The sequence below is a fragment of the Haliotis rubra genome, unplaced genomic scaffold (assembly GCF_003918875.1).
Source record: "Haliotis rubra isolate DU_JTF1 unplaced genomic scaffold, ASM391887v1 Scf122, whole genome shotgun sequence".
Lineage (NCBI taxonomy): Eukaryota > Metazoa > Mollusca > Gastropoda > Lepetellida > Haliotidae > Haliotis > Haliotis rubra.
In genome coordinates this window covers 1,960,894-2,105,072 of record NW_025765137.1, presented here as the reverse complement: position 1 = coordinate 2,105,072, position 144,179 = coordinate 1,960,894, and the positions used below count along the sequence as shown (strand labels likewise).

Genomic DNA, 144,179 nt, shown 5'->3' with positions numbered 1-144,179 from the left:
GTATAACATAACAATTTCTCTCGTGGAGGCGAGGTTGGTGTCAATATAATACTACTTACAGTATTATTGTTACTTCGACCACAGACTCGCTTCTGAGGCAGAAATCGTTATGTTACAAGTTGTGTCATGGAAAATCTTTATGGTCATCAATCATATACATATTTTACTACGACTAGTAAGTAGTTTTGATTCTTTAACTTCCGTGAAGCGATCTGAACACAAGTAAGATATCGTTTCAGGCTTCCACAACGCTCGCTTCGCACTCACAAACATAACCCATTTGCATGAACTGCGGGGTCCTGTGGAAATCTGTGCATGGCGACACCATCGCCCGACCTCTAGGAGCAATTGACGACAACGCAACGATTTGGCATGTCTTCGTTGATGTCGAGAAATCATCAAAATGACGAGCTTGCTACACACTTTCTATACAACTAACTGAAAATCCTTCCTCATATGACGTCACTGCAGTGCTCTGGCGACAGAGTTACGTAACCTGTCTGTGGTTTCGTTGGCGGGCGAGAGTGAAGCAGGCGACTTTTTGGCAACTTTTAATCGCTCGGTACTAATTAACCACAAGTTTTTAAAGAATGAATTTGGTGTTCCCCATAAGACTGACCACAAATCTTTCATATGTAATAGTTAAAAGAGTAAAAAAACAAAGTTTATTTGTTCTTTAAAATTAAAGGTCTCTTTTTTGGTAAATCAAAATTTACTGGCTGCCCTTTCCAAGACATTTTGTATGTGTATCTTAAAGAATTGACCAAAGATTTGTACTCTCTCTCCTAATTCTAAATGCTTTTGTTTCTAAAGTTTTATGAGACTGCTGATTATGTAACTAAAAATAATAGGACAGAATGTAATTTAAATACTTGAAGATGTTCAATTATTGACTTAATTTCAAAGTATGTATCAATATATGCAATTAGTAAAACTTAATGAGTCCTAAATCAAACGAAACAAGGCAGAATAGTATATAAATCATTGAATTAATTTCAAAGTATGTATCATTATATCCATATCTTAATACTAAATGAGTAATAAATCAAATTAAAGAGATTATATTATTTAACAATTTAAGCCCAAGCTTAAAGCTTAAGCCCAAGCTCATTAATTTTGACAAGAATCTAAACATGACATATTAAGTCACGTCTGGGCGTTTTCTCGTACACCGAAGACCCGTGTTCGATTCCCCACATGTACAATGTGTGAAGCCCATTTCTGGTGTTCCGCCGCGGTGATATTGCTGGAATATTGCTAAAAGCGGCGTAAAACTCATTATCACTCACTATTAACGATGGCAACGATGTCATATGCATGCTTCACATGCTTAGATTTATATTATGTCTTAAAATAGTACTAGCCTGAAACATCCACGAAAATTAATCGAAGTCGAAATGTCGAGGCAACGAGAAATCATTCTGAATTTCTGCATTTCAAGTTGTTAAAAGTAACTTCAAGTAACGAGAAAATACTTGACCAATTAATAGAAGCAATGAGAAAATAATTGAAATAACGAGAAAATACACAAAGCAATGAGAAAACTAATCGAAGGAAAGAGAAATGTCGCTGAAAAACTATCTTATCTTACAAAAATGGCTGCTTTAGGCTTCCCTAATTCAAAGGAACGCTAACATTTGCGACATGTTAGAAAGCTTAGATGCTTGAAACTATTGCATCTAGTTTTTCGTCTGACAGTGGTTGAAATAATACACCCATCAATAATTAAAATGTATATGAGTGATTGCCATATATTACTCCAGATGCAACAATACTTAAACATAATCGCGGCGGACTGTGTAAGTGGGAGATCACAAGGCCATCATTACGCCATACTCTCACCTCCATTTTTCAATGCAGGAAGGTTCTCCTCTTCGAACTTGAAGTTGGAGCCCTTTGGCTCCCCCACAAATTGTGAAGCAAGTATCCACTTCTTTGCCTTGACCATTTTGATGTGATCCTGCTTATCTGTGTTCCCCGATCTATATTTATTGAGCCGCGGAAATGACACAGCAGAAAACACTGAGTGTCCAGCAACGAACACATTCGTCTAAAGTTCGGGGTAATTTATCAGCAAATCTATGCATATTTGCGGCACTGTGGGTTGTTGGTGGAAGGTCATGTGTAGGCATCACAAGTGTTCTCTTCAAAAATCTGCAACGCAATATGCTGGAGTGTAGTAGGATAGGAATGGTTTCTGACCACAACGTCCCAGTTTTCCCGTGTGGATACGATAGGTGGTCATGTAGCGATGTGCTGATGTAATGTTGACTGTCACTAGAGGCACGTGGTATTGTGTACATGTTCTGGTTGTGATTTATGTATTGGGGAGTTCACCGTCTGAGATGAAACGTGGAACTGTGTGGTCTCAATATTGGACATGACTCAACAAAGTTCGTACATGCATTGAGGGAGAGAGATGGACTGAGCATCAGTTATGTATCATGGTAAGAGTGTGTGCGTGACTTTAGTTTTACGCCGCTTTTAGCAGTATTCCAGCAATATCACGGCGGGGGACACCAGAAATGGGTTTCATACATTGTACCCATGTGGGGAAGTATCATGGTAAGAAAGATCAAAGTGAGGCTGGTGAAGGTTTGCTCTCCTGGTAACATGCCGTAGTATGGTGCAGTCAAACCATGGATCATAACCAGGTCCAATCTGGGATTCAAACCTTCGGAAGCATTACCATATGCATGTATATTTTCCTAAGCCGCCCTTCAGACGGCCACAACCTTAAAGAACAAAGCCTCACCCCAAGGATGTATGACAAAAAAGGATTATGTCATCTTCCAAGTTCCAATAGTAAACTTTCTCTTAATGTCGAGCAATATTCCAACAGCACCAGCCTTTGGTGCTCTCATTTCGCAACTTTTAAGGTACAATCGAGTATGCTCAGTCACCAGGATGTCAAAGATCTTTATATGACTCTTGCTCAGAACTTGTTCGATCAAAGTTACAACATTCAAGGCCTAAGTAAAGCTATCCAAAGGTTATATTATACTCACATGGGGAACATTTCTAAATTGGATGCATCAGTAAATAAATGATATCCGAAGCAATCCCCCCAATATAACTTGTACCATGTGTTCACGTGTTTTTGGGGTGAACAGTTGTCTGGCTTTACACGTGTGTGTGAAGAATACCAATTGTTATGCAGGATACGTTCAACTGTTCGCGAACAGCTGATATCAATATTTAATAAACATGAACACATTGTTTTAATCGGAATCGCACAATCGACTAGGCTTTTGACACATATTAGTTTTGATGTGGAACGTTTTTCTACTTCCAGGTCCTTCACGACTGTTGCTCCCTTCTCGTTTTCGAGACTTACATATCTGTTATATTTTCTACAAACATGGCTTTACATTTTTCTTACATCTTTTTACGACTTTTACTCTCTTCACAGTTTCCTGACTTACACGTCCTTTGGGACATTTACTTCCTCAACGTTGTTTATATATTTCCGCTTTGAGGAACACTATTTCTGCAAATTGTGTACCAGTAGGGCAGGACATGCTCGCCTGGTGTCAAATACATAAATCACTAACTGGCATCGCTATAAATGAAACCCTGTCATTAAAACTACTCACTTCGATCTTTAATCAACTTAAATCGACCTTTTTGACAACAGTGCACAATTCTCACCCGCGAATGAAATTTCAACAAATCAGAGCGGGGCGTCTCTGTGACGTCATATGAGGAATAGATATGAGGGCCGATGCAGAATTCATCTACATTTCAGGGGGTAAATTATCTTGTTTACAGGTTTGTATAAACCTGAAATCGTGACAACTGTTGTGGAAAATGAAAGCTATATGTTCTCACAATCTTCTGTCATATAATTTTGTCTCCTGCCTCTGCCTAGTTTCCGAGTTACAACTTGTTTTCATAGACGATTCTGTCAAAATCGCTTTGTGTCGTTAGGCCTTATTTGTATAATGACTGATCCAAATTTTTTACCTCGATATTTAATCATGTCATGTAAAAATATGACGTCTATTACGCGTGATATTAAAAATTGACATTTGATTTATTTGAATCGGTAAACTAAACAACCCTATTTTGCCATTGCTAGAAGAATCTGAAATTTTACTTAGGTAAATAGGTACATACAGTTTTAGCACACAGCAAATGCTTATATGTATTTCTTATGCAACAATGAAGTTCTGTTTGTATTCTCAAAACAGTTTCGGCCCATAAGTTTTCACATGCAATACAGCAATTAATACTCCCTCGTTGTAACCCGTGTTAGGTGGTATAAACCTACACATGTTATTTGTCATCATTCACTTGATGGTCAGTTAATGAATTTATAACAGGTATAATTAGTGGTAACACCACTTAGATTACCCGACAAAGGTTCCCATTTGGCATTTCTTGTGTCTGGAGTAAATATTCAACATTATAAACATCGATCAAAGGATTAACCGAGAACACGCTGATTGATTGATTACTTTTATCTTACACAGCGGATTTGTCAAAAGGTAGTGTTTATCTATGTAGATTTATTAATCTATACTGAATACACTCTGTCGTGGCTGTGTCTGCGTAAAAACAACGTCCTTCCTTCAAAGGATTAACCGCCAATACAGTGATTGATTGCTCATTATTGGCTAACTAAATTACCGTTTTAAAGAATGGTGGACATTATGCAATCAGTTGCCAGGTGTGCTATCTTGGGTGACCAATGAGACTATACACCAATGTGACATACCTGAAACTATATATCACTTTTTTCATATACTAGACTGTTGAAAGACACATCACTTGGAACAGCTGCAGATGAATGGCATATCACTCGGGGTTTTAAAATTGATGGATACTTTCCTCGAACAAGGTAATAGCCTGACATTGTTCCTATAAATTTATTCTGTTTTAATTTTAATATTTGCATTTTGTTTTATTCATTTGTCGTAGCATTCAACAAAATTGTTGTTTTCGCCATGAAGTGTAATGAGACATACTAGGGCGTGTGTGCGAATTATGATTCACATTGGCAAACTGTAAAATGTCTAGATGTTACAGTCCTATTATAAATGCACTATAAGTATTAGCAGATCGTCTGCTTTTTATTTAGTTTCAAAATGCATACAAGTATGATAATAAACTAATTAGGATTATAAGACCAAATATAAAGACGTACATTGACTAGTATATACATACTGGTGAGTGGACGTTAACCACGTGAATGTAGCAAGAAAGTTATCGCGCAGCATTGTCACTTCGACCCCCCACCTCGCTTCCGTGGAAGAAATCGTTATGTTATAAGTTGTGTCATGCAAAATGCTTTTGGTTATGATTCAAATACATATTGAACTACGAGTAGAAAGTAGTTTTGATTTTCTAACTTGATGAAAACAAACCATAATCTCATTAATTCTAACAGACTTTAGCCCGTGACTTCACGATTTTCAAAAATGGCGGCGCCCTGTCGCGAACATCTGCCAATCTGAGTATAAATGCTATTTAGGTTAGTTTTCACCGAGTTACAAAATCAAAACTTCTTTCTACTGGTAGTAAAATATGTATTTGATTGATGGTCAATAGGATTTTGCATGACATAGCGTATAACATAACAATTTCTCTCGTGGAGGCGAGGTGGGTGTCAATATAATACTACTTACAGTATTATTGTTACTTCGACCACAAACTCGCTTCTGAGGCAGAAATCGTTATGTTACAAGTTGTGTCATGGAAAATCTTTATGGTCATCAATCATATACATATTTTACTACGACTAGTAAGTAGTTTTGATTATTTAACTTCTGTGAAGCGATCTGATCACAAGTAAGATATCGTTTCAGGCTTCCACAACGCTCGCTTCGCACTCACAAACATAACCCATTTTGCACGAACTGCGGGGTTCTGTGGAAATCTGTGCATGGCGACACCATCGCCCGACCTCTAGGAGCAATTGACGACAACGCAACGATTTGGCATGTCTTCGTTGATGTCGAGAAATCATCAAAATGACGAGCTTGCTACACACTTTCTATACAACTAACTGAAAATCCTTCCTCATATGACGTCACTGCAGTGCTCTGGCGACAGAGTTACATAACCTGTCTGTGGTTTCGTTGGCGGGCGAGAGTGAAGCAGGCGACTTTTTGGCAACTTTTAATCGCTCGGTACAAATTAACCACAAGTTTTTAAAGAATGAATTTGGTGTTCCCCATAAGACTGACCACAAATCTTTCATAGGTAATAGTTAAAAGAGTAAAAAAAAACAAAGTTTATTTGTTCTTTAACTTGATTTTTTTTCAAATAAGGTTTTCCTTAAATTTTAACCTGTGTAACATTAGAATTGAGAATGGTTAGAATTTACTTACACATATGAATCTTTTGCTGTTCTTTGCGGACAAAGGCCTCTGCTTTCCCACTTCTTTGTCTTCTAGGTGAATGAACCCTCTTGTTCGTCCAAAACCGCCACACTGCTTCTGAAAGGAGATGTGTGTAAGTGGAAAATATTTCCAGTTGGAAGTTACGAAAATGGGGGTTGTGTAATTTTTATGTATTTTTCTGATTCATAGGATTTACATTATTTGGATAATTTTATGTACATCATTTACTGAAGGGTTTGGATTACACATACCTGTTGCAGGTCAAGATCAGTTAGTCATCTTCAGTGTTTGCAACACTGCCCCAATGGAAAGCTGGAAATGTAGAAATTAAGGGAAAAATCAGGAACTATCTAAGTGATATTGTACTCTTGATAACAATAAGGCATGAAAATAGAAGAATAAATATCAATTTGCAAGGTGTAGATATGCTAATATCAAAAGAAGCAAAATTAACAAGTTCATTTAATTTTAGGTTGGCAATGTACATCAATGTATCCCCAACATATCCTATTAAACGTTCTATATATCCAACTTTCTTTACAAACTTCTTTTGTGGATCTAACAAAATCCACATCTCTTCATTCAGAGTTAGATATCTTGACATTCTAAGTGTAAAATTGTTTACATCAGATGATTAACTTAAATTACCTCATACATCCCTCATACATCGATCAGTAATCTATCCTATACTGACTTGAAAACCTTTTAAAAAACAGTTTCCAAATATATTGTGTTGACAATTTATCCACTCAATAGCATTATAGTTTCATGATAAATATCGTCTTAAAAGTTGGCTGGAAAATATTGTCGACTTTTTTGGGTCATAGGCTGTCTTGTAACTTTAATAACTAGACAAAGAATTTTGAAACTTCACTCTATCCATGCACCAAATCTGCTCAGAGAATTCCTATAAATGCAAAATGACTCACTATCCCCCACTGTATTGTATTCAGTGGTACAAATATCAAAAGGAATTTGCAATAACAAACTTAGAACAAAAATAGAACTTCCAATCATTGGATTTCTTGCAATAATATTCGAATACTTCTAAATACGTTTGGAAGTTATCTTGGGAGACGGTGATTTCGTAGACAAAACCAGTTCGTAGACGCGGTGAATTCGTAACCCAGACCGGTTCGTAGACGGTGATTTCGTAGACGTGTATAAATAATTGAATATATAGTATATATTAAGTTTGATTTTTAGTTAGATGTTACTTAGAATGTTTATAACGAAGTTGTTATGCTTTGTTTTCAGTGATACGAAACTAAGGGCAGCTAAAGACACAAGAAAATGTGATTGAAGAGTGAACGAATATTTTCCCGTATCCTGTCTAGACTTGTTTTACATGTATTTGTATATATAGGGTTTGTGTTGTATTTTTTATTTTCAGTGATACGAAAATATTGTTACTGTGTGTGTAATAAAGATGAAGCGTCGTAAAATGTAAAAAGACAGACAACATTGTTATGGAAGAGTGATAATGTAATATATTTAACAACAATTTTCACAACAGCACGTGTCAAAGTAGTAACACAGTATCACAGTCACTCAGTGACCATTGGCCCATTTAGTTTTGACACCTCCCTCGGCAGCAGGTGATGTAGGGTTCGGCGACGATGGTGGAGAGAGAGGCAGGGTCGGGGACAGAGGAAGAGTCGGAGAAGGTGGAGACGGCGGGGGTAGTGAACAAAATTAGTCTACTCATCATAATTGCCGACTGGTTTCATTGTTGTGGGAGGATTAACAGGTTTCACTGAGTTGTTGTAAATGTTAATTAGGAAGTGGTGAGTTGTTTTCATTGCGAAGTACTCTGTGTGGGAGATGTAAGTGTTTTCTTAATAAGTGTTTTCTGCTACTTCTCTGCTGGTCTGCGTAGTTGAACGTTGAATGACGATACTTACCTAATACATATCTTTTAATTTTACACAACTGAATTTAATATATTAGCGGCCTATGATTTGTCGGAATTTGTGACATGGACCACTGTGAAGCATATTTTGTTATTTTATTATTTAAGGATATTTTCACCGCCGATCATGCTTACCTGATATATTTTATTTATTTCACAAAATGCAAACACTTTTCGTCGATATTCTTCATCATTGAGGATGAACTTTTCCCATTTTAATAACGTCTACGAATTCACCGCTCAATCCGTCTACGAATCCACCGGATTTCCACGTCTACGAACCGGTTTTGGTTACGAATTCACCTACAGCCGTTATCTTGAGTCGTCGTGACATTGCTGGATATATTTGTGGTTCATATTGTTCTTGCAAAGATAATATTTCATACATTACGATAATGAACCATTTAGTCGTATGTGACCTGATCCAAATCACAATCGAGTTCTTGAGTTGACTAAGTAAAGGAAGCCATATCTCTTGACAACATTTCGACACGCAATTGCTTATCGAGTTCCATCAAGTCCAAAATTTTGATTTCATATTTATTGTCCTAGCTACTTATGTACATTAAACGTTACACATAACATGAGCTATTGCTTCATTCAAGAAATTTACACTGTACCTGACATGGTCGTGGAATGTTCCCTTTCTCCCTCCGCGATCGACGACTGCTCCTGTCTTCAAGTTTTCACGTACCCAAGCCTCCAAAGCTTCTAGTGTAACTCGCATTGCCATTTTCTTGATTCAGATAACATGGACAAGCGAAGGAATAATTCACTGTGCTGGGTTCCTTGTTGTGTTAATAACGGGAGACACTTTGGCCCACTTTCAAAACAACTTCTCATGAGATCAAGTGACAAAATGGTGGCAATTGTGTGTAGGGGCATTGTGGTTAATAACAAATACATAATCCCTTTTCGATTGCCATGTATTAAAACATTATCTGACCCAATTTGGTTGTGATTTCAAGACATAAAAGACGAAAATGTCCACTTCAGTACATAAAACCATTGCTTTTATAAAATGTCACGAGTTCGCGCGTGCCCACGGATTACCGACTCATTACTTCTACAGCAATTTAATTTTGATAATAGGTGCCCGTTAAGACGAGACAACCCCAAGGAAGCCGACACACAGACCACGACATACAAATGACATGACACTGATTGTTTGCCAGGTACTTGAACTCACTGTCAAAGCATACTAACTCTAAATGCTTTTAATGGTAAACATTACTCACAACCTCTATTCATAGTACAATTCCCTGATATTCTAGTTATTGAGAAATCCGTAATGTATTGACAATTGTTTGAATTACATTATACTAAACTTCCTAAATGCTTATACTCTTTCACATTCTAAAGCAAACATAATTCAACCGATTTTTCCCTCAAATTTCACTTTTTGACGTTTAAGATTTTTCATTACTACAGTGAATCATCGTAGAATATCATCCATCTATTTAGATTTTCAAAATTCCCAATCATATGGAATCCCAGGATGGTCAACTTAATCATCGTAGAATATCATCCATCTATTTAGATTTTCCAAATTCCCCATCATATGGAATCCCAGGATGGTCAACTTTTAAGTTACTCAGTTCAAAACAGTGCACAGGAAACCAACATGAAACTACATATTCTGGTTTCATGTTGGTTTCCATTTAATGAAACTTCAATTGCCAATTCCAGGAATGGAAACCAACAAGAAACCTCTAACCTTAGTTTCTTGTTGGTTTACAGAAATGCAAAAATCAAAGAATCCAAAATGGAAACTAGTTGGAAACTCAGTTATTTAGTTTCAGTGAATGGAAACCAACTGGATTCGCAAATTACCCAGTATACGGATGGTTTCCAGGTTTCAGGAAACCAAGTCATTTTTGTAGTGTATAGATCTAGTCTACCTTTGTGATCACATACAGCTTGAACGTTGATACTGTGGTAACCTTTTCTGTTCACATAAGCTGGTTCATCTCTTGTTGGAGCTTGGATTCTTACGTGTGTACCATCTAAGAAGCCTATTACGTTAGGAAACCCACCGAGTTGGTAGAATCCACTCTGTATAGTACGCAGGTGCTCGGCGTCCTTGCGTGCAACGAGGGCATCAGTGACATCTCTAACCACTCGTGAAACACAGCTCTTGTCCACACCCAAGGTATCCCCAACCACTTGGAGAAAACTCCCACTCGCATAAAATCGCAAGGCAATTAAATCTTGTTGCTCAACTGTAAGTGCGTGTCCGCGATTTGTTGGTCTTTTAAGATCGTCTCTTAAAGTATCCACCAGTTACTCGATAGACCTCCTTCCAAACCTGTAACGCAGTCGCAGTTCACTGTCCGAATAGCCTAGAATGTTTAAATCGTAAGTTCTATAAACTTTCTCTTGTCCTTGGTTCTTTAACGGCACCATGAACGCAGCATTCGGTTGAATGATCAACGCCATCTTGCCGATGGTAAACAACCCGGTTAACTATTTAGCGGCGGTCCGTAGGTGTGATAACTTTAACGCCAAGATAACGACGGGTTAAAGATAACCGGGTTTTGAGAAACGCTTTAACCACTTGGTTAACTTTAACGACCGGTTAAGAGTATTTAACCAGTGGTTAAAAGATAACCGAGTTTTGAACAACCGGGCCCAGAATAATTTTCAGTATCGAAGACCAGTCCACGATACACCCTATCCTTTCTTTGCTGAACTGGCCTAATGAAGGCAGTGTTAGCCCTGCATGATATTCATCACCGGGACTAACATTAGAAGAACTACTTTTCCTATCATTTAATGAAGTACCATGAAGTAATGAAGCTCGGGTTGGCAAAATCAAGATGGAGCATTTCGGGTATTCCCGAAGAGTTAATACCATATCCCGCCTGTTTTCTACTGTGTTTTATTGTACGAAGCAATAACAAAGACCCGTTCAGTGGGAATCGTATTCACGCACAATGGCGAGTAGGTCTTGCCCACCAATCATGCTGCTGATAGATATTTGACATCGTCAACTTTTCATTTTTCTTACTCTTGTAACACCCGGTAGTCCCCTCTTACTCGCCCGAACACCCGTGTCGGGTTATTCTGACCAGTCATGTCGGACTATTCCGAACAAACAATGTGCCATAAAAATGTAGCTGTGGCCAAAGTGTCATTGTTTCGAGCGATTGTCGTTTGTTTTTAAACGTGTACAGGTGGTTAATAAACTCTTTCCTAGAAATAATTTCCTGAGTTTAAAAATAATTTCCTGAATTATTTCCTGGATCGATAGGCCATTGTTTGCAACATATATGGCAGTAATTTGCCTGTATATATGCTAACAATATAAGCAAGTGTCATGTTTGCAAAGAACGAATCGATGTCAATTTACTGAAACTCTAACAAGGAAGTAACTAACACAAAATTCGGTACCAAATTCCAAATACGTGAACAAGGTAACATGTGTTACAACTGTTATTTGATTGGTCACCTACAGTCTGCTCATGATAACCCTCAGTATTCTGTGAAATATAACAATACATGTACATTTGTATTGAATAAAAATACGTTTTAAGATTATTTCGTGAGTATTAATGATAAATATGTGCAACCATATTGTTTATGATTTACTATATTGCATTACGGTGGAGGCGGTGTAGCCTAGTGGTTAAAGCGTTCGCCCTTTTGCTCTGGGGAGGTCGTCTATTTTGTACACAAGTACTTGGGGTGTCCAGAATTTTGCAGATGAATATATTAAACGTAAAAGTAATTGGAAGGGGGTGGAGGCACTGCTTTTGTACATGACAACGTAGGCGTGAGGGGTTTGATGATGATATTTTTTTAGAAGTATGTACAACGTGAATCTCTCCCCTAAAATGTATGTACTAAGTATGAGATCCCCCTGCACGTCATCAAACTGGTCCTTTTCCGTAACCTGTAAGAAGACTCGTACCCCTCTCGTAGCCATTTTAGTGAACTTGACTCTGTCTGAGCGCAAAAGCGCAGAGAGAAAGAAATAGTCTAGTCGCCGAACTATTTTCAAGGGCATGTAACTGTAGTTTACTTGGAAACAAACATGGCATCCACGCCAAAGTAATTACCTCAAAGGGTATCTTTAACATGCTTAAATACTTTCCCACGCCATAATGTTAATATATCCTGGTTATAAAAATTCAGGAAACCCAGGAGGACTATGCAATAAGTAAAATATACTTGAAGTGTTTGGAAAAAATTTATGCCAGCCGAAATGAAAAATAGTTCAACTAACTATTTTGACCCAATTTTTCTCTATATACGCGCATTCTGATTGGCTGGGGGAATATTTCTCCCGGACATGGCTACGAGAGGGGTACGAGTCTTCTTTCAGGTTACGGAAAGGGACGAGTAGTTACGAATGACTCAAGATAGTGTGCCCAACGTACAATCGACATGACTTTTAGCAGAATTGTCTTTCTTATTCAGATATTTGGAGCATATTTCTACAGGCATTTAAGTGAGTATGTATGGTTTGTTAATGACACAATCGACAAATTAGGCGACTAACCGACTGACTCAAAGTCCACTTCGAGTAAATTCGTCAGATTCTAGCCTTGCCCGAAAAGTTACGGAAACGAACGGAAAGGGTCGAACGGATCACGGACAATTACGAACTTTGAAGGTAAACATGGACCTGATGCCATTTGGAACACTCGTTCCATTTCGTAATCTGCAAGATCCGAGTGTGGAATGAGACGATATGGCGCGAACTGAAAACGGCTGTAAACGTCAGACGTTGAATTCACGATACGCATAAATAATAAAAAAAATAGTCGGATAAAATTTGTTGAGGCGAAGTTTGAAATATATTAAACAAGAAAGAGTATTCATAAACAGGCGCTCACTATCAAATAATAATATAATTATGTAAAATATTTAGCAAGCAAATATTGAAAACGCCCAACGTCGCTATACTAGGCTTACTCAAGGATAGATGATATAATATCATAAGATCATGTATGAAAAGTCTGATAATTGCATTTTTGTATCCCAAGATCGAACGGAAGAGCCATTGAACGGGGAAACATGCCACCCTACTTCACCACCCCTCCCCAACATCCAACACCCCCGATTCCTGCTTCTATGTTTAAACAGTTAGCGTATTTCCTCTATTAAGCGCCGGGTGTAAAGCAGCTGACAAACAGTTACGGTAATTACACAGAGAGGGCGCTAAAGCGCTGGGCCTCTAATAAGCTCCGGGTCTGGAATTCCGTTCAAAAAGTAAGCGCCCGGGCGATTATTAGAGGAAATACGGTACATTAGGTCAGACATTGTCTTTCAGAGGACCTGACAGACCATACGTGACAGATACGATGAAAGATTAGTCTGTACTGTTTAGGAACTGAGGAGAAAGAGCTAGTCTCTATCTCTGACTGATTCTGCCTGCCGGCGTTGAGATATGATAGATTAGCTTTTTTAACAGCGTGATTGAGAGTTCATGTCGGTGACATGTTGATCGCAGAAAACATAATTATCGTTTAATAATAGCCAGGACCCGCCATTACACTTTGATTAATTGTTGTACAAGTCCTTACATTGTAATGGTGGTACATGTCCTTACATTATGATGATGGTACATGTCTTTACATTGTCATGATGAATCATGTCCTTACATTGTGGTGTGGAACATGTCCTTACATTATGATGGAACATGTCCTTACATTGTCATGATGAATCATGTCCTTACATTGTGGTGTGGTACATGTCCTTACATTGTGATGATGGAACATGTCCTTACATTGTCATGATGAATCATGTCCTTACATTATGATGATGGTACATGTCTTTACATTGTCATGATGAATCATGTCCTTACATTGTGGTGTGGTACATGTCCTTACATTGTGATGATGGAACATGTCCTTACATTGTCATGATGAATCATGTCCTTACATTATGATGATGGTACATGTCCTTACATTGTGGTGTGGTACATGTCCTTACATTGTGATGATGGAACATGTCCTTACATTGTGATGATGGTACATGTCCTTACATTGTGATGATGGTACATGTCCTTACATTGTGATGATGGAACATGTCCTTACATTGTGATGATGGTACATGTCCTTACATTGTGATGATGGTACATGTCCTTACATTGTGATGATGGTACATGTCCTTACATTATGATGATGGTATGTCATGTCCTTACATTGTGATGATGGTACATGTCCTTACATTGTGATGATGGTTGTGATGATGGATGTCCTTACATTGTCATGATGGTGTCCTTATGTCCTGATGGTACATGTCTTTACATTGTGGTGTCCTTACATTGTGGTACATGTCCTTACATTGTGATGATGGAACATGTCCTTACATGATGGATGATGGTGGTACATGTCCTTACATTGTGATGATGGTACATGTCCTTACATTTGATGGTACATGTCCTTACATTGTGATGATGGTACATGTCTTTACATTGTGATGATGGTACATGTCTTTACATTGTGATGATGGTACATGTCCTTACATTATGATGATGGTACATGTCCTTACATTGTGATGATGGTACATGTCCTTACATTGTGATGATGGTACATGTCTTTACATTGTGATGATGGTACATGTCTTTACATTGTGATGATGGTACATGTCCTTACATTATGATGATGGTACATGTCCTTACATTGTGATGATGGTACATGTCCTTACATTGTGGTGTGGGTACATGTCCTTACATTGTGATGATGGTACATGTCCTTACATTGTGATGATGGTACATGTCCTTACATTGTGGTGTGGTACATGTCCTTACATTGTGATGATGGTACATGTCCTTACATTGTGGTGTGGTACATGTCCTTACATTGTGATGATGGTACATGTCCTTACATTGCGATGAGGATACATGTCCTTACATTGTGATGATGGTACATGTCCTTATATTGTGATGGTGGTACATGTCCTTACAGAGTGATGGTGGAACATGTCCTTACATTGTGATGATGGTACATGTCCTTACAGAGTGATTGTGGTACATGTCCTTACATTGTGGTGTGGTACATGTCCTTACATTGTGATTGTGGTACATGTCCTTACATTGTGGTGTGGTACATGTCCTTACATTGTGATGGTGGTACATGTCCTTATATTGTGATAGTGGTACATGTCTTTACATTGCGGTGATGGTACATGTCCGTACATTATGAATGGGTACATGTCCTTACATTGTGATGGTGGTACTTGTCCTTTCATTGTGATAGTGGTACATGTCCTTAGGCTTGGGTGAGATTATCTATGTACCACCATCATAATGTAAGGACTCTGTGAGTTTTTTTGCAGAATTTTGACACAGTCCACTATTTGTTACGAGGGAGGAGTGCAAAGACAGGAACAGACAGGTGTACGCGGAGCACATGCACAAGTGCACATGCACAATCTACCTGAGCTGTGCCGTATCCATCTTTTCTCGCACACCTGGCTGTCCCTTTCTCTGCATTCCTCCCTCGTACCAAATAGTGAACTGGTTAAATATTTTAACGATAGTTGGTTAAACAGCTTTTTTATTTTTAGGACATAAAATGTTTTAGGCAAGAAACTCACAGAGTTGGTCTGATGGGTTTTTTTATTATCGGCGTTTCATTGAGTTTTATATGTTTATCAGTTTTCCAGTTAGATCGCAATTCATCGGTCCGCTTTTGAGCCAAACGGACTATAGTAAGAAATGTTATTAGAAGCCGCATTTTGCAAAATCACATGGAGACAGAACAGTCGTTGACTATATCCAAATATCAGTTACAGAAACTTTTGCATAAATTTGGATTTCGTTACAATAAGGTAAATGAGGAAAAGAGGCGGGTGCTATGAGAAAGAGCTGACATCGTGCGATTACACAACAGATACTTACGCATTATCAGACAAAAACGCCAAGAAGGATTTGAACCAGTGTATTTTGGATGAAACATTGGTGACCGCCAGATACACTGCGAGCACACAATGGGTAGATAACTCCTGTACACAGCAATGTAACAGGCCAGCCATTTGAAAGGGTGAGCGACTCGTTGAGTTACATGCAGGTTGTAAAAGTGTGGGGTTTCTGCCTGATTGTTCACTCGTGTTCAAGGCGAAATCCAAAGACAACAGGACCCGTGAAGGTCCGGGTTAGAATGGGCCTTCAGTTACCCATGCTTGTCGTAAGAGGCGACTAACGAGATCGGTGGTCAGACTTGCTGACTTGGTTGACAAATGTCATCGGTTCCCAATTGCGCAGATCGATGTACATGATGTTGATCACAGGATTGTCTGGTCCAGACTCGATTATTTACAGACCGCCGCAATATAGCTGGAAAATTGCTGAGTGCGGCGTAAAACTATACTCAGTCACTCACTCACCAAAGACAACAGAGACTACAACACTGAAATGAATGGGGTGGTTATCTTAAATTAGGTGAAAAAACAGCTGGTACCAGCACTTCCTCAGAAAGGTTCCATTGTTATGGACAACGCACCGTACCATAGCGTGCAGAATCGAGATACAGAAGGTGCAACAGCCAACAGCGGGAAGAGTGATGTGGGAGCATGGTTAGAAATAGATATCCTGTTTCCATCAAACCTGTTTTGTATGACATTATAAAGCGGAACAAAACAACACCGATCTATAAGGTAGATCAATATATCAAAGCTCATGGCCCGGAAACTTTACGTTTGCCGCATTAGGATTGCGATCTCAATCCAATAGAACTTGTCTGGGGTATCATAAAATCTGATGTGGGTCGCGACAATACCACGTTCAAACTTTCGGACGTTGAAAACAAAGTACACAAGACCATAAGTAAAATATCATCAGCAATCTGGCAAAACTGTGCACAGAAAGTTGAAAATAAAATAGAGAATTATTACTGGATAAAAGTTGTTTGGATTACGCCACCATTCAACGAGTCATGTGTTCAATCTGAAAGTAGAGACAGTGAATCAGGAATTTTCTCCGATTCCAGTCCGGAAGAGTTTTGATACAACCCCTAAATGTTGACATCCTAAGCTTGACGTGCCTCTCGCCCTTGGGTCTGTTCTTCAACTTTACTCTCGTTAGTTTGTTAAGTAACTTTTTTATTTAGAGACAAACGTTATGAATTTTTTTTCCAGCGTTCTGCGTGGACATTCTTCTTTGATCATGACCACCGTGTTTGAGTTAGATTGTGTCCTAAACAGACTGTAGTGTGTGAGTGTGTGTGTGTGAGAGAGAGAGAGAGAGAGAGGGGGGGGCGGGGAAAAGACAAGCATCGGATGTTGGTCATGTTGGTCCGATGTTTGTCTATAACACACTGTCTGTATATATATGAAAATATATGTAGTTGGATGTATTCCCCGTGTACGAAATACGCTTTATGTCGGAAAGCGCACGGTAAATCCCAAATCATCATCATCATCATCATCATCATCGGTTGTATTTAGCTTGAAAGCGGTGTAATAATCTACACCGAAATGTCGCTCTGTGCAATAAACAAGGAGTTGTTATCTGTCAAGTATGATTTTATACCCTTCGTTCTGCCTATAGCTTATGTCGCGCGTGTTCATCTGTGATGACAGCAATAGTCGTTGAAGTAATGAAGGCAAACATTATATAAAGCGGATTGCTTGTACGTACCGTGACAAATGACGGCATGTAATCCTGCATCTTAGAAACGGGGGTCCCTCGTGGATTAGCTACTTGAATGCCTCTTGGAACAAACCTTTTCTCATCACAGGTCAAATCCGCTGCAGATAACAGCACAAAGACAACTGGAGGAAACCCTATCACAACATATTGCCGAACCCGAGCAGGGGCTATGCATCGTGAGTATCTATTATGCTGTTCTTCCACTCTTGACGTTTAAACAACATGTTTTTGTAAACTTAAATGTCATTATAACATTGTCATGAAAACAAATTTCAGATGTGACCTTAAGTTTGCTTACCTCACAAGAGGACGCGAATATGAACATGATTGATGTAAGCTCTGAAAGATCCGTCGTATGTCGACAGAAAATGATTCATGTGGGTACTAAAATTCTACGCGAGCCGTACACCGCCTTACCTCTGACCTCCGTAGAATGTATATGAACAATCCGGTGGACAAAACAAAACGCCAAATTCTACTGCTCATAATAAGGGACCCACCGGTTAATTTCGAGGCTTGTCTAGAATTTCTGTTTTTCAAAGAAGCGTCCCATGCCAGCACGAATATGAGAAGCTTGGTCCCTACTTTCAGGTCCAGTCCAATCACTTTGACCTGCAGATTTACGTATATGTAAAACCACTGGAAGTTGGATGAATGGAAGGAAGAGGCCTCTACAGGTGGTTGTCACTCAAACATTATGTCGTTTTTATTGTCATTATTTAGTTGACTCGGACGAATACGGGTCATGTGTTTATTAATAGAGGTCTTCTATGGTAAGTGCACAAACGAGACGTTGAGAGCTACACACCATCATGGTGAGTGTCTTATCATCAGTTGTTGATAGACTTAGTGAACACGATAACCATCCTCTGAACACAAGGCCAGTCCTCATGGAAGACAATGTTAGTCGACATCGTGCATGTGCAGTTGGTGAATCTTGCGTCAAGAGGCGGTAGCAACTCAATCGAAATTCCAGATGGCATTCCCATGGATCATTTTGGGGATATAATACGTCGCAGAAAAAGCCAGAGAAATCCTATACAACAAATCATGATGTTGGTGGTGTGGATCAGTTTACTCAAAATGACGATGATGACGCTAACCCTATAGCATTAGATTAAATGTATTACACTACATGTATATCATAGCTGATTCAGTACAAACCACAAGGGAGATAATTAATCCCTTTTTAACAAGAAATAAATACAGACACGACACACACTGTCACTTGTGTCACTTAAACATTGATACAGAAATTAAACCCGTGAAGATCCGAGTTAGACTTGGTCTTCAGTCACCCATGCTTGTCGTAAGAGGTGACTAACGGGATCGGGTGGTCAGGCTCGCTGACTTGGTAGACACATGTCATCGTATCCCAATTGCGTAGATCAATGCTCATGCTGTTGATCACTGGATTGTCTGGTCCAGACTCGATTATTTACAGACCGCCGCCATATAGCTGGAATATTGCTAAGAGCAGCGTATTACTAAATTCACTCACTCATTGATACAGAGTTTATAGCTATGTGCATTTTCTGGACGAAAATGAATAAATTTTACTAATTCTTATTGTTATTCCACCCGTCTATAATACAGCGCACAACACCGTCGTCTCCTGTAGACGGCAACTTTGTACATGTGCCTGAATGTTTGTTGCCATGGTTACAAATTCAACAACGAAGGTATACGGTAGCAACAGACACAGAAAATGTGGAAATACATTGCTGTAGAGATGTAATAATAATTTGTTGCTGAATATTTGGATGAGTGAATTCCATTTAAGATTGAATTTTTCAGTTTCATTGTTTCTCTTTGAAATAAATATTTCTACAGAAAATATATCTTTTAATACCTTTTTATAATTAATGAATTTTGGAATTGATGTTTTCATATTACATAAATTGATATGTTTTTGGCAGAGATAATGATTTGATTTAGTGATAGATAATTATGCAATGTACCAAACCAATGTATCAAATATTTTGTAATGTTTATTTTATTAATCCAGTTTATTAATCCAGAGTTCCAGATCATTCCAGAATTTCATGCTTTCACAGCACTCCCAATAAACATGACAAATGCTCTCAGAAACATCATTGCAAAAACTACACAAATCATTGTCAATCAGGTTCATTTTCGATAATTCTTTCTTTAGTATAAATAACTCGTTGCAAAAATTTGTATTGAAAATCAAGAAGTTTAACGCCTTTCAATCCATATCTATAAAAGTTAAACATTTTGTACCAATCAAATTCACAATAACTGAATATAATTCCCATTTAGTACAAATTTCAAGTTTATCATTTTTAGAAATCAGCTTGTCATAAAATATTCTTGAACCTTTGGAGAACTTTAACATATTTCTTGGGTAAACATTGATGTATAAATTGTAGGAAGGAATGATTTTTGTCCTTTTGATAACATTTTTCCAAATATCAGGTAAGATGTGAAGTAGATAGTTATAGTCTAAGTACTTTATTCTTTAACTTATCAAAAGGCATAAATCCATGTTCATCACATATAAATACTTTACTGTCAATAAATCCTTATCCGCCAAGTGTATAATAACAAGCAATAATGGTTCTGCAAGAATGTCATCAGTATTGTAAGAATCAGCATTGAACGTTTTGCACTAATTGTTCCATGCTTTTGAAACATCTTTCCAATAAGGGTTTTAAATGTTGAGTATTTTGTCAATGTCAATATATGCTCCATACTTGAAGATATCATTATAAGGTATATTACAAGGATTATTGTTGGATGATTTTTTACAGTAGAGTCTAAGAGTGGATACATTTAGAGCTTCAATAAATGTTTTTATAGCAACCATACCCATTCCCCCTTCAGTCTTAAATCTTTTCATTGTGAATCTTTTTATTTTATCATTTTTATCATTCCAAATGAATTTGAAAAATATCTTTTCAAGGGATTTAATAAAGTCATCTGGAGGATTGGGCAATAAACTGAAAATATGTACTAATTTTGAAAGGGCTAATGTTTTTATCATAGTGATTTTTCCTAACAATGTCAAATGTCTCTTTCTCCATACTGCTAATGATCTGTTTATTTCTTCCAGTCTTTTTTTCGTATTAATCACCCATAGATCAGTAAGGTTTGGGGTAAATTTGATTCCCAGAACTTCAAATTCTCCATTATACCATTCAATTTTCAAACTTTTACATAATCTTTCTTCACTACCTGCCTTTGAGCCAATCCAGATAGCTTTAGTCTTATCTATATTTACTTTCAGACCTGACATCTTATAAAAAGTATTGATTGTTTCAATAACTGCATAAAGTCTGTCATCTATACCATCAAGAAATAGTTCGGTATCATCAGCATATTGGCCTAACTTGAATTCTTTATCATCACTAACAATGCCTTTAATTTTATTATTATTTCTTATCATACATCCCAAGATTTCAGCTACAAAGAGGAATAAATATGGTAATAAGGGATTTCCCTGTCTACAACCCCTTTCATTTTCAAAGAAGTCAGATATATAGTGGTCATGTTGTATCACGCAAAAAGTTGTCAGACATGTTAGTAGATTAATCCAGCGTATTATTTGTGGACCGAAACCAAATTTGTTAAGGACTGAATTGATGAAATGTCTTGAAACCGTGTCAAAAGCCTTTTCAAAATCAATTAGAATAAGCAATCCGGGCATATTTCTATTTTGTTTCAAACCATATTACATGTTGCTCCACATGGTGACATGTTTAAAACTGTTGAGGCGGTGGGGATGCCCAGTGGTTAAAGCGCCCTCTCGTCACGCCGAATTCGAAGACCCGGGTTCGATTCCCCACATGGGTACAATGTGTGAAGCCCATTTCTGCTGTCCCGCGCCGTGATATTGCTGGAATATTGCTGAAAGCGGCACTAGCATTAAACCTGCCAGATACTAACTACAATACCAGTTAGATACACGTTTTCCCGCTAGGATTTTAGTTGAAATACCTAACCATATCTGTTCTATATAATAATAAATATATATGTTTTACAATAAATACATACACTAACCTCGTGGCCACTCTTTTCCTCCACTTCGAATGATCTCTCAACACGCAATGGAAGACTACAAACAACCACGAGGCACAATCTCGCCGTCAATCAGTCAACCAATCACAATCCTCAATATCACATCGATCCCTAACATGAAACGCTCGCGTTATACATATTCATTAACCTTGCAAGAGAACAATAGAACTCAAACATCATTTGGTTTTGCACAGGATTTCTTGAGCTTTTTTTTGTAAAATGCAATATAGCGTGAAAACAACACTGCTATACTGGAACCAGACCTGCATGAAGAATGAAATACAATACCTCAAGGTCCTTTTCAACGCGTGGTATAACCAATGAGTGAGAAGGGCTGACAGGTTATTGTAATTGGTTGAGGTTACACCAGATATTAACCTTGTGCACGGTTACAGGCACTGACGTGATGCAGATACAGATTGTTGAGATTTGTACACCAGAATCTTGAAAACCACCGCGCTTATTAACGTCATACCACCATAGTAATGATCACTACAACATGAGTCAATTTTCATGAGTCAATGTTTGTGTCTTTGACTACGCTACAGTTTTTGGTTCTTGTTTTGCGCATAAATGTGTCATTAAAATATTCCTTGGGATACAATTATCCAGGTAATACGTTGAATACGTTCATTTGCTATTGTTAATGGTAACATATGGATTCTATGAAGAATATAGGGCGTTGTGATACTTTCTCCATGCGTTCAGTATGAACTTCACGTGTGAACGCTTAGTGCGTCCATCACTGATCATCAATCTCCCGTACATTCACAAAATGCTACTGGACACTCTGAAATTAATACTACTCCGAAAATACACATCTTAAAAATAAGTACACTGATTCGGAAATAAAATCTAAGTTCATATCCAGACAACCGTTTTCATCAGAGATTGAACATTCTTTCATGGTAGCAGCTATGGCTCTCTCTCTGTGTGTGTGTGTGTGTGTGTGTGTGTGTGTGTGTGTGCAGGGTGTGTGCGTATCCACCCTTTTGTCCTGAAAATTTATTAAATGAAAATTTAAACTCGGATGTAAATTAAGTGTGTACCCCACCTTTTCTCAATAGTGTGCACCCCCCACCCCACCCCTCTTCTCAAAAAGCTGTATCCGCCCATGCTCTGATGTCATTCTGGACGGTGTTTGCAGGTGTCTGAACTTGTGTGCTTGTTTCTGTAGACTGTAAACGTACACCGAGAGAGAACAGGATGGATATACCGTAGTGTTGAGTGTTATAAAATTGTTTTCGTCATTCACTTTGGCAAAGATTATTATATCGTGTAATAATGGACATGTATAATGCGCTTGTATCCGCGCACTTGTGCATACTCAAAGCGCTTAGACATTATTACCCCTGTTAATCCAAGCTGCCTGTGAAGCCCTAGAAGGTTAACACTCATGTGACTTATCCTTCTGTTACCCGTTTACTGCTGGGTGGAGAGAGGTAATTTTGAACAAACTGACCAGCTTAAGGTGAGACCACATGTGTCGTGTGTGCTTCTTTGTGGGGTGGGACAGAGACTCTCAGGGCTCAAGTTGCCGAACACGGTCACCCATCCATGGACTGTTCGTGACCAGCGTTGGTCAACTTCAACTGATTTGTGACCTGGGCCCAAGACACAGGTCACACACCACCAAACAATATTTCCAAGGTGTTCTCTCAGCTTCTTCTGGGGCGGCGGGGTAGCCTAGTGGTTATAGCATTCGCTCGTCACGCCAAAGACCCGGGTTCGATTCCCCACATGAATACAGTGTGTGAAGCCAATTTCTGGTGTCTCCCGCCGTGATATTGCTAAAAGCGGCGTAAAACTAAACTCACCCACTCAGCTTCTTTTGCGTGTACTTGAAATTGTTTTCTTCACACCATTAGCTGCATAGTATACTAATTATCAAAATATTTGCTTTGGGGTGAAACAAAAGCCTACGGTCGGCGTTGCCCACTTTGAGTCTGGTCTCTACACCTCCACCCTATCGAAAATTAAACAAGTGAAACGGGCTCCTGATCACCCTTTCTCGAGTCCCTGTCCCACTCGCCCCTTTCCGTAACCTCCAAGAAGACGCTATTCGGCTTGTTCCGGAATAACACGAGTTGGTCACGAATGTCCCTGTCCTTACCAATCTAAATCGGCAATGATCTTACTGACGAGTGGAACAGTCTTCCCGAGGCAATCATCCAGACACATAGGAGCATGAGACGATGGCGCAAGGCTGTGATCACATAAGCGAATGAATTTACGCCACTTTTAGCAATACTCCAACAACACCATGGCGGGGGACATCAGAAATGGGCTTCACGCATTTTACCCATGTGGGGAATCGAACCCGGGTCTTCGGCGTGACGAGCGAACGCTTTAACCCCTGGATTACCCCACCACCCCACATATTTGTGAACTATGGGGGGATGTGATCACGTAGATACGAACAAGCGTAACTGATAGTCGGTATAGTTTTGGACAATATATTTGTTTTCATGGTTTTCCCTGGTGCCAGTCTTTAGGTCATATGTTCTCATTTTCACACTGATCTGACTGATTGTATGGTTGTTAGAATTGTGTTGCGTATGGCAACGGATTTTTATTAATTAAACATATTCCCTTGCAAAATTGCTTTTGGCTATTTTGATGCATTACCTTTGTGTCAATCCTTGGCAGGCTTTGAGTAGTGTGGAATCATGTCAATTCACAATAGAGCAAATTTGATGCTTTTGACATTTGTTCCAGGTCAGATGTTACATTTTCTTGACTTTTAGTGTTTCTCAATGGCATTGTATGTAATGTTTACATGGTTATAGTTTGTTTACACATTCCTTACAACAAAAACAACTCACACAAACGCATTTAAGGCAAATTATGTGGCAGGCTCGACCGGTACAGCATGGTTCCAACACCTGGAGTTTTAACACATATACATTGTACTTGACACGCTATTTGTCTTTCGGTGATCGGTGAAGATCCGGCTTAGACTTGGTCTTCAGTAACCCATGCTTGTCGTAAGAAGCGACTGTCGGGATCGGATGGTCAGACCCGCTGACTTGGTTGACACATGTCATCGTATCCCAATTACATAGATCGATGCTCATGATGTTGATCACTGGATTGTCTGGTCCAGACACGATTCTTTACAGATCGCCGCAATAAAGCTGGAATATTGCTGAGTGCGGCGTTAAACAACAAACCAACCAACCAACCAGACAATGTTTTAAGTCTGAATGTGTTTCAGCTCATAATGGAGGCTGGTTAGTCTTGAACATGGAGCCTGTACTATTCGTGGTTTGCCCGAGGCTATGTGACAGTTCCATATATAGCATCTTCTTCTGTCCTCGCTGTCTTGGTTGACTCATGTCATCGTATCCCAACTGTGCGGATCGATGTTCATGCTGTTGATCACTGAATTGTCTGGTCCATACAGATTATTTACCGACTGCCGCCATATAGCTTGAATATTGCTGAGTGCGACGTAAAACTAAACTCACTAACTCACTCTTCTTCTGTCGAATTAACAAATCAGAAGCACTTGGTCTAAGGAGAAAATACATGTGTTTGAGTTATTAGGATTTGTATGCCGCTTTTAGTTATTTCGTCGTGTGTCTGTTTGATATAGTGATAAGCTTGAAATTAGGCTGTTGGTCGATGTTCACCACTATGGTAAAGCCCACGAGCTCGGAAATTTAAACACAATCAGGGTGAAGCTAAGTACCGTGCCTACGATCCTCGGATTCTCTCTCGATTGAGGCAAACAGCTCCGCAAAGAGAATTCCTGCGCTGTGGAGTAAGTGACTGAGTGAGTTTGGTTTTACACCGCTTTTACCAATTTTCCAGCAATATCACCGCGGGGGACACAAGAAATGGGCTTCATACATTGTACCATTTGGGAATCGAACCCGGGTCTTCGGCGTGACGAGCGAACGTTTTAACCACTGGGCTAACTCACCGCCCTCCCCGGCGCCTGGGACAACTTGGACAACACACGCACGCACGTACGCACGCACGCACGCACGCACTAGATGTATGATACATTTCTCAAAACTCGAACTGTGAGAGTGGATAATAAGGTTAGAGAAGATTCATAGTTTTACATGCAACACGTTTTGTTATCAACTCTAACATTCTAAAAATAGAGAACATTACAATTCCATGCCCGAAGCAATCGGTAATCTTTACTGAAACTCTTACAGGTTTATAGCTTTGAGGCAGAATGTCAGAAAGTCTGACTTCAGTTATGCGTATCAGTATATGTGCATTATGTTACAAATCCACGTCAGTGCATTTCGGTTTCTTTAACGCTTGTTATATCCATCACCAAGGGAACAGTGGCATGGTTGCAATGGTGTCTGATCCACCAGTACGACATCGGTCGGACCTTTGAATGGTGTCTTCGATGGACCCTTGATGAAGCAAACTTTTGTCTTCAGAGTGCAAAACTCGATAAACTTTCATCTGTATGGGGTGCAACGGAGGTTAAACCTGTGGCTCAAGTGGAACGACGTCATATCTTTCGTTGGTGTCTGATAGAACAATACGACGTCTGTCGGACCTTTAAATGTACCAGTCACTGCTGTCTTCGCAGTTCAATAAGCTATAGATTTTCACCTGTATCGGGAGCAAAGGAGGTTAAACCTGTGGCGCTAGTGGAAGGGCGTCATATCTTTCGTTGGTGTCTGATAGAACAATACGACGTCTGTCGGACCTTTAAATGTACCAGTCACTGCTGTCTTCACAGTTCAATAAGCTATAGATTTTCACCTGTATCGGGAGCAAAGGAGGTTAAACCTGTGGCGCTGGTGGAAGGGCGTCATATCTTTCAATGGTGTCTGATGGAACAATACGATATTGGTCGGACGTTTAAATGTGGCAGTTCCATACTTCTGTCTTCACAGTGCAATAAGCTATAAATTGTCACCTGTATCGGGTGCAACGGAGGTTAAACCTGTGGCGCTGGTGGAAGAGCGCCATATCTTTCAATGGTGTCTGATGGAACAATACGATATTGGTCGGATGTTTAAATGTGGCAGTTTCATAATTCATGCTTCAGAGTGGAATATAAACTTTCAGCTGTATTGGGTGCAACGGAAGTTAAACGTATGGCGCCAGTGGAAGGGCGTCATATATTTCGTATTACTCCTCTATGTGACTTCATGTTGGTTTCAAGTATTTAACACAGGCCTGTTCTTTCCAAGTGACGATGAAGTTCCGGAGACGAGTACCATGTGTGGTCGTTATTGGTGTGTGTATTGTGCTTGGGTATCAGACCTGTGTCTATTGGCTGAATTGTTGCAGGAGGACTGGCATCAAAGACATGACACGTGCCTCGTTTCTACGTAACAGGATAAGGGGTCATTCACCAAGCTTCAAAGGTCTACTTGAAAGGGCAAAGCCGACGGAACCACATACATTTCTCCAGACATTGCCAATAATTGACATTGGTCGTGGAAGCGAAAGGTTTCTGAAAACTGGTGTGCATAATCAGCGTGTTAATAGCGACTTGTTGATGAGAAATCTGAAACATTTTATGGATCAAGTGGAGAGGCGGAATCTCACGCTACCCTCTGCCCACGGCGGATCTGGAGTTTCTGTCCTCAAGGTTGGATATGTCAGGGGATAAGTGGTTTTTTTAGGAGTGATGAGTTGGCAATATTCCAACAATATCACGGCGGGGGACACCAGAAATGGGCTTCACACATGTGGGGAATCTAACCCGGGACTTCGGCGTGACGAGCGAACAATTTAACCACTAGGCTAACCCACAGCCCCCTTTTAGGGATGGATGGGGCGGAGTATATATTTAGGGGTGGATGAGGTGGGTCTGGTGGAGTATTCGTCACCACTCGCCCCTTTCCGTAACCTCCAAGAAGCCTCGTCCCCTCTCGATGCTTGCTATGTGCGAATATACGACAAACCAATCAGAACGCGCGTAATGGTTGCCGTGCTTTGATAAAAATAATCCCGACTACTCAAATCGTTTATGGAATTATGTTATTGTTTAAAAATCATGAAAAATATCTGTCGTCATATTGAAAGTACTAAGAACGTAGCTAACAGATATTGTGCTGTCTAATGTGAAGTTTTTGATAAGAATCATGCGATTGACGGTGAGAGATTCAAATACACGCACGTGCGTTTGTTGACATAACGGCTCTCACTGGTCCAACTGAGTGTATTTCTGACGATCTTGCGGGCTTGACGTGGTGATTGTACGTGCGCTTCCAACAGTGTTAGGAAATGTAATTATCAATCGCTACGAGTTTCAAAACAATGATATTATATCTCTATGTAACTAATCAATATAATCTTTAATATTAGGCATATATTTCACATCTCTGGAAATATTTTCCTCTGGCTTTTTTTGGTCATTCATATATTTTTCAGCGAATTCACTCAAAATTCCACCTGGGGTATGAAAGCAATGTTACACGTGTGTAGTCATTTTTGAGTTTCTGCATTGGGATATAATGCAGCTGTGTATTTTTACAAAATCTATTTGCATATTCAATAAAACAAATCCCATTTGTGATTATTAAACCCTTTTCAGAAATATAATTGGAAATATAAGGTGAACATCTGGTAATAATTACGTCAGAATATGTCTTTAAGAAATATGTTTTTCTCCTTCTTTTACTTGTATCAAGGGGTTTAATTCTTTAAAATAAATAAGCAAAAACAAAAACAGCAATACAATGTATGAGTACTTCGGTGATATTAAGTACCATTGGAATCAAACAGGAATAGAGTTATCGTTCCTATTTGAAGTAGTTCTGATGTTCATACGCCAATATGAAATCCTTCCAGAGATATTTCTTGACCAACATAAAGGTCTGCTACAGCACTATTTACATACTCTAATCTACACTTTCATAACAATTTAGTCAAAGCGCTATGATATTTTACATTTACAACATTAATTCATGATAAACTTTGAAACTTCATTTATTATACATTTCAAACCAGAGACCGTATAATAATCCTATCATATGGTTACCATTCAAACTTGTATTCGTTCTACATTTTAAAATTTAGGCATTATGCATTTCAAACTTTTATTCATGGTACCATTCAAGCATTCATTCATTAGTTTCAATCGCCAGTTGGTGAATGAACAATCAACCAATTAATGCAATAAGTGTTTGTGATTTTACACCTCAACTGGTGTTGAATGTCAGACGTTGCATTGGTCACGAATGTTTTGCAAACATCGTATGTTATCGATATATGGCCCAACGTTTATTATACAGACTGAACTTTAAAACGGATTTCCAATTAAAACAGTTTTGTCGCTTTTATCAGTATTTATAAAGTGATATATTTTTCAGCTTTCGACAGAGATATGCCTATTATTCCCATTTATCATTTCATTATAATATCTTAAGCCTTTATCAATACTGATAGCAGACTCTACATCCTAGGGTGTACACTTAACCTCCATGTTGGATATTCACTTATTCACTTTTACCATGGTAAAGTTTACATTCGAATTCTTCTTCTAATCTCCATTGGGGCGATGGAGTAGCCTACTTATTAAAGCGGAAGACCCGGGTTCGATTCCCCACATGGGTACAATGTGTGAAGCCCATTTCTTGTGTTCCCCGCTGTGATATGTTATTCCACAATGTGTCCAAATATATACATAATAATTATTATTTATACATATCCAGTAAATAATTAAAACAACTCTTTTTTATCAGGATGATTTGATCGAAGAGAACAGGAAGTTTCCAAGGGGACGCAACATACATCTTGAACAGAGCATATACAAATGGCAACCTGCTCGCAGATCATATCAAGGCCAGTTCCTGGACATTGATGACGACATGTTTTCCTATTCAGCAATATTTGAAAAAAGAGATACAACATTCATACGAGTGTTAATCATTCTGCCACGACATATCAGTTCCGTCGCTCATTTCCGGTGTATTCTCAGAAGGTCGAAGTCAGACTGGGGTCAGCTGGTACCAGCAACTTTTCAGCAGATCCCAAATAATGACTTGCGTTTACATCTGTGAGTGCAATCCTTTCTCTTCCCAAAAATAAGTATGTTGCTAAATTACACCCAAAACGGTTGCTTTAGAAGCCATAAAATAACGTAACAAATTAGAGGTGAGGGAGGTGAAATTGGGTTTAACGTCGTGCTTGAGAATATTTCGCTCATATGACGACGTGCATGCGTGTGTATGTGTATGTGTATGTGTATGTGCGGCTGCTTGTACTAGCCCAGACTTAAGCTGGTTTTATAGTGCTAGCCCACTGAGATACCATGCCGCAGTGAAGCATGGATACCCCACTCAGACACATTATACTGACTCCGAGCCCACCAGTCCTTGTTGTACCCATTAATGCCGAGCGCCAGGCAGGGACCAACAAGTACCATATTTTAACGTCTTTTGGTATGACGCGGTCGGGGATCGAACCCGCGACCTTCCGCTCTCCGGGCGGACGCTCTAACTACTACACCACGGAGGTGGTCGTAACAAATTAGATGAGAACCGTCATAATATATTTCATTGTCGTCAAAATGACATGTAAGTAATGTAAACATGAGTTGCGCTTGAAGAAGCATGGATTCCTATAAAAACGTCCAGACGTACATGTGAATAAGGGAAACTTCATTTTTAATTTATGATTGAACAATTTAGGAGTTATACTGGAGTAAGTCAATGTTGATATGATAATAATGAATTTTTTGAGAGAGCATCACCACTTGCACTTCCTTATGACCATAATTGTTTGTACAGTAATCGCTATTGAAAGATGATTGGTGTATGACGTGAATTTTGCATGTGTACGATGTTCATATTCAACAAAAAACCAACGTCTTGAAACAAACACTAACAACTGTGTGATGCAAGATGATTGTCAAAATTAATGGTCTACAGTGATTTATCGACCTTCTTGAAAACCGTCAAAATCAAGAATCACACCCCATGCACGTGTATGGGGCTACTGCGTTGTGCACGTGCATCCCATGCGTTGTGATAAATGGGTGGTGACGATGTGAAATGGTGGTGAGTTCATAAGATGTCTGTAGTTGAAACGTTTGTTAACGCTTATACTTCTTATCCAATTTGAAAATTCAGGTTCCCCTACATTTCTTTAGAGCATAGTAAGAAACAAGCTGATGGTTTCACTTAAGCGTCAAATAGACATGCCTATCCCCGTAACGATTTCTTGTCAGGTTAAATTGGACGTACCGCTCACATAGTGCTCACTTGAAACTCCAATTCAGAATCGTATGTGTTTGTTGGTTATATTGACGATAGGTATTCAGTTGCAAACGGGTTAATACAGGCCAAGTTCAATACAAGCAGATCTGATATTCCCCTTGAGTGGGGAGGATGATTCTTTGTGAAATTGAACGAATTCTCTCGGCTTTTTGTTAAAGAGAAGGAATGAATATTGCTTTAGGCCGCATCAACTGGTATCAGTAGTCCATTCAGAGAAAATATATTTTGTGCCTTGAATGAAATTCACACACACACACACACACACACACACACACACACACACACACACACACACACACACACACACACACACATATGTTTTTCTCAGAATGGACTACCGGTAACCGTGTAGTTATTGGAATAGTAATTTCTTTTGAATTTTCTTTGTTTTCCATCAGTGCCAATAAACTGTGAATTCTCTGAGCACTATCAAACAGTCTGTTCATTTTCGCGAAAACACAAACTTTTTATGTCAAATAGATGCTCCTAAAGAGGCGAATAAATAATTATTCAACCAGCTGAGGTCTTTCATGAAAATATAGATTATGGATCAAGAGTGAGTCTAGATAAACCGCTGAACAATATTTCAGTTTGAATGACAATTTATGGGCAGCTATCTGACTTCTTCAGTGACATGTATGTATTATTAGCATCCTAAACATTAAATTAATTTCAAACCATAATGACAGTGGTTCTTCGGTAAAGACCAATATATGCACGGAAATTGACTTCAGTAAAGAACTACATGATTGTGGAATAGGATATGCTTCTTGTCTTTAAGGTATGGCTGTGGATTCGTTCTCTGCCAAGTACCTCCCGACACCTTCCCAGCGTTCATTTCTGTCCTCACTACCGGGATGTCGTCTCCCAACAACGTCCTCCCTGTCAACTACCCCGGACCCCCCTACAACAACCTCACCCGCTGTTACCCTGCCGTGCATGGGAACTTCACCGACGTCAACTCACTAGTCACGGCGCTGGAGACCAGCAGATACTTCGGGACAGACAAGTTCATCTTCTACAACTACAGCATACCACAGCAGATCAACAAAGTCCTGCTGCAATATGAGAGAGAAGGCATTGTGGAGATGAGGAACTGGAGGCTTCCCCTTCCCCCAGAGCAGATCCACTACTGGGGACAGATGGCGAGTATCCATGACTGTGTCTTCTCCCAGCTTGGAGTAGCGAAATACGTTCTTCTTGCAGACATTGATGAGGTCGTTGTTCCAAAATCCGAATCCACTGTACATGCATTAGCTGATAAACTTCTGACTACGCCAACTCTGAGACCATCAACATCGTACGGAGCCCTGATGTTCCTGAATGCATTTTTCTTTCTAAATGGACACGAGACAACAGCAGAGTTTCTTTCAAAATCCGATGCTGTGAAATGCAGACTGAGTGTATTTTTACATACAAATAGGTCATCTGTGAATCCACCATTCTATCGTTCTAAACTTTTAGTGATTCCTGAAAGTGTTGATGTGTTGCAGATACATTCTGCAGAAACGTTACGACCAGGGTGGATAACTCTTGTGGTTGAACCACAATATGGTTTGATGCATCATTACCGAAAGGACTACGACCCTCAAGCCTTACAGCCATATACAGATGATATCTCTTTACTCCAACATAGCACTTCCATTATACCAAGAGTGAAAGACAGATTACGATCTTTTGAAAAAGCAAAAGCTACTGGACATCTGAAAGAGTGTGGGGGGTGGGATTAACACTCGGGCACTGTTTCATTGCGATGATGTACCAGATTTGTCTTGTGTTGCTAAAAGTTGGGTATATGGAAGAATACGTTATCATTTGTTATGGATTACCATGTCAAACTCAATAAATGTTTGTAAAGAATCTGAATGATGTTTTTATGTTTTGGGTGGCAATTGTCCTGGGTGGCAATTATCCTGGGTGGCAATTATCCTTGGTGGCAATTATCCTTGGTGGCAATTGTCCTGGGTGGCAATTATCCTTGGTGGCAATTGTCCTGGGTGGCAATTGTCCTTGGTGGCAATTATCCTGGGTGGCAATTGTCCTGGATGGCAATTATCCTTGGTGGCAATTATCCTTGGTGGCAATTGTCCTTCGTGGCAATTGTCCTAGACCCGTCGCGTTGAACGCTTTATACAGGAAGCTATAGGGGTAATTTGGTGAACACGGGTATGAGACTGAACCACTATAGATAACTATCGATAGGAATAGAGAACATACACTACAAATGTATGGCAAGTGAGGACATACCAAACATCAGGACTTATGAGAAGGAAACCTTTGGATGCCGAACAAATCTGCAGTCACAAACTTGATCCCGTCTGTATATGGCGATCTGACTAAGCACTACACATTTAAATCAGTTTCTAATGAGCTTGTTCAACTATTATAACTAGTATCCAGTCAACCTTTTAAACTGTACATCTGGGCCCCGTAATACAAAGCTGTCGTAAGCCTCAGATCTCGCAAATTTTCTCGTAGCAATCGTACCTCCTATGCTGTAACATTGACTTACGATAGTCGTAGCGCTACGAGAGCTTTGTGAAACGGGGCCTTGGTTTCATTACCCATGTGCTATTTGTTAATATGTTCACCATAAATCTTGCGTCATCCAGTTATTTTCGTGCTTCGCGACGGGGCTAAAGACCGGATAGTACACCAGTGGAATATCCGTAAATATAGTACTGTAGGAAATACATGCTATGACCGGATTTGCGTACGTACAACGGTATTTCCTAACTTGGGCGTGTATTTACTATAACACTGCACCTTTGAAACATACGCTCATCGTGTATTGCCGTATGCAAAAGAGATTTGTTCATGTATGCTATGGAGGCGGTGACGTGGCCTAGTGGTTAAAGCGTTCGCTCGTCACGCCAAAGACCCGGGTTCGATTCCCCACATGGGTACAATGTGTTAAGCTCATTTCTGATGTCCCCCGCGGTGATATTGCTGGAATATTGCTAAAAGCGGCGTAAAACCAAACTCACTCACTCACTCACTCTACCGATGAAGGCCTGGCTAAACAAAACAATGTTATGCAAGCGGGCAGGTTTCCATTAGGTCACCAGCGAAATCACTTCTCTTCGAGGCTAGTGACTTATTATGTGGGCTAATAACTTCCAGGCCTAGCTTTCCCGCCTGGCTAACAAATTTGGATCGCACCTGTGTCTGTGTGCAAGTAACTCAATGTTATTTGAGGTATGTCTCTTTTCAAATGTATAGTTTCAGTATTCAAAGCAAAGATCTGCATGTCTGGAGACGTATCAATACATTAACATTTTGAACAAATGACTCCCATCCACTCTCTGTTTCCACTACCCCATGGATAATTGAAGCATCCCAATGGGTATTCACTAACCCGAAATTTGAAAGAGGACACGCGTTTCATCATTAAGCTTCTAATATGATGAACGTTTCTATCAGGCCATAATCTTGCATGTTTTAAAAGTGTATTAATTTAACAATTCGGAGAGAGTGATATATAAATTTACAAAATGACCCCATGAAAATACACTAGCCAGTCGGGCCAGTTACTGTGGAGATTTAGTGGCCCGAATGGATTAATACAACCCACGGGCTAGCGGGCCAGTGACTATTTCGCACACTGCACCGCACATGTAATGTACATCGACGGGCAAATACTGAAGCATAAGTTAGTCATTTCACATTCCCTAAAATAATTTATTAAATAATAATAATAAATAAAATCAATTATTAATTAATAAATTTAAAAAAACAAATTCTGTCTGATATTCAATGTCATTGACACATGTTGACCAGTTTAATTTTCAAACATTATAAAAAATATGCATTTAGCCCTGGTTAAATACAGTGATAATATGTAGTTATGTGACATTTCACCAATTAGGAAAACAAGAGATCAAGAATACATCCATCTTCATTTATCTCACCAAACTATGGAACCATTGTGTCTTGGAGAGGGGTTTTATAAGTTGAAAGAACTTGTCCCCGATCCTCTTCACATTGTGAATAAAATATGTTTAAACTAACTAACCATTGTCCGGGAGACTCACAATACGAACGGCTACACGACTGTTGGTGTGTCGTTAAACAATAAGGAATCCGTTCCTCCCAACAAATAAGTTTGTTGACTATGTACGATGCAAATATACAATCACTAGAGTGAGTGAGTGAGTTTGGTTTTAGCAATATTCCAGCAATATCACCGCGGGGGACACTTTACAGTTATTGCAGTACACCTGTCTGTGCAGAAAAGGTTAGCACAGTTTGCCCTACCTCAGGTAGGAATATGGTACACATGTGGTAGTCAGAAAACAATCAATTCATACTGCTAACGTGGCTTTCAACACAAATAGCCCTATAGTAATGGAACAAGAAACAAAAGAAACAATGATGATTTGGGGATTTAACGTGCGCTTTCCGACATAAAGCGTATTTCGTACACGGGGAATACATCCAAGTATTGGGAAGTATAATTGGGAAGTATATATATTTTTATATATATACAGACAGTGTGTTATAGACAAACATCGGACCAACATCCGCCGCCCCCACCTCTCTCTCTCTCTCTCTCTCTCTCTCTCTCTCTCTCTCTCTCTCTCTCTCTCTCTCTCTCTCTCTTTCTCTCTCTCGTAAAAAGGCTACAAAGTTCAATATTGGATCAAATTTACAAAATTTGAGTCATGTGGGTGATATTTAGAAATATAAGTATGGTCTTGAAAAACCAATAAGCATATCCAGGGCATGTTTCGATCTGGTAATACAGTTCACGACAGCCGGCTTGCAATTGTTGATGTTCATCTGGGCGAGGCCTGTCAATATTTTAGGTCTGACGTTGTATTGTTGGCGTTCATCGGCTGTGGGAAGATTCGCGTCAGCAAATTCAATGATGCTCCAACTATTGTCAGTTCAGTCATGTGGCACACTGAAATCGAGAAATGAACGATAGTGTTGGTTGTACACATCTTGGCGAGGTCACCCGTAACTGTCAATATTTAGGTTATTGACTTTGTATTGTTAACGTTCATCTGCTGATGACATTGTGGGACATGATGAAATCGAGACATAAACGACAGTTAGCATGATAGTATTCACCTGGGCGAGGTCACCCGCTACTGTTAATATGTATACATGTATATGAAAAGAAGGTTTCTAAAACCTATTTCTAATGCATCTAACGAGTCTGCCAACGTCAGTACCAACTTCTGTGCGTGTATTCACTAGCTGATAGTGATTACATGTAACTAGACCTCTGTGAGGTACGACTTATAAAGGGACCAACTGATATTGGCGACACACGTTGCGTTGACTATAATAGCATTTTAATGACCTACAATTCATACCATGAGACTGACTATGTATATATTCAATAACTAGTTCACAAATATGTGTGGCGGTGGGGTAACCCAGTGGATAAAGCGTTCGCTCGTCACGCCGAAGACCCAGGTTCGATTCCTCACATGGGTACAATGTGTGGAGTCCATTTCTGGTGTCTCCCGCCGTGATATTGCTGGAATATTGCTAAAAGCGTAAAACTAAATTCACTCACTTTTACTAATACGCTGTGCCAGGGTATCGGATTAAACGTCCTCACCGCAAAGAGGAATTCCCATACTTAAACCTAGGCTTACGATCATTGTAACGCTGAGACCACTTTGTGACATGGGTTCCAGCAGTGTTAAATGCATATAATATTATGTTACTGTATGCAAAGCGGTTGAAATTAACCACTAGAGTTTCGACGAAATACATCATTGAATAGATCTCTCAAAACTGTATGTGAAACCAAAATGTAGTTCTCTATTTCCTTACATCGCAAAACTAGTTAATGTGTATGACAGTATCACAGCTATATTAATGTGGTATGTAAAACCATTGCTAAGTTACCTAATGACTGATGACATGAACAACTATATCCCCTTGTACTCGCATTACATTCAACATTACAACTAACTTACCCTATATTAATCGGCTCGTCCACTTTTGTCGCAATAGAAGCGACAAAACCCTTTCCACATTCATAAGAAATCTCTGCCAAAAGCAGAGTCGATTTTGAGAATCCACATGGTATTAATTCCGCTTGTCTCAAACATTTTCTGTGAATATCGAGAAAGTCCTTCCTTAATAGTATTACGGATTATGGTTAATCTCTGAGACAGGGATTTGGTGGTACATTTGCTGGAACCAGCAATAAATCTCTCATTGTACGGATTTTAATGTAGTTTTGGAATCCAGTACAAAAGAGGAATGGAGGTTTTAGAGTCAAGCCAAACGTTGATAGCTCCGTTGAATGGTTTAGGCAGATTTCTTCCACAGTAAACATACTGGCCTTATATGTGGCATTATTTGATATGTCACGTATACCAAGCTCATTGATCAAACAATTAAGCACTGCGACACTTTTCCGGTACTCATTGTAGTCATTTCAATTTTATCTTCAATTTAATATGGCCAAACACTTATATCGCAGGGAAATGTTTCTTTCAAATCACAGCGTAACTGTTGCACATGAAACGTTTCAGTTCAGTTTGTACGTGTTTAAAGCGAAATAAATAGCAAATCTTCTTAACAAGCATTTACTGATTATTGCCAACAATTGTTTCGCCTTTGCATGTGTTTGTAGCGGAGGGGTATCACATATTCACCTGGTAGTGCATGATATCATCGCGGTTTGCATAGGCGGATCCAGATTGATTGATTGAAACATATTTTATTCAATTAAGAAACGGATTGGGCACAAGTTATCCAACTTAAATAAGCCCTCTCCACATAGTTACAAGTGTATATTACAAAAGTTCAACAAGAGGCAGACAAAGGGTATAGATATGTACAGACAGAGTTATTTAAGTCCAGAAGTGGGTGCAGGGGTGAAACTCTTGTGAAAACGGGTGAAAATGAAGTGTGCATCCAGTGTATAAAATAAGCTCAAAACCCAGCCAGACATAAGGGCTGGTAACTTGAAAATGTTACCATCCCAAAATGGATTTAACCAGACCAGACACCAAGCAAGATATGGTGAATTTACTCAGATGTATGGAACATCTAAAAAATTTACCTGACCGTCGGGCTGGCTAGCTGTCAATCTAGACGTCCGTCAGAAATCTAGCCCGGACGGACGTGCCTTATTTCATACACTGGTCCACCCCCCTTTCTCGAGAGTGTGCACCCCCCCACCCCTTTCTAAAAAAGCTGTATCCGGGAGGATTCTTTTACATGCTCACGACACGTGCTTGTAGTACATATTTGTCATATACATGAAACGTGTTTTGTTGTAAAAGGTTAAAACACGAATGTACCAAAATTTCAAATTCTTTTGTATGGATCTGAGATCTGGGGATTCCAGCGATATGGATGCACAGAAAAAAATATATCTAATGGCCTGTAAAAAATTTTTTGATGTTGGACCATCTGCACCGAATTGTATGGTATGCGGTGAATGTGGCAGGTATCCCTGTATGTAAATGCTCATATTCGATGTACTGTATAAAATTCTGGTTTAAGATAATGTGTATGCAAGGAAATAGATTACCTAAAGTGACGTGGGCATCTTATGTAAGAAATCTGGTTTCACATGGTGTTGGTTTTGTATGGTTAAGTCAGTCAGTTGGTGATGCAAGCATGTTTTTAACTCAGTTTCGTGAAAGAAGTCTTAATATGTTTAATCAAGAATGGCATTCGGTAATAGATATCAGTTCACGATATCACTCTTATAGAATATACAAATCATAACTACAGCCAGAGAAATATTTATCTGTTTGAACATCACAGAAAATTAAGATATCCATTTATACGTTTTAGGTTAGGTTTGATCAACATAATGGTAAACGAAGGAAGACGTTTTTATATTGAAAGATGCAAAAGAATGTGCCCTCTGTGTAATTTAGATGTGGAAAATGAAATTCATTTTTTACTTGTATGTCCTTTTTATGAAGATTTGCGTACGAAATATATGACTTAGTATTATCTGTTAGCCACCTTCATTAGCTTTTAAACTACTTGACCCGTGAAGATCCGGGGCGGAATAGGTCTTCAGCAACCCGTGCTTGCCACAGAAGGCGACTATGCTTGTCGTAAGAGGCGACTAACGGGATCGGGTGGTCGGGCTCGCTGAATTGGTTGACACATGTCATCGGTTCCCAACTGCGCAGATCGATGCTCATGCTGTTGATCACTGGATTGTCTGGTCCAGATTCGATTATTTACAGACCGCCGCCATATAGCTGGAATATTGCTGAGTGCGGCGTAAAACCTAAACTCACTCACTCACTCACTTTAAACTACTTATTTCATCAACTGACCAGCATATAACAATAAACCTTTCGTACTATATTAATCATTCACATATTAAACGTAACGATTTGATATAAAGTTTTCAGATCCATCGTAAATCACTATTTGTAACATAAATTACTGCCTGTAACATGATTCGCTTCTTGGATCACTAATTACTACTTATAGCAAGCCATGTATAATATATATGTATAACTCCAATGTATATGAGTCGGAGGCCTTTTGTACAATAGACATCTTTGACTTTGAAAGACATACAGATTTTGTCACTCTGTTTTTTTATACCACACACTATCTTGTCAACATGTTCGCATTCTGAATTTCAAGCATGTATTTATGTCGCTCTCCCTTTTGATGTGATCCATAGCCGTTAAGGAAGAGCATGAACCATTAAAACATGTCGGGATATGAGCGCTGATTGTTATCATTTGACATTTAAGTGGGCGTTATAGTGCAAGTGCAAAGCCTGAGGGCAGATATACACAAGTTTAGCCCGGGAACATGCACTGGTGATTGATGATATAGAGGTGACCTTCAGCTGTGTACAGAAGCAGATATACATGTATACATGTACAAGGAAATTTACAGAATAACGAATTTGGAGGGACCGCCGTGCCGTGTCGTTATTTTGTGGATTTCATTGTATATATGTATAGTTTATCGCCTGTATCTATATATCTATACATTATACATAACTATACAATCTCTCTCTCGGTTTAGCTAACGTTATCAGCAGGTACATTCTGTAGAAGTACAAAATGTACCAGCTGAAAACGTATGCCAAACTTATTTCAACTTCATCTTCTTTCCATAGTCTCTCGTACAGACCCTGAAGCAATTATATCCAAGAAAGCCCACGCAAGTCTAGAAAATGTGGCAAGTCTAGATTTCCACAGCTTCTGAAAATGAAGAAAGTCTCAGGGCTCCTTTTCATTATATTATATTTGTCTTTACTATGAACATTTTTCAGTAAAATATGTTTCAGAGACTAGTTGTTAGTCTAATGAAACCATAGTCTTAACATTTCCTGTGATATATATCAACCTGCAGCTCCAACACAACGAAAACATTGGCACAGCGAGATATTTTTAATATCTGAGTTTCATGCGGAGTGTTATAGATTGACCATGAATTTTCGGTCTCAATACATTTTGAGGGGCGGTGAGGTGGCCTAGTGGTTAAAGCGATCCCCCGTCACGTCGAAGACCTGAGTTCGATTCCCCACATGGGTACAATGTGTGAAGCCCATTTCTGGTGTCCCCTGCCTTGACATAGCTGGAAGATTGCTAAAAGCGGCGTAAAACTAACCTCACTCACTCTTGTTCTCCGACTTGTCAATTGTTTGTTGTTTAACGCCACACTCAGCAATTTTACAGCTGTATGACGGCGGTCTGAAAAAAATCGAGTCTTTCAAAGGCAATCTTGTGACTGACATCATGAGCATCGATCTACGCAATTGGGATGCAATGACGTGTCAACAAAGATTTTGAAGTAAAGTTTCCAGTGTTTTTTATGGTATAGCAATTTTACAAATATGTTTATGCCGAAAAAGTGTTTTGTAATATGTTGAATTCACTTCTTAGACAGAATATATAAACACTTTACAAAACGTCTTCACTTCACAAAACAACTTAAACAATACGATATGAAATAAACTGTGCACAATATTCAGAAACGTCCAGTGAAGTAGGAGTCTTGGTGTTGGTCGGGACGGTGGGGTGGCCTAGTGGTTAAACCTTTGGCTCGTTCGACCCGAGTTCGATTCCCCACATAGGTACAACGTGTGTGACCCATTCCCTGTGTCCCCCGTCGTGATATTGCTTGAATATTGCTAAATGCGGCGTAAAGCCATACTCACTCACTTTCTTACGTTGAAGGCGGTCTTCCAGTTGTTGGTGTGGCAGACTCAAATATTTATATGTACATATTTCCTCACATGGGGTGGGGGTGGGGGTGGGGGTGGGGTGTAAGCCTAGTGGTTAAAGCGTTCGCTCGTCACGCCGAAGACCCGAGTTCGATTTCCCACATGGGTACAATGTGTAAAGTTGAGTCCATTTCTGGTGTCACCTGCTGTGATATTGCTAAAAGCGGCGTAAAACCACACTCACTCACTCTGATTAGGTGAAACATCTGTCCGTACTTCTTGATTGCAGGGGCCTAATGGTTGTTACATTTAGTCATCATCAACATGGGAGTCGGTGGGGTAGCCTAGTGGATAAAGCGTCCGCTCGTCACGCTGAAGACCCGGGTTCGAATCCCCACATGGGTACAATGTGTGAAGCCCATTTCTGGTGTCCCCCGCCGTGATGTTGCTGGAATATTGCTTAAAGCGGCATAAAACCATACTCACTCACTCTGATAAGGTGAAACATCTGGCCGTACTTCTTGATTGCAGATCAGAATGAACAACCAAGTAACAACTGTGTTCCAGGCAGCTAAGTTTTATCTCAAGACATATTGGGAAAATTCGGCCATATTTCACCAAACCCTTTACGTCTCTATTCAAATTTGAAATAAAATCTTAACAGCCTCCTTGTGTATGTCATCGAAGAGTCAGACTTCCGACTTCAATAGAATTATGGAATAAAACAACCATTATAATATCATAGGTTCCAAGTCTGTCTCCAAACATCCAGTGGCTGCAAGTTGCTGTACATGTCAACTACAAGATCCTCATAAAAGTGAGTGAGTGGCTTTAGTTTTACGCCGCACTAAGCAATATTCCAGCTATATGGCGGCAGTCTGTAAATAATCGAGTCTGGACCAGACTATCAAGTCATCAACAGCATGAGCATCGATCTACGCAAATGGGATCCGATGACAACCAAGTCAGCGAGCCTGACCACCCGATCGCGTTAGTCGCCTCTTACGACAAACACGGGTATCCCCATGCAAGCCTACACACGTTATTATAACCCCACACTTGCCTACCTCTGTGAACTCATTCCGATATTTGCTCTCCACACCTAACTCTCAATAACAGAATCCCTACAAGTTTCCAAAGTTAAAACTTGTACGGAAAAACAACATTAATCCTCTCATTGGCTGCGACATCTTTAGAAGTGGATGTTTGATAACCTTTAATCTAATCCACTATTTCTTCTTTCAGACCCCGGTTTAGGACAAAAGTCTTTAAGTTGTTAAAGACTGGCTGTTATTTATTTCGTGAATTGTTGCGTAATATAAATGCATGTATTAGTAATATTATCATTTACAGATTTGGATAAACCAAACATGCATATGCGGTAAACAGGGTTATGATGATTCTATTATTGTTATTATATACTATCCCAAAAAAGAAACGCATAGGCGCTTTGTATTTCTAAAAATCTATTAATTACCTATTGTGTTCAAACAATCGTCAAAATATGTAACAAACGTGTTGATAACATGATTTTACACAATTGCACAAGAAAAAATCGACTTTACCTGAAAATGTTGATTTTGATGAGATTTCTTAAAAGGATAAAAAACACATCGCCACAACGCAACAAAAATCACCTGCCAGTTGAAATTGTGCAGCAAAGAGCATGCACTGTCTGGCTATAAAAATCCAGATTATTTTCGGAAATCGGCATTTGTTTTGAAGGAGTTTCAAGGTCAAATCACTACGCCACGTCTTGACGCTGCGACACGGAACGTCGCCATTGACAGAATGCACGCTGGAGATTACCAATCGTCTGTTGCAAGGCGTCTGAATAATAGTCTGAGCACGATATCACGGCTTGAAGCTCGGTACAACCGAACAGGTATAACAAATGACCGTTCCCGTACAGACAGACCTCGAGTCACCACTGCAGCCCAAAATCGGTACCACCGGGTACTACATATGCGTGATCGTGCTGCCACGAATGAGAGCACAGAAGATATCCGGTCAAACTGTACGGAACAGGTTGAGAGAGACTGGACTGAGAGCCAGGAGACCCGACGTCGGGACCATGCTACGTCATCACCATCGCGCTCAACGTCTCCGTTACCTAAAATTATCCACTTGGTTGTAGAGACATTCCTTCTTCTAAACTGTTGTAAAATTTCATGCACCAAAGTCTATTTGTGGACGAGTTATACATGTTTGAACATTTTCGCAACAGATTTCTGGCCTATGCTTTTCTTTTTTTGGATACTACATGTGTATTTATTCTGTTGGTATTGCAATTCATCGATAATAATTTCACTTCAAATATTCAATGAAATAAACATAGTACCGGAGTATCCATCGAGTTGCCATCATAGTCCCTTCATGGTTAAATCCCAACCTATTGTTTTTTCTGATCTACGAAAACTTCTTTGTCTATGTTCATTTTGAAAACAAAGGTGCTGATATGCCTGATTTCTTTCGGAGGAGCGGTGGGGCAGCCTGGTGGTTTGCGCCTTCGCTCGTCGAGTCAAAGATCCGGGTTTGATTCCCTACATGGGTACAGTGTGTGAAGCCAATTTCTGGTGTCCCCCGCCGTGATATTGCTAGAATATTGCTAAAAGCGGCGTAAAACTAAACTCACTCTCTCTTTCGGGGATTTGTCAACTGATAATTTCTTTGATCTCATACCCCATGTAATTTCAGTTCAACTCAGTACACTGCTAGGGTATCCGATTTTGTTTACATGATTCAACTAATACTTCTATTAAAGGCGGTACATAGAAGGTACAAAGGAGGCGGTACAAAGGTAGTACAAAGATGGCGAGAGTTCAGATGTTAGACAAAATACTCCACGTGTTATCACACACGTGTATCATAGCGTACAACAACTTGTACAACAACATGGGCAATAAATAGCTATACCTTACAAGATTTGTTGGTTCGTTGTTTAACGCCACACTCTGGAATATTCCAGCGGCGGTCTGTAAATAATCGAGTCTGGATCAGACAATCCAGTGATCAACAGCATGAGCTTCGTTCCACGCAAATGGGAACCGATGACATGTGTCAACCAAGTCAGCGAGCCTGACCACCCGATCCCGTTAGTCGCCTCTTACGACAAGCATGGGTTACTGAAGACCAATTCTAACCCGGATCTCTACACGGGTGATACCTACAACACAAGTCGTTGGTATTTCCTGTCTTTCAGCGAATACATTCTAACACACGTTTTTCAATCGTCAGGATATGAGCAGTATTCTGATACAACACAACAGTGAGTGAGTGAGTTAAGATTTAAAGTCACATCGGCAATATTTCAGCCATATCGTTACTAAAACAAGGTTTACATGTAAATTATAAAAAGCCTGTCAACGAAGGACAGTATAAACAACTAGAATATTACAATTATGAGTATAAAACTACGATGTAAATCTAAAATATGCTAACTAAAGAAGACATTACAATATAAAAACAGGCTATTGATTGCCAACATCTGAAGGTAGATCACAACACAACAGTTAAACTTCGGTAATCCGAAACCCAGAATACATTCCACTACACACGCTAAAATTTACTGCCAGTCAAAAAAAATGTTTTCACTAAAAATTGGTCTTGACCTAAAAATTACGAACTTTATCTGAACGTTACTGAGGTGCTAACAGTTAAATATTGCAAAATTCCAAAACACAAGACGAGGCGTGTGATATACATCACCATCGAGTAACCATGTTCTACGTTGTTACATTTAGTCATCATCAAATATGGGAGTCGGTGGGGTAGCCTAGTCGATAAAGCGTCCGCTCGTCACGCGGAAGACCCGGGTTCGATTCCTCTCATGGATACAATGTTTGAAGCCCATTTCTGGTGTCCCCCGCCGTTACATTGTTGTAATATTCATTTGCTAAAAGCGGCGTAAAACCATACTCACTCACTCATCAAACATGGAAATCTACATTGGCTAAAGCTCATCCAGAAAATTATGCTGTGATGCTACCCTCAGGAATAACGGTGTTTTACTTTATGAAAATATATAAAATTATTTCAAATACAAAAGAATAAATAACGACTTAAGTAGCCATCAAGCCGTCTACAATATGGACATAATATTCATAAATATCAAGTTCTTTACATGAAGAGAATTAAAATAAGTTATTGCAGGTGTAAAGAAAGTGATAAATAAATTCCTATGATCTCGCGATCGTGTTCGTACGATCCACACTGCTTTTAGCGCAAATTTCTTCCTTGAATATGCGAATGGTTTTGTGGCTTCGGTTCGCCAACCAATGGTCGATTAAAAATACTCGACATTGCAGGTCAGGGTATACACATTAACACTTCTGTCATATTCCTACGGTGGGCTAAAGCTACTGTTATTGGTACCGGTATGTGATATGGTACCATGATTCGTGAAATTTTGAAGGAATTGTTCATCTCCAGGTAAAAGACTTTCGGCACCTTCAGGGTAGAATTGCCCCGTGTGGAACACATGAACTGACCAGAATATGAACATGGCTACACCAACGGTGAGGATGCTCATGAGGCCGACTGTGAGGATTGTTTTCTCAAGCCTGGTCTGTTTGAGGGCTGCCAGGACCTGCAGGTGATCTTTGAGTGCTTGGTCATCATCTAGTTTGTCTTCGGAGTTGCTGATACCCAACAGGTAGTTAAACACTCTCCTGGTCATGCTCGGTGGATCTGAGGGATATAGTTATAATTGCATGATAATTTATTTGTCTGTGTTTTAAATACCTGTAAATGATCCAGTCGTTGACATGGTGAGCATCGTTCAGGTTGTATATGGGGCGGTGGGGTAGCCTAGTGGTTAAAGCGTTCGCCCGTCACGCTGAAGACCCGATTTCGATTTCCCTACATGGGTACAATGTGTGAAGCCCATTTGTGGTGTCCCCCGCCGTGATGTTGCTGGAATATTGCTAAAAGCGGCGTAAAACTAAACTCACTCACTCAGGTTGTAGAACACCCACCTGATCATGCTCGGTAGATCTGTGGGACATATTTACACTTGCATGATAAATTATTTGTTTGTTTAACTCCAACTCAGCAATATTCCAGCTATATGACGGCGATCTCGCAATATTCCAGCTATATGACGGCGATCTCGTTTGTCGCCTCTTTGAAAAAGACCAAATGTAAGATAAATCCAAGGGTGTTTACATTCAGCATACAACACGAGCTCAGTAGTCCCGTCAGATCAGAAACTGAATGGTTAAAGAAGGAGCATTATGTAACCTATAACTTGAAAACAATTTGTTTGGAAAAGGCTGCCGGAATAGACCTGAAATATAATTAAAGAGGTAAACAGCATTAACCTACCCATCACAAATGGCGTTGCCTCAAGACGCCGATTAGAGATTGAAAATATAAATTTGTCTTGATTTTACAGCCGCTTCTAGAAATGTTTTTGCCTTCGTTTGTTGGTGACACGCGTGTGATGCAAATACATCTTCTGATTGAATTTAAAACGGAATGTTTGAGCACTGGTACTTTTAGTTTGTAAATAGAAGAGAAGATGATGAAAACGGTCTGGAAAACAGACAAAAAGCATGAAAAACTCTAAAGGGTAATGGAATCATTTGCCTTTATATGAGATGGGACCCGTTTGGTTTGGATATTCGGATTCAAATGAGCCTTACCATCTCATACTTCCTGGCAAATGGCCATGTAAGGAGTTTATGATATATACTATACATACTTTTAGGTGCTTTTTTGTGTTGTCAACACCGATGTCATCCGTTTTTCTTTATTTCGGCTGCAGAATGCAACGTAAAGCTTTGGATTGTTTTCGCAGACACTTCGATCGACATTTGAACGGAAATAACTCTTGTAGGGTTAATAACTATGTTTTGCGGGACTTGTTATTTCAAATAATACCACTCTTTAGGATATATCTTTCAGTCCAATCTATTTCAACTTCATTGATAAAAAACAGCATATTCTCAAAATAAAAGTGGTTAATCCTCTGTGTCTCTAGTCCCCGTGACGTTGCTGGAATATTGTTAAAAGCGGTCTGAAACCATACTCACTCACTCATTCACAGTATCTCCGCACGTCGGTAAAATTACACTATTTCTCGTGGTTTTGCGATCTCCAGTTACGCGCCATTGATTTTTATATATACAATTTTTTACCGATTTGTCAAAAATCGAGATGAGAAAAAAGTACGAAACGGGAGATAACCCCACATTGTCAAAGTATTGAGTGAGTGAGTGAGTTTAGTTTTACGCCGCTTTTAGCAATATTTCAGCAATATCACGACGGGAGACACCAGAAATGAGCTTCACACCTATGTACCTATGTGGGGAATCGAACCCGGGTCTTCGGTGTGACGGGCGAACGCTTTAACCACTAGGCTACCCCACCGCCCGCCAAAGTATTGATATCGCCTACCCAACATTGAGGCTGGTTTGTGTGCCATATTCTCACTGGTACAATACACAGAGTGGTGTAGAACGTCAAAGACATAAATGAAACTTAAGGTAGGGAAACTTGAGCTCCGAGAACCATGGGAAAAGATGCAAGGGCCCAGTAAGTGTTTATTTACTGAACTGGTTGCCATGGAGATATGGAAGATGTTTTAACATAAACCGGCCTGGGTTGCAGTAGTGGTTTGTTTGTTAAGGCGTCCGCTTGTCATACCGAAGAACCCGGTTCGATACCCACATAGGTACAATGTGTAAATCCATTTCTGATGTCCCCCGCCGTGATATTGTTGGAATATTGCTTTAAGCGGCGTAAAATTAAAGTCACTAAACGCGAGCAAAGGATAAATATGTAGAATATATCCGTATTAATAGGATCACCTTTTGTCTTTACGCGAAGTAGACCATCAGCCTTCTCTCCCAGGTTTCCATCTTCAAAAAGTCGTTGAGCTATCAACATGGCCGTCCCCAGATTTAACGGTGTTGGGTTCGTGAATGTCTTCATCGCTCATTTTCTGCAGGTCGACTTCTGCATCTTCCCTGTCCTCACTGATCTGTCTGTCCCTGCTGTAGTAGCTCCACAATGTGGTGTTCTGCAGCTAATAAAACAAAAGAAAAGCCATCGTTTTATTCTGGGCTCGTTATCCATTTGCAGGCTCATGGAATCCTAGTTTCATTTTAGCGATATTCAGTGTGAATAAGGAGGTCGAGTAGGCTAAAGAGACAGGACCTTCATATTGGTGGTCGGCTTAAGCTTTACGACAACAGGCTCATAATATTATGTTCAAGCTACGACCTGCCTTAAAACCGTTCAGGTCCATGTTCATATTGATGTTGCTGGTAAAAAAAAAATATAGTTTGCGTTAACGTACCTTTTGATGTTGTTCAAGTTGGTGTCAGTGTAAAAACTTGCGCTTTGATAGTGTTCATGTTGATGTTGTAGTTATATGGTGGTTTATTTCAGAAAAGTAATATAGGTCATAGGCCCAGATTACACTTTGAGAATTACAGAGTGAGAAAATATGTTATAATGAAGACTGTCTCAGTAACATAGCTTGATATATATATGCTGATAAATGTTTTAAGATGCTTGCATTTGATGATTGCAGAAGCGTATTAATTTTTTGGATTGTTGGATATTCATAAAAGTGTAAAGGGATATACAGTCGCCGCAATGCTTGATATTTATTCCAAATAAGTAAGAAGTGATATTCATCTTCTATATATCTTCTTTGATTGTGTTCATGTTGATGTTGTAGTTAAAGACCCGTTAATATTCCAGAAGATTGTGTTCATGTTGATGTTGTAGTTAAACACCCGTTAATGTTCTAGAAGATTGTGTTCATGTTGATGTTGTAGTTAAACACCCGTTAATGTTCCAGAAGATTGTGTTCATGTTGATGTTGTAGTTAAACACCCGTTAATGTTCCAGATGATTGTGTTCATGTTGATGTTGTAGTTAAACACCCGTTAATGTTCCAGATGATTGTGTTCATGTTGATGTTGTAGTTAAACACCCGTTAATGTTCCAGAAGATTGTGTTCATGTTGATGTTGTAGTTAAAGACCCGTTAATGTTCCAGATGATTGTGTTCATGTTGATTGTGTTCATGTTCCAGATGATTGTTCAGTTGATGTTGTAGTTAAACACCCGTTAATGTTCCAGAAGATTGTGTATTGTAGGTTAAAGACCCGTTAATGTATGTCAGATGATTGTGTTCATGTTGATGTTGTAGTTAAAGACCCGTTAATGTGTCAGATGATTGTGTTCATGTTGATGTTGTAGTTAAACACCCGTTAATGTTCCAGAAGATTGTGTTCATGTTGATGTTGTAGTTAAACACCCGTTAATGTTCCAGAAGATTGTGTTCATGTTGATGTTGTAGTTAAAGACCCGTTAATGTTCCAGATGATTGTGTTCATGTTGATGTTGTAGTTAAACACCCGTTAATGTTCCAGAAGATTGTGTTCATGTTGATGTTGTAGTTAAACACCCGTTAATGTTCCAGAAGATTGTGTTCATGTTGATGTTGTAGTTAAACACCCGTTAATGTTCCAGAAGATTGTGTTCATGTTGATGTTGTAGTTAAACACCCGTTAATGTTCCAGAAGATTGTGTTCATGTTGATGTTGTAGTTAAACACCCGTTAATGTTCCAGAAGATTGTGTTCATGTTGATGTTGTAGTTAAACACCCGTTAATGTTCCAGAAGATTGTGTTCATGTTGATGTTGTAGTTAAACACCCGTTAATGTTCCAGAAGATTGTGTTCATGTTGATGTTGTAGTTAAACACCCGTTAATGTTCCAGATGATTGTGTTCATGTTGATGTTGTAGTTAAACACCCGTTAATGTTCCAGAAGATTGTGTTCATGTTGATGTTGTAGTTAAACACCCGTTAATGTTCCAGATGATTGTGTTCATGTTGATGTTGTAGTTAAACACCCGTTAATGTTCCAGAAGATTGTGTTCATGTTGATGTTGTAGTTAAAGACCCGTTAATGTTCCAGAAGATTGTGTTCATGTTGATGTTGTAGTTAAACACCCGTTAATGTTCCAGAAGATTGTGTTCATGTTGATGTTGTAGTTAAACACCCGTTAATGTTCCAGAAGATTGTGTTCATGTTGATGTTGTAGTTAAACACCCGTTAATGTTCCAGAAGATTGTGTTCATGTTGATGTTGTAGTTAAAGACCCGTTAATGTTCCAGATGATTGTGTTCATGTTGATGTTGTAGTTAAACACCCGTTAATGTTCCAGATGATTGTGTTCATGTTGATGTTGTAGTTAAACACCATGTTGATGTTGTAGTTAAAGACCCGTTAATGTTCCAGAAGATTGTGTTCATGTTGATGTTGTAGTTAAAAACACCCGTTAATGTTCCAGAAGATTGTGTTCATGTTGATGTTGTAGTTAAACACCCGTTAATGTTCCAGAAGATTGTGTTCATGTTGATGTTGTAGTTAAACACCCGTTAATGTTCCAGAAGATTGTGTTCATGTTGATGCTTGTAGTTAAACACCCGTTAATGTTCCAGATGATTGTGTTCATGTTGATGTTGTAGTTAAACACCCGTTAATGTTCCAGAAGATTGTGTTCATGTTGATGTTGTAGTTAAACACCCGTTAATGTTCCAGATGATTGTGTTCATGTTGATGTTGTAGTTAAACACCCGTTAATGTTCCAGATGATTGTGTTCATGTTGATGTTGTAGTTAAACACCCGTTAATGTTCCAGAAGATTGTGTGTTCATGTTGATGTTGTAGTTAAACAAGACCGTTAATGTTCCAGAAGATTGATTGTGTTCATGTTGATGTTGTATGTTGTAAAAGACCCGTTAATGTTCCAGAAGATTGTGTTCATGTTGATGTTGTAGTTAAAGACCCGTTAATGTTCCAGAAGATTGTGTTCATGTTGATGTTGTAGTTAAACACCCGTTAATGTTCCAGAAGATTGTGTTCATGTTGATGTTGTAGTTAAACACCCGTTAATGTTCCAGAAGATTGTGTTCATGTTGATGTTGTAGTTAAACACCCGTTAATGTTCCAGATGATTGATTGATGTTGTAGTTAAACACCCGTGTTCCAGAAGATTGTGTTCATGTTGATGTTGTAGTTAAACACCCGTTAATGTTCCAGAAGATTGTGTTCATGTTGATGTTGTAGTTAAACACCCGTTAATGTTCCAGAAGATTGTGTTCATGTTGATGTTGTGGTTAAAGTAACACCCGTTAATGTTCCAGAAGATTGTGTTCATGTTGATGTTGTAGTTAAACACCCGTTAATGTTCCAGAAGATTGTGTTCATGTTGATGTTGTAGTTAAAGACCCGTTAATGTTCCATGTTGATGTTGTAGTTAAACACCCGAGAAGATTGTGTTCATGTTGATGTTGTAGTTAAACACCCGTTAATGTTCCAGAAGATTGTGTTCATGTTGATGTTGTAGTTAAACACCCGTTAATGTTCCAGATGATTGTGTTCATGTTGATGTTGTAGTTAAACACCCGTTAATGTTCCAGAAGATTGTGTTCATGTTGATGTTGTAGTTAAACACCCGTTAATGTTCCAGAAGATTGTGTTCATGATGTTGTAGTTAAACACCCGAATTTCCAGATGATTGTGTTCATGTTGATGTTGTAGTTAAACACCCGTTAATGTTCCAGATGATTGTGTTCATGTTGATGTTGTAGTTAAACACCCGTTAATGTTCCAGATGATTGTGTTCATGTTGATGTTGTAGTTAAACACCCGTTAATGTTCCAGAAGATTGTGTTCATGTTGATGTTGTAGTTAAACACCCGTTAATGTTCCAGATGATTGTGTTCATGTTGATGTTGTAGTTAAACACCCGTTAATGTTCCAGAAGATTGTGTTCATGTTGATGTTGTAGTTAAACACCCGTTAATGTTCCAGATGATTGTGTTCATGTTGATGTTGTAGTTAAACACCCGTTAATGTTCCAGAAGATTGATTGTGTTCATGTTGATGTTGTAGTTAAACCCGTTACCAGAAGATTGTGTTCATGTTGATGTTGTAGTTAAACACCCGTTAATGTTCAGATGATTGTGTTCATGTTGATGTTGTAGTTAAACACCCGTTAATGTTCCAGAAGATTGTTCATGTGTTCATGTTAATGTTCCATGTTGTGTTGTAGTTAAACACCCGTTAATGTTCCAGAAGATTGTGTTCATGTTGATGTTGTAGTTAAACACCCGTTAATGTTCCAGAAGATTGTGTTCATGTTGATGTTGTAGTTAAACACCCGTTAATGTTCCAGATGATTGTGTTCATGTTGATGTTGTAGTTAAACACCCGTTAATGTTCCAGATGATTGTGTTCATGTTGATGTTGTAGTTAAAACACCCGTTAATGTTCCAGAAGATTGTGTTCATGTTGATGCTGTTGATGTTGTAGTTAAACACCCGTTAATGTTCCAGATGATTGTGTTCATTTGATGTTCCCCGTTAATGTTCCAAGATTGTGTTCATGTTGATGTTGTAGTTAAACACCCGTTAATGTTTGAAGATTGTGTTCATGTTGATGTTGTAGTTAAACACCCGTTAATGTTCCAGAAGATTGATTGATGTTCATGTTGATGTGTGTAGTTAAACACCCGTTAATGTTCCAGATGATTGTGTTCATGTTGATGTTGTAGTTAAACACCCGTTAATGTTCCAGAAGATTGTGTTCATGTTGATGCAGTAGTTAAACACCCGTTTATGTTCCAGATGATTGTGTTCATGTTGATGTTGTAGTTAAACACCCGTTAATGTTCCAGAAGATTGTGTTCATGTTGATGTTGTTGTGTTCATGTTAAACACCCAGAAGATTGTTAATGTGATCCAGAGAGATTGTGTTCATGTTGATGTTGTAGTTAAACACCCGTTAATGTTCCAGAAGATTGTGTTCATGTTGATGTTGTATGTTAGTTAAACACCGTTAATGTTCCAGAAGATTGTGTTCATGTTGATGTTGTAGTTAAACACCCGTTAATGTTCCAGAAGATTGTGTTCATGTTGATGTTGTAGTTAAAACACCCGTTAATGTTCCAGATGATTGTGTTCATGTAATGATGTTGTGTTCATGTTGATGTTGTAGTTAAACACCCGTTAATGTTCCAGATGATTGTGTTCATGTTGATGTTGTAGTTAAACAACCCGTTAATGTTCCAGATGATTGTGTTCATGTTGATGTTGTAGTTAAACACCCGTTAATGTTCCAGATGATTGTGTTCATGTTGATGTTGTAGTTAAACACCCGTTAATGTTCCAGAAGATTGTGTTCATGTTGATGTTGTAGTTAAACACCCGTTAATGTTCCAGATTGTGTTCAGATTGTGTTCATGTTGATGTTGTAGTTAAACACCCGTTAATGTTCCAGAAGATTGTGTTCATGTTGATGTTGTAGTTAAACACCCGTTAATGTTTCAGATGATTGTGTTCATGTTGATGTTGTAGTTAAACACCCGTTAATGTTCCAGAAGATTGTGTTCATGTTGATGTTGTAGTTAAACACCCGTTAATGTTCCAGATGATTGATTGTGTTGTTCATGTTGATGTTGTTGAGTTAAAAGACCCGTTAATGTTCCAGAAGATTGTGTTCATGTTGATGTTGTAGTTAAACACCCGTTAATGTTCCAGAAGATTGTGTTCATGTTGATGTTGTAGTTAAACACCCGTTAATGTTCCAGAAGATTGTGTTCATGTTGATGTTGTAGTTAAACACCCGTTAATGTTCCAGAAGATTGTGTTCATGTTGATGTTGTAGTTAAACACCCGTTAATGTTCAGAAGATTGTGTTCATGTTGTTGATGTTGTTAAAGACCCGTTAAACACCCGTTGTGTTCATGTTGATGTTGTAGTTAAACACCCGTTAATGTTCCAGAGTTGTGTTCATGATGTGTTCATGTTGATGTTGTAGTTAAACACCCGTTAATGTTCCAGAAGATTGTGTTCATGTTGATGTTGTAGTTAAACACCCGTTAATGTTCCAGATTAATGTGTCCCCGTTAATGTTCCAGATTGTGTTCATGTTGATGTTGTAGTTAAACACCCGTTAATGTTCCAGATGATTGTGTTCATGTTGATGTTGTAGTTAAAAGACCCGTTAATGTTCCAGAATGATTGTGTTCATGTTGATGTTGTAGTTAAAGACCCGTTAATGTTCCAGAAGATTGTGTTCATGTTGATGTTGTAGTTAAACACCCGTTAATGTTCCAGATGATTGTGTTCATGTTGATGTTGTAGTTAAACACCCGTTAATGTTCCAGAAGATTGTGTTCATGTTGATGTTGTAGTTAAACACCCGTTAATGTTCAGAAGATTGTGTTCATGTTGATGTTGTAGTTAAACACCCGTTAATGTTCCAGAAGATTGTGTTCATGTTGATGTTGTAGTTAAACACCCGTTAATGTTCCAGAAGATTGTGTTCATGTTGATGTTGTAGTTAAACACCCGTTAATGTTCCAGAAGATTGTGTTCATGTTGATGTTGTAGTTAAACACCCGTTAATGTTCCAGAAGATTGTGTTCATGTTGATGTTGTAGTTAAAGACCCGTTAATGTGTCAGATGATTGTGTTCATGTTGATGTTGTAGTTAAACACCCGTTAATGTTCCATAAGATTGTGTTCATGTTGATGTTGTAGTTAAACACCCGTTAATGTTTCAGAAGATTGTGTTCATGTTGATGTTGTAGTTAAAGACCCGTTAATGTGTCAGATGATTGTGTTCATGTTGATGTTGTAGTTAAACACCCGTTAATGTTCCATAAGATTGTGTTCATGTTGATGTTGTAGTTAAACACCCGTTAATGTTTCCGTTAATGTTTCAGAAGATTGTGTTCATGTTGATGTTGTAGTTAAACACCCGTTAATGTTCCAGATGATTGTGTTCATGTTGATGTTGTAGTTAAACACCCGTTAATGTTCCAGAAGATTGTGTTCATGTTGATGTTGTAGTTAAACACCCGTTAATGTGTCAGATGATTGTGTTCATGTTGATGTTGTAGTTAAACACCCGTTAATGTTCCAGAAGATTGTGTTCATGTTGATGTTGTAGTTAAAGACCCGTTAATGTTCCAGAAGATTGTGTTCATGTTGATGTTGTAGTTAAACACCCGTTAATGTTCCAGATGATTGTGTTCATGTTGATGTTGTAGTTAAAGACCCGTTAATGTTCACGAAGACTGTGTTCATGTTGATGTGGTAGTTAAACACCCGTTAACGTGCCAGATGATTGTGCTCATGTTCATGCTGTTATTACAACTTCTGCTAATGTTTCAGTTGATACTGCTCATGTTGAAGTTGGCGTTAAAACATCGTTAATGTGCCAGAAGATTGTGTTCATGTTCATGCTGTTATTACAACTTCTGCTAATGTTTCAGTTGATACTGCTCATATTGAAGTTGGCGTTAAAACATCGTTAATGTGCCAGATGATTGTGTTCATGTTGATGTTAGTCAGTGTAAAAGATCGCGTTAATTTTCTAGTTGACTGTGTTCATGTTGTTCGTCCTTAATGCCAAGGCCTCTTGAAAATGAAGATTTGAAAAAGATTTTAATGAATACGCATCACAAGGGTAAATGCTCTGAATTGATGATGACTGCCAAATCACAGTCGAGATTCTTTGCTAAAGGTGAACATTAAAATTACTTGAATGGTTCGGGAGAGTTGAAAAGTTCTGTGAACTCACGTATTTCTCTGGTGGAGGCTTCGTCAAGTAGCTGATGACAAGAGCTATCAGGCCGGTGGACAGGAAGAGGAACAGGGCGAAGTACATGTAGTGAATGTTCCTCACAAGTGCAGGCATCGTCGTGGTGGATGACGCTCCACAGTAGCCTTCCCCCTGGAAAGACAAAACCAGAACCAGACGCACCACCCCGACCAGGAAGGCATACATCAGAGACCAGAACACTCCCTGCAAAAATCAGTACCAAATATAAGCGTCATCACAGTTTAGAAACGTGGGGGTTGTGGGGTAGCTTAGTGGTTAAAGCGTTCGTTCGTCACGCTGAAGACCCGGGTTCGATTCCCCACTTACATTGCGTTTCTTTGATTATCTATATGTTCAATTTTCTACAGTTTTGTAGGGGTGGTAGGGTAGCCTCATGGTTAAAGCGTTCGCTAGTCACGCCGAAAACCCGGGTTCGATTTCTTACATGGGTACAATGGGTACCATTTCTGGTGTCCCCCGCCGTGATATTGCTGGAATATTGGTAAAGGCGGCGTAAAACTAAACTCACTCACTCAGAAACGTGGATATGTGTATCATGCCTTGTGGCTCATCTGTTCCAACTGAATTTGAGGATGAAAGTGGCAATACTGTAATACTTTCCTCGACAAATTTCTTTGGAAGTGAGTGAGTGTAGTTTTACGCCGCTTTTAGCAGTATTCCAGCAATATTACCACGGGGGACACCAGAAATGGGCTTCACACATTGTACCCAGGCAGCTAATCGAACCCGGGTCTTTGACGTGACGAGCGAACACTTTAACCACAAGGCTACCCCACTTTCCCAATATTTCTATTAAACATATAGGGGACAGAACTCTTACATTGATGAGTTATTGTAATGATACGGCGACAGCAGTGGTCATTAAACCACCATTAAACAGCAATGACACCTGGGGTGGGCTATGGTGTTATGACCTATAAACTTCGGCCTCCGGGGAACCATTGACCTCATGGGTCTGTAGGGAATATGAAGGTCCTGTAAAGTAATGACATTGTGTAGTGTGCTGTGGTGTAAGATTTGATAATCTTTATATTTATAGGTCCCTTTATATTTCTTAATTCTGAACTTTCTACGGGTTCGCGACAATTGAAAACTGTTCGTGAAGCACACACGGGTGTCAAATTGTTGGTTTTGATATGTAAATCAACTAGTGAATACAGACAAACATCGTTGTGTCAAACACAAGTCCGGTCCTAAAGCGTTAATTATCTCGTCATGATTTTGTGGTTTTGTAGAACCTCGGATACCGGTAAAATATGTCCAATAAAATGTAATAAACTCTACTTAGTGACAAGTGTAAAAGGAATACATGCACGTCGCACTGTAATGTTAATGCACCTCACCCATCTCATTCTGAAATAGGGCGGTGGGGTAGCCTAGTGGTTAAAGCGTTCGTCACGCCGAAGACCCGGGTTCGGTTCCCCAGATGGACACAATATGTGAAGCCCATTTCTGGTGTCCCCCGCGGTGATATTGCTGGAATATTGCTAAAAGCGGCGTAAAACCCAACTCACTCACTCACTCACTCTGAAACGGCAACAGTTAAATCGTGAAACACCGAACCTTTTCGTTGACCCGGGGTACCAGCACTGCCAGTAGAAACACAGCGGCGAAGGGTGGTGCCAAGTAGTTGGTTATCTCGTTGATGTAGATGAACACTTGACCTCTCTGGGTTTCCTTGATGACAGGAACCCACGCTATGGACACAGCAACCATCACCACGATGAACAACCTGCAACAACAACAGTGAGTGGTTTTAAACCGTTTTAAGTAATATTCTAGTAATATCACGCGAAGGACACAAGAAAGTGGAATGTCATATTCAGATGAACAGATGAGCCACATGGCATGATACACATATCCACGTTTGTGAGTGAGTGAGTTTAGTTTTACGCCGCTTTTAGCAATATTCCAGTAATATCACGGCGGGGGACACCAGATATGGGCTTCACACATTGCACCCATGTAAGAAATCGAACCCGGGTTTTCGGCGTGACTAGCGAACGCTTTAACCATGAGGCTACCCTACCACCCCTACAAAACTGTAGAAAATTGAACATATAGATAGCAAAGAAACGCAATGTAAGTATACTGGAAAGAAACTATAATCGATCGTCGCAGTAGGTTCAATCAGTCCATGCTTTAAAATAGTTGAATAATCCGTGGAAATCAGTGGGAGTAGCTGAGTTAGTTTTTGAAAATGTGTTTACAATGAAAAGAAGACCCTGTGAGAAGGGAGACTCCCTTCCTGAACTTCCCGGAAATCAACGCTTGCTTTGTGTAGGATCCGGACTATGGCCTTATAGAATGGGCTGAGTGGAAGGGAAAATACTGATCTGAGACTGTGACACAGACTAAAGGAGAAGTGGAGTGTTCTTGTAGACACGTTCAAACATTATTGCACAACATTTTCCCGACAAATCAGAGGCTGAAGATTGACTATTATTGTCAGGGATCTGAATCAACAGATCCCCTACTTACGTTAATATAGAATGCATTGGGTTAATATTTTTACCTGACACAAAACCAAATTTACAACAAACATGTCACCATATTGTTCAGTTTTGATCCTAAAGGGAGCGCCAAGTACATATCGTATCCAAAATATTAAATGGACAAGCACCTGCCAACAATCATCTGTTCTGTAACCGAGGCCGCCTTTCTGATCCGCTTCCATATATCAATGGTGAACAACGTACTTGCGCTGTTGAAGATTGAGTCGAGGTCACTCATGAGGGCTGCTACTATCACAGCCATCATCAGCCCCCGGGCACCTGTGTGGAGACAAGATGATAAAAGTCATGCATAGACTGACAAGATAGACGTCATCAGCCCCGGGCACCTGTGTGGAGACAAGATGATAAAAGTCATGCATAGACTGACAAGATAGACGTCATCAGGCCTCGGACACCTGTGTGGAGACAAGATGATAAAAGTCATGCATAGATTGACAAGGTAGACGTCACCTTTACACCTGTGTGGAGACAAGATGATAAAAGTCATGCATAGACTGACAAGATAGACGTCATCAGGCCTCGGACACCTGTGATAAAGTCATGCATGACTGACAAGATGGACAAGATGATGATAAAAGTCATGCATAGATTGACAAGGTAGACGTCACCCCCGCACCTGTGTGGAGACAAGATGATAAAAGTCATGCATAGACTGACAAGATAGATGTCATCAGCCCCCGGGCACCTGTGTGGAGACAAGATGATAAAAGTCATGCATAGACTGACAAGATAGACGTCATCAGGCCTCGGGCACCTGTGTGGAGACAAGATGATAAAAGTCATGCATAGACTGACAAGATAAGGGAGACAAGATGATGTCATCAGCCCCCGGGCACCTGTGTGGAGACAAGATGATAAAAGTCATGCATAGACTGACAAGATAGACGTCATCAGCCCTCGGGCACCTGTGTGGAGACAAGATGATAAAAGTCATGCATAGACTGACAAGATAGACGTCATCAGCCCTCGGGCACCTGTGTGGAGACAAGATGATAAAAGTCATGCATAGACTGACAAGATAGACGTCATCAGCCCCCGGGCACCTGTGTGGAGACAAGATGATAAAGTCATGCATAGACTGACAAGATGATACGTCATCTGACAGGCCATCAGGGCACCTGTGTGGAGACACAAGATGATAAAAGTCATGCATAGACTGACAAGATAGATGCCATCAGCCACCGGGCACCTGTGTGGAGACAAGATGATAAAAGTCATGCATAGACTTTGAAAAATAGACGTCAAAGACCCTGGACACCTGTGTGGAGACGAGATGATAAAAGTCATACATGGACTGACAAGATAGACGTCATTAGTCCTCGGGCACCTGTGTGGAGACAAGATGATAAAAGTCATGCATAGATTGACAAGGTAGACGTCATCAGTCCTCGGACACCTGTGTGGAGACAAGATGATAAAAGTCATGCATAGACTGACAAAATAGACGTCATCAGTCCTCGGACACCTGTGTGGAGACAATAGGAGAGACATCCTCACGTACAGACAGGCAGTGTCACGTAGCACGTCACGTAGTGACGATGACGTTTTGCATACCACGTTGATTTGTTTTCGAATTTGTAAATGCTATCGAACATTCAGCTTCTCACGTCAGTTCTAAACCTATTCAATTACTACGTTTAACCAAGTATCAGAAAACCAACATTAACATCTTTATTGAATAAACGTAGTTTTACCCCTCTCTCATGACACTATTAGAACACTGTAAAACTTACCATTAGGCATAAGCCCCAGGACCAGTCTTGGGTAAGCGATGTTGGAACAGCCTGCTCTGCTCTGACACACCGACATACAGTAGTCTGGGTTGGTGCAAGCAACATCATCTACATATACAGATAACATTTCAAAGGCTGTATCAACCAATAGCAGTAGGGGTATTTCATTGAACGCAGAACAACTTACAGACACCCTACCACCATATTAAGAACAGAATAAATACAAAATTACCTGGTCAATATCCCATGTTGTAACAGGTCATCCATAAATCCCACCTTGTCTTCAGTCTTTAATATGTGTTCAGTAGGGAATCGATCTAAGTGAGTGAGTGAGTATGGTAGAGTTCGATTCTCCACATGCATATAATGTGTTAAGCCCGCCTCTGGTGTCCTCCGCAGTGATATTGCTGGAATATTGCTAAAGCGGCATAAAACCATACTCACTCACTCATTCACTCAGTTGACCACTTTCTTAAAGGCGTTGTGTATTCGATGGTTAACTCTGCTAAGTGAACAGGGGAATCAATGTGCATTAAGTTAGCTCACCTGGATACAAAACCCTGCTGATCATCCCCGGCATCACCATGAAGAAGAGAGGAAGTACCTTGATGACGCCCGCCATCAATGTGGCCCCCTGAGCATGCGATATGCTTTTGGCCGCCAGGGCGCGCTGAACGATGACCTAGGCAACAGTCATGCAATAATGTCAATTGACGTCGTTCATGCTTATCATTTGCATCCCTAAGCCCCAAATATTCCTCCAAAATATAAAATATGTTTCAGTGTCACTTGTAACAGAAGCGATGCATTTCTAAGCCCCAAATATTCCTCCAAAATATAAAATATGTTTCACGAGTCAACGTGTCACTTGTAACAGAAGTAATGCATAAAAAAACCCATTGTCTCTCATATATATCAAGGTGTACCATCTTAATGTGGGAGGAACCGCCGCCATATAGCTGGAATATTGCTGAGTGCTGCGTAAAACTAAACTCACTCACTCACTAATGTGGGAGGAAAAGGCCTACCAGAAACGAAAGTCTTCGAGTTCCAGGGGATGTAATTAATCTCACAAAGCTGGAACTTGAAACCTGAAGGAACTGGTGGAAGGCACCACCAGGAGGTGAGCCTGCGACTTAAGTTGATTCATAGTAACATTGATGTGAGGCAGGTCTCAGACGTTAACACGTTGGTTAAACCGTGAAGATCCGGGTTAGAATGAACCTTCAGTAACCCATGGATGCCTGTCGTAAGAGGCGACTAACGGGATCGGGTGGACAGGCTCGCTGACTTGGTTGACACATGTCATCGTTTCCCAATTGCATAGATCGATGCCCTTGCTGTTGATCACTGGATTGTCTGGTATAGACTCGATTATTTACAGACCGTCGCCATATAGCTTGAATATTGCTGAGTGTGGTTTAACTGACGCAGTTGTTCCATAAAAACATAATCGGGTCGAAACGATTTCAACCGACGAACACAGGTCTCTAGCGTCCCCAGCGACGCAATTACGTCGCGGCAGTCGACTTCCCCCAACCCATGCCCTCCCGAGCGACGAGAAGTTGTCGTTCGGGAAAGAAAGCAGCTGTTTTCATTAACCGTCCTGAATTCATGTCCTTTTAAAACACTGTGAAATATTGTATATGTCTGAACTGCCATCCTCTAAGTTACCTGGTCGGTACACCAGTACCAGATGGAACCTGGTGTCTGTCCAATAAGGAAGCCGAGCCATGGCATATAGTCATCTGTTGCCCCACGCAACATGCGGAACGCCTGTTTGTCTGGATGATGACAGGTGGTACCAGGCACAATGGCACTCACGTTGGTTGGAACAGCCTGGGGATACTTCTCCAGAAGCCCCGAGAACCCACCGATTTCATAGAACCCTGACGAAAGACATGCACGAGACAAGTTCATATGATAGCTAAATGAGGGTTTAAAGTTTCCAAAATGTAACCAAACGGCTTTCGGAAATATGTTTTTTTAAATCCCACATACGGTATACTTCTAGTTGAACGTTATCTCGAGCAATACTGGCTCGTGGTCTGAAAGATTATGCGTTCGTCAAGGTATATCATTTTTGAAGAGCATACACCATGCTTTCTACCTGCATTGTACATGAAGTTCAATTTGTAAAACTAGCGTTCTTTTTCTATTAACAAATACTAGGTTTACTAAAAGAATGCTCCTGAAAAAACCACGAATGTTTCTCTTGTCACTTGGAATTTACTCTCATATACAGTATTCCTAGAAATTATTGAGATGTTTCCTAATGCTGATAATAGAATATTAAAACAGGTGTTACATTATGTAGCAAGGTACTCAATATGGGAGGCAACTCTTGTAGGCTTGAGAATGAACGTTACTACACCAATAGTTATCTCCCCTGGTTCAGCAGATGGCTTCCTTTGTTGACATGGCAGATTTGACAGCAGAAGGGAAAAGAAAGCTGGTTCTAGATGATTTTGAAAGGGTTGTGACAAATGCAAAAGAGTTAGCTGGTAGACATGACATTCCTCTGTCTACAGTATACAGAAATTTGAAGAATATTCAGTCAGGAGTTGGGATTGAGCACAAGACAGGGTCAGGGAGGCCAAGGTAATTCAGTACTACGGATCGCCGGCGACTTGGTCAGATTGTGAGTAGGGGAAAATTGAAAAGCGTTGAGAATATCAGAAATGATAATAGAAGGACTTAGAAACATTGAGGATCTAAGAAAGAAGTGGTCGAATATTGGGATACGCTGTCACACGATTTCCTTCAAACTTTGATCGGTATATAGTGTACCTAGGCGCATTTAGTCGTGTATTGGCAAGGAGGTCTCACAAAGTACTGAAAAGACATTTAGATTGTAAGAGAATCATATCTCAACACATTCATTAGTAAAACTTCTATAGTTTATATACAAATGTACATGTATTAGATATTTGCCGAAACAACTTTCTCAATAACTTTTGGGAATACTATATGTCTTCTGTAGAGAATAGGAAAATATACCGAGAATATGTTTAAAAATATTCAAGAAACTTATTCAACGAGGCCATAAAAAATGATTAATAATACTATTACTGATTGTTAAGATTTGCCAATAAATTGAAAGGATTTGACACTTCGTATCCTACCATTTGAATCACTTTCTGTCCCTTTCCCAGATGACTCAGATAATTCATACATAAAATGCGTTAATACTTTGCATAAGTTTCAGCGGATACGATACAAATAAAACGATTCTTTGGCATTTGATGGGCAATTTGTCGTGCTTTATGTTTCCATAAACATCACGCCGTGCCTACTAACTGACTGCTGTTCCGTTTAGCTGAAAATATAATGGGTGGACATTCAAATGGCTTGTTAAGTACATGTACACATTCTCCTGGTACTGTGACTTTCCTTCAAGTTAGGACTAAGCATGTATAAATCAGCTTTAATCTAGAACAATGATTACTGTTTGTGTCTTGAATCAGTAAGGGACCGTTCATATTTTATGGCTTGGGTGGGGTGGGTGGAAATGATGATATTAGGTGGGTGACCCATATTGTTCTAGGGGGTGGGGGTCAGCAATCTTGTACACATGTACTAGGGGGGTGTCATTGCCATAAATTATGAACGGTCCCTTAATTAGTATCGCTCTGTATCCAACACACACACACACACGCACGCACGCACGCACGCACGCACACACACACACACACACACCAGCACCGGCACGCACCCCCAGCACTTACCCGCTCCCATCAGGTAGAGGGCTCCTCCCACCATCAACGTTGCCTGCAATGTATCAGTATAGATAACCGCCGTCAGACCTCCTGAAACGTTACAATAACACCGTTTGATCCATATATTTATTCGCGGGTTGCACGCGAAAAGCCACAAATTACCTCCCTTCGTATACTGTTTACCATGAACTTGATTGCGTCCCTGTCAACCCACAAACGAATTTGGTGAGTTGACAAAGTTACAGGCTTTTCATTTTAGACACAACAACTGATATTGGCTGTTTTAGATATTGCATCTGCTATATGTTGTGTTACAATCCCCTGTGGCCAAACAATATAAACGTTAACGTCTCTAAGAATCTTTACATTTGCTTTTTAGGACGCAACACGGGTGCACCTCTAACCGGATATGGGAACGGTTTGTACAACATCAATCTCTTCCTGCTGTCTAGGATTTTTTTCCACCATGTAAAACATTTAGAGCCTTGGTTATATTGTCTCCAAATATCCAACAAATCGTAATTTTCTATCATATAACAGACCACTTGCCTGGCTTTAGGATTGTTAACATGCCGATAATTCTCTAGATCTATTGAAGGGTCAAGTACGAAGTTCCAGTCTCCACATAAAACCAAAGAATCATTTTCGAGGCTATCAATATTTCTAAAAATATTCTCATAAAAAGTTGGGTCATCATTGTTTGGGCCGTACATATTTGAGAGGGTAAATTTTATACCATCAATTGAGATACCTGAAATAATAAAGTTGCCATTAGGATCTTTTATTGTTCTATGTATTTTAACTTCAATATTGTTATTAAAAAGAATGGCAACCCCTCTTGCATTAGATCTATAGGGGGCGATAATGCACTCTAATCCCCATTCGTTTCTCATTAGTAGTTCATCTTTTTCAGCAACGTGAATATCTTGTAAACAAATAATATTGAGCAACAATTTTTTCTCAAAAGTTCATTATTTCTCCACGCTTATGTTTCTCCCCGAGACCCCTGCAGTTTGCCGACACTATTTTAATTTTATTATCCATAGTCATGTTTGACAAAGTCAAAGATATTTATAAGTTTTGATATGTCTATGGCAACATGGTTATTTTTGGAAGTGATTAACGCATAGCATGAAGTACCTACAAATGTGGAATTTCTAGTTAATAAACAAAAGTATAAGAACAAAAAACAAAATGTATAAAAACAAAGAAGCCTGGAGGCGATGTTGGTCAACCTGGATTCCCCCTGCCCACATAAGTTAAAGAAGCATTATGCAGTTGTATGTGAAAGTAGATGATATTCGCTGAACACATTGTTACTTATGCAACAAAAACCTGGGAGCAGTGACATCCTGTTCTTCAATATAAGTCTACAATGCCAATGGAAGTTGGAAGTTACTTTCACTGAAATTGCATTAAGGAATTGTGTATCAAACAATCTTCGTTGTAAATTTGATTTGTGGTGTTTCCTTAACGAAAAACAGGTGTCATCCAAATTCTACTTTGTATGGTGCAAAATAACAGAGAAATAAACATTTACATTCTAACAGCAAACCTTCGCTGGAAACATTGCACTTTGTCAATAAAACAAATTTTGGAAAAAGTGGCATCATATTAATTCTTTTTACTATCACAAGACATGGCAAATCTTACAATAGAATGCAATTTTCTCCCAGGATACAAATCAGACCATTCAGTTATAACATCAATATCAAATACTTTGTCTAAAGAAAAAGGTAAGGGTTATTGGAAATTTAATGCCTCTTTATTACACAATAAAGATTATGTTGAAAAAGTCAATACAATTTTGAAAGATATGAAACAAGAATATTTCAATAGAAACGTATATCAAGAAATACAAGATATTAATGACAAGAACCTTGAATTAACCATTAGTGACACTTTGTTTTTGGAAACATTTCTTATGAAAGTTAGAGGTGAATCCATATCTATGTCCTCATTTCTGAAGAAAAACCGGTCCCATAAAATTGAACAGTTGGAAGATAGAATATGCGAAGTTGAAAATGAAATCAGGGGAAACTTTCAAAACATAAAGGAAGAAACACTAAATCAACTTACAGAACTTCAAGAAGAAATTGAAAAGTTAAGGGGAGAAGTAACTAAAGGGATTCAAATAAGGAACAGAATAAAATGGTATGAGGAAGGTGAAAAGCCTACAAAATACTTCTGTCATTTGGAAAACCGAAATTACACAAGCAAGTTGATTAATCAATTAATAGATGATAAAGGAGAAATAATATTAGATGGTAAAAAAATCCTAGAAGAACAAAAACAGTTTTATTAAAATCTGTACTCCCAAAGTGATAGAGCTTCAGAAAAAGGAAATTCAGGCTTTCCTCTCAAAAGTTCCAGTTCCTTCTTTAGATAAACAACAAAGAGACAATTTGGAAAATGAAATTACATTGGATGAGATTTCAAAAGCAGTAAAAGGAATGAAAAATAACAAAAGCCCCGGGGTAGACGGCTTTCCAATAGAATTTCTTAAGTTTTTTTGGAAAGAACTAAAGGTTGGGTGCACAGATTTATCAGTGAATCATTTTATAAGGGCTGTTTGAGTTTGAACATTAACAGAGGAATTATAACATGCCTGCTTAAAGGAAACAAGGATAGGTCCTATCTTAAAAACTGGCGACCAATCACCCTTTTAAATTGTCTGTACAAGATTATTAGCACATGTATCACCAGTGTACAGACTCAAATTATATTATAGAAAACTGGTTCTGTAAAGGAGTGCTATATATAAGAGACGAGAATGGGCTCTTATCCTTTGTAGACTTGAAAAAAAAATCAACCTCAAGGGTACTTATTTGGACCATCATCGAGTTGTTAGTAACCTCCCTAAAGAATGGATAAGGGTGATAGACAATTCTAAACCTATATGTGTCTACAATCTTAGGATTAATAACTTTCTTATGGAATGGACTAAACCATCAAAGGGATCTCGGAAGATATATGATATACTTGTGCAAAATAATTATCTCCCTATTATCTGTAGTAAATGGCAACAAATGTTCTTAACTGACTTAAACTGGAAGGAAATATTTAGTCTTCCTAAACAATGCTGTAGAGATATCAAGCAACAAGATTTCCAATATAGATTTTAGCATCGCATTATATACACCAAAAAGGAATTATTTAAAATGAAGTTGATCGACAATAGTATTTGTCAAAGATGTAACAATGAAAACGAATCGATTGTGCATGTATATTTTGAATGTCCACAGGTTAGTCATTTTTGGTACAATCTGGAACAATTTTTGAGACAACATCTGTGTTATGAGATTCAGCTTAATCTTAAATCCATCCTCTTTGGTATCCTGGGGACCTCAAACTTCAAACTGGTGAACCACATTCTTTTGGCCAGAAAAAGATATATATATATATATACAAGTTGTATTAGAAATGAATCTCTTTCTTTCAAATCCTTTATTGCTACCTTGAAAGATATTTTTCAAGTTGCGAGATATGTTGCCAAAATGAAAAACCAAATAAATGAATGTATGAGCATATGGCTACCACTACTTACAATATGGACTGATGTGTCATGACTCTTCAACATGCTTAAGGTAGAACTTTGAGATAGTGAATTATAATATGTGCCGATTCACGGACGGGAAAAGATATACATATTTATATCCATAAGCTGTATTAGAAATTTAATTTTGCCCTTAAAATCCTCCATCGCTTCTTTGAAAGATATGTTGCCAGAATGAAAAACCAGCCAGACGAATGAGGAGTAAAGGGGCACCCATTGCACAACATGGTCTGATGTGTTATGACTCTTCAATGTATACAATCTATGATCTTTGTGCAGTAATACTTGAATGTACCTACTCATGTTTTTTAAAGACTAATGTGTTGTGATCTGTCAACATGTACAAGCTTGTATTAGGCATGACTTCTGTATAATAATGTATGAATGTTTCTACCTCTCGGTTACCCAGAATGATATGGTGCTATTATGAAAACAAACCAAATAAACCCAGGAGCAAACAAGTAATATTACCCATAGCACCGACTTACCTAATTGCTCAAGCTTAGACGATCCGCAATTATACAACCTTGATTGTATGATTTTTTGTATAAAAGGATTGTAACTGGAACTGTCACCTGTCACTGTGTACGAATTTTGTGTAAAATGACTATACCTACTGATGTGAATAAAACAAAACGTCATCAATCTCTTCAAAAGTGAAATATCTTCCCACCACCCCAAAACAAAGATCAGAGAACAGTCAGAGCGTTGTCTACCAGACCAGATAAGTTGTACAGTCTGGGCGATGGGATAGCCTAGTGGTTTAACCGTTCGCTCATCACCCCGAAGGTCCCGGTTCGATTCCCCACATGGGTACAATGTGTGAAACCTATTTCTGGTGTCCCCCCGCCGTGATATTGCTGGAATATTGCTAAAAGCGGCGTAAAACTAAACTCATTCACTGTAGGTCTTAATTAGTTTCCTACTCATCCTAACTCGAAAAGTTTAACGCCGGATATTTTTGTATGTTGATTGTTTTCCGGGATACTGCACTTTGCCACTATTGTTACCAAATCTCACCCACCCACTCATGAATGAACGAACCTTTTGGCGTAAGGTGAGTCTTTACCCTAGCGCAGGTGGCGAAATCGTTTTTTTTAAATAGTAACAGTATTACAGTTACCATATGCATGTGCATATAATGAAATCAATATTGTTCTTATAGTTAATCATCACAGTTACAACACGATACCAACCCATTTGGAGTCGGTAGTAGAGGTACAGATAAGCTGCGTATCTGCGTAAATTACGCAAATATTTATGTGAAAACTCAATTCCTATTACGTCTGTTGCGTACAAGTACGCTTGATTTTTGTAAATGCTCAATAAATTTGATCGTACATGCGTACACAGAAAACTGTCAAATCTTAGCTTGCGCACCAGTGGATAGATAAAGCAACTGAGGTATATTTAGAGGTTCTGTTTCGGCACATGAACACTCAACTAGCAGTCTTTCATATCGTTTCTCATATTACAGATCAAATATAAATAACAAACACTAACATTTAAACTTTATTATATTTTTACAATTAATGGAAAATGGCAAAATACCCAATTGATTTTGAGTGAGGTGAGTACAATTTGTTTGGTTACTCAAAGGAAAATTAGGATACCCAATTGAGATGAAGACAAGCGGGTACATAACTCAATGACCCAAAAAGTTATCTGTAGCTCTGCCGGTAGCTTGGTATTGGAATTGCAAAGCTGACATCGCAACGCGTCGGAGCTGACTGTTAAGTGGAACACAATCGCGTGTGTATTTTACAGCGTTCGTAATTTTCAGGAGACGGTATTTCCGGACAAAAAATGCATTTTTATGTAGTATGTATTTCCTTCATATGAATATAAACTGGTATAAGAGTTTTACGGTAATATTTGTCAGGAGTTCCAGTGTATATATAAGTTATATATACAAAAGGAGATACAACTGCCAATGAATTACTGCAAATTCTCATTCTTGCAAAATATCACTACAAATATTTAGAAAATAACTCAAGAACCCAATAAATCCAAAGACGTTATTGCACATGAGTCATGAAGTCCAAAGGTTAGGGAGAAGTGCTCCTCAGGGAAATTGTTTTCGGGGGAGAGAGAAAGAGAGAGAGGGTGGGGCTGGGGGACCATGGATCCGCCCATGTATATTCATGTTCTTCCAACTTTGAAATGCACATCGAAGACTTTATCATACATTGCTAGAGAACGCTCACCTGTAAAGGTAAGGACGGCAGTAACAACAATCAGCAGCACGATGCTGACGTAGAGATCCCAGTTGAGCGCTTGTTGAACGAACAACGCACCCGTGTAAAGATCCCCCTAGACAGAAAGAAGTAGTGCGACTTTGTGAACTAATTATTTTATTACAATTTAAATTTTATTTTTATTAAGGTGAACTGTGTTATGTGAAATGGGAAACGAATCATTTAGATGACGATAAGGATATGGAGAGCTCTAAATAAATAAATAAATATTAATACCTCATTTCACTGTAAATGATAATAATATTAAGATACATTCCGTTGTGGAAGTCATAATTGACGTATTGAAACTGAACGATAGGAACATATTTTCTACGAAGACGGATTGCATATGTATTGTGAAAATGTGTAAAGACGCATATTGAAGGTGAAAAGTATATCTGTCCTTTGAAAATATGAATCACTACCTAATATTGATAAGGTGTGAGCGGTGAGCGTATTCTGCACCCACAGCTGGTACCCATCATAAACACATGCAAAGGCTAGTCAATTGTTTACCTACAAAAACACGGGTACCGACGGTTCGTCAAATTAGGGACATCGGATATCATTTTTGTCACTGATGCGCCAGATTTGGACATGCGCTTCACAAGTGTGCAATAAAATATTTCTTAAAGCTGTATTGAGGTCTACAAAACATGCACAATGAAAGACCACGAAGCGGAACTTACCGAGCACTTGGTGAAAATATAGAGAATGAGACTCAAGACAGCGTAGTAGACCCGCAGTCGATTTCCACCAAATCTCTTGGCAAGGTACTCCGGCATGGTGCAGGTCTGTCAGTGAAATAAACATTTGTAAACATCGGAGATTTATTATTATGATGTGTCTCTGACACTGATCATGTGATATTCTGGGATATTGGGATATGTATGAAACAATGTACAAAAAATATTGGACATAAAATATTATTTCTTAATTTGCATTTACATGAATAAGAAACAGTGTTGTTTGACAAGCGACCCATGATATCGTAGTTCGTTGCCTCTTAGTAATGTCACATATGAGATACACAATGCCATTTTAGAAAGTGGTCAAATGTAACATACGTTGTATTTGGGATTGCACTTTCTTAGTAAAGTACATCACACAAAGTCAGACCGTGGAAGCCGCGGTGGCTGAGCGGTCTAGGCCTCTGACTTTGTGTGCTGGCGATTAGGTGCTGACTCTGAGGGTGTGGGTTCGAATCCCGGATGGGACTCAACCCAAAAAGTACTAGAATCTGTACTTTTACTAAGAAAGTGCAATCCCCAAATAAAACGTATGTCACATATGAGTTTCTGAAGAGATTTGCTGATGGTGATAAATTCAAGCACCTCCAGTAGGTATTCCTTAAAGAGGTGGATCCTCATGCACATACTTGAGGCAAGAACTGACGGAGGATCTGGGATGAATGAGTGATCAGTATGGTGACATTGCCATGATCATCATAACCCATCGGCGAAGATCTTCATACATGTTTTCAGTCACCAGCCATGTCTCCATCCATTCAATACACATGCTCAATAGCTACTGTACTCAACCGAGCGCCACTCTAGGCATCGCATCAAGTATATATTGGATTACATACATAAAATGAATAGAAATTCCATTACCAGTTCTCTGCGCGATTTCGACAATATCATAATCATGTGTTTATGAAGCATTATCACTTAGTGACGACATGAGGTATTCACGGAAAGGCCAGCGTATCATGCCCCAATCGTCACAAACACATGCAAAGGCAAGTTAATTTAAGCTCTGGAATACAGTACGAAATGGACAAATTTTCACGTTCTAGAGTCAAACCCAGACGTTATTAGTACTGATGCTCAATTACTTTCTGCAGATTTCTTCCCCGGTTATAACAAACAAGGACGTATGCTTTTTTCCCGGCAGTTGATATTATAGCTGGGACGGTGGGGTAGCCAAGTGGTTAAAGCGTTCGCTCGCCACGCCGAAGAGCCGGGTTCCATTCCCCTCATGGGTACAATGTATGAAGCCCGTTTCTGGTGTCCCCCGCCGTGGTATTGCTGGAATATTGCTAAAAGCGACGTAAAAGCAAACTCACTCACTCACATAATAGCTACATTCCATTATAACAATTCCCCTGGAGTGATGGACCAGTACAGTTATATGTGAAGCCCGGTCTGTATATGGCGGCTTTAATAGTAGCGGCAACATGTGTCAGATGATTAAGTTATAATACAATGTCAGTGGGTCCACAAGTTGTTTTCCGCGACGTACTTAACACCCCGGACAGCTGTGGAACACCAAAAGTTTGGTTGTTTTTGGGTTGCTTTTATTCGTTGTACTCCGTTTAATTCCAGATCTCGAAGCATTAAGTTCGTGCGTGTTACGGGTTCACAATAACTTGTTAGTACATGGATATCATACATAAGATGTTTATTTAGATTTGAAGAACAGATCGAACACTCGTGTTTAACGGCGTTCACGCTTTCGAAGCAAGTGCCTATAATTGCTGACAATCGCCATAACATGACCATATGAATCAGTGCATTTTCTGAGGAAACAGACCGAACACATACCGTTTCTGTTGATTTCAAATCAATGTGCGGAAGGTTTCATGACATGAAACCATTTTGATGACACTTCAAATGTAATCTGCTGGAAGCAGTGCTTCGAACTAAGGATATAATGCTACTCCGTAAGGCAATGGCAGTGTTACTAAACCATTCTGACACCACTGAAATTTAAATAAATAATTATGTTATCAATTAACATTCGGATGAACGAACGGTCACTTGTCGAGCGAGTTTGAGCGGAGTTGAATCCTTTTGGCCTGCAAGGATCTGCTTACTATTGCATCCTAAACTAATTTCCGGAAATGGTTTGTCACCATCAATTATAAGAAGTCATCGGCTTTATTCTCATTACATCTCATCGTTTCGGATGGCGTTGGGGTAGCCTAGTGGTTAAGGCGTTCGCTCGTCAAGCTGAAGACTCGGGTTCGATTCCCCACATGGGTACAATGTGTGAAGCCCATTTCTGGTGTCCCCCGCCGTGATATTACTGGAATATTGCTAAAGGCTGCGTAAAACTAAACTCACTCAACTCTACGACATGAACCTTACATACAGTAAATAACTAAATACTACAACTAACTCACTCACTCACTCACACCAAACACAGGAATCGACGTGTATTGCCAGGTACCCGTAAACAAAATAGGCCCTGTTAATCCTGACGTCCAAATGTACAGTCCTGATTAACGAGGTTTCACTGACATTGATCAGTGTTACAATGCACAGCAATTATTTCAAGATCCTTCACAAGGAAATTGCTGACAGTTTATTGCAATCGTCAAATTCTAGAAATGACGAATGCAGAAAAGATGAAATACACTAAAAAAGCTATTCTTACTCCTCAAAACAAGCCTTGACATTCATGTTTGAGTGTAACTTCCAAATCACTTCTAGGATGGCTCCGCTGTGATCCGATAGCGGCTGAAAATCCTAGAAATGTTAGTTAAGACAATAACACAGAGCCTTCAAGGAATTATGGATGATCGCTTTCGGGGTATACTCTTAAAAAAAGAAACGCATAGGATATAATAAAATGTTGAGTTTGCTTATCAATGCAATTACAGTGCAGTGTGTTTTATCTATCGATGTTAGTCGCATGTTCGTAAACTGGTGTCGTGCACAAAAACAGCCATTTCAAACTTTTGAAGCTTTACACTAATGAGTATACAGTGTACCGCATCATGAAGATGCCATGGAAAGAAAATTGAAAGAAGAAAGCAGGTGCAAGTTGTGACAGTTATTTGCAGTGAGCATGGTAAAGGTCAAACGTCAGTCAACATTTTGTCAAACAATTGTCGACCTATTGGAAGAGGAAATTATTCGGTAGGAGGGTACTGGAATTAGAAATCGCCTGCGAGAGGTGAGAATTAGACCAAGAAGACCGATATTCATTCGTTGTATCCAAGGCGGAGCAACACCATGCAGGCATGCACTCTGAGAAATTGGTTTGGTTCAGTCCAACGCCGAGACGAAACACAGATTGTCTGTCTATGTTAAATGAACATTTTTGCACCAAGCCGAGTTCGACAGGTCGACAGCTTCGGTCCCGGAAGTGTGACGGTGTGAGTAGCCATATCCTACACACGGAGATCTGTCATGGTGGTGTGAAATCGGACAACAGATCTGTACATATAACAAATGCGTCAGTTTCTTTCGACTGTCAACCGACAGAGGGAGTTGTTTCAACGTGACAACGATACAAAACACTTAGCTCGTGTCACTGTTGACTTCATAACTCAAACGTCAATGTCTTGCCATGGACAGGTCCCCGGATCTCAACCCGGTAGAGCGTCTGTGGGATAAACTCGATGGACGTGTACATCAACATACACCACAAACACTTCCACGGGACAGAATCAATAGACATAGTGCTGAAGAGGCGTCGAGCAGAGATAACAGCAGACGGTGGTCCATCGCTTCCAAACCCTGGTGGACGATTCGCGAACACCTAGTATCATCACAATTTTATAGTGATTCATAGACCCATGCTCTGTCATTGTATCTCATAGCGTCAATCACTGGATTGACTGGTCCAGACTCGATTGTTTACAGACCACATCGTACAGCTGTAATACTGACTGACTGAGTTTGGTTTTACGCCGCTTTTAGCAATATTCCAGCAGTACACAAACAAACTCATACTCACGATATAGTCAGAACTGTACGATCTACTCTGCTTTTAGCAGGGATTTCTGATGTGGAAAGGGTTTTGTCGTGTCTCGCTACCTGTGACCAAACGATCAGTGAGTGAGTGAGTATGGTTTTACGCCGCTTTTAGCGATATTTCAGCAATATCACGGCGGAGGACACCAGAAATGGGTTTATCACATTGTACCCATGTGGGGAATCGAACCCGGGTCTTAGGCGTGACGAGCGAACGCTTTAACCCACGACGATCAGTATTGCCAGTATGTCTTCAGAACACGCCGCTATCATCATGCTAACATTTCTCCATTGTACCAGTCAAAATTAAATCCAATATGCACGTTTAGTGTCTGCACTTCAAAGTTAGCATATGCGTTTCTATTTTTGAAGAGTATACCAGTGTGTGGTCTTATTATGAGGGAGTTTGATTCAAACATGTTCCGAGGTTTTGTCAAGGAAGTAGCGCAGAGTTTAGGGAGATAATCCATAATCCCGAAGGCCGACGTTTGGGAGTTTCATTACATAAATAGGAAAATAAATATTAAGAACCCTGAGGTTGATGTAGCCTTTATTATTACATACGAAGGCCAGCCGAGCAGTTGGAAACAAAACTGTTTTTAGGTGTGCCATTGTGTTTTTCTAAATTTGATTTTCAGGACATCTTGAATATGTCCAGCAACTATTTGGCATAAAACAAACCTGCCATATAGCTTGAATATTGCTTGGTGCGTCGTTAAACAACAAAAACCAGCGCCATATAGCTTGAATATTGCTGGGTGCGGCGTTAAACAACAAACAAGTATAAAACAAACGTGTTTTTTTCTCAATATTTTCCACATGGATCCATATAATTCAATCCATCTGTACCTTAGAGCCAATAAGCATTCAAAATATTTTACATTGTTTTTTTTTGTTTTCAGTACTGGTGATCCATTTCAAAGATTGGCTTCAGGATAACAAAGACTGACTTTGTGTGCTGGCGATTAGGTGCCTGAGGGTTTGGGTTCGAATCCCTGATGGCACTCAACCCAACAATAGTACAAGAATCTGTACTTTACTAAGATTGTGTAATCATCGACATATGTTACAGGATAACAAAGAGATGTAAAATAACAAAACTGTATTGTAAGCAATGTGAGCAAGCAATGCGCCACTAGCGCCCTGGGGGAAGTCCCAATCTGTATGTTGAGGTATATGAAAATGCGAGTATCAAAGCCCTCAAAACTTGTTTCGCAGTTTACCAGGTGAATGTCGGACTGAATGGGACATACATCCCTAATGGAATATTACCTCCTACACCCTACCTATAATCTACTGAATGTTGCGAGTCACGTGGCCAAGCCCCCATGAAAACTACTGCAATAGATCTAGAACTCATATTTATATTAAGATCATGTGATGTCTCTTGAGAAATATCTCTACAATACAATTGGATAATAAGTGGAATCTCACTCTCGTGTCTTTTGAACACTCCTCCATGACAGTTTTATCGACTCGTGTTGATACATCAGATTTCAAATGACACAAAGCTGAGATTCGCTATAGAGTTTTGTTATAGCTCCTTCAAAATGACATCGTTATGATGTCGCTAAAGTAGGCCAGGACACGTTTGTCGGGGTACAAATGATTTGCACAAGACAGGTACTTACCCCGCAGGCGATATAAACAGGTATAAATATCCATCCCGTCATCTGCAGGATCAGCAGGGCCTGGGTGATAACAACACAGTGTGTCATAAACATGAACATGCAATAATAAGGCGTACATAGTGTGACGGCCTACTTCATTGACGTCACGTTCTATGTAATGACGTCACAGACGAAATACAGAAACAATGGTTACTAGGCAAAGGTGATATGTGCACATTGCACACATGATATTTATTACCCACGTGGTCAACGTATGGGTAGTTGCATACTAATCTCGTACGTCACACGAGTGCCGTATCGCGTTGACCTGTGTCGTAACGACTTGACCTGAGATTCTAACGATTTGATTGGATAACCGACGACCTCTCAATTAGGTCACAATCTGACGTAGCTATTTTTTCATTCATAACAAACACGTGAATTCATTCATTCTACAACATCAATGCATTGTGGGAATGTAAACATTGCGAACGTTTGCCGTGTCGCTGTTTAATTGTGAGTCGAACTGAGACATTATAATTATATCCGTCGAAAAACATAAACGCAATGTTTCCACCAGTGATGTTAACCGCATGAAGCAACTGCAAACCAAGAAACGGGGTGCTACGGAGTAGTTTACTGTAGGAGGTTGTACGAGGCGATGACAACTGACATGCATCGTGACGTCGGTTACCAAGGCAGTGACGTCATTACAGTGTGACGTCATGCAAATATTGTACTACAGTACAAAACTCTTCCGCAACCTCTTTATGAAACCGGTTTCGGTTTTGAAACCATAAAAATAACACAAATACGCTATTTGTCAATTTAATGCATGTAAGACGTGGGTAATACATAAAATACCACACTCGGTCTCATTACGTACCAATTATACGAAACTCGTGACCTTCGCTCGGTCAGATACCATAGGAAGGACACTCGTTTCGTATAATTCGTATGTAATGAGACCTCGTGTAGTATTCTCTATATATGACACTGGTTATGTTACACCATATGGATAATAATATACTGAATAAGGCTGATAGCGGTGAGAAAGGAATGATGGATGAATGTTCTGGTAGCTGACAGATATCCGGAAACAATATTTTCTAAATATTCCCCCAGAAATTATGATCTTGGTAAACAATGGTTTAGGAATATATTTTAAGTGAATAAGGCTTATAGATGTGAGAAGGGACTGATGGATGAATGTTCTGGTAGCTGAAAGGAAGATTTCGATTTCGAATCCAGGGTTTCTGGATAAACAGTGTCCGGGTTAACAAGATTTCACTGTGTGGTAATTAACGTTTAATGATTAAAATAAACTTTGACGAAACAATTTAAATGAAATGCAGACTAAACTCTAGAGGTAGGCTTTAACCAGAGACACAGATAAGATGTATCAATATCAAGGATCATAAAAATTCGGAGTTAATTGTCTCTCGTCAGTAGTTCCAGTATTGGCCCTTAAAAAGTTTACAATACAAACGTTGTCGTTGGATTACGGAGTTTTCTGACTAACGAGGTTCAACTCTAAGTGCTAAGGCTGCCCAGAAATAGGATGCCGTCACTCACATTGAGTTCCCACGCTCCAACACTGATTCCACTTGCAGCACCAGAACCAGCCAGCCCGATGAAATGTTCCGTTCCTATATTGCTCACGAACAGAGACGCACCGATCTGGAATTGAAACAGAATGTATTGTATTCCTCAATAAGTCGAAACGAGTCCGACTATTAAATATCAGCCTACTAAATATCACGAATTCCAGGGCTCCGTTTCAGAAAGTTATCGTAGCTCTACGATTGTCGCAAGTCTATGTTACAGTATAGGAGGTACGACAGTCGTAGTGCTACGATAGCTTTGTGAAACGGGTCCCAGGTCTCCCACACCCCTGGGCTCCATTTCACAAAGCGACCGCAGCGCTATGGCTGTCGTAAGTCTATGCTAAAGTATGGAAGTTACGATAGCTTTGTGAAATGGAGCCCTGGGGTGTGGGAGACCTGGGCCTAGAATTTCGAAGCTCCCTTAGCGCAAAGATAGTTGTAAGTTAATGCTAATGAATGGCACTTACGACTATCTTAGCGCTAAGAGAGCTTCGAAAATCTAGGCCCTGGAATTTATGACTTATGATCATTGCTCTTATGGTGATTCCATGCTGGCCAGTCCTTGTTTTAGGAGTGAGTGAGTGAGTTTAGTTTTACGCCGCACTCAGCAATATTCCAGCTCTATGGCGGCGGTCTGTAAATAATCGAGTCTGGACCAGACAATCCAGTGATCAACAGCATGAGCATCGATCTGCGCAATTGAAGTATAAAGAATGATCTTCACTGTTAAGTGTATATTCTCATCATGGTGCTAGACATCCTCCATAAACTACATTCGTCGCTATATGTTTTAAACAAATGCCGGCGCGACAGAAAATTTAAATCACTCTCACAATTCAGGCCCATAACGCATTTTGGGAGGTGACAGATATATCTGATGGCCAGATGTGTTGATTATGAGTTGGTGATTATATAATCATGAACTGCTATGGCGTACTTATGAAATTGCTGTGACATACGTGCCGGGATTGATGTGACATACGTGTCGTAATTACTGTGACATACGTACCGGGATTGCTGTGACATACGTACCAGGATTGCCGTGACATACGTAACATACGGGATTGCTGTGACATACGTATACGGGATTGCTGTGACATACGTGTCGTAATTACTGTGACATACGTACCGGGATTGCTGTGACATACATGTCGTAATTACTGTGACATACGTACCGGGATTGCTGTGACATACGTGTAAATTGTCGTGATTACTGTGACATACGTACCGGGATTGCTGTGACATACGTGTCGTAATTACTGTGACATACGTACCGGGATTGCTGTGACATACGTACAAGGGATTGCTGTGGCATACGTACGGGGATTGCTGTGGCATACGTACGGGGATTTCTGTGACATACGTACGGGGATTGCTGTGACATACGTGTCGTAATTACTGTGGTATACGTACCGGATTTGCTGTGACATACTTGTCGTAATTACTGTGACATACGTACCGGGATTGCTGTGACATACGTACCGGGATTACTGTGGCATACGTACGGGATTGCTGTGACATACGTACCGGGATTGCAGGGGCATACGTACGGGGATTGCTGTGGCATACGTACGCGGATTGCTGTGACATACGTACGAGGATTGTTGTGGCATACGTACGGGGATTGCTGTGACATACGTACCGGGATTGCTGTGACATACGTACGGGGATTGCTGTGGCATATATAGCGGGATGGATGAAAATACCTACCAGGATTGAAATACGTACCGGGAGAAACCACATGGATCGTCCTGCTAGAAAGTAGCCACTTATAGTGTTTCTGTTGGCTCTGTACATAGCCTGCAAATATAGAACAGTTTCGTTTCTTCTTATTACAAATATTAGCAGTGTTAGGGGACACATAACTGGCTCTGTAGAGTTAGCATCGCTTGTCAGTTAGCCACATCGATCCATGGACACGGACAATTCGCTGTATACCCCTTAATGGTGGAGTCATTCACGAGGGCCTTGAAACGCTGATCGAGGGTGTGATCCCAAGTCAACTTGGTAGTGATCCCAGGTCCTTTATCATCAAACTCCTGTTTATTGAATACAACGACGTGCATACCCGCGTGTCCATGGTTACTTGTCCTCGGACTAATGTTGGTGTTATTGTGCTAGCCGACTGGAGATACCATGTTAGAGATTAACATGCATACCCTCTGCGACAGTACCCGACTCCAAACTGACTTCTTGTCTTATTAAAGGCGAGACCCATGCAGCTAAACAACTAAAACCTCTTTTGGTATGACACGGTTGGGGATCGAACCACCGACCGTCAGTCCGCCGGGCAGACACTCAGTCCACTAGGCGCGGTCTAACATGAATACACCTGCAAAGCACATTTGATATGCGAGGAAGTGAAGTTTTGTTTGTTTGTTGTTTAACGCCGCAATCAGCAAAATTCCAGCTATGTGGCGGCGGTCTGTAAATGATCGAGCCTGGACCAGACAATCCAGTGATTAACAACATGAGCATCCATCCACGCAATCGGGATACGATGTCGGCCAAGTCAGCGAGCCTGACCACAGGATCCCATTAACCGCGTCTTACGACAAGCATGGGTTGCTGAAGATCTTCACGGGTCCAGGAAGTCAAGGTCCAGGGCCTAGATTTTCGAAGCTCTCTTAGCGCTAAGATAGTCGTAAGTGCCATACATTAACATTAACTTACGACTATCTTAGCGCTAAGACAACTTCGAAAATCTAGGCCCTGGAGTAAATACTTACAAACAGCCCGATACCAATGACTAGGACGAAGTAAGCTACCACCACGCCAATGTCCGCTCCTGTCAACCGTGATTCGGTGAAACCCGCCATTGCCTTATTTGTTCGGCTGTGAACACCAGTTGTCCTCCTTGAAGCCTCAACCGTCTTGCGCGTAGCTACGGCAGTACTGTTTACTGAAACGAACCATTCACATTATAAGTTGAAAGATTTATGGGTCATCACAATAATAAGGACTGGTCTCACGTTCCGGTGCGTGTACAGTCTCGAGTTGTAGTGCAGGCTGATATCAATGGCTCTTGAGAAACAATGAGCGGGGACTTTGGTTGTGCCCACACAAAGCTGTATAGCTCAGACTCAGACTATATATTGTGAAGGAAAATGAGCCTGATCGTTATGCAAAATATAATCAGGGTGCAATTTTGCTATTAAAACGTGCATGTTAAAAATGACTGGTGCATGTTACCATTAGTAACAGGTTGCAGTTGGTGCAGGTAACAATAAATCTTCCAGCATCTCATAGCTGTGAGTCTTAATTGGGAAGTAAGTGCACGATACTGGAAGTAATACGTTTCTCTCTGAGTGTCTTGTTACAGCATGAACATCCGGGTACTCACACATCAGTTACGTAGCAGAAATCACATAATTGAGATTTATTAATAAAGGTAATGTAAAATTGAAAAAGAGTCATTCATCTTTTATCATGGGGTCAGGGTACCAAATCTATGGCACCAAGAACAAAAGGGAGTTGTACAAGTCGGATGCAAGTGTGACAGTTCATAAGCAAGATTCACATATTTACCACGTTTTCAACGCATCTTGTTTCTCACATTAGCATCATAAAGGACAGAAAATGCAATCTTAAAAATTATGTAATTAGTTTTATCAAAAACGCAAAGATCAAGTTTGTTGGCTCTTACACGCCAGGGGCAGTATACGAGTCTATTATTATATATGTATGTCAAATGTCAAGGCCACCGATCCCGTCCCAGCGGAAACAGTACAAAGAATGGAGCACTGACAATACATCAAACAAACACGTGAAAAACACCATTCTGAATACGTTGTTAAGGAGTACACGGGGCTGCACATTGCTATTCCAGACAGTCAGCGTTTACGTGTGTTACACAGAGGGGCGCGCTGCTACATGTTGTGACTTGAGAAACAAATTACATCAGTTTTATGCCTTCGTGGAAATAATCAAACGGCACCAAACGTTCATGATTTATACGAAATCAGAAACAACAACGATTTACTAACTTACGCTATCTCAAGAATCTGTTGACACAATATACCTTCCGGCGCCTTATAGTGAAGTTGATATGTAACACCAGTATTGGAACTTTGGTAGATAATGGCGACCTTGCCCTTGGAAACACCGGTTTCCAAAGAAAGAAACCAGTCGCGATGGCATCAGTAGTCGTTCTCAGACCCGAATGCTCATATGACTATGTCGTTGGCACCAGTGGAATCAAAGACAGGGTGATAACCTTGTTCTATTTATATCGTCCAATGAAATAATTTTATCGGTTACCATCTTTAAAGTTCTTAAGTAGCGTAGCGAAAAACTTGGTAACTCTTAATTCAAACGGTACCTTTTAAAAAACAAAATTGACACTGTTTCCGTGGATTGTTCGATAGAGTTACACATTATTATTTTTTAATCCAGTGTATATTTTACATTCTCAGTAATGTCATTCACAGTAGTGTTCAACTTGGGAATTGGTTGAAATCTCACAATTGATGATTGCTTCATTACCAACGAGAAATCATCGAAAAAAATTGGTTATCGTCATTTTAAAGATTTTTCTATTCAGGTTGTTCTTGCAGATAAGTATAACATGATGCAACTTGCTACTTTAAAGTGATGACTAATATATCATGAACATAAACTACTCAGAGCCTTCAACTATTATTAAGTCATGACTTTTCAGTTATTGAAGTGAGTTTTCTAACACATTTTCAGGCCCTGACAACTTCGAATATATGTTCCATCCACAAGAGTTTCAAAGACTAAAACAGTAGTTCCAAAATCGTTTGTGTTCGATTATGAGAAAATGTGATCGATTGCTTGGTCGTTTGGTCACTGCGACCAATCTTCGATTATTTCAATTAATCGGAACACCACTAATTCTCAGTAATGTATTCTGAACAATAAGCAGGTTGGAAGCAGTAGTGGGACTGCAAGCCTCGTGTTTGGTAGAGATGTAACCATGCATCGAACTACCGATGGATTGCAATTGCTGAGTCTCCGAGAGCAATCAAACGATGGTTGAAACGAAAAACTATCGATGCATCGATAGTATGAGTGACTATCAATAGTTTAGTAATTGACTTCCGTTGATAAATGCGCAGTGCAAATACAGGAAGTACCAGATTCGTTCACGTTGATTTTGAGTTATCCACCCCCTTTACCTGTTAACTGTTTACATGATCTGGGTTTCAAGTTTCTTGTCAGTTATCAAAAGAGACTGAAACTACTTCAATTTCATATAAACTATACATTCATTTGGGAAATGGTCGCAATAGACTATCACAATAGTATGTTGCAATAGACTATCGCTATCGCAATAGTTGTTTCCCCCTCAATAGTCACCCCTTGTGTTTGGTATAGGTCAAGTTCTGTTTATGTCTCATTGACGTCATCAGCACCATACCCGTGCAACATTGGTATAACCTAGGTGATAAACCTCTGAGACCTGCATCACCTCGGGATTTCCCCTCGGGATTTCCCCTCATATATAGCTGACACGCCTTCATATAACTGGAACCCCTGAAGATCAAGGTTACAATTTCAGTAACCCGTGCTTGTCGTAAGAGGCGACTAACGGGATCGGGAGGTCAGGCTCGCTGACTTCGTTGACACATGTCATCGTATCTTCATTACGTAGATTGATGCTCATGCTGTTGATGACTGGGTTGTCTAGTCCAGCCTCGATTATTTACAGACCGCCGCTATATAGCTGAAATAGTGCTGCTTGCGGCGTTAAGGAAAAAATATCAATCATATTACTGGAAAGTTGTGCAGTGCGGCGTTAAACAGAACTCACTCACTAACTCACTTCTGTTGAAACATAGGTGTCCGCGAGCTCGATGACGGTTCAAGATTTGCCTCGAATGCAGTCATTATGCCGTATGGTTTTCGGGGAAGACTAGAAGAGCGTGAACGGTTTACAGTTTGTATCCCTAGTAACACTTGTTTAAAAAGGGGCAAAACACCTGCCGCGACATGTCTTGGCATGTCAGAGCAAAGCCGTGCGTTTGTTAAGGCTGTTTCTATAGACGAGAAGAATCTCCGGCGGGAGAGAAAAGCGAGAAGTATTTTGAGGAGGCGGGGCGGTGGGATAGCCTTGTGGTTAAAGCGTTCGCTCGTCACGCCGAAGACCCGGGTTCGATTCCCCACATGAGTACAATGTGTGAAGCCATTTCCTCCGCCGTGATATTGCTGGAATATTGCTAAAAGCGGCGTAAAACTAAACTCACTCAATGTTGAGCAGAGATAGCTCGTTCATCAATTTTAAAAGTTAAGCAGATATAAGGTGACTATAACATAACACTATTTAATTATGGCGGTATTAAACATCGGTAAAACTATTTAAAAAGAAATCATTTCTTAATTTCATGTTGGAGCGCCAAAATTCAACCAATAGTCCCTGACTCTACTCAAAGTCTAAGTCTAAACACAGTTTATAGTGTGTGGTTGGTTGGACCTGGTAACGTAATAAAGGCAATGAAAACTTGTGAAATGGCGTCACTTTGATTATAATGACATTATCTTTAATGTTCAGCAGTTAACAAAAGCGATATAGTATTTTCCAGAATCAATTAATCATAATATATATCAGCCCGACTGCACGCTTTCAATGTGTGAGGAATGAATCACATAATTGAGATTTATTAATAAAGGTAATGCAAAATCGAAAAAGAATCATTCATCGTTTATCATGGGGTCAGGGTACCAAATCTATGGCACCAAGAACAAAAGGGAGTTGTACAAGTCGGATGCAAGTGTGACAGTTCATATATTTACCACGTTTTCAACGCATCTTGTTTCTCACATTAGCATCATAAAGGACAGAAAATTCAATCCCGTCCCAGCGGAAACATAGAACAGTACAAAGCATGGAGCACTGGCAATACATCAACCAAATACCGTGAAAAACACCATTCTGAATACGTTGTAAAAGGAGTACACGGGGCTACACATTGCTATTCCAGACAGTTACACAGACTCAATTCCTCTGAAGTCGATTGCGTACAAGTACGTTTGAACTTTTGTAAATATTCAATATATTTGATCTTACATGCATACACACAAAAATAAATAAATTAACTGCTGTAAATTGAGAGGTTCTATTTCAGCACATGAACTTGGCAACTTGCAGTCTTTATTATCGTTTCTCATATTACAGATCAAATATAAATAATAAGCACGTAAACCAACTTTTAAAGCTTAGATGCAACCAACAAAAATAAACATAATTAAAACACATTTATCATTTATTCATGAGATATAATATACATTGCTGATTATGAACAAAAACAAATAAACAAAATTATAAGCGTACAATCGCAAATCAAAAAAGCAATATTTTGTACTTGGGTTTACTTCCCTCGAAACGAAGCACCCGGGATACCGAACCCAGTAAGAGCTGGTGGGCGTGTAACGAAGTCTTTCATTGGCTTGTTCAATTGCCGATATACTCAGGGCTCTTTGTGTGTGTATAGAGATGTTGGGTTTTGTAAATACATGCTCACTTTTTTTGTATAACATTTTGCAATCAACAGACATCATAACAAGTCATGTGTACAAATATCAAACCTGCCTGTCTGTTTAATTACATAATGTTACAGCGACAGAACTCGGGTGCACGAGCCATAAATCTGACAATGCGTTTTGTTTATTGTGTATAGCCTGATAGGTGTTAAGTTTAAATTTCATGTGGTCAGTAATCAAAGTTGTGTATTGCATATTATCATTAGCAGACAGGCGGGCAGACACATAGGTGTCAATAAAACAGACATTGAGTTTTGTCTGTGACAGAGGCATACTAGTATCGATATCACAGTTAGAAATTCTGACAATGCTAAATAATGACGTTGCTGAGAAAGCGATACGGTAAGAAGAACGTGGTGAAATAGTCATCATTCATATAAACAGTTAAATCGGTAATCTACTGTCATAACATATAAAAAGTTCACGCCTGTGAATTATCAACAAAACATTAGAAAAGTAGCTCACATCAAAGCCTATAGGTACGCCGAGTACTCATCGCCAGCGAAGGTTTTCCGTCTTGAAATATCGAACGCCTCACTGGTTGACACACAGCTGAGTAGATCTAGATCCTTAACAAGGTTCTTTTATGTCACGAGTAGATTATTTACTATTTGTTGTTTGTGTACACAACCAAGATTAGACTACTCCTGCCTACGACCTTATAATTCGGGCATCCAGCTTCAAGCACTTTCACAGCCATACACATCCTTAAACATTCGATACGTTCGTAATTTATTACCTCCCGTTCTACCGCTTGGCTTGTGTAATAAATCATACCAATCATTCACATACTTCTGCATACAAATATTTCGCACCTTCTCGCATACCCGTTTAACATTAACATCAGCTTCCACACTAAGGCCCCATTCATTTAACCTTGCTTTTACTCGGAAATTCCAATTTCTCACGCATCCACTCGCACAACTCTCCGACCATATAAATACATACTTATTTATTCTAAAAGACATTTTTCTAAAACGACAGTATTGTCCTAACAATACATATCCATTGTCTAACAATTGAGGGATCCATCCCATGTCTCCATTCATTGCAACGTTAGGTGCATATTTACCCATCCCAAAGAAAAATCTCAAAGCACGATGGTGGACAGCATTCTGCCTGTCTGTTTAATTACATAATGTTACAGCGACAGAACTCGGGTGCACGAGCCATAAATCTGACAATGCGTTTTGTTTATTGTGTATAGCCTGATAGGTGTTAAGTTTAAATTTCATGCGGTCAGTAATCAAAGTTGTGTATTGCATATTATCATTAGCAGACAGGCGGGCAGACACATGGGTGTCAATAAAACAGACATTGAGTTTTGTCTGTGACAGAGGCATACTAGTATCGATATCACAGTTAGAAATTCTGACAATGCTAAATAATGACGTTGCTGAGAAAGCGATACGGTAAGAAGAACGTGGTGAAATAGTCATCATTCATATAAACAGTTAAATCGGTAATCTACTGTCATAACATATAAAAAGTTCACGCCTGTGAATTATCAACAAAACATTAGAAAAGTAGCTCACATCAAAGCCTATAGGTACGCCGAGTACTCATCGCCAGCGAAGGTTTTCCGTCTTGAAATATCGAACGCCTCACTGGTTGACACACAGCTGAGTAGATCTAGATCCTTAACAAGGTTCTTTTATGTCACGAGTAGATTATTTACTATTTGTTGTTTGTGTACACAACCAAGATTAGACTACTCCTGCCTACGACCTTATAATTCGGGCATCCAGCTTCAAGCTGCGCGAACCTATTCACTGCGCATTCGCTATGAGCGAAGCGCAGTACATCTGTTGAAAACACTTTTCACCCCAGCTGGGGTGAATTTAGTGAATCGTTTGAACTCCGTTTTCGCGTTTTTTTTCAATTTTATCAGTTGAATTTGCATTTTTGATAATTTGTTACTGTAAGTCCATACCGAAAGTATTAGAATCTGCAAAGTTGTGTTTTGCGTTGCATGTGACCTCTAAACATTATTATATTTTTACAATCAATGGAAAATGGCAAAATACCCAATTTAGTTTGAGTGAGGAGAGTACAATTTATTTGGTTACTCAAAGGAACATTAGGATACTCAATTGAGATGAACACAAGCGAGTACATAACTCATTGACCCCAAAGGTTATCTGTAGCTCTGGCCGGTCAACGTGTTTGTAACTGGTAGTCAAATCTGGAAATGTCGTCATTACTTCAAAACAAAGACTTTTGAAATCGCCACCCAGGTCCTGAATGCTCACAAGTCACAAACCGAACAACCAAAGCACGCTTGTCGGAATCCGAAATCAGGAAAATTACACTAATTTTATCCCAATTTAGACTTGAGACGATGTAATCCAAACCAGTTGTAGAGTAAATCGTATATATTAAAAGGAATCGTCTAAGGACATTCATTGCAAGACACATGAGTTCGCGATAAATAGAACTTGCATACCTTCTTAAAGTAATGTGACAAGGATTACACGTAACTGCGAGTGTGGTTTTAAGCCGCTTTTAGCAATATTCCAGCAATATCACGGCGAGGGACACAAGAAATGGGCTTCACACATTGTACCCATGTGGGGAATCGAACCCGAGTCTTCGGAGTGACAAGCGAACGAATTATAACCACTAGACTACACAACAGCCCCAGCCTTACACGTTATGGGAAATTCAATCAGTACTGGGGTTACACAAATACTGTCAACAGTGTTAAGTATGTCCAGTATATGTCAAACGTCCAGCACTCAAGAGATGACGTTGTATGACAGACAAACATTCCCAATGCCATTCCGCCATTTTTCGAATGTGGATATATAACACATGTTATATTTGTGATTACACTTTCTCAGTAAAGTACATATTCTAGTACTTTTGTTGGGTTGAGTCCCATCCGGGATTCGAACCCACACTCTCAAGAGACAGGCACCTAATTGCCAGCGCAAAAGGTCAGCCATCTAACCCACTCAGCCACCACGGCCTTCGCAAAAATGGAGCTGGTCCGTGCCAATTTATACTTGTCAGGGGGGTACAAGTCCGTGGTCTAGACTACCGGTTATCCGACTTCCATTCTGTGGAAGCCAGGTGTTTGTGAAACTCGTTATATTACACATAATCAATATAGGATATATTTCGCTAGATATGGAATATAAGTGTACAAGGAAATGCGTCGGAAACGGAGCAGGCCTACATGGTAGCAACATTCTTAATGTATCCCTTAGTTCTGCTTGTTAATCTTATATTTAATTTATTTTCTTGATCCTGTCTGAACTTAACGCGAATATATGAAAATTGTCCCACTCGTGCGTACGTGAATCAGTGTAATGAAACTGTGACGTCAGCATGTTATATTTCTGGAAGTTATTATTTTTTCTTTTCTAAAATATATTAAAATTTATGAGGCTGATTCAGATTTAGAGGGAAAACATGTCAAACCGGATATCCCGCCAAATTATATTTAAAATAAACTGAATAAACAGTCCTCATCACTGACATGTTGACTTTACGGAAAATATGCTCTCTTAAACACAGAAAAAGAGGGTCTACATCATGTTATCCCAATAGTCCTTTGCGGAGTATATGAGATTCAAACCAATTGACTTGTGATTGAGGAAGTCGGATTAGGCAAGAGACAACAAGATTAGAAGTCGGAACGAATGATTTCTTCCCAGAAGTTAGTACCAGTTCGTTAGAAGGCCTAAATAACTGTTACTTTGTTCTAACAGAGATTACGAAGTGGTCATCTGTGATCCTGATCAGAACAGTGCGTAGTCGATGAAGGAATTTTTCTGCGAGACAATATCTGTGTTTACTGTTAAAACCAATGTTCACCGCCATAACTAATTCAGACATGTTCTATTCTCCTTTGTTTTTGGTGCTTACCAAATATTGATGTTGACTGATCTTATGTTTCTAAAATAATGTACTTCGACAAGCTATATGCATACTCCCCATCAAAAAGTTTAGACTCACTAGTGTAATTGTAGCCACTTACTTCAGTCTAAACTACATTTTGCAAAATATTCTATACAGTTTAAGGGTAAATGATGAAACGAATGCGAATTCTTAAGAAAACTTTACACCAAAACACAGTTGTTCACATGCACGATATTTGCGCATACTTTTCAGCAAGTTGATGCATGATCCTCGTGCAATTCAACTGCATAAGGTGTGCAGTTGGTTCCCCCCAATTAGTGGAGAAATTCATCTTCGATTTAACCACATGTATATACATATTAACATATAGTGAGTGTTTTAAGTGAGTATATAAGGCGTTATTAGTCTGTCTTACAGTCCATGAACCGCATTATGTCCCGTTCTGCTCAGCCTTTTCCGCAATGCTAAAGCCTTTAATGAAGCAAGTCTAGATTTCCCCAGGTTAAATTTTTCTTTCTCACTGAGAATCAAAAACCAAACGTTTGTTTCTATCAAAATATACTAATGGCAACGAATAAGGGAACACATGAAAGTATAAGCTTTACTATTCTTTTCCAGGTTTCTTCACAGGGTATGTATTGCACCGTTGGTGAAATCATGGCAATATATATTTGTATATTCAGAGACTAAGCGTTAGCGTTGGGTGACTCCTATAAGACCTCAGTTCAGAGGCGTGTAGTCATGATCACTAATTGCTTGATACCTGTTTTCATGTACTGTGCCAGAATCGTTGCACATCATAATCAGAGAGCAAAATATTTCGGTTTGTTACGACGCGCTACGGTCGCCGATGTCCACTTTGAACAGGAGTCAGGAACCCTATCCACAAAACGTTCATAGCACTACGTCATTCGTTATCCAATAGAGTTACGACAGGTCGTAACGTTGCGAACGCTTTGTGGATCGGGACACTGGGCCCTTATTCTCGAAACGTTCGTAGCGCTAAGAATTCGTACCTTTGATCGTAGCCAATGTTTTAAGAATGGGCTTAAGAAGTTCTTAGGGCTACGAATGTTTCGAGAATAGCTAGCCTGGTCTCCACACCTCAACCCTATCTGAATCTCCCAACTTACTAGGGCTCATTTTCAATATAAAAGGAATAGTTTGTATTTATTTTTACTTTTTCCGCCCACTCGTTACCATGGCTATTGCACAACAATTCACATGTAACTTGACAATAGTCAGTACGGAGATTAGATATGATAATTGAAGACATTTAATCTCTCTGCTTCACGCACCGTGATGTGGCAATCATATAATGTACAAACAATACACTGCAAAATCCATGCTGTGGAATTATATTATCCTATTTTTGTTTACAGTGTATATATTCACCCCACCTAATTCTAAGGAGTGACGTAGAGATTATTATTCAGCAGTTGTGCAGCTATTGTTCTCCAGAAATAATAGCTCCACATTTTAGTGAGTAAAATGAAGATGGCTGTCCCATTATCTTGCAAATTGATCTCTTTATCGGTGAAATGGCGCACACTAATATCCTAATCACTTCATTTATTCATAATTAAATTTTAATATGTTAGCACGTGCACTGTACGTTGATCAACACGCATTGTCATTGAATTGTTTGATTTTTATGGAATTCGGAAAGGCTTCAGTACAACGTGTGTGAGCTTACGGGCGTCTGCACGTCCATGTACATGAAACTGATTGTATTATGATGTGCACGTATGGTATCGTATTTAGCATTGTATTCTTCAATTACTCATGGGGTAGTGGAAACAGGCTCAATTACGGTAATGACACCCAGTAAGCGCAAAAGGGCCGGGCCGGGCCTCTATTAAGTGCCGGGTCTGGACGATCCGCACGCGCCACCCGTGTCCTGCACGTGCGCTGCCCGCAGTACCTGTCGTGTGAGAAACACATGGTTCATACTGACAAACAATCTCATTCCTCACAGCGATCCTTCGTAGCGTAGTGGATAAAACCGCCAAGCTAGAGAGCGATGGGTTGTGGGTTCGAAACCAGTTACCGCCAAACAATATTGGAATTTTTCTATAATTAGAAATTTTACGATCAGTCATCAGGGGTAACTGAGGCTTTTACAACGACCATTGTAAAAACTTCGTACCTCGTATGAGGTATTACAACGGTCATTGTAAAACCTCCTGCGAGAATGTATTACAATGATCATTGTAAAACCTCCTGCAATCGTTAAAACCTCTACCGAGGTTATTCCATAATGCGAAGCAACTGCAAGAACAATAGACAACATTGGCCATAGGTTTATAATTCCGTTGAAAAATAAGCGCTCTGGCGCTTATTAAAGGAAATACGGTAACTTTGATTTCAATGCAAATAAATGTTATGCATTAATTATCTTTAGTCCGTTGTTAACTTGTTACTTGTGGTGGGTAGTTTAGTTATTACTCCCGTAGTACCTGTTGTTGTAAATATCCTATATAACACCAATAAGCTAGGAACTTTAAGAAAACGTTAAATTTAACAAAAAATGATTATGGCTTTATTTAAGAACTAACCTCAATAGCTGATTATGTAACATGGTGAATGTACATTGCTTACATTATACGGTTTGTATATAACTTTTATGTTGTATAAATACAAATATCACATACTGTTGTATATTAGAGCCACTCACACGGGAACAAACAGTAACTAATAACGAAACTCAAAATGCGCAACAATACATTTGCAAAGAAGCACAACCCATGAAACTTTGAGATGTAGATAGGCATGGAGAAACTGAATAACCGAAAAGTAGAAAAACGCTGTACTCGAGTGCCTCTTATTTCTGTAGTTTTTGGCAGGCTGAGAACACAAAGATTTTTACAGGACCTTCTACAGGATTGTTTTGCTGGAACTATGTATTCAAAAACTCTCCTGCATTGAGCAATGCATGGATGCGAACCTCTCGCTTATTATAATGCTGTCTACCCGTGAAGATCCGGGTTAGAATAACCCTTCAGTTACCCATGCGTCTCGTAAGAGGCGACTAACGGGATCGGGTGGTCAGGCTTGGTTGACACGTGTCATCGGTTCCCAATTGCGCAGATCGATGCTCATGCTGTTGATCACTTGATTGTCTGGTGCAGACTTGATTTTTTACAGACCGCCGCCATATAGCTGGAATATTGCTGAGTGCGGCGTAAAACTAAACTCACTCACTCACTATAATGCTGTCGCCGGTTCCAGTCAACCAGATGGTTATTTTGCAGCATAACCTAAACAAACTACCAACCCCAATGGGAATGACAACATTTAAGCAAACACTTAACGGCTCAAACTCTCAAGGCTTTTTCTCATACTCACATTTGTCTAAAGTACTGACAGCGGTTTGAAGGGGAGTGATTCGTGAGTGAGTTTAGTTTTACGCTGCTTTTAGCAATATTCCAGCAATATCACGGCGAGGGACACCAGTAATGGGCTTCACACATTGTACCCATGTGGGGAATCGAACCCAGGTCTTCGGCGTGACGAGCGAACGCTTTAACCACCTGGCTACCCCACCGCCCCAGGAGAGTGATTAAGCTGGTGACCTAATGGTAACCTGTCCACTTGCATAACATTGTTTTGCTTTGCTGAACCCTTATCGGTAGAGTGAGTGAGTGAGTGAGTGAGTTTTACGCCGCTTTTAGCAATATTCCAGCAATATCGCGGCGGGGGACACCTGAAATGGACTTAACACATTGTGCCCATGTGGGGAATCGAACACGGGTTTTCGGCGTGACGAGCGAACGCCTTAACCACTAGGCTACCCCACCACCCCCTTATCGGTAGAAGCTTAATATATGAGATCATATGAACCTCGTTGTCAAAGGCTTCAGCATTTGTGAAAATTAACAATGTCAAACCAATATTCACAGTGGAAAATTCTGTGATCATCTTCTTTTGGCACTGGTAATGTGAAAATTATATAAAATTGCTCAAATATACACATGGAGCTTAAGTAAACACCCTTTAATACATTTCATAATAGTGATGTAATTATCGATGCTGATGATATGTCATTGTTCAGGAACACATTTCAGGTAGTGAGAAACGAGGTTTCCATTCGAAATGAGGTTTCCATGGAGGGCAACATCAGCAGTGGTGTTTTGCTCGACAGCGCAGAAGAGGATCCATTGGTCAGACGAAAGCAGGTTCCTGCTCATGTGCAGAGGAACACTCATCTTTTGAATTCCTCTTATTGGAGACTCAGTCATGGCATGAGGATGTGTCTCTCATGACTACAACGTGACATTGGTGACTGTACGGGAAATCTTAATGGCCAGCGCTACGTCACGGACATTCTTGATAGAGTGCCTCCATTGGCTACAGGGGCGGTGGGGTAGCCTAGTGGTTAAAGCGTTCCCTCGTCTCACCGAAGGCCCGGGTTCAATTTCCCACATGGTACAATGAGCGAAGCCTATTTCTAGTGTCCACCGCGGTGCTAAAAGCGGCGTAAAACACAACTCACTCACTCCATTGGCTACATGTCCCGTATTCATGGACGACCGCGCTGGACCACATTGTTCCCGTGCTGTGGGCGAGTTCCTGCAGAATAATGCTTTTGAGACTCTCCCACGGCCTGCAAGGAATCCTGATCCGAACCCCATCGAGCACATCTTGGACATTCTTTGTCCTCGTTTGCAGGCAAGGGTCCCTCCTGTACGAAATGTGGGTGAATAGGAGACCGCATTACACGAGGAGTGGCAGCAGTTACCTCAAGAACGTATCCGCAGGCTCCCTGGTGGCATGAAGGTGGAGGCTGTCGTCCAGGCACGTGGCTTATACACGAGATAATGTATATGTCAAACATCTCGGTACATTTTAAGGGGGCTATACAGACAGCGGGATCTCTGCATCCTGCCAGGGCAATACTTATTCAATGAACGTCTTTTCGACAAAAAACACGTGTTGGCATTTCTCACGTGCAGGGCATGCACATTAACATATAACCTACATTTTGTTGTTTTTCTGTAGTCAATTATTCAAACTTCCATCAGATAATCAGGCATTACTGCACTTCTCGGAGTGTGTAAGTTCTGACACCGTTCTGATTACATCACTGTTCTAAAAAAGGGGGAAGCTAACATGTAGTTTGATGTGTATATATACCATTGATATCCGCAATGATGCGTAAGTGTTTAAGGAATGAAAACATTTGAAAAATAAAATAAAAACAAATAAAATGTTTCCCCACCTACGGAAATATTCGTATTTCCAACTCCAATTTCAGCACACATTACAATTGAAAGGAATGTATTGGAAATACTCCATAATCAAGCACTTGCTGAAGTATCAACTTTGAATTCATGCAAACACGATCAAAGCATAGTCTGCGACCTTATGATATCGCGGTACTTGATATATCCATGATCGGAAATGAAATTGTGAACTTATAAGGCCTACTTTATTATGAAATCTGATTAACATGACATTTAATCAACATATTTGTGAAAAAAATATTATTTTAACTTTGATAGTGATTCAGCGAGAGCCATAAGGCGAACGAAACAGATTAATTTTTACCATGGGAGAAAACTCCATCGTATCGCGGTTTTGCTATTTTCTTAATATGGCACGCGGTACAACCAAATGGCACTGACAACCATTTACTTAAGAATAGCTACGAATCTACATACTTTTAATATTAAAAATCATTTAGGAATTTCATTAAGATTAATAATATCATCATCTGTTTAACCAAAACATCTGAAACGTCTATTGGATACAAGGTAGCAATAACGTGACAAAATAAGTTTTTGCTGCCTTAAAACATGCCATACAATTTACTGTCGTGTACAGGGTGAAGTTGCACAATATATGACTTCCTATTATAGTTTTAGAACGAAAATTATGCAAATGACCTTGTAGTTGTCGCAGGATTACTCTTGGCGAAGTAAATTTTTATTCGTGCAAGATGCAATGGCGGCAGGGGTCAGTCATACTAGTTTCAAAATGTTCCAGAAGTTGCTGTAAAGATGAATACATGCATGTAATATATCTACGATTAGATATGACATTCCAATGAAACAAAATGGCTCTTTCAAGAGCGATGATTTTTTTACGTTATTTGCATATGTATGCAGCCGATGCGGGGCGTGGTGTTTCCGCTTCTCTGATGTTTTCACGTGCCGCGAATCGATGAATGCTGCGATACAATGAGGTCCGAGTATACAGGAAAAAGGTGATCGTGCATACGGCAACATACGATGAGCAGATATGTCAAAGATGCAGTTTCATATGAATTTAGCGCCCAAAAGGAAATATGGGGAAACGTACCCAAATCCGGTCATAGCATATACTTCTTACTGTATTTTCGTTTATTTCCATGGTGTGCCATCAGGCTTATGGTCCACTGTTGCTACAGCAATGGATACAATAGCGAAGACTACGAACGAGAAAATACCAAAGTGTTCATTGCGTGGAAAACACTCTATAAAATATATGTTTTTCTGAACATACAAAATATCCATGGAGGTAACAAACATAACTGCGTCCAGAAGAAAGTATCAACTTTCGGCTAACGTCTCCAATATCACCAGGTACCGACTGGAAGAGAATGATGTCGCTTGTCCTTCCAAACGGTCATGTTTGCAACTACCTGACAGCCAGATACCTGGTCCTCAGCCTCCGAGAGATTAACCTGAATGTCTTTCACAACGGTTTTCATCCCAAACACGATCTCAGCAGGGAGCATATCATGGTCTATATCAGGTCTATTTCGCTTTATGAAACAGATATGTTGAAAGAGGGGCCGACGCTCAGGTACATAATGTAGCATCTTTACTACTCATGGCTCTGATAAACTGATCAAGAAATGTCTCCTCCAAACATGTCTGCAGCTTCTTCTCCATCCATTTTTACTCCGACCTTGATATTATTATTTATTTTTCTCAACTGAGATATATGTATAACTCATCTTAAATGTATAACTCATCTCGGGGCCGCAGGGTGGCCCAGCGGTTGAGGCGTTCGCTCGTCAAGGGTTCGATTCCCCACATGTGCACAATGTGTGAAGCCCATTTCTGGTGTCCCCTGCCGTAATATTGCCAGAATATTGGTAAAAGCGGCGTAAAACCATACTCACTCACTAAATGTTTTCTCGCACAAAGCCTCCAATCATTCCTTCTCTGTTACTACTCTGTTACTCTGCTACAAAACATCCTAACATCATTCATGTTAGGTTCAGAAGCAGCCAAGTGATGTTAACCAGTTCTTTTGAAGAACCATCGCCATTTTCATGGCACATCGTTTGTAAGTGACGCTGTTCACACAACTCTTGAAGCGTTTTAGGTGACGATGGACACACATCTCTTCACGCGTTTTAGGTGACGCTGTTCACACATCTCTTCACGCGTTTTAGGTGGCGATGGACACACATCGCTTCACGTGTTTTAGGTGACGATTGACACACATCGCTTCACGCGTTTAAGGTGGCGATGGACACACATCGCTTCACGCGTTTTAGGTGGCGATGGACACACATCGCTTCACGCGTTTTAGGTGGCGATGGACACAACTCTTCAAGCGTTTTAGGTGACGCTGTTCACACATCGCTTCACGCGTTTTAGGTGACGATGGACACACATCGCTTCACGCGTTTTAGGTGACGATTGACACACATGACACACATCGCTTCACGCGTTTTAGGTGACGATTGACACACATCGCTTCACGCGTTTTAGGTGATGATGGACACACATCGCTTCACGCGTGTTAGGTGACGCTGTTCACACATCGCTTCACGCGTTTTAGGTGACGATGGACACACATCGCTTCACGCGTTTTAGGTGATGATGGACACACATCGCTTCACGCGTTTTAGGTGACGCTGTTCACACATCGCTTCACGCGTTTTAGGTGACGATGGACACATCTCTTCACGCGTTTTAGGTGACGATGGACACACATCTCTTCACGCGTTTTAGGTGACGAATGACACACATCGCTTCCCGCGTTTTAGGTGACGATGGACACACATCTCTTCACGCGTTTTAGGTGACGATGGACACACATCGCTTCACGCGTTTTAGGTGACGATGGACACACATCTCTTCACGCGTTTTAGGTGACGATGGACACACAACTCTTCAAGTGTGTTAGGTGACGATGGACACATCGCTTCACGCGTTTTAGGTGACGATGGACACACATCGCTTCACGCGTTTTAGGTGACGATGGACACACATCGCTTCACGCGTTTTAGGTGACGATGGACACACATCGCTTCACGCGTTTTAGGTGACGATGGACACACATCTCTTCACGCGTTTTAGGTGACGATGGACACACATCTCTTCACGCGTTTTAGGTGACGAATGACACACATCTCTTCACGCGTTTTAGGTGATGATGGCCACGCATCGCTTCACGCGTTTTAGGTGACGATGGACACACATCGCTTCACGCGTTTTAGGTGACGATGGACACACATCTCTTCACGCGTTTTAGGTGACGAATGACACACATCGCTTCACGCGTTTTAGGTGACGGTGGACACACATCTCTTCACGCGTTTTAGGTGACGATGGAGACACAACTCTTCAAGCGTGTTAGGTGACGATGGACACACATCGCTTCAAGCGTTTTAGGTGACGATTGACACACATCGCTTCCCGCGTTTTAGGTGACGATGGACACACATCTCTTCACGCGTTTTAGGTGACGATGGACACACAACTCTTCAAGCGTGTTAGGTGACGATTGACACACATCGCTTCACGCGTTTTAGGTGACGATGGACACAAATCTCTTCACGCGTTTTAGGTGACGATGGACACACATCGCTTCACGCGTTTACGGTGACGATGGACACAAATCTCTTCACGCGTTTTAGGTGACGCTGTTCACACATCGCTTCACGCGTTTTAGTTGACGATGGACACAACTCTTCAAGCGTTTTAGGTGACGATGGACACACATCACTTCACGCGTTTTAGGTGACATTGGACACATAGCTCTTCAAGCGTTTTAGGGTGACGAATGACACACATCGCTTCACGCGTTTTAGGTGACGGTGGACACACATCGCTTCACGCGTTTTAGGTGACGATGGAGACACAACTCTTCAAGCGTGTTAGGTGACGATGGACACACATCGCTTCACGCGTTTTAGGTGACGATTGACACACATCGCTTCACGCGTTTTAGGTGACGATGGACACACATCTCTTCACGCGTTTTAGGTGACGATGGACACACAACTCTTCAAGCGTGTTAGGTGACGATGGACACACATCGCTTCACGCGTTTTAGGTGACGATGGACACAACTCTTCAAGCGTTTTAGGTGACGATGGACACACATCGCTTCACGCGTTTTAGGTGACGATGGACACACATCGCTTCAAGCGTTTTAGGTGACGATGGACACAACTCTTCAAGCGTTTTAGGTGACGATGGACACACAACTCTTCACACGATTGCGTCTGCTAGATCTGTATTAGACTGATATTTAGTCCCAGAACGTAAGTTACCTTATTTAAATATATACCAAAGAACGAAGCCAGAGCAATCCTTAATTTCGTGAGCCGAGGCAATCTAGAATTGCCAGATAATTGAGTAGGATATTTGAGTTGGACTCCTATATAATATGTTCTTTATGGTCAGGGAAACAGACTGTATCCATATCTCACCCAGTATCCGCACTTGTGACCTTGGCTCTGTTACGCTTGACTTCATGCATCAAAGGCCTCTATTATGAATACGAAAGGACCAGAAAAGGACAGTATTCAATGTGACGTTGTCGGTATCAGTTTGTCCCATTTACCAATTTGATATGGTTCAGTGGGAATAGAAAACAGGGAGCTTTGTGGGGAGTAATGGGGAGGGGGTAAAGTTTGGGTTGTTATCCGCTTTGCACTGTCAGCAAAATAATGTGTACAGGCGAGCCAATTATCTCGAAACACTTTAAGCCAGGCTAGCTGTCATGTAGACCTGCACAAGTCTCTTAGGTAATAATTATTAGTTTAATTGAAAATACATATAAGTACGTTTAACTATACTAGGAGTCATTAATAAAGGGTCAAATGATATATAGCACGTGTAAAGAAAAGTTTCTCAGAAATAATAGAACTGAGAGTATCATCATAATGTTTAATGTGTGGACAAACGTGACACATCGTGACATGCAGACAAAAAGTTCAAACAGCACTTGCAAACATCAGTTGTATAGACCAACCCTCCAAAATGAAAATGACAAACATGGAGCACTCGGTCATTCAAAATCTTGAGTACCTTCCTCGCGCGTCCAAGACACGGGTGCACCTTGTTCTCGTGGTCCTTATCAAGTTCTTAAAGAAAGCTTGCGGAATCGCATTCCATTCCTCTACTAGAGCTCTGCGGAGTCCTGGAGATCCACTGGTGCTGGGTGACGTGTACACATGTCGACCGAGTTGATCCCAGGCATGCTCAATTGGGTTAAGGCCACGCCATCCGCTCTACGCTCTGCTGCCTAAGGAATTCCGTGACAATCCTGGCCCTGTGAGGCCAACCGTTGTCGTCTTGCAGTAAAGAGGGTATACCATAAAAGCCATGCATAACTTGCAGGAATGGTACTCCTATAGGAGCCAGAATCTCGTCCCGACAACGTCGACCACGTGCAGTGGAGTACGCCCAGAAGGAGTTATCCCTACCCAAACCATGAACCTCCCTGCCCGCCAAATCGGTTATGCGTGGCCACAGTTGCATCTGTGATTCGCTCTCCATTGCGACGATAAACCCTCTAAAGCACACGAGACCCCTGGCATTGATTCCGGCGGCCATGATGTCTACTCCCTCTCAAACGCGCCTATCTGTGACGTGGTGTTAGTGGTGGACAAACTGCAGCGGAGCCCGGCTGCCCTTAAACGTCGACGAACGGTGCTTCTGGATATCCTTACATTGTTAACATTGAAGCTTTCCGTCTGAAGAGCTGTTGCATTAAGGAACCTGTTACGTTACGCAGTGTTAATCATGTGTTAATCATCTCTGATTGTTGTGACTCAGGGGTTACCTGGTCCACGTGCATATTCCACGGCTTGAAATTGGCCAATTGGCTTGAAATCTCTGCCACAGTCTACCAATAGCACTTTGACTCACATTAACGCGGACAGCAACCTGTGGCCGAGTTTGACTCCATTCCAAAAGGCCTATAGTCTGACCCCTTTCATCAAGTGTCAAAAACGTCTCATTTTAAGCTGCGATTTCAAACAGGTTCCTGAACAGAGAACAGCAGTGAAGAACCATCAATGCATGTGTATTGTCCTCCACTTTCCATGGATAGAGCGACTTGCACGTGCAAATCATTGACATTAAGTGGCAGGTGGATTTCTATATTGACAATTTGAATATAAAATGTGCCGTTTGTAACAGAATGTATCGGACGTTATAGAACGTAATAATGACATTTTAACGGCCTGATGTGTTTTTCCATACTGGTTGTAAAACATTCAGTTGTATTCATTTCAATACAAGAAGATTTTAAACTTTTAAGAAATAGTGTTTCCAATAGCGAGACCCTTCATTAATAACGCCGCGTACATATTGTCCCTCTAAAAGACTGGTGTCCTCAGCTAGGCTTGCCTCTTTAAGGATAGAACACTATACATCCATGGGCTTAGCACTCAGTCTTGGAGCAAGTCTAGCTGTCATGGTTCAGTGAATTATGTTTCAAGGTTGATGGTCAGCTGTTGTTTCCACATCATGTATTGTATGACACATGAGTGTGTACTGAAATCGATCATCAACCACAATGTGTTACAGTGTCTACAGTGGGAAACAGGGAAATGACAGTTTAGCATCACCCGTGAAAGTGGTAAATTGACCATGGTAGTTCCATTATATTTGTTAATAAACAAACGCTATTAGCGCTTAAATTATGGTGTTTAAGCAACATATTGTAAATTAACATTGAAATGTCCTTGGGCTTTGTGAAATAACAAAGAGTGGTCAACATTTATGATCATTAAGCAAAGTATCCACACAAAATGTAGAGCAATCAATCAATTTGTGATGGATTACATAGGTCGCAAAGCATAGTAATGTTAAAGTTACTTACAACTGTTCACCTCGATCTTCACTGTAGGCTTTGACAGTAGACAGTCATTACATATATACGGCGCTGGCTCGCATGCATCGCTACACAGTTTGATGATGAAAAGTCACGTGACTGACAGTGGCAAGAGTACGGACTATGGGCCATTTATGGATTCTTAATATAACAATAATAACAAGCAGAATATTTATAACGCGCCTTTTCCAGGCTAGATATCGTGCTCAAAGCGCACAATTTGATCATTATTACCCCGGATAATAATGAAGCACTTATTAGGCTGAAATGATTTTTTACAACGCAAAATGCGCTCATCAAACATGTGACTCTGTGCAAAGCATCAAAGTGGTTACACATTTTTTGTACTAAAGATTTAACGCAAGAGATATTACTGATTTTCCAAACTACCTTTAAATCCATAACTTTTTCATTAGTTTTGCAATAATTGTCCGCTACTTTCGCCGTACTTCTAAAGGTATAAATATTTCCATCCTAGTTCAGTACTACTTCAATTGTGAGAAGAGAAGCCTTGCTATAAAGTGCTGACATATATTTGGCTCCACTCCACATGACTTCTAAGGTCGAGCGCTTTCGCCTGCTAACGAGTGAGGAGATCGGAGCAGCTCTCCTCAAGTTTCAGCATGAACGATTGGATACGTGTATAGTGGGCATTTAGACGTCATGTGGACCGTGACAAACTCTCCGGCGACCTGAGTTTATGTAGAGCATGACAGACTCCCTGGGATACCACCTGAGGCCATGCATGCAACGTGTAGGACAGGTTATACTTACTGGAGGCCATGGCATGTCACGTGTAGGACAGGTTATACCACCTGAAGGCCATGGCATGCAACGTGTAGGACAGGTTATACTAACTGGAGGCCATGGCATGTCACGTGTAGGGCAGGTTATACCACCTGAAGGCCAATGCATGCAACGTGTAGGACAGGTTATACTAACTGGAGCCCATGGGATGTCATGTGTAGGACAGGTTATACTACCTGGAGGCCATGGAATGTCATGTGTAGGACAGGTTATACTAACTTGAGGCCATGGAATGTCATGTGTAGGACAGGTTATACTAACTGGAGGAAATGGGATGTCATGTGTAGGACAGGTTATACTACCTGGAGGCCATGGCATGTCACGTGTAGGACAGGTTATACTAAATGGAGGCCATGGAATGTCACGTGTAGGACAGGTTATACTACCTGGAGGCCATGGGATGTCATGTGTAGGGCAGGTTATACTAACTGGAGCCCATGGAATGTCACATGTAGGACAGGTTATACTAACTGAAGGAAATGGAATGCCACGTGTAGGACAGGTTATACTGATTGGAGTCCATGGAATGTCACGTGTAGGACAGGTTATACTACCTGGAGGCCATGTCATGTCATGTGTAGGACAGGTTATACTAACTGGAGGAAATGGAATGTCATGTGTAGGACAGGTTATGCTAACTGGAGGTCATGGCATGCAACGTGTAGGACAGGTTATACTGATTGGAGTCCATGGAATGTCACGTGTAGGACAGGTTATACTAACTGGAGGCCATGGAATGTCATGTGTAGGACAGGTTATACTAACTGGAGGCCATGGAATGTCACGTGTAGGACAGGTTATACTGATTGGAGTCCATGGAATGTCACGTGTAGGACAGGTTATACTAACTGGAGGCCATGGAATGTCATGTGTAGGACAGGTTATACTAACTGGAGGCCATGGAATGTCACGTGTAGGACAGGTGATACTGATTGGAGTCCATGGCATATGTGAAGCCCATTGCTGCGCTATTTCTAAAAGCAGTGCAAAACTATACTCACACCTACTTATCCGATTCTTACCAAGGAAAATTAATCATTGATAGCAAGAGCATCGATTCAAGACACCCGGGGTGCGGTGATCCATCAACTCGCACTACGTGACTTCTCGATTCACGGTGGCAGTGGGGTGGCCGAGTGGTTGAAGCCGAAGTCCCGGGTTCTATTCCCACAATGAGTACAATGTGTGAATCCCATTTCTGGTATACCCCGCCGTGATATTTTGGAATATTGTCAAAAGCGGCGTAAAACCAAACTCACTCACTCACTCACTCTCGATTCACGTGTTATGGGATAATAGGATACCGAAGACCTATTTTGTTTTGACCTCCCTTGTCCTGGAATCCCAGGTGGAAGTAGGAAAGTAGAAATTGCGTCTGTGCACTGTCGATATTCAGGTTAACGCTAGTAGGTCGCTGAACTCCCCCAAAGTTCTGCATGTAATAAAACAACACCAGGGCAGACTGACAAACGAACAACAGATGCATACCGTATAACCTCTAGTAGGTGCTGAGATTCCAACAACTCGAATGGACATCAGGTCATGGGCTGTGTCTGAAATAAGAAGTCGGACCTCAATCAAACTCCGGGGATTATTTGTTTTATTTATTGTTGTTTTACGTCATTCCAGCTATATGGCGTCGGTCTCTAAATAATCCAGTCTGGACCAGACATTTCAGTAAACAACAGCATGAGCATCGACCTACGGGATACAATGACGTGTCAACTAGTGGTGGTCCGATTAACTGAAAAAATCGAAGATTGGTCGCAATGACTAAACGACCAAGCAATCGATCATGTTTTCTCATAATCGAACACAAACAATTCTGGAACACTTTTTGCATTAACAATATTTTTCACATGGTTGGTTTTGTCTGTTACATTTCAGGTTTTGTCTGTTACATTTCAGGTTTTGTCTGTTACATTTCATGAACAGGACATGTTGGTTCCAAGTCACAACTGAATTTATTTTAAAGACGACAAGAAATTTATGTTCCTAACATACTAGTCATCCTTTAAAGATGTGCAATTTGCAAAAATCACCCCAAGGAACTGCATGTATTTTCTTTATTTTTGTGCATTATCAAAAATAACCAGGAAAATTTCATAAATGACGCTAACCAATTATTTTCGATGACTGATCGGTTGTAATGAACCAATCATCAATTACGAGATTTTAACCAATTCCCAACACTAGTGTCAACCAAGTCAGCGAGCCTGACCACCCGATCCCGTTAGTCGCCTCTTACGACAAGCATGGGTTACTGAACCCGGATCTTAACGGGTCTATGAATAAGACCCATGATTAAGATTCCTGCAAATGTAAACTCTCTGTGGGACTGGAGAATTAGGGATTCAGAATGAACTGATTTGCCACTACGCCAGCATTAACTTAGGTGCCGGCCTCGTACAGTTACTTGATCAAACGATTGCGCGAAATGGATCAAACCCGGGCGTCTAACAGAGGAAATACAGTACCGCACTTATCCCACAAAAACTAAAAGCAGCGTCAGCGAGTGACTACAAGCTCTATAAAAGTGAGTTCTCTAGCCTCATACAACAGTACAGTCACATGTTACAGTGACATTGCGCGACAGGAAGGCAACTTCGTGAGTACAACCAGGTAATTCTGAAGCTACCAATGTTTTCGAAGCATAAAAACAGAAACATGCTTACATGCATGGGACACTTGTAGGTGCGCTGAATTTGGAACGAGTCATATGGTAAACATTCTATACCCGGGCCCAATTTGCTGTACATATCGTTAAAGACGAAGTAACTTTACGAACCTAGGGACCCGTGAAGATCTGGATAAGAATATCGATCTTCAGTAACCCATGCTTGTCATAAGAGGCGACTAACGGGATCGGGTAGTCAGACTCGCTGACTTGGTTGACACATGTCATCGTTTCCCAATTGCGTAGATCGATGCTCATGTTGTTGATCACTGGATTGTCTGGTCCAGACTCGATTATTTACAGACCGCCGCCATGAAGCTGGAATGTTGCTATGTGCGTCGTAAAACAAAACTCACTCACTCACTCACGAACCTGGGCCCCGTTTTACAAAGTGATCTTACCGCTGAGGTGAACGTACTGAAACTTAAGATAACGATAGTCTATGCGTAAGATGGCTTTGAGAAACGGGGCCAATCTGAATCCTTCTCCACAAAGTGATATCGCTGCTACGGCCATCGTAAGACTGTAAACGTATTACCGTTACGAGCTCCTCGTCGTTACGACTGCTTTGTTGAAAGGGAGCCTTTTACCTCTGTTTTACCTCTGTGGGCTAAAAGCTGAAGTCCGTTTGTTTCTGCCTCCTCTATACCGAAGGCACAATGACAAGTGTGAATATTGAATTTATAATTTATATATATTTTAGTAACCTACTCAATTATGTACATGCTAGTACATTGTCAACAAAAAAAGAAGAGAATTGTGTGGTGATTAGTAATGTGATGCTTGTATTGTAATCGATCTTACTTATTCTCATCGTCTGTACAGAACTTTATGCATACATTCTGTAATGGAACTAATAAAATACATCCAAGCTTGACACGGATTGGTAATAAATTTACGAATACATTAATTTAACTTATACGCCAGAACAAGCATTGTTGAATTGGTGAAGTCTTGTATACACTGTGTATTATATAGCCAAATTTAATAGAAATGAGGGGCGGTGGGGTAGCCAAGTGGTTAACTCGTCACACCGCGAAGACCCGGGTTCGATTTGCCACATTAAGGAGGGATTCTTTATATAAGCACTTAGGACTACTAAAACGCACATATTCTGATCGATTTTTGACCCGTGAAGATCCGGGTTAGAATTGGTCTTCAGCAACGCATGCTTGTCGTAAGAGGCAACTAACGGGATCGGGTGGTCCTGACTCGCTGACTTGGTTGACACATGTCATCGTATCACAATTGTGCAGATCGATGCTAATGCTGTTGATCGCTGGATTATCTGGTCCAGACTGGATTATTTACAGACCGCCGCGATATAGCTGGAATATTGCTGAGTGCGGCGTAAAAATAAACTCACTCACTAACACGTATGTTGAACCCACAAGCACGGGCATGGTGTTGGCGTTAAACAACCAACCAACCAACCAACCGATCGATTTGGGGGGTTTGTATTGATCGATTGAGATTATTCCTGTTTCAGGTTACAAAAGAGGGGCGAATGGTGACGAATGCCTCATCGTGGTCCCATGGTGCAACCTGACCTCCGTTTATGCAAGCGTGTATAAGAATGATTTAACATCGACTTATCGCAGTACTAGAGACAGCGTTACGGTTGCTTTGTGAATCGGGACCCTGGTGAGTGGCAGACCGGAAGTGGGGCGGATGTGCCGCCAATGCGTGGTGGGCTTTTAAAATACGGAAAAAAACAGTAAAATACCACCATGGTAGCTATTTGGGTCAGCCAACTTTACTGCCTATCAGAAATCAAAATTACATTGCGTGGTTCATAAGTACGAATGTGGAGGTTTCATCGCCGCAGTTTAACATGGTATACCCACTCAGGGCTCAACGTTCCGTTCCTGCGTGCGTGTGCTTTGTGATATGCGTATGTAAACCATGGCAACTCCACTCAGACACAGTATACCTACTCCGAGACGACTCGTTCTTGTTTTATCCCCAGGCAAGGTAACAACATATACCATTTTTAACCTCTCTTGGTATGACGAGGCCTGGGTTCCCATTCGTCTAAATCTGAGCGAGTCAGTTTAGTTTTACCACGCTGTCAGCAATATTCCAGCAATATCACGACTGGGGACACCAAATATGGGCTTCGCACATTGTACCCATGTGGGGAATCGAACCCATGTCTTCGGCATGACGAGCGGACGCTTTAACCACTAGACTACCCTTCCCCCCGCATCTCTGAATCTGACGTATCTCATGTATGTGCCTACGCTGTCAACACGGTCTTATATTCAGAAACTATCAAATTGTAAGGATCGGTTATTGAAGCTGTTGTACGTATTCAAATGCGTTAATGCTTAAATCCACCTTGTTTACATAGTGACTGAAAGCGAGGCAGTAACAGTTTATGACATTTATTCAGTTTTGCTTAATGAACAACAGGAGTGAGTGAGTATGGTTTTACGCCGCTTTTAGCAATATTCCAGCAATATCACGGCGGGGCACACCACAAATGGGCTTCACACATTGTACCCAAATGGGTAATTGAACCCTAGTCTTCGGCGTGACGAGCGAATGCTTTAACCACTAGGCTACCCCACCGCTCCTTATCCCCTGGAAAACATACCACCTACATGTGTCTTGTTTACTCGATAGTTTTCAGAAAAGAGCAAAATATATATAAGAGTGTAGGTTTGCATCGTGCCGGATATGCATGAAGAAAGTATGCATGTTCTTGCAACGTGCACTAAATGTCATAAGACGATTTACACTAATAAATAAGGTTTTCTCCACAACTTGTTTTGATTACATCATATTAATGTTCGGTGTTTGTAAAATGCATGTACTTATCATCACTTCGGATTGCGGCATGAATCCTGCAGCCAACTCGGGGGTTGTGGTCGGACAGAGCCGGATACAGCTTTTGAGAAAGGGGATGGTGTGGTGTGTGCACACTCTTCAGAAAGGGGTTATGCACACTTCATTTTCCCCCGTTTTCACGAGAGTTCCAATGGTCATTTAATGGAGGAGGGATGTGTGTGTTTGTAATAACATGCTGATAACAAACATGATATGTCTAACCTCAAATGTAAGTCCAGTTTTCATTGCCATCTGATCCATGAAGATATTACCATGTCCAACCAGTCATAGCATTTTTACACTCTAACGAACGAGTCACGCCATATGATGATCTGTTGGTGTGCATGATTCTGGTACAGTGGCCACAATCATAACCGTTCTTGTTCGTGAAGCACAAAGAAAGCGACGGAACCATTACCACAGTTTTATGGATAGTCATATTTCGGACGTTTACAAAATACACATATACCCATCTGAGACGAGTGCACGAAGCGAAACAACGTTATCTCCAGGCAGTCTGTTGAGAAATGATTGAAACATTTATAAATTATGTGGTAGCTTCCCTGACGGCTGATAGTTAGAATTATCGAGGGAAATGCATTATTTATTTTTAATGCGGTGTGATATAGTGCCTTTTAGGTTTGTGTGACAGACTTCTCGGGTCGGGTCATCGATCTTCCTGATCGATCTGACACGTCTACCAATGTCTACACCAACGTCGACCCGTGAAGGTCCGGGTTAGAATGAACCTTCAGTAACCCATGCTTGTCGTAAGAGGCGACTAACGGGGTCGGGTGGTCAAGGTCGCTGAATTGGTTGACACATGTCATAGGTTCCCAATTGCGCAGATTGATGCTCATGCTGTTGGTCACTGGATTGTGTGGTCCAGACTCGATTATTTACAGACCGCTGCCATATAGCTGGAACATTGCTGAGTGCGGCGTAAAACTAAACTCACATACTCACTAGACTGAAAGGTTTGATAGTAGTGAGTGGAGACTGGGGATATCAATTGATATTTTATGAGCGCATCAATGCTCAACACATACTATGGCAGATGAATCTTTCCACTTCCTTATAAAGGAATCTAAGACATTATTTTGCCTGGTTGTATATTTTTCAGTTGTACATATATCTCTTAATAATTTAAGAAATCCACCAAAAGAAAGAACATGTTGTTTAATACTTGAAACATAAATGGATCTGTTGGCTTGAGGTATAGTATAAGTTAGTATTTGGAATTGCTTATTATCAAACACTGGGATGAATCACAGGAGGCTGACTGTGACATACATCCATTACCATTGTCACAACTATATTGGCCATGTTTAGGTCCGTGTTAGAATTGGTCTTCCATGATTGCCAGAGGCGACTAACGGGATCGCATGATCCACTGACGCGGTGCATGCATGTTTCCCACTGCAAAAATCGATTCTCATGGTGTCAGTGACTGGACTATCTACCCCAGCCGTCATATAGCCGAGATAAACAGCAAAAGGGCAAACACAAGTATGGTTCATCTAGATAATATGGGTAAAATATTGTGGGCATCACATGTTAGAAATCTTGTGTTTTCTCATGGATATGGATTGGAATGGAGAACCAGGGTGTTGGTGATGTCTCTATGTTTTTAAACGAATTTCGTGATCGAGCGGTAAAAAAGAATTATATAGAACATTTAAAACTCTAATACAACCTGAACTGTATTTATCTAAACTTACTTTTAAGTGTAATAGAAACATATTTGCCAAATATAGGACTGGTTTGTTGGACTTAATGGTAAATAGAGGCAGATAACTGTCCATTCCAAAATCTGAAAGATCTCGTCCTTTATGTAATTCTTCAGTACAAGATGAAGTACATTTTTACCCTTGACTGTCCATTTTATGAAGATTTACGTTGCAAGTATACCCCAGAACGTTATCTGTCGGAACCATCACTGATAGGTTTTTACCAGTATATTAACAACTAATAATGAATCCACCCTACGTAATCTAGCTCTCTATGTTAAATATGCATTTATTGGTCGTAACGAGCACTTACAATTAATCATGTCCTAATGTATACTATTCACACTTTGCTGAGGATCAAATCATGGATTCAACAGAAAACTATGATGTGGAGTCAAATTTGGTTTAAATATCTAAGCTTATTGTAAGAACGGATCCTAGGGTTCAGCATGTCATTTCCTCTTGTGGATCCCATACCTGCTATTGACAGGTGTTGTGTACTTGTCAGTGTTCGTTCCATGATTTGCAAGATGGTTGATTGGTGCCATGAAAACCATGTTATGGTTACTCATGTATCAGGTGCATAATGTTAGATTAAAGTGACTGTTTGCCTAAAGAGGGGTTACCATATTATTATTTATCCAGTTTTAAATGAATACAAATTCAATTATGAATCTACGTTAAAGCTTTTTAGCAAAGTGTGAGTAGTATATCCCTACAGCATGTTTGCAACTCTGTATGTAACGCTCTTGTATAAGGGCCGGTGGCCTAAAATACAATAAACGATTGTCTTGTCTTGTCTTGTCACACATGTGTTGTAACAATGTATGACAGGACTTATGCTTATTGCCTAAGCTCGAATATAGTATGTGATGCGGAGCGAATATGTATTGTTGAAGATAGAAACATGACAATTACAATACACCGCCATGTATGTGTGTGTCTAGTACTGTAGGCTATGTACCTTGGTACATATATGTCTCATTTTGATCATTAGATATTACTAAAAGGGAGGCCTGAATATATCTATGAACGTTCACTCAGACTGTTCATATAATAATATATAGTTTCTGGAATTAAAGAGCCGAAAATTAAGTACCGTTATTGGAATCGTTAGGAAGGACACTTCTTCATTGGGTTAAACTTAAATTAAATAAATCAAACTGCGTTTGCTAAAAAGTTAACCCACCCCACATATGATTCAAATCGTAGTTGTCACACATATTTCTGCCCACAGTTGGAAGGATATGTACGAAAGAAGTCCACTTGTCGACGACAATAGGAAACAGAACGGGAAAATATTGGCCAACAAAAACACCCAATAGTTAAACGCAACGCACCGAGAAGGACGGGAAATGTGGCTGTTTGTTTCCTCTTCAGGTTGTAGAGGTTTTCAGAGTTTCTTTATTACATACAATAAAACGTTATAGCATGAATAGCCCTACTTTTTCAAGACAATCAGTAAACATGTGTTGTTTCTTTTTTTCAGAAAACCTGTGGCAAGACATTTTTTCACATGTTTTGTTTGTTGCAACAATACATGTTTCCCTGCCCCTAATGTGTTCGCGAACATCTGCCCAGCAATCAATACCAATCATGAGACTAAGGAACGATGGAACTCCTACACAATGATGACAACTTTTAAGTGAGTGGTAAAACGACCACTATAACTACGCGTCTGAAATCTGTCACACGCTTACCATTTCCAGTACAACAGGAGGTTTTAAATATACTCATGCCAATAATGGTTGTCACCCCCCTCCCCACCCCAACCCCCCACACACCTCACACACACACCACACACAACCTCTCGAATTAAAAAAATTGAAGGGGTTGACAACCATTATTGGCATGAGTATATCATGAAGAATGGTGGGGTAGTCTAATGGTTAAAGCGTTGGCTCGTCATGTTGAAGACCTGAGTTCGATTCCCCACATGGGTACAATGTGTGAAGCCCATTTCTGGTGTCCCCCGCCACGATATTACTGGAATATTGCTAAAACTAAACTTACTCAACCACTTAAATATCATGAAAACTTGCGGTTAAGTGTTCTAATAAGTTGGAATAGATGTGAAATGTGTTATCCTGCGGCAGTGCCATGTCAGGTTTGTCTTGGGTTCGAATCCCGGAGCACCCTTGGTTTTGTTTTGTTCCGCGCTCAGAATATCCCAACAATATCAGCTAACTCTATAACTAAATAGTCAACTCCGAACCAAACAATCGAATCATGAGCATCGAACTACGCATTTAGTGAGTGAATGAGTTTTGTTTAACGCCGACTCAGCAATATTCCAACTTTATGGCGTCAGTCTGTATATAATCGAGTCTGGACCAGACAGTCCAGTGATTTACAGCATGAGCCTCAAAGTACGCAGTTTAGATACGATGACATGTGTCAACCAATTCAGCGACCCTGACCACCCGATTCCGTTAGTCGCCTCTTAATGTGGTTGCTAGGTTGTTGAAGACGATTCACGGGTCGCTATCCCTAACGTCAAGCCTTGGTTGATGGAGACCTCTATGCTAAGTTGGGAATCCCCACAAGTGCTATTCATATGCAAAACCAGTGCTCACTGCACGGTGTAATTGGCTGGCGTGTCTTCACACACACATTTACAGTGAGGTCCAACTAGCCTGTTTTCACCGGCGTCAAACATAAACTAGAGTACTTTTTATACATTTTTTGCAAAGGACCTTAAATATTTGATATCTTTGTAGTACGCAAAGGTTATAGTGTTTTCTTAACAGTGCCCCAATGCGACTTTATGACGAGTGGATCTCCAAGGGCCTATTGTCTACAGACCACCTCCGTGGTGTAGTGGTTAGAGCGTCCGTCTGGAGTGCGTTCGATCCCCGACCGCGTCATACCAAAAGACGTTATAATATGGTATATATACTTGTTGGTCCCTGCTTGGCGCTCGGCATTAGTGGGTACAACAAGGACTGGTCGGCTCGGAGTCGGTATAATGTGTCTTCATGCTTCACTGCGGCATGGTATCTCAGTGGGCTAGCACTTTAAAACCAGCTTAAGTTTGGGCTAATACAAGCAGTCGCACATGCACATACACACGCATGCACGTCGTCATATGAGCGAAATATTCTCAAGCACGACGTTAAACCCAATTTCACCTCACCTCACCTATTGTCTACATATTACGCTTCTCAGGGGCGGTGGGGTAGCCTAGTGGTTAAAGCGTTTGTTCCTCGCGCCGAAGACCCGGGGTCGATTCCCCACATGGGTACAATGTGTGAAGGTCATTTCTGGTGTCCCCCGCCGTGATATTGCTGGAATATTGCTAACCCCTTTTTTCAAACTGTCGGATTTTTCAATCAATCTGTGAAGTGACTGACAAGTTCGGGCAGTTTATAAATCAATGGTTTTACACACTGACTGTTACACATATACACAAGGCATAAATCACATGATAAACCGCTTTGGTTTAATCACTATCTTTTGGAACATTACTGAGATTTCAGGGGTTGAAAAATACCATTGTCCGACGCCCGGGTCGAGTGAGATCTCCGGTAGGTCAAGTTAATATCCACATTAAAGTTTACCGTTGTACCGTAGTGCCAAACTACTGAAATGTTTTGATATATGTATTTTGATGATGAAGTAAAATTGCAATTGCTACCAACTGTGTTAAATTTTCCTAGCGTATTCTTAGAATGACTTGCATTGTATTTCTTCAGTCGCCATTTGCAATGTTTAGATTTATTAGCTGTTCTGTTGTTTTTAACTGATAAAGATTGTTTGCAAAAGAAAGCAAATTGTTAATTGGTCAAAGTTTACGGGACCTGTGTCCAGTGGAGTTTCGAAATATTTTCAACCCATGGATTTAGATTCCTTGAACTAAAGAGTAATATTATTTCGCATAATCTAATGTTCATTGAATGATTGAGTCAAGTCTAGTTACTTTATACTGCGAACTGGAATCGATCAAGTCTGGACCAGGCAAACCGTAAACTGAAAATGAGCATAGACGCCAGGGAATCAGCCAAGTTGCAAGTATCCGGCGTAGCACGACCAGTCCGTAGACGTTTAAGGCTGTCTACTACTATGTTGTTGTAGGTGTTAGTTGTTGTTGTGTGTTGGCGGATATTCCTCAAAGTGACAACACAAGTCCGTCTGCGGGTCCACAACGTTTTATTGTGAGCTGTGTTTAACTAGGAGCTTAGTGTTCAGCTCCCAGTTCCCAAACTAACTCACTAGCGCTCATTAATTTGACTATATCTCAGACTGTATTCCTAAAATGGTATTATGGCAAGACCATGTGGAACCTCGTCCACAACCCACATGCCTCTCGTGCAGTGGTCATCAGGATCATCCTACTCTTGACCTAATAAGACCATAGTCTCAGAATTTCAAGAGTATGATTAAATCCTGCACCCATTATCAGGCCAGCGACCAAACAGCTGACCAGTACATGCCTGACCTGTGAGCTCGTTACATCCCCCATGCGGTGTTAGCTAAGGGGAGAGGGGGAGACTATCAGTCTTACGACCCAGTCGGGAATTCGCCCGGCGCACACTGCGCGTGGCACACAGTATAGTGTATGTGGTATACAGTATATTGCACTTGATATACTGTATACTGCATGTGATACAAGGTTGGACCCGGAAGATTGCAGTGTTCAGAACCTCAAAAGGGAAAGTATGTACTTGGGATGATTATCGTATCAAAAATTCTTCCACCGTTCGTTCTTTAACATTGAGGCTGATATTAGACCTCCGAGGTGACTCGAGCTCGGACTATTTTGCCCTCGCGACCACGTGACCGTCACGTGATGTAAACATCCGCTATTTCAAGTCGCCAGCTACCACTAATGTTGATTGTGAACGGAGATTGATCTATAATAAATTTGTGCAGCTTACGTTTATTAAAGCACAAACGGAAAGAAAAAGAAGGCACACATGAATTATTTAAAACACTGTTGACCCAGGTTAACGAGTTTGCTAAATATAACCGGTCGCAGCTAGAATGCTGCTGACCCGATCCCAGTTATCGGAAGTCAATGAGCTCGAGTAAAAAATAACCATTTCTTCAAATCGTATATTTCCTATCATAGGAGTGGCGTGTTTTCACTTTACTGGTGTTATGACGCAGCGAAACTGGTTAAGTAATAATGATGACATTTCGTTATTCTATTTCAAGAGGGAGAGATATGCAAAAGTGCTTTCTCTGCTCTTCTCTGAACTGGAGTATATTTTTACAGATCCCGCTTCTGGCTTAGCTCGCTCTGTACTTATCTTTCTCATGATGTACCCAGTCACCTCCAGACACGTGAGGATCCAGGTGAAAACTGGTCTTCAGCAAACGTGCGTGTCGTAAGAGGTGACAAAATGGATCTGCTGGCCAGGCTTGCTTGATGCATGCCATCGTATCCCAATTGCGTAGATCGATACTCATGAGGTCAATCACTGGATTGTCTGGTCCAGAAACGGTTATTTAAATACCTTCATACAACTGGAATATCGCTTAGTGCGGCCTTACACAACAAACAAACAAACAAACATACCAAACCCCAACCTCTTCAAAACTAAAATTATGCTTTCCAACACTACGATCGAGTAATTGGTTCCAGTTATAAACCACTTTCCAATGATTGGCGTTTCAGAAATAGTCGGTGATAAGCACTATATCCCTGTCGACCACTCCCTCCCCGTAACTACCTCTTCAAGATCAGAATGACGGGTTGTGGCGATAGTAGTAACCAGTCCATATAAGGAATGTCACATGGTCAGACACGTGACGTTTTACGTCATTTATTTACCGTACATAATTTACACGAAATTCACACAATGGGAATACGGCACCGGTTTCAGTTTTAGACCATACTTTAAACATCCAGTTGACTTTTAGGACTGTTTGGTGTACAAGGTGCCCCTTGTAGGATTTTGGCTCGTTAGTGCGCTCGCTTGTATACATGTTTAGCGACAAAAGCTAATTCTGCACTTGACCTTGAGACGGCGAACGTTGACCCTCTCATAGACTGGCGCTGTGTCTCGTAAATACGTAATGTTGACAGTGAAGGAGTCAGTGGTTACTGCGTAACACCACGTCTGCAGTTTTGAAGCTATTTGCAGATACTGTTGACAGAAACAATCTACTACACGAAACTACATCGGCGGAATCTCCCAGGGACTGCGAGACCCACTGGCCGTCTGAGTACCCGAACCGTTTATGCTGCTTGTTAAATGAGCTCTCGCCCCGTGAAGGTCCGGGTTAGAATTAACCTTCAGTAATCCATGTCTGTCGTCAGGGTTGGTTGACACATGTCATCGATTCCCAATTGCGCTGGTCGATGCTCATGCTGTTGGTCACTGGAATGTCTGGTCCAGGCTCGATTATTTACAGACCGCCGCCATATAGCTGGAATACTGCTGAGTGCGGCGTAAAACTAAACTCACTCACTCACTAAATGAGCTCTCGGAAGATTAAAAGAAATCAATACAGAAAAGATGGTTCTGGTGATCCAGATTCAGCCCGATACTACTACTACTACTACTACTACTACTACTACTACTACTACTACTACTACTACTGACTGACTGGGATTGATTTGATTTACCAATTACCATTACGATGGAACTATTTCCAAAACTGCAATTCTGCTTGACTTAAATTGGGTTATTTATTCACAAAAGAGAACTGTATATTACACCTCAGTCATTACCCCGAAATATATATTTCAACTACAGCTTGTTCCGGTAAATGATGACGGTTGCTAAGGAAACATCGATCGAAAATCGCATAATTTCTCTGACACAACGTCAAGTCGGCGGTATCTTACTTTCATAGAGAAATACTGATCGTCATGGCATCGCTTTGTCAAAGCTGTGTAGTTTATGTTTTCACCGGCTTTTGCTTTTGAGACGGACCCTACCAACAATAACATTCGCTCGATGACATGCCGGCTCATTGTGACATTGGTGCAATGAAAACATCCTGTCAGCAAACAGAGCTGGCCGTTGTGTTCTCGTACATGCCCTCGTGTTCTAGAAAATTCAGTTCTGGACATCCTCAACCTTGACATATCCGCCCCCCACCCCTTTTGGGCACTTACCCCACTTACTGATACACCCCCGTGTTTTTCTACATCCTCATCAACACATACAATGCAGCCCCCACCCCACCCACCCCCGCCGTTTTTTTTATCACTTCGCCTACCTACTCATCCACCCGTGATTTCGTACATCCCCAGCTCACTCATACACACCCGTGTTTTTGTAAACCCCACCCCACCCCAACTCAACCACCCTGGGTCCTCGTACATCCACCCCATCGGCAACCCCCGTGTTCTTGTACCCTACGTGTATTATCCTGTCCCTACATCTATCACCTAGTTTATTAAACAATCTCTTTAAACTGTGCATTCCCCACCCTTTCAGCGTTACCATATCACCTTATGGATCCCCCACCCTCTCGTGAACCACGAACCACCCCCACCCCTCACCCCGCGTTTCCCTGTTCCCTAATGTATTTCGTAAACTTTGGTGTATGCATCATCACTACTCCTCGTGTTTTACATACCCCTCATGTATCCCGACCCCGCGGGAATCCCTATCCTTCACTTATCCCCAACCTGTTTGTCCACCTTAACCCTTTCGTACATTCCCTACCCCTTCATCCACCCACCGCTCTTGCACCCCACTCACCCAAACCCAGAGTTGGTGTCATCACTCACCGGTAAAGACGCTTGATCCTATTCTAACGTACACATATAGATGGATGATGTAAATCCTATGTATGCATCTACGGCATCTATTCCGCCGCCGTCTCCACAAGCTTATCAATGTAAGGTTTGGCAGACACTAAACCAAAACATTCCCAGCCGTATCATAAACTTATACACAAGGTGCTCGTAATGCGCCGGTCTGATCGTTGACACGTGTGCACAAGCCTACCCTTGTGGTCACAGGGTGTTAGACAATTGTTGAGTCGGCCACAGCATGTGGTGTTCTGCAGATCATTCTACATACGGAAACGGTGAGGGAATATTCTCGATTGTGACAGCACGTGTCATTCCGATTACAGTCGGACGCGGAAATGAACGAATTAGTTCGGCAACACTCGTCACTTTCCGTAACCTGCAACACGACTAGTCAATCCATTTGTGACCAACTTGTGTTATTCCGGGACAAGCCGAATAGCGAAGCCTTCTTGGAGGTTACGGAAAGGGGCGAGTGGGGACGAATGCCCCACAATCTTTGTCTGTTTCACAGACCCCGAACCACAGTATTGTCCGTACTGCCTGGCCCTCCCTGCAGTGCTGAAGCTCTAAATGAAGCAAGTCTAGATATCCTCAGGGTCAGGTTCCTATGAATCTCCGATCTCACTGGGGTTCCATTTCAATTTAAAGGGGTTTATTTGTTATTATCAAAAGTATACATTTTCAGAGACGAAGCGTTGTCTACCCTCAATCGATAAATATCTTGTGCGAAAATGCCACAAAGCAAGCAGAATGTTTAATAAGGACAGACGTAGTTTGTTTCTCTGACTGTTTAAATCAGTTACGGTAATATGCAATCATTTAAGAAATCATGAAAAAATTATTGTAAATTTGACTATTTAACATTCATGAAAAACAAGTATGTTCCATATTGTCACTTTCAAATCCACCTCTGTTTGAATGTTTCCTGTTTTCTATTTGACCTTTCAAAACTTAACTCCGTTTAAATTTTTACTGAGAGAGATCATGTTTAGTTTCTGTTGAAAATAATACCAATTTCAAAACTATATGTATATAGTCTATGACTTAGATTTCGTGATCACAATTCAGTCTATGTGCAATTTTTAAGAATTGTTGAGATTATGAAAGCGTCATTAAAGACAATGGAAAAAAACAACTACAACATGTATTTCTAGAGGTTGAGACAGTAGCTTTCTATGTATGAAGTGTTAAGTGTTAAATATACGTGTATTTGTTCAATGAAGTGTACTCATTCATAATATCAACCACCGTTTTCAAAATTATAAAATTTCATATCAACTAGGTTGAGTGAGTGAGTGAGTGAGTTAGGTTTTACGCCGCACTCAGCTATATTCCAGCTATATGGCGGCGGTCTGTAAATAATCGGGTCTGGACCAGACAATCCAGTGATCAACAGCATGAGCATCGATCTGCGCAATTGTGAACCGATTACATGTGGACATCCTGACCACCCGATCTCGTTAGTCGCCTCTTAAGACAAGCATGGGTCACTGAAGATCAATTCTAACCAGGATCTTCACGGGGTCTCATGTGAAACAATAATATCAACCACCGTTTTCAAAATTAAAATTGTTCATATTAGCTAGGTTGAAGACAAATGCAGCGAACAAACGTATTATCAGCTATCCTTCATGAATTTTCAGAAATGAGTTTGTCGAAAGTCCTTTGAAAGCATTATATATTTATACATGTAGAATACAACTTGAACCTATATCGACTTGCCTTATTTAAATATTGGGACTATAAAATTACTGCTAATTCAGTCTTGACTGTTTAGACTTAAAGTGTAACCATAGTTATTTTGACTTTAAAAGCTTCTTGATGTAAAAGAGTCATTAACATTGTGAACCACTATCCTGTATGACAGTGAAAGCTTGATTACTTGATCCAGTATCTGGGTTTGTATTTGGTAATGTAAACGTGATCATGCAAATAATTACATCTGTCATTCAAAACGTAAAGCAAACATCATCTGAAGTCCCCCTTATTAATAAAATCCACGTGATATTTACAAAAATATTTTCACAACTCTTTATGATAGGTGGGATGACTCCATCTTTCCAAAAGTCAGCGTTCCTTTTGGGGCTAAATATACACTACTGTCTAAAAGTTCATTCCTCTAACACGCGTGGCCATGGGCAACCCGTGACGCAACCCGTTGAGCCACGTGTTGAGCCTCGTTGGTCACTCGTGAGCAACCCGTGACACACGCATTTCCTTGGAAACAAACCAAAGGAGGACCCATATGCATGTCAGCCTGAAATTGGAGGTCGTAACAAAGACAATATTTGTAGTGTTGAAATAGTTAGTTTTGCAAATGTTTTGTGGGAACCAAATTGTAAGACTGTATACGGATTTCGAAAAAGAGCATCCCATTCACAACGTGTTATGAATTTCGTGCCACACGCGTTCGCCAGTTTCGTGCAAGCATTTTTTATGATGTGCTCTAGGGCTGGGACGGGTAAGAAAAAATGGAATCGAGTACCCGCGTGTACTTACCCGAATCGGAATCGAGTACCCGGAAATGTAAGGAATACAGCGCTTCTGTCAACTTTCTGAATATTCAATCACGAGTTGACGGAGATTTTTATACACCATTACATGCATTCCTCGTTAAAACACGGGACTTTTCGTTACCGCTGTTACTGTACCTTGGCTCCTCACTGCTCATGCTCAGACATATCCAGTCGTTAATAATGACCTCCATTAATCGGACAATACAAATGTGTGTTACGTCAATAATGAAAAATACAAGTTATTATGTGCCCTTCTCCTTCTCCGGGTGCTCGATTTCTAGAAATAGTACTCGATTCTAGCTATACCCGACCCGGATTCGAGTATCCGAGTACCCGTCCCAGCCCTAATGTGCTCGTGAACATCGTATAACCGTTGATTTGACTTTGCATGTGTTTGTGACGTTTGTCATCACAGGGCAGGATACGCTAACCTCTTCAATAACACCTGGTTTCATTACGTTTTAAGAGTGATTCAAAACATATACTCATGATATAGTCAGAGTCGTGATATCGACTCTGTGTTTGGTTAAGATGCCTTGAGATCTATATAACGGGTGTTGTCTCCTAATGTATCGCCACTCCAAGATACACACAACTCACAGTATATGCTGTTGAGTTGCTTGTGCAGCAGCCCGCTGACTGTCATGGAGCTCAAATAACCGATCGATTATAAGTGTGTGGTTATTCCGGCTACTGGTAACTTGGGGGTGGCGGGTAGGGGTGGGTTGAAGATAGCCATAATGTTGTCGCGAGTGCGACGTTTCGATCCAGATCACAACACTCTCGACTGCCCTTCATACATAAAGCACCTACCTTTCACAGCGTCCCCCTTCGGAATCAAGTTCCACAAAGCAACTGCAGAACAGCCACTAATGTAATACCATTTACCGTAATTCCTCCACTGAGCGTTATAGGTTGGATCCCGGACCCCTGTAAAAGCAATCAACCAGGAGCTGATGTCAGGATGCTTTCATTGCATTTTGTGTGTTTTGTAACGCACTTAACTCGACCTACACGATCATAAAATGTTTCCAATTCACCTCGAAACAAGATTAATGGCTTTAGATTAACGTATGAATATTTAGTTTGATTGGGGGATTAATGGTAATGTTAGACGTGACAATGTCAGTATCTATATAATAAAGGTTGATCTAAGACTGTGATCCATGCGACACATGTTCCTGACGGCAGATAAGGCATATCTACGCCCTCCATGATGTTGTGGTATACATGCAGTGGTATATTGTGTAATCTCGCCCCAGTTAGACCAAGTGAATGGAATAAGATTTATCTACACCCTTTAAACAATTTTTAATCTAAATTTGTGACAAGCATATGAGGGTCGTTTACATCACTGAGTTTCAATATTCTCTCTTGGGTTTTTGTAGTCTTCATACATGTACGAGGATAAGGTTTGGAATTATTTACGATTTGCAGTTGTACACTTCGTCCCAAGCATGTGAGATGATAAATCTCCACTGCCTACACAACATGTTATACATATAGCGTCATCGCTGTATCGCGCAATCGTCCACGATGCCGTCAGGTGATATTTACACGCATGCACATAATGTCCCACAAGAGCAAAAGACCAGTGAAGGTTCGGGTTAGAATACTGATCTTCAGCAACCCATGCTTGTCGTAAGAGGCGACTATAACGGGATCGGGTGGTCAGGCTCGCTGACTTGGTTGACACACGACATCTTATACCAACTGAGTAGATCGATGCTCATGCTGTTGATCACAGGATTATTTACAGACCGCCGCCATGTAGCAGTAATATCGCTGAGTGCGGCGTAAAACAACAAATAAATCATATGCTTGATAACAGTGTTAGGATCTACACCGAAACGTCGCAACTACTATAGCAACAAAAAATTGACTATCCATAAAAAGGTTCCACTTCAACAAATAAATCAACCAACCAACAGGTGCAATGCACACACTACAAATGCTATCATTCATGCAATGCTTGTCCTACGATGTGTAACGATTTGTAACTACGTTGCATTCATGTACTGTAAACATGTATAAGTCCGTAAAATAATTAATGTAATATATTGTTTGAGTAACTATAAGATAAATGCATGAAGTACCTATAACCAAGTTCAATACAAATGTACCTAAGCGCAGTAAGTCTGGTAAGTGTAACTTCTGTAATAGTGTAGAATTATAACTAATGCAATACGAGTGGTATCTGTAACTCGTGTGGTATCTGTAACTGAGTGCAATGCGTATAATACGTGTAACTTCTGTAACATTATAGAATGTGTATGTAAGTGCAGTACGTGAAGGATGGCGAACTAAGCGCAATACGTATAATAGGTGTAACTTCTGTAACATTGTAGAATGTGTATGTAAGTGCAGTACGTGAAGGATGGCGAACTACGCGCAATACGTATAATACGTGTAACTTCTGTAACATTGTAGAATGTGTATGTAAGTGCAGTACGTGAAGGATGACGAACTACGCGCAATACGTATAATACGTGTAACTTCTGTAACATTGTAGAATGTGTATGTAAGTGCAGTACGTGAAGGATGGCGAACTACGCGCAATACGTATAATACGCGTAACGTCTGTAACATTATAGAAATGTATATGTAAGTGGGGTACTACGTGTACTACTATGTAGAGTATGCGTTTCGTTTGTTTTTTTGTTTAACGCAGCACTCACCAATGTTCCAGCTGTAACCTATATATGGAATTAATCAAGTCTGGACCAGGTATTGCAGTGATCAACATCATGAGCATCGATCTACAAATTTAGAGTGTATGTGCGCAAAGTATGCGAAACAATGTGCAGTACGTATTGCATAATTAATTTTGAGCAATACGTATAGTATGCGTAACTAAGTATACTACGTGTAGTATGTCTAACTACGTTGAATACGTATAGAAGGTACTGTATAACCACCTGTTGTGTTCAAGTACATACGTGTAATATCAGGTGTCTTTCTTGTTTGCTAGGTGCAGTAAGTGCAGAATGGTTAATTGAAAACATTTTTTTTTCTCGAATTATTAAAAACAAACCAGGTAACGAACACCCCGGGGAGCTGACAACGTAATTTATATGCATGTTAATTCGCTGACCGTGACAATTGTGTAGCCTCAAAAGCACGTCGTAATCGAGTACACTGTAACGTGGGATTGCTCGAGTACTGATTTAAAGAACCACTAAACTTTGTTTTTTGTTACTCTTTTAACCATTACATATGCAAGATTTGTGGTAAGTCTTATGCGGAACACCAAATTTATTCTTTAAAAACTTGTGGTTAATTAATACCGAGCGATTAAAAGTGGCCAAAAAGTCGCCTGCTTCCCTCTCGCCCGCCAACGAAACCACAGACAGGTTACGTAACTCTGTCGCCAGAGCACTGCAGTGACGTCATATGAGGAACGATTTTCAGTTAGTTGTATAGAAAGTGTACGGAAGCGTCCTAGTGCCACAGTCTGAATTTTTTTATCTCCTAATTAGGAGATGCTATCTCCTAATTAGGACTTACTATCTCCTAATTAGGACTTGGCTATCTCCTAATTAGGAGATAATATCTCTAATTAGGGTTACTATCTCCTAATTAGGTGATACTATCTCCTAATTAGGAGTTACTATCTCCTAATTGGGACTTAGCTATCTCCTAATTGGGACTTAGCTATCTCTAATTAGGGAGATACTATCTCCCTAATTAGGAGTTACTATCTCTAATTAGGAGATACTATCTCCCTAATTAGGGACTTAGCTATCTCCTAATTAGGAGATGGTAACTCCTAATTAGGAGATAGTATCAGGAGATATAGGAGATACTATCTCCTAATTAGGACTTAGCTATCTCCTAGTGGGAGATGGTAACTCCTAATTAGGAGATAGTATCACCTAATTGGGAGATAGTAACTCCTAATTAGGAGATAGTATCACCTAATTAGGATGAGAGAAGTATCTCTAATTAGGAGATAGTATCTCCCTAATTAGGAGATAGCTAGAATCCCTAATTAGGAGATAGCTAAGTCCTAATGGGAGATAGTAACTCCTAATTAGGAGATAGTATCTCCTAATTAGGAGATATTATCTCCTAATTAGGAGATAGCTAAGTCCTAATTAGGAGATAGTAAGTCCTAATTAGGAGATAGCATCTCCTAATTAGGAGATAAAAAAATTCAGACTGTGGCACTAGGACGCTTCCGTAGAAAGTGTGTAGCACGCTCATCATTTTGATGATTTCTCGACATGAACGACGACATGCCGAATCGTTGCTTTGTCGTCAATTGATCCTAGGGGTCGGGTGATGGTGTCACCATGCACAGATTTCCACAGGACCCCGCAGTTCGTGGTAAATGGGTTATGTTTGTGAGTGCGAAGCGAGCGTTGTGGAAGCCTGAAACGATATCTTACTTGTGTTCAGATCGCTTCACGGAAGTTAAAGAATCAAAACTACTTACTAGTTATAGTAAAATATGTATATGATTGATGACCATAAAGATTTTCCATAAAGATTAATTGCTGTATTGCATGTGAAAACTTATGGGCCGACACTGTTTTGAGAATACAAACAGATTTTTACATGACATGATTAAATATCGAGGTGAAAAAACACAGAAATGGGATCAATTTGGATCAGTCATTATACAAATAGGGCCTAACGACACCAATCAATTGTGACAGAAGCGTCTATGAAAACAAGTTGTAACTCGGAAACTAGGCAAAGCAGGAGACAAAATGAAATGCCAGTAGATTGTGAAAACGTATAGCTTTCATTTTCCACAACAATTGTCACGATTTCAGGTTTATACAAGCCTGTAAACAAGATAATTTACCCCCTAAAATGTAGATGAATTCTGCATCGGCCCTCAAAGCTATTCCTCATATGACGTCACAGAGTCGCGCCGCTCTGATTGGTTGAAATTTCGTTCGCGGGTGAGAATTGTGCACTGTTGTCAAAAAGGTCGATTTAAGTCAATTAAAGGTCGAAATGAGTAGTTTTAATGACGGGGTTTCATTTATAACGATGCCAGTTAGTGATTTATGTATTTTTACCCCCCTAGGGTTTATGTGACCTAAATATCGCAATAAGCGGTCTCGTGATATTGACTGACCATACACTGTACACATCCATCTCATGAATAAAATATTCATTGAAAAAAGAAAGAACTGTGCATAAATTATCAGCGACATATGTATTGTGGGTTGTTTCAGTACATATATATTATTTTTTTAAGAAAAGAGTTATGTTGCTTTTGTTTCTAAACTCTTGAAAAAAACCAAGAAACGCACAGTCCAATAAGGAAATATTAAACATAATTAAGTGTACATAATTCGATTAAGATTGAACAGAGATGATGGGGCGGTGTGGTGTTGAAATACCTTCCTCTTGCGGATAAAAAGTGGGAGGAGGTGAGGTTGCAGGATTTGGTCGATGTATCGATTTGCTGTAAGATTGCCCTGAACCACCACTATCTCTGATCTACCCGTGTAGGACATGGCTCCCCACACCATGACGTTTTTCCTCCACCAAATCTGTCCACGTGTCGAAGCAGAACGTTCGTGTCGACGTCAATAGACACGTTGTCTCCCATCCCGTCGTTGCAGGAGGAAACGCGATTCATCGCGGAACCAACGCGTCGCAAATTCTCCAGGTTCCATGACTTTACCATGTTGCACCATTGGACACGTCGTTGTCGATGTAGTCGTGTCAGGACAGGTCCAACTTTTGCACGAATTCCCACTTCTCTCAGACTATTTCTGACGGTTCGGTAGGAAATTCTTCGAAGACCTGGCACCTGTCCGTTGCTGTAGCAAATCGGACGTAGGTGAAAGACCCGGATGAATCGGTCCTGAGCAGGAGTTGCCACTCTTGGTCTTCCACTTCTGGGACGATCTTGGGTCTAATTGAAGCGGGTATATCGATGTCATAATCGCGATATGGTCCAAACGTCCAATGGCAATTTCGGTCAGTAGCATTCTATTTTGGCATTTTTAATATTCCTTTATGTCTTAAATTTCGATGTCTCTACTCATGTTTCCGACACACGTGCATAACGTAGCAAACTTTTTCTGCATGCTCTTTTCATATATCGTTTTCATTTTTTATGACAAACGTTTACAAACACATTTTGGGATGCGTTTTGCACAATACACAGCCACGACATGATTAACGGGATTCAAACATAGAAATAGTCTCAATGACGATTGCTGTCAAAATATATCGAAATGAACTGCAGAAAACGCCTTTGCGTGTTTTTTTTTGAAGCGTGTAGTATTAATTGTCCAGCATATATTTCAACCCACCCTTGTGATTACTACGTATACCAATGGCACGTGTATGAAATATGCTTTTGTGTCTCATAATCTGGACACACTGACACTGACAACAAAATCAGTGACTACGAAGTTTTAGAATGTGAAATCTGTTTGACAGTGCAAAATTGTACATCACTGGTCTTCATGCTATCGACCACCAGTATGTTCGTACATACTCGTATCATAGGGAACGGATATGTGTGAGTGAGTAAGTTCTACACCGCACTCATCAATATTCCAGCTATATGGCGGCGGTCTGTAATATTAATCGAGGATGGAACAGACAATCCAGTGATCAACAACATGAGCATCGATCTACGCAATTTGGATACCGATCCCGTTAGTCGCCTCTTACGACAAGCTTGGGTTACTGAAGATCAATTTTAACCCGGATCTTCACGGGTGGGACGGATATGAAACCAGCATGCCATGATCCTTTGTGCATGACATTTAACTTGAACAAAAGACCAAGTGTAAAATGTGGGGCGGTCGGGTAGCCTAGTGGTTAATGCATTTGCTCGTCACGCTGGAGACACGGGTTCGATTCCCAACATGGGCTATATGTGTGAAGCCCATTTCTGGTGTCCCCCGCCATGATATTGCTGGAATATTACTAAAGGCTACGTAAAACCAAACTCACTCACTCACTAATGTGCCTCAGACGCAATTTGAGGAGGATAGTTGTGTGCACACTCATCCACCAGCCGAGGTTATAGTAGTGTGTCGCCCCTGTGAGCAACTATCCACCTTGGGCGTAGGGCGCTTCATAACTGCATTTCAACATACATTATAATTTCATAACGTTTGAATCCACAGGAGAGATGAATACTTTAAAAACATTTGTTCTATTTCAATGGAGTCCATCATGTTCATGTCCCTTTTATAATATGTACATACATTTATATATTTAATTAAATATCATTATTTAAACTGAATTCGTAAATAGTTTAGGCACAACTCTGCTGATGTATGTGTCATGTGTTAAGGTAATATTTGTGAGTGAGTTTAGTTTTACGCCACTTTTAGCAATATTCCAGCAATATCACTGCGGGGGACACCAGAAATGGGTTTCACAGATTGTGCTCATGTGGGGGATCGAACCAGGGCCGTCTTGACGATCGAAGGCTTTAACCACTAGGTTACCCCATCGCCCCTAAGGTAATATCAATTAGCCGAAACAGATAACCCTGGTTTTAGTTCTGTTCATGATGGGGCGGTGGGGTAGCCTAATGGTTAAAGCGTCACGCCGAAGACCCGGGTTCGAATCCCCACATGGGTACAATGTGTGAAGCCCATTTCTGGTGTCCCCCGCCGTGATGTTGCTGAAATATTTCTAAAAGGGGCCTTAAATCCAAACTCAGTCAGTCAGTCAGTCTGTTCATGATTTCGTTTCAGTGGATATGCATGATTGGAAAGTTTATACAGTTACATATCCTCAGCTGTGGTGTTCAGAAATGTCAAAGTGTTTACACGCAATAACTCGACAAACACATTACTGCACACAACTGACCGAGAAATGACCACTGGCGTAGCTCATAAAAATATCTGTGACAGATTGTCGTTGACTTTGCACCGGTTTCAAAGTTACAAAGTGACGGTGCATGTTTGGGAAGCAGCTGAGTGAAAAAAAAAAAAATATATATATATATATGCTAAAGACAAAAATAAAACCACATAAATTTTGCTATTTTACTGTCTATATTTTATTCCACTACCAACATTTTAATACAACAAACGATAATTATTATTATGTTTCTGATGTACACAGAGCTTCATGTACGTGTCTCTCCCAACGTTCAGGTGGTCTGTTGCCCGCAACATTCCGAGGCGTTGTAATTGATCCTTAAGGAGAAAGATGATAGTTTCAATGTGCCAACACTAGTTACACCGTGAAGTGTAAATACAAGAGTTCCGTTTTACTGTCATCATATTATCATAAGTATTAGGGGCGTGTTGATTTTAATGACATTTCCATATTTTATCGCCTATTGATATTCACCATCTCCCCGTGAAGATCCGGGTTAGAATTGGTCTCCAGTAACCCATGCTTGTTGTAAGAGGTTACTGAAGATCAATTCTAAACCGGATTTTCGCGAGTCTCTTGCGAGAGAAGAACAGATTCAGGATTAAATTAGGCAGTTAGATCAGTCGACAGCGGACCGATATGCTAGTACAGACAAAGTAGAAGTTTTGGTGGTAGTTGCTGTGATGGTAGTAGTTGCTGTGATGGTAGTAGTTGCTGTGATGGTAGTAGTAACTTACGAGAACATATTATCCGGCGGTTGTGAGGACGATGGGGAGGTAGTTGCTGTGGCTGTGACCTCCGCTGCTGCCGCTAGAGATGGGAACAGGGATGGGGATGGGGTAGTCCTCGGATGAAGACGATGAAGACTCGGATGACCCTCCGCAGCTGGAGCAGCCAGAAGACCCGGATGATCCTGAGGAAGAAGACCCGCCGGAGGAGTGATGGTGGTGGATGATGATCTCTTCGCTGCTGCTGGAGCTCTCGCTCTCACTGCTGCTGCTGCTTTCGCTGCTGCTGCTGCCGCTGCTGTGATGATGATGATGGTGGTGATGATGATGACCTCCATGGCGATGGTGTCTGTGGTGATGATGTCTGTGATGTCGATGCCTGTGGTGATGGTGGTGGTGTCCATGATGTCGATGATGATGATGGTGGTGGTGATGATGATGTCTATGATGCCGATGATGGCGGTGGTGGTGGTGATGGTGGGCATAGATGACCGCCACCAGTGCTAAAGTAAACGGATTATTCAGATTTCATATACTCTTCAGAGAGTGAATATCTGACAATTCTCAAACATGTTAATATTACCGCATATTTACCAGAAAAATGGACAATACTTTGTGACAACATGCCTGATCTACAAGGTCCAAAAGACCTACACATTAAGCCAGTTAAACAACTGACATTCCCTTGGTTTTTTTTGTTTTAAACATATTTTATTCATTCAAGAAAAGGATTGGGCACAAGTTATCCAACTTAGAAAAGCCCTCTCCAGATAATTACACAATTCATCTTACAACAAAGTACACAAGTGACAGACATAGGCTAGGATATGTACAACAGATGTTAACTGAGAAAGCGTTTTGTTTGAGAGATAAAGATATGTACATATTTGAAAACATTCTGGTTGTCAGTGATTGAGAGACCTGCATTGCCTTGTAAGATAAGATTAATATCATTCCCTTTGCCACTTTCTCTTGCACTGTTTTAAACAAGTATAGAATCGTCGTATTATATGTGACTATTTTAACTTGGTGTATGTTTTGTACACTCTGGGAACGACATATACATCATTAAAGGGGGAACGACATATTACGTCATTAAAGGGGAACGACACATTACGTCATTAAAGGGGGAACGACATATTACGTCAATAAAGGGGAACGACATATTACGCCATTAAAGGGGAAACGAAATATTACGTCATTTAAGGGGAACGACGCATTACGTCGTTAAAGGGGGGAACGACATATTACGCAATTAAAGGGGGACCGACATATTACGTCATTAAAATATATTGCTCAAAATTAATTATTAACAACGAAAACAATGCATTGGAAATGTTGAATAATATACCCCATGTTCGTGGGTGTCACAGCAAGCTGACATGCCGAGATCTAAATAATTACTGGTCAAACTAGCTCACCACAGTTGCTGCAAATACATACTGTAAATCAGCACCCTTCACAAACACATGCAAAGGCAAGCCAATTGTTAACCTTAAAAGGCCAACTCCAGTACACATGTGATAAAAGGGAACTGCACCGAACATCATTTTTCAAACTGCTTCAAATTTGAAAGTTTAGCTACAAATTTGAAACTTGAGCTTAGGATTTGAAAGTTTAGATTAGCATTGAACGTTCTAACCAATACACCAACAAAGCTATAAACGTCCGTACACAATACTTACCAGTAAACACAAAGAGTACAAGGATTGCTTTGTTCATCTTCTCCTGTATCAGCAAGCAGAGGTGAATGTTGTGATGGTAATTTTTTTTCTTTTATATACTAACATCACTGCCTCGCCCCGTGTGGTGGTTTAATGTAATTATAACATCAACGCCGCGTCTCCTGGTGAGTGTGTGTACATCTCTGTGGTGAACCTGAGTGGTCTTGCTGGGATCTCCTAGACCCTTCAGGTGGCCCATATCACCTTGGACAACCATAGATGTTATATCATTGTTGTAAGTCACATTCCTTGGAAGAAATTATGAGACAAAATACACCCATTGTCATCGTCGCTGTCTGTCTCCGAAAACATGATGATCATCATGATCCGATGTGATTGAAATTAGTGCATGGGCGGTGGGGAAGCCTAGTGGTTAAAGCGTTCGCTCGTGACCTCGAAGATACGGGTTCTATTCCCCATATGGGTACAAAATGTGTGAAACCCATTTCTGGTGTCCCAGGTCGTGATATTTCTTGAATATTGTTAAAAACGGCGTAGAACCATACTCACGCTCTCACTCACTCACTCATTAACAAAGAACGCTCATGGTATTTGTACGAATGATAATACAAAGGGACTAAAATAAGTCACGAATTGGGCAATAAAATGTGTCTGTACCCACCACCACCTCTTTGTTAATGAACTTGAAAAGTTATTATTGAGATGTTTAATACTGTGGATCTATCGACTACATATTTAAGTGTTCTTTAAGATATTATCAGTTCAGATCCAGACAGGGGCGGTGTGGTAGCCTAGTGGTTAAAGCGTTGGCTCGTCACGCCGAAGACCCGGGTTCGAATCCCCTCATGGGTACAATGTGTGAAGCCCATTTCTGGTGTTCCCCGCCGTGATGTTGCTGGAATATTGCTAAAAGCGGCGTAAAACCAAACTCAGTCAGTCAGTCAGTCAGATCCAGACATGTATACTGTCAATATGGGCAGGTGATCAGTTGACAGATAAACCAACCCCGAGTTGTTTATAAGAATTGGAATGATAAAGTGATGTGTTATTATAGACCGAATAAGGCTGGGGATATTGATTGCATGCCCGAATATTATGCATGTTTGTACCTGGTCTACTTTGCTGTGATCAGATATTATTAAACGTTATATTATGATTTAGTCAATTAGATGCAATTACCACCACATTTTATAATTTTAAAAGATCACTGATTTTTTTCCCCTCCAGTTAGCTAATATTGGTAAGGGAAGGTAGGCAAGGCTGTGCAAGAGGAGTAGCTAGCATCGGAATTAAGTGAGTGAGTGAGTATGGTTTTACGCCACTTTTAGCAATATTCCAGCAATATCACGGCGGGGGACACCAGAAATGGGCTTCACACATTGTACCCATGTGGGGAATCGAACCCGGGTCTTCAGCGTGACGAGCGAACGCTTTAACCACTAGGCTACCCCATCGCCCCCCGGAATAAAGTGTTATAGGGGTGGTGTGTGCGTGTTCGTGTGCTTGTGCTTGTGCTTGTCATTCCTCCGTTTTTTTATAATTCATCTCACTAGTAATATGATTGGTCACTTGGTTGATGAATGACACTGTGTGCCAAGTGTAGCGATCAAAAGCTGATGATTATTTAAATACCGTCGTAATACAGCTGGGAAATTGCAATATAAACCTATCAATTATAGAATATGCCAATTGTTGCCATGTGTGTTACTCTTTCATGCAATAGACAGGTCACTACCCTGTGTGTTGCTATGTCAGTCAATAGACCGGTCTCTACACACTGCATAACTCTGTCATACACTAGGCCGGTCACTACCCTGCGTGGTACTCTGTCATACAATAGACAGGTCACTACCCTGTGTGTTACTCTTTCATTCAATAGACCGGTAACTGCTCTGAGTGTTACTCTGTCATACAATAGACAGGTCATTTCCGTGTGTGTTACTCTTTCATACAAAAGACCGGTCACTACCCTGAGTGTTACTTTTCATACAAAAGACCGGTCACTACACTGTGTGTTACTCTTTCATGCAATAGACCAGTCAATGCCCTATGTGTTACTCTGTCATGCAATAGACCGGTCACTGCCCTGTGTGTTACTCTTTCATTCAATAGACCGGTCACTGCCATCTGTGTGTTACTCTTTCATACAATAGACCGGTCACTGCTCTGAGTGTTACTCTGTCATACAATAGACAGGTCACTGCCCTGTGTGTTACTTTTTCATACAATAGACCGGTCACTGCCCTGTGTGTTACTCTGTCATACAATAGACAGGTCACTGCCATCTGTGTGTTACTCTTTCAAGCAGTAGACAGGTCACTGCCCTGTGTGTTACTCTTTCATGCAATAGACTGGTCACTACCCTGTGTGTTACTCTTTTATAAAATAGACCGGTCACTGCCCTGTGTGTTACTCTGTCATGCAATAGACCGGTCACTGCCCTGTGTGTTACTCTCTCTGTGTGTTATGCAATCATGCAATAGACCGGTCACTGCCCTGTGTGTTACTCTTTCATACAATAGACCGGTCACTGCCTGGTGTTACTCTGTCATACAATAGACAGGTCACTGCCCTGTGTGTTACTCTGTTCATGCCGGTCACTGCCCTGTGTGTTACTCTGTCATACAATAGACAGGTCACTGCCATCTGTGTGTTACTCTTTCAAGCAGTAGACAGGTCACTGCCCTGTGTGTTACTCTGTCATGCAATAGACCGGTCACTACCCTGTGTGTTAATCTTTCATGCAATAGACCGGTCACTGCTCTGAGTGTTACTCTGTCATACAATAGACCGGTCACTGCCCTGTGTGTTACTCTGTTATACAATAGACAGGTCACTGCCATCTCTGTGTTACTCTTTCTTACAATAGACCGGTCACTGCCCTGTGTGTTACTCTGACATACAATAGACTGGTCACTACCCTGTGTGTTACTCTATCATACAATAGACAGGTCACTACCCTGTGTGTTACTCTGTCATACAATAGACCGGTCACTGCCCTGTGTGTTACTCTTTCATACAATAGACTGGTCACTGCCCTGTGTGTTACTCTTTCATACAATAGACCGGTCACTGCCCTGTGTGTTACTCTTTCATACAATAGACCGGTCACAGCCCTGTGTGTTACTCTTTCATACAATAGACCGGTCACTGCCCTGTGTGTTACTCTTTCATTCAATAGACCGGTCACTGCCATCTGTGTGTTACTCTTTCATACAATAGACCGGTCACTGCCCTGTGTGTTACTTTTTCATACAATAGACCGATCACTGCCCTGAGTGTTACTCTGTCATACAATAGACAGGTCACTGCCCTGTGTGTTACTCTTTCATGCAATAGACCGGTCACTGCCCTGTGTGTTACTCTTTCATTCAATAGACCGGTCACTGCCATCTGTGTCTTACTCTTTCATACAATAGACCGGTCACTGCCCTGTGTGTTACTTTTTCATACAATAGACCGATCACTGCCCTGAGTGTTACTCTGTCATACAATAGACAGGTCACTGCCATCTGTGTGTTACTCTTTCAAGCAATAGACAGGTCACTGCCCTGTGTGTTACTCTTTCATACAATAGACTGGTCACTACCCTGTGTGTTACTCTTCCATACAATAGACCGGTCACTGCCCTGTGTGTTACTCTTTCAAGCAATAGACAGGTCACTGCCCTGTGTGTTACTCGTTCATGCAATAGACCGGTCACTGCCCTGTGTGTTACTCTTTCATGCAATAGACCGGTCACTGCCCTGTGTGTTACTCTTTCATACAATAGCCAAGTCACTGCCATCTGTGTGTTACTCTTTCAAGCATTAGACAGGTCACTGACCTGTGTGTTACTCTGTCATACAATAGACCGGTCACTGCCCTGTGTGTTACTCTTTCATACAATAGACAGGTCACTACCCTGTGTGTTACTCTTTCATGCAATAGACCGGTCACTGCTCTGAGTGTTACTCTGTCATACAATAGACCGGTCACTACCCTGTGTGTTACTCTGTTATACAATAGACCGGTCACTGCCATCTGTGTGTTACTCTTTCATACAATAGACCGGTCACTGCCCTGTGTGTTACTCTGTCATACAATAGACAGGTCACTGCCCTGTGTGTTACTCTTTCATACAATAGACCGGTCACTTCCCTGTGTGTTACTCTGTCATGCAATATACCAGTCACTGCCCTGTGTGTTACTTTTTCTTACAATAGATCGGTCACAGCCCTGTGTGTTACTCTTTCATACAAAAGACCGGTCACTACCCTGAGTGTTACTTTTCATACAAAAGACCGGTCACTAAACTGTGTGTTACTCTTTCATGCAATAGACCAGTCAATGTCCTATGTGTTACTCTGTCATGCAATAGACCGGTCACTGCCATCTTTGTGTTACTCTTTCATACAATAGACCGGTCACTGCCCTGTGTGTTACTCTGTCATACAATAGACCGATCACTGCCCTGTGTGTTTCTTTTTCATACAATAGACCGGTCACTACCCTGAGTGTTACTCTTTCTTACAATAGACAGGTCACTGCCATCTGTGTGTTACTCTTTCAAGCAATAGACAGGTCACTGCCCTGTGTGTTACTCTTTCATGCAATAGACTGGTCACTACCCTGTGTGTTACTCTTTCATACAATAGACCGGTCACTGCCCTGTGTGTTACTCTTTCATGCAATAGACCGGTCACTGCCCTGTGTGTTACTCTTTCATGCAATAGACCGGTCACTGCCCTGTGTGTTACTCTGTAATACAATAGACCAGTCATTGCCCTGCGTGTTACTCTGTCATACAATAGACCGGTCACTGCCCTGTGTGTTACTCTGTCATGCAATAAACAGGTCACTGCCCTGTGTGTTACTCTTTGATGCAATAGACCTGTCACTGCTCTGAGTGTTACTCTTTCATACAATAGACCGGTCACTGCCCTGTGTGTTACTCTTTTATACAATAGACCGATCACTGCAATCTGTGTGTTACTCTTTCTTACAATAGACTGGTCACTGCCCTGTGTGTTACTCTGACATACAATAGACCGGTCACTACCCTGTGTGTTACTCTGTCATACAATAGACCGATCACTGCCCTGTGTATTACTCTTTCATACAATAGACCGGTAACTGCCCTGTGTGTTACTCTTTCATACAATTGACCGGTCACTGCCCTGTGTATTACTCTTTCATACAATAGACCGGTAACTGCCCTGTGTGTTACTCTTTCATGCAATAGACCAGTCAATGCCCTATGTGTTATTCTGTCATGCAATAGACCGGTCACTGCCCTGTGTGTTACTCTTACTTACAATAGATCGGTCACAGCCCTGTGTGTTACTCTTTCTTACAATAGACCGGTCACAGCCCTGTGTGTTACTCTTTCATACAATAGACCGGTCACTGCCCTGTGTGTTACTCTTTCATGCAATAGACCGGTCACTGCCCTGTGTGTTACTCTTTCATGCAATAGACCGGTAACTGCCCTGTGTGTTACTATTTCATGCAATAGAGCGGTCACTGCCCTGTGTGTTACTCTGTCATCCAATAGAGCGGTCACTGCCCTGTGTGTTTTCTTTCATGCAATAGACCGGTCACTGCCCTGTGTGTTACTCTGTCATCCAATAGAGCGGTCACTGCCCTGTGTGTTTCTCTTTCATGCAATAGACCGGTCACTGCCCTGTGTGTTACTATTTCATGCAATAGACCGGTCACTGCCCTGTGTGTTACTCTTTCATGCAATAGACCGGTAACTGCCCTGTGTGTTACTATTTCATGCAATAGAGCGGTCACTGCCCTGTGTGTTACTCTGTCATCCAATAGAGCGGTCACTGCCCTGTGTGTTACTCTGTCATGCAATAGACCGGTCACTGCCCTGTGTGTTACTCTTTCATGCAATAGACCGATCACTGCCCTGTGTGTTACTCTTTCATACAATAGACCGGTAACTGCCCTGTGTGTTACTCTTTCATCCAATAGAGCGGTCACTGCCCTGTGTGTTTTCTTTCATGCAATAGACCGGTCACTGCCCTGTGTGTTACTATTTCATGCAATAGACCGGTCACTGCCCTGTGTGTTACTCTTTCATGCAATAGACCGGTAACTGCCCTGTGTGTTACTATTTCATGCAATAGAGCGGTCACTGCCCTGTGTGTTACTCTGTCATCCAATAGAGCGGTCACTGCCCTGTGTGTTTTCTTTCATGCAATAGACCGGTCACTGCCCTGTGTGTTACTCTGTCATCCAATAGAGCGGTCACTGCCCTGTGTGTTTTCTTTCATGCAATAGACCGGTAACTGCCCTGTGTGTTACTATTTCATGCAATAGAGCGGTCACTGCCCTGTGTGTTACTCTGTCATGCAATAGACCGGTCACTGCCCTGTGTGTTACTCTTTCATGCAATAGACCGGTAACTGCCCTGTGTGTTACTATTTCATGCAATAGACCGGTCACTGCCCTGTGTGTTACTCTGTCATCCAATGGAGCGGTGACTGCCCTGTGTGTTTTCTTTCATGCAATAGACCGGTCACTGCCCTGTGTGTTACTCTGTCATCCAATAGAGCGGTCACTGCCCTGTGTGTTTTCTTTCATGCAATAGACCGGTCACTGCCCTGTGTGTTACTATTTCATGCAATAGACCGGTCACTGCCCTGTGTGTTACTCTTTCATGCAATAGACCGGTAACTGCCCTGTGTGTTACTCTTTCATGCAATAGACCGGTAACTGCCCTGTGTGTTACTATTTCATGCAATAGAGCGGTCACTGCCCTGTGTGTTACTCTGTCATCCAATAGAGCGGTCACTGCCCTGTGTGTTTTCTTTCATGCAATAGACCGGTCACTGCCCTGTGTTACTCTGTCATCCAATAGAGCGGTCACTGCCCTGTGTGTTTTCTTTCATGCAATAGACCGGTAACTGCCCTGTGTGTTACTATTTCATGCAATAGAGCGGTCACTGCCCTGTGTGTTTACTCTGTCATGCAATAGACCGGTCACTGCCCTGTGTGTTACTCTTTCATGCAATAGACCGGTAACTGCCCTGTGTGTTACTATTTCATGCAATAGAGCGGTCACTGCCCTGTGTGTTACTCTGTCATCCAATAGAGCGGTCACTGCCCTGTGTGTTACTCTGTCATGCAATAGACCGGTCACTGCCCTGTGTGTTACTCTTTCATGCAATAGAGCGGTCACTGCCCTGTGTGTTACTCTTTCATGCAATAGACCGGTAACTGCCCTGTGTGTTACTCTGTCATGCAATAGGGCGGTCACTGCCCTGTGTGTTACTCTGTCATGGAATAGAGCGGTCACTGCCCTGTGTGTTACTCTGTCATGCAATAGACCGGTCACTGCCCTGTGTGTTTCTCTTTCATGCAATAGACCGGTAACTGCCCTGTGTGTTACTATTTCATGCAATAGAGCGGTCACTGCCCTGTGTGTTACTCTGTCATCCAATAGAGCGGTCACTGCCCTGTGTGTTACTCTGTCATGCAATAGACCGGTCACTGCCCTGTGTGTTACTATTTCATGCAATAGAGCGGTCACTGCCCTGTGTGTTACTCTGTCATCCAATAGAGCGGTCACTGCCCTGTGTGTTACTCTGTCATGCAATAGACCGGTCACTGCCCTGTGTGTTACTCTTTCATGCAATAGACCGGTCACTGCACTGTGTGTTACTCTTTCATGGAAAATGTCGATCACTGCCCTCTGTGTTACTATGTCAGGCAATAGGCCGGTCACTACCCTTTATGCTATTATGTGATGTAATAGGCCAACCAATGTTTCCATGCAATGGGCCGGTCACTGGCCTCTGTTATACTACGATCAACACATTCATGTCAGACACCGCGATGCATCTCTCAGTTATGCACGGATTAAATGATCGTAGTTTTGAATCTAAGATTCATGCATTTGAAGGTCCTTGGTACATCCACACCACCAAGCCCACGACCTTCTTTTTCATAAAAATTATCTATAAAAAGATCCGAGTGTCTACATGTGCAAAGTTACAGTTACGCAAGATTTCCTCACATTCATAAATGTGCCCTTACCATACTCGTGCATTAATGGGTATCTTCAAGGTGGTAATCGTCTACCCGTCTATAGAAAGTGTGATAAAAGCGACATATACTTACTATAATAAAACAACATTGTTGATGATCGTTTTTGGTATGGCGCAGCCAGGAATCGAACAAACCCCTCTGGCGAAACGTACCCGTGAAGGTCCGGGTTAGAATATTGATCTTCAGTAACCCATGCTTGTCGTAAGAGCCGACTAACGGGATCGGGTGGTCAGGCTCGATGACTTGGTTGACACATGTCATCGGTTCCCAATTGCGCAGATCGGCGCGCATGCTGTTGATCACTGGATTGTCTGGTTCAGACTCGATTATTTACAGACCGCCGCCATATAGCTGGAATATTGCTGAGTACGACGTAAAACTAAACTCACTCACTCACTCACTTACTAGCGAAACGTTCTGTCAACTTGGTCACAGAGGGTGTCAGTGTAACCAAAGCCACAATGATATAAGCTGCATGTAGCTGTGCGTGGGTGAGTGAGTTTAGTTTTACGCCGAACTCCAGCTATATGGCGGTTGTCTGTAAATAATCGAGTCCAGACCAGACAATCCAGTGATCAACAGCATCAGCATCGATCTACGCAATTGGGACACGATGACATGTGTCAACCAAGTCAGCGAACCTGACCACCCATCAATTTAAACCCGGATCTTCACGGGTCCATGTACAGATGATGTAACTGAAATACTGTCCAAACTATGGAATCCTGGAAGGGACATTGTCGCGTTGTCGCGTTGTTGCCCTCTCAAAAACAAGCAAATGAGGCAAAATTAACCAAAGCGCGACAATGCGACATTGCGTTTTGAATAATATTTTTCTATTCCTCCAAAGGGCGACAATGCGACATAGCGACAATTTTCAAGGTCAAAATATGTCGCGTTGTCGCTTTGTCGCCCTATCTAAGATGTGTAAAAAAAGCCAAAAAATTGGCTAAAACGCGACACGCGACATTGAATATGTCGCATTGTCGCGCTTTGGTTAATTTTGCCTAATTTTGCTTGTTTTTGAGAGGCGACAACGCGACAATGCGACAACGCGACAATGTCCCTTCTCGGATTCCATACCAAACCAACATCACTCACTGCTCCTTATTCTCATAACTACATGCGACCCGTGAAGATCCGGGTTAGAATTGATCTTCAGCAACCATGCTTGTCGTAAGAGGCGACCAACGGGATCGGGTGGTCAGCCTCGCTGACTTGGTTGACACATGTGATCGAATGCAATTTGCGTAGATCGATACTCGATAGTGTTACTCTGTTGATCACTAGATTGTTAGGTGCAGACTCGATTATTTACATAGATGGAATATTGGCGGTTGCGGCCATAAACAACAAACACACATTGTTGTGATGGCATAATTCTTACACAGTTCGAAAATGCCACCACATTGTTAAAGCTACTGTTAGTGCTGGGATACTATCAAAAGCGGTGTAAAACCATAGTTACGCTCACAGAGTCACTCGTATTCACTCACTCACTCACTCAACAAATCAAGGCAATTAGAAAGAGAGCCACGAAGAGTTCATATCACTTTATTTTAATCCATAACAGAACTTGCAACAGAGAGTATCCATTTCCTGGATATTTAACATTTATACATCACATAATGATTCAACTAACTCGACATGAATATGCTCCAACTTGTGACGTTGCCCGCAACGTTGTTATCACGAAGAGTCTGTGGAGAGAAAGTTAATTATATTAAAGAAGGGTTTCAGCTATTTTCAGTCTATTGAGGCGACAAGAAAATCTAGCGAGAGTGAAACAGATTCAGGATTAAAATATAGGCAGCTAGATCAGTCGACAGCGGACCGATATGCTAGTACAGACAAAGTAGAAGTTTTGGTGGTAGTTGCTGTGATGGTCGTAGTAACTTACGAGAACATATTATCCGGCGGTTGTGAGGACGATGGGGAGGTAGTTGCTGTGGCTGTGACCTCCGCCGCCGCCGCTAGAGATGGGAACAGGGATGGGGATGGGGTAGTCCTCGGATGAAGACGATGAAGACTCGGATGACCCTCCGCAGCTGGAGCAGCCAGAAGACCCGGATGACCCTGAGGAAGAAGACCCGCCGGAGGAGTGATGGTGGTGGACGATGATCTCCTCGCTGCTGCTGGAGCTCTCGCTCTCGCTCTCACTGCTGCTTTCGCTGCTTTCACTGCTGCCACTGCTGCCGCCGCTACTGCTATGGTAGTGATGATGATGATGGTGGTGATGAACGTCAGAATGTCCTCCATGTCGGTGTCCGTGGTGATGGCGGTGTCCATGGTGATGATGGTGGTGTCCATGATGTCGATGTCGGTGATGGTGGTGTCCGTGACGGTGATGTCTATGGTGATGATGTCGGTGATGGTGGTGGCGGTGATGCCGGTGATGATGATGGTGATGGGCGTATATCACTGCCACCAGAGCTGAAATTAAGTTTGAAGAAACTTACGCTTTATTTCCAAATAAAAAATAATCAATATATGCAGGTGCATCAAATAGCAAAATACTCAGATAGCTTTCATTTATTTATCCGATTGTTTCTTTTTCGTGATAATGATATTACCAACCATAAAGAGTTAAAGGGGGTTCCATGTGTACCAAACTTCTATTCTACACATTTGGAACCCAAGCTCCCCGGGGATACCGCCATAGAACTGGTTCCATGAAACCTATCCTTGTTATAAGCGTCGACAGAATCCGATCAGATAAACAGGCTGATAGCCTTCAATGGCTGTTTCGCAACATCAAGCAACATTCTCTCACACACTTTATAGATCCGTGTTAGAACTGGCCTTTAGCGACCCATCCGTGTCGTAAGAGTCGACTAACGAGACAAAGGGGTCAGGTTCGTAGATCGATGCCCACGGTGTCACTCACTGGATTGTCTGGTCCAAACTCGATTATTTACAGACCGCCGCCATATAGCTGGAATATTGCTGAGTTCGGCGTTAAACAACAAGTAGAAATGCATAACATTACACATCATGCCAAATATCTCCAAATAACCACGAAAATATGCAGCTTAAAACAACCGGAAAGTTTCATGTCAGAGTCTCCTCATATGTTCTTGGTTTTATTATGTCTCAGGTGTCTATAAAATGAATATTTTAATCATGTTCTTCCCTATGTCGGTGTTCATGTCAGATTAAAAGATATGTTCTTGGTTTTATTATGAGGTGTCTATATAATATTCATGTCTCTCTATGTCGGTGTTCATGTCAGAGATATGTTCTTGGTTTTATATGAGGTATTATGAGGGTGTCTATATATGTTCTTATTATGAGGTGTCTCATGTCTCCCTATGTCGGTGTTCATGTCAGAGATATGTTCTTGGTTTTTATTATGAGGTGTCTATATAATATTCATGTCTCTCTATGTCGGTGTTCATGTCAGAGATATGTTCTTGGTTTTTATTATGAGGTGTCTATATAATATTCATGTCTCCCTATGTCGGTGTTCATGTCAGAGATATGTTCTTGGTTTTTATTATGAGGTGTCTATATAATATTCATGTCTCTCTATGTCGGTGTTCATGTCAGAGATATGTTCTTGGTTTTTATTATGAGGTGTCTATATAATATTCATGTCTCCCTATGTCGGTGTTCATGTCAGAGATATGTTCTTGGTTTTTATTATGAGGTGTCTATATAATATTCATGTCTCCCTATGTCGGTGTTCATGTCAGAGATATGTTCTTGGTTTTTATTATGAGGTGTCTATATAATATTCATGTCTCCCTATGTCGGTGTTCATGTCAGAGATATGTTCTTGGTTTTTATTATGAGGTGTCTATATAATATTCATGTCTCTCTATGTCGGTGTTCATGTCAGAGATATGTTCATGGTTTTTATTATGAGGTGTCTATATAATATTCATGTCTCTCTATGTCGGTGTTCATGTCAGAGATATGTTTCTTGGTTTTATTATGAGGTGTCTATATAATATTCATGTCTCTATGTCTGTTCATGTCGGTGTTCATGTCAGAGATATGTTCTTGGTTTTATTATGAGGTGTCTATATAATATTCATGTCTCCTCTATGTCGGTGTTCATGTCAGAGATATGTTCTTGGTTTTATTATGAGGTGTCTATATAATATTCATGTCTCCCTATGTCGGTGTTCATGTCAGAGATATGTTCTTGGTTTTATTATGAGGTGTCTATATAATATTCATGTCTCTCCATGACTATGTCGGTGTTCATGTCAGAGATATGTTCTTGGTTTTATTATGAGGTGTCTATATAATATTCATGTCTCCCTATGTCGGTGTTCATGTCAGAGATATGTTCTTGGTTTTATTATGAGGTGTCTATATAATATTCATGTCTCCCTATGTCGGTGTTCATGTCAGAGATATGTTCTTGGTTTTATTATGAGGTGTCTATATAATATTCTATATAATATTCATGTCTCCCTATGTCGGTGTTCATGTCAGAGATATGTTCTTGGGTTTTATGAGGTAATATTCATGTCTCCCTATTATTCATGATGGTGTCAGAGATATGTTCTTATTATGAGGTGTCTATATAATATTCATGTCTCCCTATGTCGGTGTTCATGTCAGAGATATGTTCTTGGTTTTATTATGAGGTGTCTATATAATATTCATGTCTCTCTATGTCGGTGTTCATGTCAGAGATATGTTCTTGGTTTTTATTATGAGGTGTCTATATAATATTCATGTCTCCCTATGTCGGTGTTCATGTCAGATTTCCAAAATAATCGATACAGGTAAAGTATTCCACCAGCTACATGTATGTATTATTTGTAGTATAATGACGGTGTCTAACCTAGCACCGTACTTGCTTTTTATTGCATTGTACTGAAAACTATGTTCAATTTCATGGGTGCAGTGTGTAAAGCCCATTTCTGGTGTCCCCCGCCGTGATATTGGTGGAATATTGCTAAAAGTGACGTAAAACTAAACTCACTCACTCACTCACTCACTCACTATCGTTCAATTCTTCATGTTTGAAGTCTGCTTCCATAAAACATTTGTGATCAATCGAATGACGACTGGAGGCCCTCTCGTTGCTGTTTTATCAACTTGGTTGCGTCTTCACCCATAATGGCAAAGATACAACCAATCTCGTACCACATCAATATTCAGGGGGGTGATACGGTCACTTTTTATACTAAACCCACCGGTAGCTATATTTATTCCCGCTGTCTGATAGGTTTAATTAGTGTTTGATTTCAGGTTACTTTAAGTTGCATAATGGTGACGAATGCATAATGAACCTGTATAGGAAGGTTGCCATCATCCCGCCACCCCTGTGAGCCTTGGTACTGTCCTTAGTGCTAAATGTCTTCATCTGGTTCCGAGTGGAAAACTACCACATGAAAACAAAATATAAATAGGGGCCTGAATATGTATGATATTATTGTCTGGAGTTCTCAGTGACACTATTATCATATTAGAATTCTTCTAACGTGCCCATTGTCTGCAAAGAGGCACATAGCATCATATCAAACCATTGTGATAATAGATGAAGATGACGTCATCTACTGATCATGACGTCATGACAATTTAATGTGAAGTCGTTCCACCGGTAGATCAACGGGGCTCTTGGCCCAAGCCTCGGAAGATACAATCTTAATTCAATCGGATAATATACAATTATAGACTCTTGTAGAGGTCGATATCGTTTTTTATTGACCTGAGTAAAACAATATCGACCGAGCTTGCGAGGTCGATATTGTTTTTCTCAGATCAATAAAACCGATATCGACCTCTACAAGAGTCTATAATTGTTTTATTATATAATGAAAGAGAAACGGGTTTTAACATAAACTTTTAATGCACACACTGTGCCATCTATCCGAGTGATCTGATTGGCTGAAAAGCGGGGGAAGCCCCTTCGTACGGGATTCCTTGTCTATTTTTAGTAACCCAAGTCAATATCGTAATTTATCAGAAAACTCAAGTCAATATCATGTTTTGTAGTCAATCATGTGACGGTCTTTTGACCAATCGTGGTACAGGAAAAATACTACCTATATAATAATATATAATTGCAGGTTGCTCTGCTCTTTGTGTTGTTCTCTAGTTGTTTAGTTGATGTCCTGAATGTACGTCTACGTATTTGTGGTTCCGGGACGGTTGGGAAGCCTAGTGGTTAAAACGTTCGCTCGTCACACCGATGACCCGGGCTTGATTCCCCACATGGGTACGATGTGTAAAGCCTATATCTGGTGTCACCCGCCGTGATATTGCTGGGATATTGCTAAAAGCGGCATGACACTTAAACTCAGTCAGTCAGTCAGTATTTGTGGTTTCAAACAATGATTGCCTCCACCTATCAGGGAAAACAAATATTACCAGCTGTGGCAGTGATATCACGAGAGGTATATGTGGTTTTATGCATCCCGAGATAGTTGTTACCGCGAGCCGGATACAGATTACATTAGGTGTAGAAATTATATGGGTCATTTCTTGAACACCTGAACAGCTGTTCATTTACAGTGTTCATTGATGACTTTTCATGAAACTCGTAACACGATTGCGACAGAAACTCGGGTTAAGCTCAGTGTGACAGCTGTACCAGTTATGAAAATGACATGATATCATCCTGTTT

At 40.6% G+C, this 144,179-nt stretch overlaps 2 protein-coding genes and 1 long non-coding RNA gene across 3 annotated transcripts; 2 read left to right on the top strand and 1 right to left on the bottom strand.

Moving 5' to 3' along the window:
- The first annotated feature begins 31,970 nt into the window (after positions 1 to 31,970).
- Positions 31,971 to 32,843, top strand: LOC124265904. The gene has a single exon (XM_046700757.1). The coding sequence runs from the start codon at positions 31,971 to 31,973 to the stop codon at positions 32,841 to 32,843; it is 873 nt and encodes a 290-aa protein (XP_046556713.1).
- Positions 32,844 to 45,544: 12,701 nt separating this feature from the next.
- On the bottom strand, positions 45,545 to 80,676 carry LOC124265891 (sodium/myo-inositol cotransporter-like). Its single transcript, XM_046700745.1, has 15 exons — positions 80,322 to 80,676; positions 79,321 to 79,392; positions 77,561 to 77,665; positions 76,007 to 76,066; positions 70,359 to 70,463; positions 69,640 to 69,745; positions 63,886 to 63,966; positions 61,832 to 62,046; positions 60,704 to 60,839; positions 60,158 to 60,265; positions 58,532 to 58,682; positions 57,472 to 57,640; positions 55,867 to 56,091; positions 48,061 to 48,278; positions 45,545 to 45,937 (listed from the first exon to the last, which is right to left on the bottom strand). Exons 1-14 carry the CDS (start codon positions 80,409 to 80,411, stop codon positions 48,114 to 48,116), a joined length of 1,788 nt encoding a protein of 595 aa, XP_046556701.1. The 5' UTR covers positions 80,412 to 80,676; the 3' UTR covers positions 45,545 to 45,937; positions 48,061 to 48,113.
- On the top strand, positions 64,052 to 75,796 carry LOC124265892. Its single transcript, XR_006895577.1, has 4 exons — positions 64,052 to 64,101; positions 64,256 to 64,294; positions 71,997 to 72,042; positions 75,278 to 75,796. It is a non-coding gene; the product is annotated as an uncharacterized LOC124265892 (long non-coding RNA).
- Positions 80,677 to 144,179: the final 63,503 nt, after the last annotated feature.

Excerpts from the sequence above, each read along its gene's own strand:
- LOC124265904 (XM_046700757.1), top strand. The coding sequence starts at position 31,971 with ATGTCGTCTCCCAACAACGTCCTCCCTGTCAACTACCCCGGACCCCCC.
- LOC124265891 (XM_046700745.1), bottom strand. The coding sequence starts at position 80,411 with ATGGCGGGTTTCACCGAATCACGGTTGACAGGAGCGGACATTGGCGTG. Across the intron at positions 77,666-79,320 it reads GATCCATGTGGTTTCTCCCG|ATCGGTGCGTCTCTGTTCGT; the intron begins GTACGTATTTCA and ends TTTCAATTCCAG. Across the intron at positions 48,279-55,866 it reads AGCCTCCACCAGAGAAATAC|CTGCAGAACACCACATTGTG; the intron begins GTGAGTTCACAG and ends TTGTTTTATTAG.